The 111686-nt window shown below is 51.9% G+C and overlaps 2 protein-coding genes across 2 annotated transcripts; both read left to right on the top strand.

The window, feature by feature from the left end:
- The first annotated feature begins 13307 nt into the window (after positions 1–13307).
- DIRAS1 (DIRAS family GTPase 1) lies at positions 13308–23786 on the top strand. Its single transcript, XM_033136838.1, has 2 exons — positions 13308–13342; positions 23112–23786. The coding sequence occupies exon 2, from the start codon at positions 23123–23125 to the stop codon at positions 23717–23719; it is 597 nt and encodes a 198-aa protein (XP_032992729.1). The 5' UTR covers positions 13308–13342; positions 23112–23122; the 3' UTR covers positions 23720–23786.
- Positions 23787–38516: 14730 nt separating this feature from the next.
- Positions 38517–108793, top strand: GNG7 (G protein subunit gamma 7). The gene is made up of 5 exons (XM_033136647.1): positions 38517–38792; positions 57133–57201; positions 86785–86812; positions 106822–106937; positions 107937–108793. The coding sequence occupies exons 4-5, from the start codon at positions 106857–106859 to the stop codon at positions 108060–108062; spliced, it is 207 nt and encodes a 68-aa protein (XP_032992538.1). The 5' UTR covers positions 38517–38792; positions 57133–57201; positions 86785–86812; positions 106822–106856; the 3' UTR covers positions 108063–108793.
- The last annotated feature ends 2893 nt before the right edge of the window (positions 108794–111686 follow it).

Here is a 111686-nt window from a genome sequence, read left to right as displayed (position 1 = left end):
CACAGAGTCCTGAGCCCCCCAGAGCTGGTGGCCTCAGACAAAGACTCTGCCAGCTCAGACAGGGAGACTGGCGGGTGATAAAGCAGCGCAATCCCAAATCTGTCCAACCTCAGGATCTCCCCCAAACTGGACACTCACACACAGAGGGAGAATTCCTGTAGGCCATGGCAAATTTCCTTCCCTGACCCCCAAGTCTCGCCGGATGCTGCATACAGGACCCAGGTGGGCACAGCGGGCTGAGATCAATGCCACTCTGCCCACCCACCCAGGCCAGATGGCCACAGTCAGATCACAAACGAGGGGGTCTTAGTCCAAGCCAACCTGGCATTCAGCAGCCGCAGCCAAGGGGGAGATGGTGGGGTGCTTTGAGTTAGGGGGGTTGGGGCGGGGAAGCTGAGCCCCCAATTCCCAGAGGCCTGAGTTCAATTCCTGGTCCCCCAAACGGTGGCAAGCCACTCAGCCACCAGGATTGCAAAGGACCACCGCCCTCCCTGCGCCCACAACTAGGCAGATTGACTCTGACTAAAATCTTACTGAGAACACAGAGTGAAAATGGCTGCCACTTTTTGAGGAGAAGGAGTCCCATGTCAGAGTGACTCAACAGTTAGCAGTTAGGCCGGCATAACTTTAGTAGGCCCGAATGGCGGTGCAGTCCCAGCCCTTCCCAGCCTGCTCTGCTGCTTCTGCTCATGACATCTTTGGCCCAACATGGGGCTCGAAGGACGGCCCTGAGATTAAGAGTCTCGTGCTCTACCCAAGGAGCTACACGGATGGATCTCAACAACAAACACCTATTTTTTTAAAAAAAATTTTTACAATTTACAATGGTGTAAAAGGTATCGGAAATGAAATGATTGTTGCCTTTTCTTTGTTTATGGGTGCTTTATTAAGACTTTGGATTACACATATTTACTTCAATCTGTTCATTTGTGCATCTGACTAGTGTTGTGTGGAGGGAAATGCAACCAGTGGGCTGGAAAATGCCCCCCTCCTGCCCCCTTGGGTTTCCAGTGTGGCCTTCACAGATATTGGCACAACTTGGGGGGGTGTGCTTTGGCTGCTGAGCTGCGCCCCCCATTGTGAGGGCTGAGGGGGTGATGGTGATGCCTCCCTCCCCAGCTGCTGCCATTGTCTGTGGGTTGACTGTGATGCCACAAAAACATTTGGCAGCTGAGCAGTATAAATGTGGGCCAAGGGGCAAGCCTGGGCAGTTGCCCTCCCCAGAGAGACATGGGCAGCTCGGTGGCACTCAGCCCTGGCGGCCTCCTGCCCTGTGGTGGCAAGCTGGCAAGCGGAAGGAGGCAATTGCCCGGTGCTGGGATGCTGTGGAGCAAGGAGAAGGAGGCAAGTACAAAGTTTGCTTGCTGGTGGGATCGCTTCTGGGAAGCGGCTGATATTCAGCTCTGAAGCTAGTTGATGTCTGGCAATGGGGCTGGCGAGGCTGCAGCTGGTGGGGTTGTCCGAAGAGTCTGCATTCAGGCTAGTGGATACGCGGGTCGAGATGGATGGAAACTGGTTTGGAAGCCTTGTTTGTTAACAGGCAGCCAAAGAGAGGAGGAGCCTGGGGGGATGCTGTCGGATGGTGGCCATTCCACCCACTCACCTGTTGGCCTTTGCTTTACAGGGATGTCTGGATCCGGTGAGGTTTCCCCTGAATCCAGCCTTCAAAGTCATGAAGAGAACCGCAGGACGTCCCTATTTCCATCGGAGAATTGAACGCGAAATACTGGCAGCCAGCAATGGACAAGGCTGTGGCCCGACCTGAGAGAAGGAGCCTTGAAGGGAGACTGCAGGCGGACATCTGCTGCATTGCAAGTGATGGGGCAGTGGGGAGAGAGAAGAAGAAAAAGAGGGAGGAAACATTAGGCCACATTAGGCGCACCGTCCATTGGAAGTACTATGAAGACGCTTTAAACAGGAATGGCTTCCCCTCAGGGTTTCTGGGAACTGTAGGTTGTTCAGGGGACTGAGACTTGTTACGAGGGTTAGGGCTAGGCTAGGGCTAGCGTTAGTGGTAGGGGGTAGGGATGGGGTAGTGGGTAGTGGCTAGGAGTAGGGGTAGGGGTACAGGTAGGGGTAGGGTTCCCTTCTTGCCAGGGAACTCTGGGAACTGTAGTTTAGGTTTAGGGTTAGGGTTAGGGTTCCCTTCTTGCCAGGGAACTCTGGGAACTGTAGTTTAGGTTAAGGGTTAAGCGTTAGTGTTAGGATTAGAGTTAGGGTACCCTTCTTGCCAGGGAACTCTGGGAATTGTAGTTTTGGTTAAGGGTTAAGGGTTAGTGTTAGGATTAGAGTTAGGGTTCCCTTCTTGCCAGGGAACTCTGGGAACTGTAGTTTAGGTTAAGGGTTAAGCGTTAGTGTTAGGATTAGAGTTAGGGTTCCCTTCTTGCCAGGGAACTCTGGGAACTGTAGTTTAAGTTAAGGGTTAGTGTTAGGATTAGAGTTAAGGTTCCCTTCTTGCCAGGGAACTCTGGGAATTGTAGTTTGGGTTAAGGGTTAAGGGTTAGTGTTAGGATTAGAGTTAGGGTTCCCTTCTTGCCAGGGAACTCTGGGAATTGCAGTTCTGGTTAAGGGGGTAGGAGTAGAGGTAGGGGTAGGGTTCCCTTCTTGCCAGGGAACTCTGGGAATTGTAGTTCTGGGAGGGGAACAAGGGGGTCTCCTAACAGCTCTCAGCACCCTTTTCAAACTATAGCTCTCAGTTTCTTTGGGGTTAGAAGTCATGAATGTTTAAAGCAGCTTCATAGGGGTTTAAACGGTGTGGATGTGGCCCCCCAGCCTCCCTCACCCCACTGCCCCTTATTATTCAGGAATAGAAATGATTTTCCCATTCAAATCTCTCGGGAACATGAAGAAGAAGGACTTTGTATCTCATGCCATTTTGCGTTTTTTCTAACGCTTGATTGTTGAGATCATACGACCATTTCAGTTGAAAATTTATTTAATAAAGATTATTTTTTATGAAAACCTTTGTTTGTTTTTTTATAAAGAATTTATTGGTATTTTTGTTACAAACAAACAAACCAAAGCATACATACTGCAAAAAAACAAAAAACAAACATATTACAAAAACAAATACAAAAAACAAACAAAAGAAACAAATACATACCTATAAACCCACCTATAACAGGAACACAGGAACACACCATTCTATTAATTGGAATCATATTTCTAATCTTTCTTAGGGGACTTCCCCCGTTCTCTCCTTCTGCGTTCAGTTCCAATTTACTTTAGTGACTTTGTAACTAATTTAACAAATCATGCACCATTGTTCTTAATCTTCAAATAAACATCTAATATCCCTTAACTTATTAATATCAGATAAAACACCATATTTCAAGTCTTAACTTCTTATATCCTTTTTCATCTTAACTTAGTAAAACTATTGCTCTTAGTACTTCTAATTCATACCTTAACAAATAATATAATCCAAGCCTTATCATCAAGAAAAAAGAAAAAACAAAACCTAAGAGATTTCACCCTTCTCCAAGTCGCCTATTTCCCTCTGACGTCGGGTGCCATGGTTAGCCTTCTTAATAAACTCATAAATCCTCTTACCCCACCCCCCTCCTCACCATCTTCCTTCCGCCCATCTCAATCTCCCACCAGTCTTCCCCCCAGCGTTTTCCCAGTCCAAAATTTCCTTTCCCGATGTCCCATTGACCTTGTTCCAGAATGTCACTTTCCCCTTGATATTCAGATACCAAAACCTTGCAATCAAATATCTTTGCTGGGCTCTTCCACGCAGCATATACAATGTCACCAAATGCCTCAAGTCCATTCTTCAACTCAAATTTCAAATCCCAGAGCTGATAGTCCTGCATTTCCGGGCTCTCACCCCAGAAAGCCGTTACACAAACATTGTCACCAGTCTCAGACCTCTCACATTCATGAGACTTCTCTTCTTTTAAAGCTTGTATTTTCTCTTCTTCAAATGGATGCTCTGGAAAATAATCCTCTCTGATTGCAAATGGATCTTTAAAATCCCTTATTGTTGCTTTCAATTCCTCAGCAAAGTTTCTAAAGGCGCTTTGAATTCCAGAAAAGGTTCCAATGACATTCTGCTGCAAGAGTTCTAATCGCTGTAAAATTCTTTCCTCCCCTGTTGCCATTGCTGGGTTAGGGCAGACCGTGGGAACCAAATATAACTTAACAGGGGTGAACAGGAAATAACAAAGTTTCAGTACTTTTCCATCTTCAGTGCTCACATTTCAGCCGCCATTTTTCCCCTTCCTCAGAGGGTAGACTTTCTTACACTTTAATCCTTTGTCAATAGGAAGAAATAACTCAGATTTCTCAGTTTCGCCCCAAAAGCGATTTCTCAAGTAGTCAGAATCAGAATCAACACAAAACTTCAAAGCAGTCCAAAATAGCAACAGCCAAATCCGGTGTCACTTTGATCTTAGCGCAAAGAAGAGAGACGGACTTCCTCTTTTTACATCTCTCTCCGTAAGCCAATGCCAGCAGTTTCAACCAGATTAAATCCAAATTAAGCGGTTACTTACAGATTTCTTCTTTTTCAGCCTAATTGAAGAAGCACGGAGCGCTCAAAGCTGGCGGCGGCTGCCGCTTGGTTTCCCAGTTGGGGACGACTTCCTCAGCCCTACGCGGAGCCAGTTCACTCGAGCCCCCCTTTTACAAGGGAAGCTCGAGAACTGGACGGCGCAAATGGGCCAGCTGGAAGCCCCTGGCCACGGGACACTCTTCCCATGGTTTTCGGAGCCCGCTGTGCGGTTGCGGAGCTCCTAACCCCCGGGAAACCGGAGCTGTCTCGAAGCCGAGTCAACTCCCAGCCACCAGCAATGGCGCTCGCGCCGGAAGTCCGCTCGCGCCGGAAATCTTTTTATGAAAACCTTTGAACGTGTTTGAAATGTGTTTGAGTGTGCCGAGAATGATTTCACTTGAAAGCAATGCCCTTAGATCGCAGAATCATGGAATTGCAGAGTTAGAAGGGACCACGAGGGTCTTTGAGTCCAACCCCCCGCAGGAATCTTTTGCCCAACATGGGGCTCGAAGGACGGCCCTGAGATTAAGAGTCTCGTGCTCTACCCAAGGAGCTACACGGATGGATCTCAACAACAAACACCAATTTTTAATTTTTTTTTTTTTTTTACGATTTACAGTGGTGTAAAATAAAGGGTGTAGGAAATGAAATGATTGTTGCCTTTTCTTTCTTTACGGATGCTTTATTAAGACTGGATTAAACACATTTACTTCAATCCACAGAGTCACCCTGCGAGGTTGGCTAGGCTGAGAGGCAGTGATTGGGTGAGGGAGGCCAGGGCCACAGCCAAACCATTTATTTAAAGCGCCATTAAGCCACTTTAAACTCTCATGGTTTCCCCCCACAAAGAATATGGGAACTATAGTGTGGCTTATTGGGTTTGGTGCTTTTGTAACTGGATTTGTAATGTCTATTAGTCAAATACAATAAATGATTGATTGACTGACTGACTGACAGATTGATGAAAAGGCGTATTTTTCCCTGAGATGCTAACTTTCCCTCTGCATGTCATTCCTTGAGAAATTTCCTGTGCAAAGATAAGGCCTGCTTTCATTCCTCTGTTCATTTGTGCATCTGACTAGTGTTGTGTGGAGGGAAATGCAACCAGTGGGCTGAAAAATGCCCCCCTTCTGTCCCCTTGGGTTTCCAGTGTGGCCTTCACAGATATTGGCACCACTTTGGGGGGGGTGTGTGCTTCGGCTGCTGAGCTGTGCCCCCCATTGTGAGGGCTGAGGGGGTGATGGTGATGCCTCCCCAGCTGCTGCCATTGTCTGTGGGTTGACTGTGATGCCACAAAAACATTTGGCAGCTGAGCAGTATAAATGACGCAGTGATTGGCCCAAGGTCTCCCCATGATGGAATCTGAACCCAGGTCTGCCAAGTCCAACACAGGAACCCTTGCCCCACCTTGACTAGCGATTCATACGTTTTGCTAGTAATCAGAACTCCAACCATTTCCCGAAAAGCAAAGAACAGCAGCCCTAATGCACAGGAATATGTTTTCTAGTGCTGTCAGATCAATGGTCCATGGAACCCACTTTTGTCTTCACTGACTGGCAGCAGCAAGCCAGGACTTCGGACCGAGGGTCTCCGCCAGATGCCGGGAACAGAGGCCAAGCAGAGAATACTGAGAAGCAAAGAAACTAGTAAGCCTGATCTTTAATAAACTGCTGCAACAGCGTCCCCCATTCCCCTCATGCAGAGTAGGAGGCACCCAGAACAATGGTATGTAAAGCTCTTATATAGACTTTTGAAATTGCCTCCCCTGTAGCTCAAGACCCGCCCCCCCCCCGAAAAAAACTATCAAACAAAAGAGGTGTTCCCCAGCAGAAATACATTGCCCGGGGCGGTCTACAGCAGAACACCTGTCTGTCAGGATACCTGATAATGGTCACTGATTGCTTTACTTGGGCAGCCTGGCTATTCATAGAATCCTAGAGTTGGAAGAGACCCCAAGGGCCATCCAGTCCAACCCCCTGCCAAGCAGGAAACACCATCAAAGCATTCTTGACAGATGGCTTAAAGACCTCCAAAGAAGGAGACTCCACCACACTCCTTGGCAGCAAATTCCACTGCCTAATGTTCTTCCTAATGTTTAGGTGGAATCTTCTTTCTTGTAGTTTGAATCCATTGCTCCGTGTCCGCTTCTCTGGAGCAGCAGAAAACAACATTTCTCCCTACTCAATATGACATCCTTTTATATATTTGAACATGGCTATCATATCACCCCTTAACCTTCTCTTCTCCAGGCTAAACATACCCAGCTCCCTAAGCCGTTCCTCATAAGGCATCGTTTCCCGGCCTTTGACCATTTTGGTTGCCCTCGTCTGGACATGTTCCAGCTTGTCAGTATCCTTCTTGAACTGTGGTGCCCAGAACTGGACACAGTATTCCAGGTGAGGTCTGACCAGAGCGGAATATAGTGGTACTATTACTTCCCATGATCTAGATGCTATACTCCTATTGATGCAGCCCAGAATTGCATTGGCTTTTTTAGCTGCTGCATCACACTGTTGACTCATGTCAAGTTTATGGTCTACCAAGACTCCTAGATCCTTTTCACATGTACTGCTCTCAAGCCAGGTGTCACCCATCCTGTATTTGTGCCTTTCATTTTTTTTGCCCAAGTGTAGTACTTTACATTTCTCCTTGTTAAAATTCATCTTCTTTGCTTTGGCCCAGTTCTCTAATCTGTTAAGGTCATTTTGAAGTGTGATCCTGTCCTCTGGGGTATTAGCCACCCCTCCCAATTTGGTGTCATCTGCAAACTTGATCAGGATGCCCTCAAGCCCATCATCCAAGTCATTGATAAAGATGTTGAATAAGACTGGGCCCAAGACAGAACCCCGTGGCACCCCACTAGTCACTTCTCTCCAGGATGAAGAGGAGCCATTGATGAGCACCCTTTGGGTTCGGTCAGTCAGCCAGTTACAAATCCACTGAATGGTAGCATTGTCTAGCCCGCATTTTACCAGCTTCTTTACAAGAATATCATGGGGCACCTTGTCAAAGGCCTTGCTGAAATCAAGATAGGCTATATCCACAGCATTCCCTTCATCTACCAGGCTTGTAATTCTGTCAAAAAACGTGATCAGGTTAGTCTGACATGACTTATTTTTCAGAAACCCATGCTGACTTTCAGTTATCACCGCGTTCCTTTCTAGGCGCTCACAGACCGTTTGCTTAATGATCTGGTCTAGAATCTTTCCTGGTATTGATGTCAGGCTGACTGGGCGGTAATTGTTTGGGTCTTCTCTTTCCCCCTTTTTGAAAAATAGGGAGAACATTTGCCCTCCTCCAGTCTGCTGGCACTTCGCCTGTTCTCCAGGAATTCTCAAAGATTACTGCCAGTGGTTCTGAAATCACCTTTTGAGATGCTGAATACTTAGTTCCTGAATCCAGGTCACAGGCTCACCCTATTTATAAATAAATACCCTCTAAAGACAGGAGTTGTGAGCAAAGGAACAGTGGGGAGAATATTTGAGGTCATTGGGAGAGTCAAAATGGCTTCAGGATTGCTGTCCTGTACGATTTCAGACACGTGGTTTATATACTTATGTAAGTGTTTGACTTGGAAAATTATGAACATATGATTTATATATATGAGACAAAATTCCTATATGAATTCATGAAGCCTGTTCATGAAATAGTCATCATAATAACTACTGGTAGTTATTATTGATACATTAGTTTTATGAACTTGCTTATTTATTTAGTAAAATTTATACACTGCTTGATAGTTAAAAACAAACAAACCTCAAAGCAATTTACAAAATAATAACACCATAAAACCAAGAAAAATACGCAACCTCGCTTTAAAAGAAACAAAAGTTTGTTTCAAGTACTAAAACAGATTCAAATTACCCCCACTTTCCAAGCATCTGAACAGGCTGGACTAAATGGGAAGATGCCTGCCTGCTATCAAGAGGCAGGGAGTTCCAAAGTCTAGGCGCTGCCATACTAACTGATTGAGTTATTACAAATGCATCTGGTGCACACATGGGGCCAAGCCTGCATTGAGCTGCATTGAGCTGAATTGAACCTGGCGTCTTTGGGCTGATGCGGGGGGGGGGGGTCTCTGCTGCCTGTCCGCTTCATTGCCACCGACGGCGAGAAGGCAGAGCGCTCCCAGCGCATCGTCTCCATCTGCAACTCCTTCGGAGGCGGCATCTTCCTGGGCACCAGCTTCAATGCCCTGCTGCCGGCTGTGCGAGAGAAGGTGGGGCGCAAATCGTGGGGGCAGGGCTATGCCATGTGGAGAGGACCTTGAGGGCCACGTTGAGCCTCCCGGGGCCTGAGGATTCCCCATCCCGGATCTGTTTGGCCGTGGAATGGAGCCCCCCTATTCAGAGGCACTCTACCTTTGAATAAATAACTTTATTCAATCTGGGCTTCCCTCCCTGTCCGTTTGTGGAGGGCAGAATCAACACAACCCAGCAGCCACTGCTGCGAACGTGTGTGTAAGGGGGGGTTCCCAAGGGCCGCCTCCCCTTCTACGCAGCCTTCTGGGGCCATGAGACTCTTAATCTCAGGGTTGTGGGTTCAAGTCCCATGTTGGGCAAAAGATCTTTGCCTTGCAGGGGGTTGGACTGGATGACCCTCAGGGGTGCCTTCCAACTCTACAATTCTATGCTGCCGTCATGGCCACCCTCGTCTTCTTCAAGTGGTGACGCCGTGGCCTCCAGGCAGGGAAGCTCTTCCCCACCGCTGAGCCGCATGCACCAAGCCACGCCAAAGGGTTCGGGGGGCCGCGCACAGATTCCCTGGCATGACATGGCACTGGCTCCGTGGCCTCGAGGCCCGGTGGGGAAACGGGACGCTTCCCACTGCCCCCTTAGACACACGCACTCCGGACCATGCCAGAGGGACCAAGGTGGGACATGGCACTGCCCTGCTCAGATTCCCTCTCTCTCAAGGAGACCCGAGTCCCTGAGGCAGCTTGGCACTCATGCTTTCCTCCTCCCAAGATCCTGGGCAACCCTCTCCTGCAAGGCATGAACCAGTCAGGAGCACGGTGGCAAGGGCCACGGAAGGTGGCAGAGCCACAACGGGACCTGGGCCTGATCAGTTCCAGCTCCTTTTTCTGCCCGCCTGGCAAAGCTCTTGTGGCAGCCGGCTAATCTGTGGCGGGCACAGAAAGGGCGTCTTTCCCCTGTGGCTCCCCCCCCCCTTTCCTGGAGGTGAGGATTGTGGCAGCAAGAGGGAGACAGAGCTGCGCAGAGTTTCCCTCCAGGCCTGTGCAGTTTCTCCACAGATTTTGCTCTTGTGGATGTGTTATAAAAATTAGGTTCAACCCCAGAAGGGAGTCCACGAACCCGGGGGAGAGCCTTAGTAGGGCTCCCCTCCTCTCAGGAGCACTTATGAATAAATAGAGACGATACAAAATCTCCCAAAGCAAGGCGATAGCCCTTTATTTGTTACTGCTGCAGCAGGGTGTTTTGCAAGCAAAAGACCACGAACAAAGGCGCGCAAGCTCCTATATAGACTTTTGAAATTGCCCCCCTCCAGCTCAAGACCACCCCTCCATACATCAGAATTACATCAAAAATTGGGAGGGTCTGGTAGCAGTGATCTGAGCATCTGGGACCCTGCCCCCATGTCTCCTCTTTTGTTGTTGTTCAGTCATTCAGTCATGTCCGACTCTTCGTGACCCCATGGACCAGAGCACGCCAGGCACGCCTATCCTTCACTGCCTCCCTCAGTTTGGCCAAACTCATGTTAGTAGCTTCGAGAACACTGTCCAACCATCTCATCCTCTGTCGTCCCCTTCTCCTTGTGCCCTCCATCTTTCCCAACATCAGGGTCTTTTCCAGGGAGTCTTCTCTTCTCATGAGGTCGCCAAAGTACTGGAGCCTCAACTTCAGGATCTGTCCTTCTAGTGAGCACTCAGGGCCGATTTCCTTGAGAATGGATAAGTTTGATTTCTTGCAGTCCATGGGACTCTCAAGAGTCTCCTCCAGCACCAGAATTCAAAAGCATCAATTCTTCGGCGATCAGCCTTCTTGATGGTCCAGCTCTCACTTCCATACATCACTACTGGGAAAACCATAGCTTTAACTATACGGACCTTTGTCGGCAAGGTGATGTCTTTGCTTTTTAAGATGCTGTCTAGGTTTGTCATTGCTTTTCTCCCAAGAAGCAGGCGTCTTTTAATTTCGTGACTGCTGTCACCATCTGCAGTGATTATGGAACCCAAGAAAGTGAAATCTCTCACTGCCTCCATTTCTTCCCCTTCTATTTGCCAGGAGGTGATGGGACCAGTGGCCATGATCTTAGTTTTTTTGATGTTGAGCTTCAGACCATATTTTGCGCTTTCTTCTTTCACCCTCATTAAAAGGTTCTTCAATTCCTCCTCACTTTCTGCCATCAAGGTAGTATCATCAGCATATCTGAGGTTGTTGATATTTTTTCCGGCAATCTTAATTCCAGTTTGGGATTCATCCAGCCCAGCCTTTCGCATGATGAATTGTGCATGAAGACCCTTCATGGATCACTGCCTTGTCGTGGCGAAGGGGCTTGAATTACTCAGGGAAGCTATGGACAGGTCAAGATGGACAGGTCATAGTGGAGAGTTTGGACCAAAGGTGATCCACCTGGAGGAGGAACTGGCAACCCACTGCAGTATCCCTGCCAAGAAAACTCAATGGACAAAGACAACAGGCATGTCTCCTCTTGCCCTCCACCAAAAACCCATCAAGTGAAACAAAAGATATTTACATTTCCCTATATCCCAGCCAAGTTAATCACACCCCTTTGTCTGACACTTAGGTATCAGGATGCCAGAGATTATCACTCAGGCAGAGGGCTGCTGAGTAGCTGGAGGGACAACCCCCCCTTTGTTCCTGAGACAAAGAAATACTTGGTCAGTTGGGAGTCAAAATGGAGTGAGGCCGGTCTTCCTGTGATGTTTTTCAGACATGTGGCCTTATTTGTTTTGGTACATTAATAACAATTATTATATATAAATAAAATACCTTAAAATTCTTACAACAGATGCGAAATCCTGCTGGGTCGTTTGTTGGGTTTCTTAGGGGCTGCAGAGAGGAGATCCCCTTGTGGGCTTTTGCCAGCGGTTGGCCGGTGGTCTGGCCCAACCAAAGCTCACCAGCTGCCAGGAAGCCAAAATGCACAGTCTCTCTCTCTGCAAATGCTCGCTTTCCCCTCTCTCCAAAAGACTCGTTTTTTCCTTCTCTTTTGCTGTGAGCAGATTTGCCAGGGAGCCCAAATCCACAGTCTGTCTCTGTCTCTCCATTGATGCCCACCTTGCCAAAGCCGACCCCCTGGTCCCCAACCCCACTTGCAGTCTCCTTCTGCTTTCTCCTTCTGGCTGCTTCTCCTCTCCCTCTTTGCGCCTGAGTGTGCAGGTGAGCCAGACACCAGACGACACCTGAGCCTCTCCTTCCAGTCGAGGGGACCTGCTGCTTCCTGGGCGCCATGCCCTTTTCCTAATCCCTCCAGCAGCCGGGGATTTGCAGCATGGACGGAAATCTCCTCCTGGCCCCCAAATTCTCTGCCTCCTTGAAGGGAAAGGGGTTGTGATGCAGGGCTGTACCCCAAAAAGGTGGAAAGCTGGTCTGCTGGGACCCACATGTATCCTAAACCCTTGTGGGGTGCAAGGAGGAAAGTTGCCATTGCTGTTCCTTTAATTTTTTGGTTCATCTGGGATCTGAAGCCAGAGAGAGAGAGAGAGAGAGAGGAAGCCTCTTGGCTGTGAAGTCGAGAGGCTTGAATGGGACCCCTGGAGCACAAAAGAGGGGGTGCCACTCAGGCTCTTTCCTGCGCCACTTTTAGGGCGGAAGTACATGAAGGAGGAAAGGGGGGCTCCCACCAAGGACACTTTCTCTGAAGTAAACCTTCATCCTGATAACCTTTTTGGTGGAGCTGCAAACAACAACCCTGCGAGGCTGTGGGAAGCAGGGGCACCCAGAGATTGCAGGGCCCCCCCCCTCTGCCTCCATCTCCAGCAGACGGCACAGTCAGGGACAATGGAGGCAGCACAGGCCAACATCTGGAAGGTTGCAGATGTTCCTTGCACGTACACAAGTCTGGCTCTGCCCACTCCCCGCTTGGCTTCCAGAGCTGTTGACACCCAACACAGGAGTCACGCAGGGGGCTTTGATCAGACCAGTGGGCCGCCTTGTCCTCTGCCTCTTGGGGGTAGGGGCTCCCTGTTGCTCCCCACAGCCGGCTGCTATATTAATAACGAACCCAGATATTAATTAATTGGCTGCATGAGTCACCCTGCCGCCAGTCACTCTGAGAGGAATTCTGCAAAGAGGTACAGTGTATCCCCAGAGTCTGGCCTCTGCCTCTCCAGTTTGGGAAGGCAGTGCAGCCTAACGGTTACTGCAAGGGGGAAGGAGAGTAGGGCAGAAGGCCTGGCTTTGTACGTCACAATTGCATCTTTTACGCCCAGAAATCGGGGTTTGGTTGATTTGAGAGTCTGGCAGAAGCACCATAGAATCTCAGAATTGTAATCTGAAAGGGACCCCCAGGGTCATCTAGTCCAACTTTTATTCAAGTTGGCACGCTTGTCCTACCTCGCAGGGCCGTCGTTGCAGCGATGCCCCTTCGGAGTCCGATGCGGCGAGAGGGAAACGCAATTAGCTAATGAGCTAACTAGTCATGAAGATGGAAGAGATGGAAGCCCCGAGGGGGGGGTAGGGGGGCCCTTCGAGGGGCGGGACCTGAGGCTAGGCCCCTCCCCTCCTCCCCCATATCGGCGACGTTCACACGTGACGCGCCTCCTCCTCCTCCTCTTCCTCCTCCTCCGCGGCGCCTCCGGATGGCTGCTGGGCGGCCGCGCTGCTGCTGCTCCGGTCCAGGCTGAGCCCCCCCAGGCAGGTAAGAGGCGGGATGCAAACCGGGGGGCTGGGCTGGGTACTGAGGGGATGGCTTTATTTGGGGGGAGGTCGGGGGTTCCTCTGGGGTCCCCCTTTCCGCAGCCGCCTGCCCATCTGCATGCAAGCGACCCCCTCCCCGGGGATGCGTAAAAATATTCTCCCCTGCGCGCCCCGGATGCATTTTGGGAGGGGGGGTTGCGAGGGATGACGCGAGTGATGCAGGCAAGCCAGCGGGGGTGGGGGGCGCCGTAGGAGGAAAAGGGTGGGGAGGGGGCTCGGGCACCTGCATTGTCCCCCCATTGAATGTCCTCATTCGGGGGACTCTTGGGTGGGGGGGAGCAGAAGCAGCCGCAACGTCTGCAATTTGGGGGCAGCAGGAAAGGGTCCCCTCCCCCCGCACACTGCAGAAAGGGAGGGGGACCCCCAAACACAACACACCGCACCCCATAGCCCAGCTGCCTGCCACTGAGGAGGGACAGCCAGCTGCTCCCAGGGTGGGGGGCAAAGGTGGCGGAAGCAGCAGCAGCTCCCTCTCCCCTCTTCCCCCATGAGATGCCCCTGCTCATGGAGGTTCTCTTTGGAGAGACCCTGGCTGGATCTGGCTCAACAGCTCTCCCCCTCCCCCCCCCCACTGAATCGCCCTGGACCTGGAGGCTGCCGGCCAGTGTTGGTTGTGTGGCTTTTCCCCTTGGGGTGCCTCCATCTTTCGAGGGGGCAAGAGAAGGACAAGGGGTGACCCTTGGAGGTACAAACACCAGCACCCGCCGGGGCGAGGAGAGGGGCTACCTGAGGCCACAAAGGCAGCTGCTGCCTTATTGCCAAGTGTCTGCCTGGGTTACTAGTCCCAGCACGGACTGGCAGCAGCGACTGTGTGGGATTTCTGGCAGAGAGGTGCCGCTGAGGAACCTCTTCCTAAAGCTCAGGAAAGATGCTGGTCCTCATGGTTTGGGAAGGAAACCAAGCCCAGCCCCTGCTCTGACTGGCTCAGGGTCACCTGACAGACACATCGGAGCCCCCCACCTGCAGGAAGGTAGGGGGGCAGCAGGCCTCTTCCCCCTCCCACATGCTCCCAGCAACTGGGGCTTGGAGGCAGACGGCTTCTGGGCTTGGAGGCTCCACAGACAGCTTTCCTCTCCTCCATGAACTTGGCTGATTCTGTTCAAAGAAGGGCACCCTGGCCTGGGCCAGCCTCCTCTTCACCACAGGCCCCATCCCTAGAGATTCCTGCCCCCCTTGGCCCTCTCCCTCCCACACCCTCCAATGCCAGTTTGTGACTGACAGCCCTTGATAGCTCTTCTCTCTCCCCCGCCCCCCGCATTACTTTTCCTGACCCCCTTTCACAGCTGCTCAAGCTGGTGGCTGTCATGAAATCTTCTGGCGGTGAGTTCCACAGCCCGTGAGAAGAAGTCCTTGCAATGCAGGGGGTTGAACTAGATGGCTCCTGGGAGTCCCTCCCATCTCTACAATAGGAGAAAAACCTATTTCTCTATCCGCTTCCCCCACCCACAATTTCACAGCCCTCTTGCCCTATCCTCTGTCCCAGAAGCATTTTCCTTGCAGGGAACTATCTGTGGTGCCAGATTCTTTACAGGGTCCTTTGGGGAGAGTTTCCCAGCACCCATCCAGATCCTTTGGCCCTCATTTTTCTGCTGCAAAATGCCACGTTTGCACCCACATTTAACTTTAACCTGACGCCCTCCAGAGGTTTTACCTGCCAGTCCCAGCAGTCAGAGGAGAAGAAGAAGAAGATGGTGATACAGACACTCTGCTTGAGCTCAGAGGCACTGTTTTTCTCCCAAACAACAATCCCGAGCCAGAAGGAGCAGGGAGCAATTCAGGTGGACTGAATGTTATGTCAACAGGCCCCCCCTTGGGGGGTGGGAGAGCGTTAATGAGCACCTGAAGACCCCCTTTCCCCTTCCAGGAGGCCGATCTCTTGGCTGGCCTCCCTCTCTCGCAGCTCTGGGGTTTCTGAGAGCGCAAAAGCTCTCCCTCGCCTGAGAGCCGAGAGCGAAACTCCTGCTCCGTAATTAATTGCTGTTGAACGGGCTCCAAGATCTGGCCCAAAACATTGCAGTGCCTCTGCTTGCGTTGCAGTGCAATCTGCTGCTGCTGGGGTGCCCTGCAAATATCAGCACCCCTTTTGTGCAGCGGGGAAGTGCATGCCAAGAGTGGCTGGGTTAGCCAGCCAAATGGATGAGATATTATTGTTGTTGTTGTTGTTGTTCTTCTTCTTATTATTATATCTTGCTGGACCCCTCAAGAGTTAGTGAGGAGAGGCGGAAAGGCTTGCAGAACTAATGCCAGGACCTTCATTCCAGCTCACTCCTGGAGGGCACAGTTGGTGCCGGAGCCCCTCAGAGGACCTGTAGACCAGCCCCCCCTCGGATCCTGACTCTGCACAGCTTTTGGGGATGGGCCACAGTGCATTGGTGGAGGAGCACCTGCTCTGAATGCAGAAGGCCCCCAGGTTCACTCCCCCGTGGCATCTCTTAAGTATAAGATGCCTAAGCCTGAAACCCTGGAGAGAACCGCTGCTGCCAGCCAGCGCGGGTAGTGCTGAGCCAGACACCACTCAGCCTGCCCTGGTCGCTGCCTACATCCCTTATGCAGGACGAAGAGGACTAGAATATTGCTGATTTTTACAGGAAGGTCCTCTTCTTAGTTGCAGAGCAGCTGCGCTGCAGGCAGAAAGTCCCTGCACCCTCTGAGAGGCTGTCAGCCTGAAACTCTGCAACAGATTTCTTTGGAAGGTGGCAGACTCTCATTCATCCACCGGTCAGGTACAGTGCGATCTCTGCATTGCAAGAGGTTGGGCTGGATGACCCCTGGTGGTCCCTTCTACCTCTGCAATTCTGATTTTCAAAGCTGTTGCCACCCAGCCAAAATTCCTGGGCCGTATTCCAGGGAGATAGGGAAGGGGTTCAGCCCAAGACCCCTGACTCCCCCTCTTCCCAAATTCAATCCGGCTGCCTTGCTGGTCTGTGGCGATATCACTGCAGGGAAGTCACTGGACTCCCACATTCATGCACTGAGAGTGCCCACCCAGTGGACGAGGCGCGTGGCACCCCTCTGCCAGCCCATCTCTCAAGAGCACCCACCTCTCAGGTCTGTTGTGCATTTGAGTCCCCCGCAAGGACACATAAAAGGAAGTCCTTCCTGACACAGAAGAGAGTTAATCTGTGGAACTCCCTCCCACAGGGGGCAGGGGTGGCCACCAGCCTAGACAGCTTTGAAAGAGGACTGGGCAAATTCATGGTGGAAGATAAGGCTGCTGTGTTGATGGTGCTGGTGGTGGCTTTTTCCAGCTGGAACTCTCAGGTGGGCGCCATTGTCATGCTCAGGCATTCATGGAGATTTCCAGCACCTCCTTTCCTAGAAAAATAGCACAGATTATTATTCTTTGTTAAGTTTGTATGCCACGCTTCATCTGAAGATCACAGAATACATAATAAAACAAAACCGAACCAATAATCCCCTCTCCCACACGCATTTAAAAAGGCATTGGATGTCAATCAGCCGAAGGCCTGGAATAAGAGGAATGTTTTTGTCTGGTGCCTAAAGATCTATAATGAAGATGCCAATTGAGCCTCCCTGGGGAGAGCGTCCCACAAACGGGGAGCCACTTTAGAAAAGGCCCTGTTCTCTGGACCTCTTTTGGAGGAGGCTCGTGGAAGAATTGCCTCAGAGGAAGATCTTAGGGTCCCAGTAGGTTGATATGGAGAGAGGCAGCCATAGAATCTTAGAATTGTAGAGTTGGAAGGGACCCCAAGGGTCATCTGGTCTAACCCCCTGCAATGCAGGAATCTGAGCTAAAGCACCCTTGAGGTATTGCGATCCTGAGCAGCCATTTAAGGCTTTATAGGTCAAAACTAGCACTTTGAATCAGGCCCGGAAACTCATTGGCAGCCAGTGCAGTTGGACCAGGATCGGTGTAATAGCCTCAAACCGTCTTGCCGCTGAATTCTGCACCAGCTGAAGTTTCTGAACCGTCTTCAGAGGAAGCCCTACGTATAACGCACTGCAGTAGTCTAACCTTGAGGTTGCCAGAGCATAGACGGCAGTGGTTAGGCTACGCCTGTTCAGATAGGGCTGAAGCAGATGGAAGGCACTCTGGGCCACTGAGGCCACCCGAGCCCTGAGCGACAGCAAAGGATCCAGGAGGACTGCCAAGCTACGAACCTGCTCCTTCAGAGGAAGCGTAACCCCACCCAGAGCAGGCAATCTCCTGCCCATCTGGTCTAGGGAACCCCCCACTAACAGCGCCTCCGTCTTATCTGGATTGAGCTTCTGTTTCTTGGCTCTGATCCAGTCTCTGACTGAGGCAAGACACTGGTCCAGCACTTCCACTGCCTCACCTGCAGATGTAAAGGAGAAGTAGAGCTGAGTGTCCCAGCGGTTTCCTGTAGATGTTAAACAATGTGGGGGGTAGGATTGAAGGTTCCATGGGTCTGAAAAGCATTTCCCAAGTAACACCCTCGGGAACAACCATCCGAGTAGGACTGGAGCCACCGCAGAGTGCGACCCACCCCAGATTCAGACAGCAATCCTAGAAGGAGACCTTGATTGATGCAATCGAAAGCCGCTGAGAGGTTGAGGAGAATTAAGAGGGACACATTTCCCCTGTCTGTCTCCTGACAAATGTCATCATGCAGGGTGACGCTGTGGTCTAAACCACAGAGACTAGGGCTTGCCGATCGGAAGGTCGGGTGTTCAAATACCCGCAATGACGGGGTGAGCTCCAGTTGCTCGGTCCCAGCTCCTGCCCACCTAGCAGTTTGAAAGCACATCAAAGTGCAAGTAGATTAATAGGTACTGCTCTGGCGGGAAGGTAAACGGCGTTTCCGTGCGCTGCTCTGGTTCGCCAGAAGCGGCTTAGTCATGCTGGCCACATGACCCGGAAGCTGTACGCCGGCTCCCTTGGCCAAAAAAGTGAGATGAGCGCCACAACCCCAGAGTCATTTGTAACTGGACTTAACTGTCAGGGGTCCTTTACCTTTACCTTTAGGGTGACCAAAGCAGTTTCTGTGCCAAAACTGGGCCTAAGCCCCGATGGAAATGGATCCAGAAAATCAGTTCCCTCCAAGAGTGCATGGATCTGGTCTGTGATCACCTGCTCTAGAACCTTGCCCAAGAAAGGGTAGTTAGTTAGGTTTTCCGAATCCAGGGAAGGTTTCTTAAGAAGTGGTTTTACCACGGCCTCCTTCAAGCAGGCAGGGACCACCCCCTCTCCTAAAGAGGCATGGATCACCTCCCTGGCCCAGCCAGCTGTTCCCTCCCTGCTGGTTTTTATCAGCCAAGAGGGGCAAGGGTCTAGAGCACAAGCGGTCGCTCCGACTGATCCAGGCACCTTGTCCACCTCCTCAGGCCTTACGAACTGAAACTCATCCAACACAACAGGGCTAGACTGACCCCCCCCCCCCCCGAGATTCATCAGCTATAACAGCAGTCAAGGTCTTGGTGGAGGCAAGCAATTTTATCCTCAAAATGCTTTGCAAACAAGTCACAGTGAGCTGCCCTTGGTTCTGTCACCTGCTTTGGGCCAGCCTGTAAAAGGCCCCGTACAACCCGGAAAAGCTCTGCCGGACGACATGATGAGGATGCCATGGAGGCAGCAAAGTTGGCCTTCTTTGTTGCCTTCACTGCTACGAGGTAGGCTCAGTAATGAGCCCTTACCCGTGTTTGGTTGTATTCATTCGGATCTTTCCTCCACTTACGTCCAAGCCATCTCCCAGCTTGTTTCCTCACCCTAAGCTCTGGAGTATACCAGGGGACCAATCGGGCTCTACAAAGTAGGAGAGGGTGCTCAGGGGCGATCGTGTCAATAGCCTGAGCCATTCAGGGGTTCCAGAGGTTGGCCAGGGCTTCGGCAGGAGCACCAGTCGTATCAGCCGGAAATGCCCCTAGAGCTGTTTGGAATCCTACTGGATCCATCAGCCTCCAAGGGCGGACCTTCCTAATAGGTCCCCCACCTCTGTGGAGGGGGAAAGGTGCTGACAGCCTAAATCTCAGCAGGAAAGCCATCTGCAAGTATCTTAAGAGCTGTCCCATGGAAGAGGGAGCAAGCTTGTTTTCCCCTGCTCTGGAGGGTAGGACTCGAACCCATAGCTTCACATTACAGGAAGGGAGATTCCGACTCAACATCAGGAAGAACTTTCTAACAAGAAGAGCTTTTCTACCATGGAAAGGAGGGGGTGGACTCTCCTTACCTGGAGGTTTTTAAGCAGAGGTTCGGTGACCATCTGTCCTGGAGGCTTTAGCTGAGATTCCTGCATTGCAGGGGGCTGGACTGGATGACCCTCGGGGTACCTTCCACCTCTATGGTTTATGATTCTATGATTCCACAAAGTGATCTGGCCATGACAAGGTACTGGCGTCAACACCCCCCATTTCCAGATCACCCTGTCTAGTCAAGAGAGCAAGGGACAGCGTGTGGCCTGACCCACACATGTTGCCATAGCCCCATGGCAGCCACAGAGTCCAGAGCCCCCCAGAGCTGGTGGCCTCAGAGAAAGACTCTGCCAGCTCAGACAGGGAGACTGGCGGGTGATAAAGCAGCACAATCCCAAATCTGTCCAACCTCAGGATCACCCACTCTAGATCTCCCCCAAACTGGACACTCACACAGAGAATTCCTGCAGGCCATGGCAAATTTCCCTCCCTGACCCCCAAGTCTCGCCGGATGCTGCACACAGGACCCAGGTGGGCACAGTGGGATGAGATCAATGCCACTCTGCCCACCCACCCAGGCCAGATGGCCACAGTCAGATCACAAACAAGGGGGTCTTAGTCCAAGCCAACCTGGCATTCAGCAGCTGCAGCCAAGGGGGGGGATGGTGGGGTGCTTTGAGTTGGGGGGTTGGGGTGGGGTAGCTGAGCCCCCAATTCCCAGAGGCCTGAGTTCAATTCCTGGTCCCCCTAACAGCGGCAAGCCACTCAGCCACCAGGATTGCAAAGGACCACCGCCCTCCCTGCGTCCAGCTCCACTCAATTGCTCTTGCTGGTGTGTCCAGGGTGCCATATGGCCGCCCGGCAGCTCCGTCCAGAAATAGCATGGTATGCTGATCCTATTATGGGATGTCCACCTGGGGCGGCCAAGCCGCGTCTGTGCTCGGCCTCCGCCAAGGCTGGATCCTGCAACCAAGGACATCTGGCATCCGGTGTCCAAGGGCTCAACTGAGCATGGGGAGAGGAAGCAGCCCAGATTTTGAGAGCGGGAGAGGACAGCTTGCCTTTGACACAGGCAGGCTATTGGTCCAGGAAGCCCACACAGGCCGGCAGCAGCTCTTTCAGACTCAAGGAGACGCCCCCCACCTGGAGACACCACCTGGGAACTGTTTTGGAGGAGAAGCACTCACACCAGGAATCGAACCCAAGCCTCTGTTTGAAGCACAAGTGGAGAAAAAGGAGAGAGTGTGGCCTAGTGGGAAGGGTAAGGCAAGAATGACGTTGTGGGTCATCCAGTCCAAGGCAGGAATATGCAGCTGCCCCATATGGGGATCAAACCCACAACCGTGGCATTATCAGCACCATGCTGTAATCAACTGAACTATCCAGGCTGGTGGAGGGCACCGGTTAGCCTAGGCAGGTTTTGCACCTGTGCCCCTACAATAGCCCAGGGGCATGTGCAAGTGTGGGAGACAGACAGGAGTGCTGGTCGGGAGCTGCTTGTGCCAGGTTTTCATAGAATCGTATCGTTTGAAGGGACCCCCAGGGCCATCTAGTTCAACCCCCTGCAGTGCAGTAATCATTTGCCCAACATGGGACTTGAACCCACAACTCTGTGATGAAGAGTCTCGTGCTCTATGGACTGAGCTATCCATTGCGAACCTCCCAGAGATCATAATAATGGTCATGACAACAACAACAACAACAACAACAACAACAACAACAACAACAACAACAACATTAAACCTGCCAGTGCCTGGGCAGGGAGATGGGTTTGCAGTGGAATTCCAGGCTTCTGGCATTTGACTCCCTTTGCAAAAAGGCCTATCCTTCCCAAAGAGTCTCTGCTGACTGCTTTTTTACAATCCCACTGAACCTCCCACGTTTGAGAATCCATTTCCCCTTCTTTCCTCCACCATCCACCCGTTTCCTTGACAGGAACTAGAGAGGACAAGGTTTTTGGTGACTGCTATGCTTTGCCCTGTGCCGTTGGAGGCAGGATATGGCTCCCGTACCTGGATCCTGCTTTCGGGTTTCCCATGCTGGGCACCTGGTCAGCTGCTATGAGAAAAGGGGGTTGGTCCCCTTTGGCCTGGTCCGGGTGCCAGACCCTCCCTTGCAGAGACGTGCTGTGGCAGCAGAGCCTCCATGCCCAGCGGCAATCTATCCTCAAAAGCCGGTTGCTGGCAGCTGCAAGTGGGGAGAGAAGTACTGCCGCCCTCAAGTCCCAGTTGCTTCTTACAGAGCCCCCAGCTCCAGAGGCAGCCTGTCTCAACTTCGAGGCTCGGGGGGGGGGCATTTGGCTGCTGTGAGGCTACCCAAGCCTCTTTAGCCCAACCCAGCTGACATCCTCATACCAAGGCTGGGACCTGTGGCATTCTACAGTTGCATATTCCTGCATCCCAGGGGGTTGGGCTAGATGACCCGCAGGCTCCCTTCCAACTCTATGATTCAGGAAGAGGCTTTTACTGACACTCCCTGCCTCCTCCTGTGGCGGTGAGTTCCCCTGGCCACTGTGTCTCCCAGGGTCGGGGGGGGGGACACCCACCCACCCATCAGGGCTTCTTGTGCCCCAATAGATGCCTCCAGAGGTCAGGAGGCACCTCTCTCTATCTCTTCCCCCCCCGCCAATTCTGCACTGCGGGTTTTCTCCCTGTTGCCAAGACGGCTCCTGCTTTGTGCCGGAATGATGAACCACCCTCTGCTCTTCCCCACCATCTCCTCCATTGCCAACCCCAGAGAACGGCCCGGTTGGGGGGGGGGTGAACAATGAATGGGGCGAACAATGAATGGGAAATACAGCCTCCTGCCTTTTCCTCTTCCCCACTTCAAGAGGAGCAGCTGCCAGGGAGGCGAGTCCCCCCCCTCTTTTTGCAAACGCCTCCCAGAGATTAGTCAGTGGGGCTTTTGTGGGGAGGTTGGGTTTTTTCTGGCAGACAAGTTGCCGGCTCTTTCTCTTTCTCTCTCCCCCCACCCCACCCTGGTGCCAGCAGGAGAGGTCTGCTCTGAGGGGCTGTAGTTGGCCAGATGGAGGGGGGGGGCTGCCGCAGGGCAGGACCCGTCCTGGCCAAACCCCTGCCTCCCTGCAGCTGCCAGTGAGAAATTGCAGTATTCTGTTAGGGGGACTTGCTTACCCCAAAATGCACTTATTAGGGGATTACACACTTGAAATGCAGAACTGTGGTGCACTGGATTTCTTTTGGGGGGGGCTGTGAATTTGCCCAATGAATTTGGAAGAGGAGGGGGGGCTCTTTCACTCTGACCTGCCTTGAATCTTTGCTGGGGTTGGGGGGTGGAGCATATCCTCAGCCTTATTTATTCCATTATTTTATTTATTGCAATTTATATCTCCACTAAAGGGTGGTTTGCATTGTCCTTCCCCCTCCTTGTTTTAAGCGGTATTCCTGCATCGCAAGGGGTTGGACTGGAAGACCCTCTACGATTGCAACTAATTTTGGCTGCTTTTCCAAGCCTGGCAGGTGCCTGCACCCCTTGCCCCTTGCCCCCCCGCCTTGCTAACCCCCCTGCTCTGACCGCTATGCCCTGCTGCCTCTGCTCCTTGAAGCTGACCTTGCCTGCCCTCCTCCTCTCTCCCGGCACAGGTGCTGCCAAGATGCCCGAGCAGAGTAACGACTACCGGGTGGTGGTGTTTGGCGCGGGGGGCGTGGGCAAGAGCTCTCTGGTGCTGCGCTTCGTGAAGGGCACCTTCCGCGACACGTACATCCCCACCATTGAGGACACGTACCGGCAGGTGATCAGCTGCGACAAGAGCGTGTGCACCCTGCAGATCACCGACACGACGGGCAGCCACCAGTTCCCGGCCATGCAGCGCCTCTCCATCTCCAAGGGCCACGCCTTCGTGCTGGTCTTCTCCATCACCTCGCGCCAGTCGCTGGAGGAGCTGCGCCCCATCTACCAGCAGATCGTGCACATCAAAGGCAGCGTGGAGAGCATCCCCATCATGCTGGTGGGCAACAAGTGCGACGAGACGCAGCGCGAGGTGCCCACGCAGGAGGGAGAGGCCACGGCCAAGGAGTGGAAGTGCGCCTTCATGGAGACCTCGGCCAAGATGAACTACAACGTCAAGGAGCTCTTCCAGGAGCTGCTCAACCTGGAGAAGAAGCGCAACATGAGCCTCAACATCGACGGCAAGCGCTCCTCCAAGCAGAAGAGGACAGACAAAATCAAGGGCAAGTGCAGCCTGATGTGAGGAGGCCACGCCCACCCACAAAGCCACACCCCACCCACCCCACCGCTTGGCTCCGCCTTCCCTGCTCCTCCTCCTCCCAGCGGCGCTATGGGAACTGCACCACTCTTCATAGCGCTATGGGGACTGTGCTACATCCCGGCAGCGCCATGTGAGCTGCGCTGCATCCTAGAGGTGCTGTGGGTGCTGTACAGCCTCTTGACAGCACAGTCTACTATGCCTGAGCTGTGCTGTGGGTGCTGCACTGCATCTCTGCAGGGCTATGGGAGGGGCTGTACGACATCTCGGCAACAATATGGAAATGCTGCCTCCTTCCCCCAGCGCTATGGGCGCTGTAGGGCCTCTCAGCAGCGCAGTGGGAACCATCCTACATCTTAGCATCCCTGCATCTCAGCAGGGCTTTGGGAGCTGGACGACATCCCGGCAACGCTGTGGGCACAGGGCTGCCTCTCGACAGCACCATGGGAACTGCGCTACGTCCTGTCAGCACTATGGGTGCCGCACTGCCTCTCGACAAAGCCCTGGGAACCGCAGGACACCTTAGCAGCTACGGCAGCTGCCCCTCCGACTCACTGGCTCCTCACAGGTGGGAGACGAGACTTGAACCGCTTCCCTGCCCCACCTCCCACTTGTTCCCCTTGAACACAAGGACTTTTCGGGGTGGGGGTCCCTCTGTGCTTGGCGCTGCCACTCAGGAGGACTTCTCCAACCAAGGTGGGGCTGCTGCAGCAAACTGGGGGGCCAGCAGGACCAAGGAGGTTGCCCCCAGACTCACCCATTATTTTTTTCTTTTAGAAGAAGAGTTTGGATTTGATATCCCGCTTTATCACTACCCAAAGAAGACTCAAAGCGGCTAACATTTTCCTTTCCCTTCCTCCCCCACAACAAACACTGTGTGAGGTGAGTGGGGCTGAGAGACTTCAGAGAAGTGTGACTAGCCCAAGGTCACCCAGCAGCTGCATGTGGAGGAGCAGAGACGCAAACCCGGTTCACCAGATTACGAGTCTGCCGCTCTTAACCACTACACCACACTGGCTCCCTAGACTCACTCATTTTGAGGCCCGAATCTCCTTGCTGGACTCTGGAGGGGGGCAAAGAAAAGAGGATCTTCTGTGACCTCCCCATCCTGCATTTATTGCCCCCCTCCCGCTCACCCTACAGACTTTGGCCTGCAAAGATTTTGGGGGGAGCCAGGGGGCTGCCACCCCACTGGGTTTCCCTGCCCTACAGCACCCGCTTCGAAGGAAACCCCTGGGTGGAGACGACTGCTGCTCAAGGGAGCTCCTCGCAGGGTCTCCTTTGTGGGGCTTGTGGGGACACAGGGGGAGCATTGAGGGGAAGGGGCATATCCTGGCCTCTCCTGCAGCCCAGAGGCCTGGCCAACAGGCACCCAGCGAGGCCACAGAGGTTTCCGGGTGGCACCCAGAGCAGCCTTGCCTTCCCCAACGAAGCACCCTTCTCAACATGCCAAACACTGAACGTGGCAAACGTCCCCGTGAACTTTTGAACGTGTCATTTATTTTTTATTTTCAGGGTGGGCCGGGTGGGGGGTGGGCTTGATTTTTTTAAAGCTGCATAAAACCATAAGGCACAACAGAACATTTCTGCCAGTGAGGGGTGAGGTGAGTACGGAGGGGAGTGAGGAAGGGAGAGGGGGTTGGTGTTGGGTTTGGGTTTGAGAAGGGGCAATGGAGGCACCAGCCCAGCCTTAGCTGGACTCCCCAAACCTGGTTCTTGCCAGGCGCTTCCTTCCCCATTCATTTTCTTGCACCTTTTCTCTCTCTCCAAGGAGCTTGCAGGGGGTTGGGCTAGATGAGCCCTGGGGGTCCCTTCCGACTTGGCAATTTTGCGATTCCAATACCCACAGTGACCCTGCATGGTGGGCTAGGCTAAGGGGCAGCGAGTGTCCCCCCAAGATCACCCAGCAAGCTTCCTGGCCGAGTGGAAGGGTTCTATTTTATTTATTTTTGTTTATTCAGTTTGTAGACTGCCCTTTATCAAAAGATCCCGGGGCATTGTCCAACATTAAACGCACATTGCAGGGCACCAATAATAAAAATGTAATAATTTAGTTATAAAATAATCAGGCAATAACAGCCCCCTTCCCCAAGCTTTAAAAGGCCATAGATTATTTAATTTAAACCCTGGTCTCTCCCAGGTGGTGCTCTAACCATTGCACCATCACTGCCTCTCAGTGTTTGTGTTTTTTTACTTCAGCTCCTGTCAGTAAGGCTGTGTCTCCCCCAGGAGGAGGCACTTTGGGAGAAGTCTGAGCTGCTGCTGGGTTATTATTGGATTATTATTATTATTATTATTATTATTAATATCCCACCTCCATCTCACCCACCCCAAATTGGCGGCTGATGCCAGTTAAAACAGTACAGATAAAATCCAGAAACACACGAAATATAACTGGTAAGGAGTAATTGAAGCTTTGATGGAATTAGAGCAAAAGGGGGGGAAAATACAAGCAGTAAAAACTGCACTGGCCCATTTAAAATCTCTTTCCTTCACAAGTACCCCCAGGGCCTCTAGGAACAAGGATGTCCACAGCCGTGAAGGACAGCAAGGAGGGAGCTAGGCTGGTTTCCCTAGGCAGGGAGTTCCAAAGTTGCCTGCAGGGCTGGATTGAGGGTAGTGCGACTCAACAGGGCCCTGCAATGTTGGCAAGCAAGGAGAGGCGGGAAGGAGCCAAATGCTGGTGTCATGCAGGGCGCTGCTGAACATTTAAAAGCCCCCCCCCCCAATCCACTGCTGTTGCTTAGAAGGAGCCACCACCAAGAAAGCCCAACACAGCAAAACATTTTAAACTTCTGTCAGTAAGGTCTGTTTGACACAGGAACGGTCTCCCTCTGGAGGTGGTGGACTCTCCTTCCTGGGAGGTTTTTAAGCAGAGGTTGGATGGCCATCTGTCCTGGATGCTTTCGCTCAGATTCCTGCATTGCAGGGGGTTGGGTTAGATGTCCCTCGGGGTCCCTTCCAGCTACAATTATATGACTCTATGAACCTTCCTATACAGGGCTGCCTTCAGAGTCAGGTGGCCGTTGATTTCCTTGACACCTGATGCAACAAGGGCTCACCTGCTCTCTCTAACCAGCAATCTGGCTGCTTAATAATAATTCATTTATTTTATTTATTAGATTAATCCCAAAGATCTCTGGGCAGTTCATGAGATGGAATTGGGGGCAAATTCCCTCCTGCCCAAAGAAGCTGCCTTACGTAGCTACAGACAGGCTTTGCGTTTTACAGCATTGAGAATTCCTCCGATGGCACGGTGCCAGCCTTTTTTCTAGAGAGCAGGAAATATCGGGAGAGGTCATTGAAAAACGACTCTTGCGAGACTTTGGAAACGGTTCCCAGGAAATGTATGGCAGTGTTTTGGTCCCAGAGGCAGTGGCGTGCTGTGGGGGGGCGAGGGGGCCATGGCCCCAGGCACAGATTTCAGAGGGGGCGCAACTTGGGGGCCCCTACATCAGGCTCCCTTGCTGAGGCTGCGTGGCTGCCACCCTCCAGACAGCCGGAGCAGGACCTCCCTCCTGGCGGGTTTCCTTGGGCAAGGGGTGCAGCCCACAGTGGAGCAGAGCTGCTCGCTTGCCTGGGACCTGCCAGTGCCCCCCATGCGCTGCGCTTGGCCCCTTGGCCTGCCCTCTTCCGCCTTCTCCCGGGCTCTGCTGGGATGCCACCCAGCCGCTGCTCCCGCTGCGCTGCGAGGGCCAATGCACCCACTGCCAGGCGACCTCCGTGAGGAGCACAGCAAGCCAAGTCCACCTGTTGCCTCTTCACGCCATCCTTGCCATGCCCTGAGCGCTGGCAACACATGCTGTGCCGTAAAAGCGACACCTGACTAAGAGAAGCCTGCGAGCGAGATACTGAAGACGTCTTCAGGAGGTGTCTGGACAGGAATCGGCCCTCAGCAACGTCATGTAGCTAAAATGTGCCCGGGGAGGTTTCGTTCCCGAGCCCTTTTCAAAGGCAGCCCCACGTGGAATGGGTTGCGGTAGTCCAGATGGGGTGCAAGGGAGGCGTGGCAGTCCCCTCAAAAACCCTCCCCGGTGCAGACCCTTAGGTGAGCCACCCTCACCAAAATCTTTTTTATATATAAGTTTTTTACTGGTTTTACATAAGGATTGTACACAACAAACATAACCATTCCAAAAATAAAAAGAGGTTCTTTCGAACCTTCAGACCTCCTTCCCTCCCTCCATGGGTTCCATTTCTAAATTTTATTCCTGTATCTTTTACTGTAATCTATTATACAGTCATACATCATGCTGCATACGCTCCGTGTTGCGTACATTCGGGATACGCACTCCCGCCCCCCGGAAGTATTTTCCGGAGCGCACGTGACTGCAGAACACTTCTGTGCATTCTCGCGACTTCCGGATTTTCAGTTTTTTTTTTACGTGCGTTCAAGTTACGCATGCCCGCGTTACGCATGGCGACCCAGAATGGATCACATGCGTAACCCAGGGTTCCACTGTATAATCATGGTATCCAAAGTTCATGTTACTCTACAAGTTCCAGTTACAGGTAGGTAGCCGTGTTGGTCTGCCGTAGTCAAAACAAAATAAAAAATAAAAAATTCCTTCCAGTAGCACCTTAGAGACCAACTAAGTTTGTCATTGGTATGAGCTTCCATGTGCATGCACACTTCTTCAGATACACTAAAACAGAAGTCGCCAGACCCTTATATATAGTGAGGGAGTGAGGAGGGGTATTACTCAGAAGGGTGGTGGGAATGGGTGATTGGCTGATAGGTGTGGAAAACCTGTTGGCGACTGTTAACAACAACTGCAATTGGTCTTACAGGAAAAAGCAAGGGGTGAGATGGCTAAAGATAGCTTTGTCATGTATAATGAGATAAGAATTCAGTGTCTTTGTTCAGACCAGGTCTCTCCATGGTTTTAAGTTTGGTAATTAGTTGCAATTCAGCGACTTCTCTTTCCAGTCTATTTCTGAAATTCCTTTGCAGTAAGACAGCTACTTTGAGATCTTGTATAGAATGTCCTGGGAGACTGAAGTGTTCTCCTGCTGGTTTCTCTGTCTTGTGATGGTTTACAAGCGATAGTTTACAAGCTGTAAGGAACACCATTTCAATTATTGATTGAACTTCTTCATCTTTAGTGAGCCTTTCTAAAAGTAATTTATTCATTTTTTAAAGTAATTTCACATTATTTTCCAACAGATCTTTTTCAAACCTCGACATCTCTGTACCAAAACTTTTTTTTAATCCAGTTTGAAGACATCATTTAATTGATGGTACTGTAACAGATCTGTTAGTAGCTCTCTAATGTCTTCAAACTTTTTTCCATTTTAATTGATCTTCCACTTCTGCTAACAGCTCTTTTTAGATTGCCCAGTCACCTCTCATGTTTTCACAGATATTGCTTCTAACAGGGAGAGCCACCATGGTGTCTTCCGGTATAATAGATTTTTATACTTCTCCCATACCTCATAAATTGATTTTCTTATCAGGTGGTTCAGGAATCGCTTCTGTCCTTTCGTTGTTTTCATACATTCGCTATGCCTGCCCCCCATACCTGTTATCATGACCTTCTACTGGGGTGCCCTGGAGGGGGAGAGGAGGACAAGCTCAGAGAATGGAGCTGCCTAGGGACGGTACCCCTTCGGCCAAGAGCATCTCTCCCGCCCCTTTTCAGCGGCCCTTCAGTCCCTTTTTTTGAAAGTGCATTTTGAAATATACACATTCCTAGATCTACAACTATATAAATAATTGCAGTAAGAAATGTGTGTTTTTAAAAGGGGTTTTTTGTTGTTGTTGGGGTGTCCAGGGGGATCTATAAATTATTTTTCTGTTTTGTTTTAATTATTTACTTGTTTCTGTATTTTGTTCTGTGAGCACCCTTGAGATCTTATGATAAAGGCAGTATAGAAATCTAAATAATAATAATAATAATAATAGGTCTAAGATATCTGTATTTTTAAACAATATTCTCACCAAAATCTTAGTCCTGTGAATTTTAATTGATTGTAAAATTGTAGAGTTGACGGGGACCCCGAGGGTCATCTAGTCCAAGGCAGGAATCTCTCGCCCAACATGGGGCTCAAACCCATGACCCTGAGATTGAGAGTCTCCTGCTCTTATCCACTGAGCTTACTAACTTCTCTCTCTCTCTGTCTCTCTCTCTCTCTCTCTCTTTCTCTCTCTCACACACACCCAGCAGAGGAAACTTCTGAATCCCAGTTGCTGGAAACCGCAGGGGGGAGAGCTGCTCCTGTGCTCAGGTCCTGTTTGCAGGTTTCCCCAAAGTGACCATTGTGACCACAGGAGAATACCAGGTTGACCTGGCCTGATCCCGCAGGGCTTATGCTCTCCCAATGCCACGAATGTCAGTTCTCATTCTTTTAAACAACCACCACCAAGTCTCTAGTCCTTATTGGTTTTGGAAATGTAAAGGGAGGATTATGCACAAGGAGAAGCTGCGCAGTCTGTCAGCTCCTGCTTGGGGGGCATCTGCTTGGCCCCTGTGAGGACATGGGCCCCCTTTGGCCTGATCCAGCAGCCAGGCTCTTCTGCTGTCCTCATGGAACCTTCCTGTCCAGAGGCAGTCTATCTGGACCCCCTGGTTCAGAGGAGCATTTGGCCAATATGAGACGAGGAAACTGGGCTAGTCAGACCTCCTCTTCCAGTGCTCTTATGTTCTCCCCCCCCCCAATGGCCCTGGGGCGAAGCCTGCAGTCTTTACTGGCTTTTCTGGGGTGTGCCTGGGGGAAAAACTGGTGTTTCTGCATTTGTCAAGGGTCCCTGTAGCCAGGCAGCTCCTTCTCTCCTCACTGGCAGAAACAAAAGCAGTGGAGCGACTTTCTCTGCTGTGTTGGCACAATTTATATCGGTTATTTGAAAAGCACCAGGGGTCCGACTCCGCAGCACAATTCCGTGATCCTGGCGCCCTGTCCCTGCACTGTATGTGTGCCTGTTTGCCCATGTGCCGCTGCCAGCCATAGACCTGCACAAGGCCACCTTCAGAGGCTCCTTTGGGCAGCAGCGGAGCGCTCAGGACCAGCACAAGCCTGGGGGTCAGGGCAGCTGCTCCGCTTTCTCCCTGGTTGTGGGTCGCTCTGATCCGTCATCAAGGGGGTGAATTTTAATTTGAGTTGGATGTGTTCGTTGCTTGGAAGCAAGTTGCTGCTCCTCTGGCTCCCTTTGGTCTCCCCACCCCGTGTGTGTGTGTGTGTGAATCTGCCCCATCTTCTTTGCTGGCCCAGGAATTGCACAATTTGCTCTCTTGTCTGCTGGGCCCAGGACAGCGAAGGGGGCCTCTTCTCCTGCCCCCACTGCCTCCTCTCCATCTTTGCCGGCTGGGATGTCTTGTCTTGGATCATGAATGGTGCTTTAAGGCAGTCCTTTGCATTGTAAATAAATTTAAAAAACAATCCCTCTCACCCCAAGTTCCCTCTTGACGATGGCAGCATGACAACATCAGCTACTGTGCATAACTGGCTTTTTCCAGAGAAAAAAGATAGCAAAAAGGGAAAATAAAAGACGACCATATTATAATAATGTAATCCAACAAAACCGATGGTACAATATGTAGCTTTTATCCTAGAAATAGTCTTCCTTGAATGAACGAATAAAAATGGATTTATTGTATCCCGTTCCTTCCCCGCTCCCCTCGCCTGGTGTTGTTCTTTGGTCAAGTCGGGACCCTGCCGGGAGGTGAGGCAATCCGATCCTATCCAGGGGTGACCGGGGGGGGGGGGGGCAAACTTGCCTGCCCTCCACCCAGCAGCAGCTCCCATTGCCACCATCCCTGGCCATACTGGGAGCAATGGGCTTTGGATCATCAGAGAAGGAAATGGAAGCAAAACTGCCAGGGTTATTAGTGCCCTTATACAAATCTATGGGGCAACTGCATTTGCAGTCCTGTGCAGGATATGTGTAACTCGCAACTTAGGCTAATTTAAGGTTTTCACACTCGGAGAACTAAAGAATAAATGAGTAGTGTTAGAAAAGTTGTGTGCTACCCCACACTCTGCAAGATCCCAGGGGGTTCCAGGTGCTCACCCAGGGTCTGTGGTCCTTTGGAGAATTGAGACACGCCAGAGACGGTTGCAGCTTTAAGAAATATGGTTTATTTCCCTATTTACACCTTCTGTCTGCATGGAGAGAGTCTGGGTCTTACAGCATGGTCATTTCAAGAGGGGCTGCCCAGTCTTTCTTCCTCCTCCTTCCCAGAACACCTTGCCAAAAACCTCTCTTACCCTGGCAAACCCCCAGTCTCTGTTCACACCTCAGGGCAAGGGGGGAGGGCAGTTTTCTGGACTTGCCAATGGCCTTTCAGGTTACCAGATTTTTTTTCAATGAGTCCGGGGGACACTTTTCAACTTCAATGGATTTTGTATGGGGACTGATTTGTAATTGCGGGGACTGTCCCCAGGAAATGTCTGGTAACCTTACTTTAATTGTCCTCTGTTGTTTCTTAATGGCCCCAACTTGGCCACCTCCATTTGCAGAGGCTGCCCAGAAATTCCCCAGCAGCTTCTCTTCTCCCTTCATCCCCTAAGTAATCAAAATCCTTGCATTTGTTAATTTCTAGGGTTGAGGGTCATGCCGCCCCTTAAGGCCAGGAAAAGGCCACCCTGGAGGGCATGGGGGTGGGGGTCATCTGTGGGGGCAGAACTGGGCACCTCCCCCTCCCTTCTCACTGCAGCAGCCTGGAGTGATGCTTGGTGTGGGGCAATGTGGGGGCCTAAACGGGTGGGTTGATCTGCCTGCTTGGACTATCAGACACAGAAGATGAAGGGGGAGGGAATAAAGTTGGCAGAACAAGGCGGTTGGGGGCAATGGAAGACCTACACAATGAGAAGTTTTTAATGTTTGACATTTCATTATGATGTTTGTGTGCTGGAAGCCACCCAGAAACTCAGCCCGATGGGTTGTTGTTAGCCCTGAAGCTTGAACAGTCATGGGGGCCCCTTTGCAACCAGCAGGGAGGTCCTCCTCTTCAACGGGGCTGTCCTACAACAGATCACTCTGCCCTGGCAACCTCTGTGTGGCGGACTCTCGTACTTTGGGGTTGTTGAAATACATACAAGAAAAAATTAATGCATTTGAGTTGGGCAACTTAGTTGGCGACTACGAGAACCCAGATTTTTAAGCAATGCGGACTGAAGTTGCTTCTGGGGCCCTGAAACATTACTGTCATTTGTTTCATGGGAGATCTGCCCCGGTGGGGGGTGACACCAGCGATGCATCCGTCTCTTTTTCCCAAAGGGGGATTCAGTGCTCCTTGCCTGAGCCACGGGCACTGTGCTGCGAGCCATGGCCATGCCGATGACTTCCAGATAGAGAGGGAGGGAGCATCTCCTGCACCAAACAGGCTTCCTCGCTCGGGGTGGGTGCGTGTGCAGATGTCTGCTGCATCATCTGTGTGTGCTGCGTAGCTAAGCTTTGTCTCCATGCACTGCTCTTTAAAAGCAGAAGTGCCATGCCTCTCCCTTCCCTTGACTGCTGTGCTGGAGGGTCCTGCGTTTGCACAAAGGTGCATCTGCACATGAAGGTCACCAGAAGAACCTGGCTGCTGGGTCAGGCCCCAAGGGGTCCAGCATCCTTTCCTTACAGGGGCCAGCCAGACCCCCGTTATGGGCATAGCTGTGAACTTTTCCCTTTTCTTGCGAGGAATCCTATTCGGAATAAGGGAATTTATGGTTATGGGACACCTGCCAGCCTTGCTCCCCGGGTGTGTGTCGCTTCTGTGCTGCATCTGTGTGTGGATCTCACAGTGCCTCTGCCCATATATATATATCCCCCTTGCCCCCCTCACAATCAGAAATGGCAAGTCCCCCTTAGGCCCTGCATGGCAAATCCGGAAATGCGTCCTTCACAGGGTTGCCGTGGAAACCATTGGCTCTCTGCTGGCGTTTGGGAGAAGAGATGGAGAAGGGGAGGGGAGAGCTGCAGACCCCTTGGAGAAGGGGGGCACCTCCACGTCTCCCCCTGAGCCCCCTTTCTCCGATGGAAATAGGGACGTCCTTTTCTCCACCAGGAAGCTTCTCCCGCATTTGAGCTCACTGCACGCAGAGATGCCATATGCGCTTCAACCTCAGTCACCTTGAGCCAAGGGCAACCTCTCTGCTGAACTAACCTCACAGGGTTGTCGTAAAGGAAAAAGGTGTGAGGGAGGGAATCGTGTGCAACATCTACAAATAAATGGAATGAAATAAGATTTCAGCTGTAAGCAGCCTTGAGTCCCTGTGTGTGTGGGGGGGGGGGGTGAAGGCAGGAAACAACAACAACAACACTGGAAACAGAATGATCATACCAGAGAGTACATGCTATTGCTATTGAACTCAGTGGGACTTAGTTCCAAGTAAAAATGCTTTGGGTTGCAGTGCAAAGCTGCACAATCTTTATACCCAATTACTTGGTTGTAAGCTCCATTGACTACAGTGGGACTTACTTCTGAGTAGGCAGAGTGACGCCCCATTTCCAATACAGGTAAAGGAATAAACCCTCCCCATGCTTCCTAAGAAATGGCTGGCTGCAGAATGACTTGCAATGAAAGACTTTAAGGTCGATGGGTGACCTTTTCCTTCAAAATTATGGGAAACTTCACCGTTTCCTTCATTTGGTGCAGGAATTTTATTTTCAGTATAAACAGGACTCCGTTTTAGCTCCTGCACACACCACTTTTAATTATTCTCCGAAATGGGGAGGGAAAAAGGAAAGCGGGACATTCCGGGATCAAATCAGGAACCGGGACGTCTTCTGTCATTCTGCGACTGTCCCTGGAAAAACAGGACCCTTGGAGGGTCTGACAGGCGTTTGCTTTCTCCTCCTGCCATGGGAGGGAGGCTTTGAGTTCACACCGGCCTCTTCTTCAGGAAAGGTCTGTGTTAGCTTTGTTTCTAATGTGTCACGAGATTATAAACTATGTCTCATGCAAGAAAAGATCTTATTTTGAGTTTATTGGACTCCATCACGATGGCATAAACATCCGTTGATGACAACCTGCTGTTGGAGATGCAAAAAGGAAAATGTTTCCTTTAAACTTATGTTTTTTACGTGTCCACTATTGGTGAATTTGTGGGTTTGTGTATGTGGGGAAATTAGGATGTATAAATGCTCTTGTGGGGAAAGAGCTAAAAATTTCAGAAGATATCCTTCATATATTGGGCTTGACAGATGGTCAGCAGAATGGATTCTCTGGGCCCACACATCTGCAAAAAGATTGGTATTTATACTGTACATTGGAAGGGCAAAAAAATGTCCCCCTTCGATTGATGGATAGAGGACATGACAATTCTTGCAACTCATGAACAAAGATTACACACAATCAAATTTAATGATATTTGGAATGTATTTGTCAGAACCACATGGCTAATCAAGTATTTGAGGGAAACAATGAGTTTATTCATCTACATAGATACTATATAGTTATATTTTATGGTTCTTTTGCTATTTAAAATGCTTATTTTTTTATGTATTCTCTTCCTTTTTCTCCCCTTTCTTATTAATTCTAATTTACTGTAATAATCTCAATAAATTTATAAGCAAATATTTTAAAAAGGAGAGGCCAGTGTTGACTTGGAAGCTTGCAAGGTTGCTGCACCCGCAAGGTCTGGGATGGCACCCATTTCGTGCCCTGTTTTGGGTGACACAGGCTCCCTATCGATGGGTGCCTCTCCACCGATGCACCAGCTGCCCTTGGCCACCAGGGGGTGCCCCGCACCCAAAAGCAAAACTGGCTTTGCTCCTTTGCCTGGAAGAAATGGGAGTTGGGGGCTGAGGGTGCCTTGCCCAGTGGGTGCTCTGGGGTGGGGGGCTTAACGGACCAGGGGCTCCCCCCCATCAGCACCTGGATCAGGCCCATGTGGGCAGGCCTAGTCTGGCCTCCTGCTTCCGACAGTGGGCAGCCCATCACTACCCAAGGGCAGCCTCTGTGGCAGCTGCTCTCTCTCTCCACCTAGCCTTCCTCGCAGGGCTGTCTGTCCCTGTTTAGGCCTCATCTCTTTGGCACAAGCTGCCTCAGCCCATAATTAAGAGATAAATGTTGCTTTTTCTCCAAGAGGAAGCAAATGGAAATGGGTGTTCCCTCGCTGAGCTGAGTGTACACTTTCATAGAACTGTAGAGTTGGAAGGGACCCCCAGCGGTCATCCAGACCCACCCCCAGCAATGCAGGAATCTCAGCCAAAGCATCCCTGGCAAATGGCCACCCAAGCTATGCTTAAAAACCTCCCAGGAACTAACTTGCTCCAGCCACAGTCCGGCCTTGTTTCCACTTTAAAATGGTTCTGATAATGGATCATTCAATTTCTCCTGATGCATTCTCTCCCTGCAAAGCATGTTTCTGCCTTAATATCTCAGTGCAATTCCCTTTGACAGGAACACTTGTGCCCACAGCCCTGCAAAGGGAGCCTGTCTTCCATTTCCCTTCCTTTTCCCATGGACAAATCAATTATCCCTAAAGCCTTTTGCATTCAGCTGCAGGAATTTTGTTCTGCACCATTTCCTTTTATTCTCCCCCCCCCCCCATGCACATGGGCACAAAAGTGTCTCCCCACAGCAAAATGTTGCAGTATGTTCCTGGCATGGACGTGTTTCCGCAGCAGGGGGCTGAGGGGGCTGGGGAAATTATAGTTTTCGTGGTCCAGGGTACCAGGCCACTCGCAGGTAAGACAGGAAAAGCAAAGACGAGATGGCAGTTCCCCACCTCTTGTGGGAGTCTTTCTCCATGTGCAAAACATGTTCATTTAAATTTTCTTTTTGGACATCTAAAAGTGCAGCCAGTCAAGGGGCAAATCTGGGAGTGGGCATTGAGCTGAATCTTTGATTTGAGCTGGGAAGAAGTCCAGCTTAAGCAAACTCAGTTATAGGTAGGTAGCCACAGGGGTGTAGCAAGGTAAATTGGTACCCGGGGGCAAAAAAATTTTTTTTCACACCCCCCCCCCCAGGCATGGGAAGGTCAGGTGGTACCCAGTGCGGAAAATTTCTTGTCAACCCCCCCATTGATTCCCCCCCCCCCCGCAAAAATGGTTTTACATTATTTCATATTTTCTTACAAAGGAATAATAACGGGTAATAATAATAAAAACTTTTATTTATATCCCGCCCTCCCCGGCCGAAGTCGGGCTCAGGGTGGCTAACATCAGATACATAACACTGGTATAAAATCAAACAATAATTAAATTACCTCCTAAAAACCATCTCAAAATCAAATTAAAGTCTAATTAGATGGCTTTCCACAGGGTTAGGGTTGGGAACAGTAAGTGTTCTCTGAACTGAAATTTCAGCCTTCATGACATAGGAAAACAGTCAAGCGAACAGCTATTTTGGTGGAGGAGGGTCAAGATATGAACCAATATGCATGAAATTTCATATATAGCTATATAATCCCTAGTATAGTAAGATAAGACCTTCGGAGCAGGCATTTACAAAAAAATAAAACTGTTCCTTGATAATTTGTCACTCCCTCCATTATGGAACCTGGGGCGACCCGCCCCCCTGGCCCCCCCTTGCTACGCCCCTGCACCTGTTGGTCTGCCAGTCAAAACAAAATAAAAAAAATTCCTTCCGGTAGCACCTTAGAGACCAACTAAGTTTGCTCTTGATATTAAGCAAACTTATTTATTGCAATAAGTTTATTGTCCAATTTATTGCCATCTAATATCTTGTTGGTGGATTGGAGATTGAGAGATGTCTCCAGGGCTGCAGGCTTTGAGGGATCCACAAAATGGCCGCAAACGGCTCTGTCCTCCCTTCCTCTTTTCCCTTGAAGTTTAAGGGCGTTTTTTTTAATCTGGAAGTTTTTAATGTTTGGCGTTTTATTTCATTTTTATATGTGCTAGAAGCCACCCAGAGTGTTCTGAATCTCATTTTAAAGAACCACCTTGCATTTGGCAAGACAGATGGGAAATGTACAAACAATAAAATTATTATTATTATTATTATTATTATTATTATTATTCGTTTGTGGAAGGGCTTTTCTTAAAAAAATGAAGACAACTTTTTATGCATTAAATTTATGCACCACTGAAGCTGATCGTCTGCTTTGTTTGCCTAATGAATCTCAGGAGGTTTTTCTTCCTCTCTTTGGGTTCAACATATTGGTTGCCACCCAAATACTGGAATTTATATATATTTTGGGCCTCAGCTTCCTTCTCCGTCTGTGTTTCAAGGGTTGCCTTCCGGTTTTTGCTTCTCTGGGGATTATTGGGTTGTTTTCGTTATTTCTAGAATGTATTTTTCGTTTTTCCTATCATGATTTCATTGCAAACCGCCTGTGCAGATTTAATAAATAAAATAAAAATAAATAACATTATTTGGTGGTTTTTTGGGTCAGTTGTCATTCTTCAAATGCCAAGGCCAAATTGGGAGAAAGGTGGGAGGCAAATGCCGTAATGATTTTATGATTATTTGTTTAAGTTTAATCATCATAATAGGTATTATTTTCACGTCTTTGAGGTACTGATGCTTTTAAAAAACAATAGTTAAATAGTACTATTAATATTTTTTTAAGGCTAAAACTGGAAACTGTGAATACATAAATAGACATGGGTAATAGACATTGATCCTAGTTACTGTATATATATATATTTATGGGTCTTCTCTCTTTTCGTCGTCCTTTCACCTCGCCCATCCCCTCTTCTTTCCCGCCTTTTTCTCTCATGAATAATGCAAAGGGACATGCGCAGTCTGGACCACCTCCGCAATCTGCATACGAGTCGAGGCTCCGCTCGCTCCCCGCGCGCCGACGCCCGTTCTCGCGGGCTCTGATTGGCCGCTTCCGTGCTCTCTCTCTCTCTCTCCCCCCGCCCGCGCCCGCGGGGACAACCTAACGGCGCAGCTGAGCGCTTGTCCCGCCTCCGCGCTGAGGGACGCGCTGCGCGTATTGGCCGAGTGGCGCCGTCGGTCATCGCCCCTCTGACGGAGGACGGGAGAGGACGGTGGGGGGGCTGCCCTGCCCGGTTTCGGGACTTGGCAGCAGGTTGGGTTGCGCGGCAGGGCGAGGGAGGAGGAGGCGGCTTCGGCAGCAGCGAGGGAAGCGGCGAGGCGGAGGCGGCCGAGGAGGAAGAGAGAAGGAAGGCAGAGAAAAAGACAAGCAGGATAAGAGGGTAAGAGGCGCCCGGCTCACGCCGCCACCGCCCTCGGGGTGACGCGGAGGGGGAGGTCACGTGGGCACCTGTGAGGGGCGGGGCCGAATAAGGAAACGCCCCTTGCGGTGGGGCGTCGCCAGGGCTTCAAGGGCGGGGCTTATGTGGCCCCGCCCTGTGAGGCGAGGGGGCGGGGCTGGAAAGGGGCGGGGCCACCGAGGAGGGCGTTCAGGGAAGAAGGGGAGGAGACAATGGAAGGTGGGAGGGGCTTGCACGGTAATTGAGGGGGAGGAGCTGGTAAGGGGAGGGGACAGTAGGAAGTGGGAGGGGCCTTGAGAGGAGGGAGGCCTTTCCAAGGGAGGGGCAGATCAAAGGGGTCCTCAAAGCAGGAGGGGCCTGCATGTTGCATTGAAGGGGAGGGGCCTATCAAATGAAGGAGGGGTTTCTGTACAGTTCAGTGGGCGGGGCTTGCATGTTGATTGAGGGGCTTCTGTGCTGATCCCAAAAGGGGGGGGGGCTTGCATGTGGTGTCAGCAGCAGCCTCCTCCGCGTTGCAGGCACAGCATGACCTTCTGGAACTCCCTGCCACAAGACGTGAGGTGGACTGCTTTTTTGGGGGGAGGGGCAGGTTTCACTGGCGGGGTGGGGATCTGTAGCTGGAGCTCCGCCTGCCTGGCCACTGAGGTGAAGAACAGGGCCTTGACCAGTGGGGTGTTGTTGGGCTTTCCGTTGGGGTATCTGGCTTCTCAACTTCAGGTGAGAAGTGACCCAGTGGGGCCCTTCTGATCTTAGGGGCAGCACCAGCTGCATGGGGAAGAGTACCTTGCCATTTAGAGAGCAGAGTGGAAGCACCTTGCAGGGAGGGCGGGGGACTGTTGGGGCTTGGAACACGTAAGTAGTCATTGCAGACGGCGCTTGAGAAGGGCAAGTGGTTCCTGTGCATGCACACAGCAGCGCCCTGATGGGTGAGGGTCACTGAGGAATTCCGGCAGAGAGGGAAAGGCCAGCTTCTGGACTCCACAGCAGCCTGTCTCCACTTTGGGTCCCCAGGCGTTGTTGGACTCCTACTCCTATCATCTCTAGCTAGTGGGAGTTGTAGTCCAACAACACCCGTCTAGCTCAGTTGCTTAGAGTGTGGTGCCGATAATGCCAAGGTTGCAGGTTCGACCCCTGTATGGGATAGCTATGCATTGCAGGGAGTGGGACTAGATGACTCTCAGGGCTTCTTCCAACTCTACAATTCCATGATTCTGTTATTGTGTCTCATTTATTCATATACCACTTTTTGGCCCCAATAATTCTGGCAGTGTTAGAAACTCACATATACAGTCAAACCTCGGTTCTCGAACGGCTCCGTTTTCGAATGTTTCGGCTCCTGAACGCTGAAAACCCAGAAGTAAATGCCCCAGTTTCCAAACGCTTTTCGGAACCCGAACATCTGAGGCGGCTTCTGCTTGAGTACAAGAAGCAATGCTTCGGTAACGTTTCAGAAGGCAAATGGTCTTCTAGAATGGATTACATTTGACAACCGAGGTTTGACTGTATAAGCTAATTGCCAAATGGCACCTTAAACCTAGGTTACCATCACCATAACAGAATGTCTAGGCTCCTTTTATTTTTACATGAATTTTGTTGTTGTTATTCATTTCATTTCTATACCACTTTATATTTTAAAGAAAAAAACCTCAAAAGTGGTTTACAACACATTAGAACAGGGGTCCCCAAACTAAGGCCTGGGGGCCGGATGTGGCCCAGTCGCCTTCTACATGCGGCCCGCAGATGGTCCGGGAATCAGCATGTTTTTACATGTGTAGAATGTGTCCTTTTATTTAAAATGCATCTCTGGGTTATTTGTGGGGCGTAGGAATTCTTTCATATTTTTTTTCAAATATTTTCAAAATATAGTCCAGCCCCCCACAAGGTTTGAGGGACAGTGGACCGGCCCCCTGCTGAAAAAGGTTGCTGACCCCTGCATTAGAACATCAAATAAAACAATCCAGAATCCAACAAAGCTTCAAGGGAAATATTCCAGATCCTTCTCTAAGTACCATTTTCCTTTTCCCACTTCTATTTTACCTACCTAATTAATAGAGCTGCTCCATAGCAGAAGTACTCTAGGAAGGCAGTGTGGTGTAGCAGTTAGAGTGTCAGCTAGGACCTGGGAGATCAGGGTTCAAATTCACACTCCGTCCTGAATCTCACTGGGGGACCATGGACTCCTTGGAGAAAAAGGTGGGATATAAAGGCAGTGAACAAGCTCTTCTGCTGACATCCTTAAGAAAGCTGGACGGACCAGTCAGATGGAGATGTCAGTTGCCATTCTGGCATCCAGAGATTTCTGCGTGGTCGCAATTGAACCCGTGCTAGTAGCAAAACGTGCCTGGCACCTGGGAGATTTCTGGCACTGAATCATGGGTTCATTGGACTTACCAGACCTGTGTGTACACTGGAGTGTTTAGTTGGGGATACATCCCAGGTGGAGAAAGGCTGTTTAGCAGAGCGGGGCTGCTGTTAACACACGTTGCAGCATTAGAAACTGAGATATGAAAGCTAGGAGCTAAAGGGCACCTTAAATCTCAGTTATAGGTGCAACAACGGAATTTCTAGGCACGCTTTTTTTAATAACAAGAATACAAAGCTGAAGATCAATAAACTGCAGCTAAAATATTATGTTCATTTTTCACATGGTCTAGTCCAGGGGTCCCCAAACTAAGGCCCGGGGGCCGGATGCGGCCCAGTCGCCTTCTAAATGCGGACGGTCCGGGAATCAGCGTGTTTTTACATGAGTAGAATGTGTCCTTTTATTTAAAATGCACCTCTGGGTTATTTGTGGGGCCTGCCTGGTGTTTTTACATGAGTAGAATGTGTGCTTTTATTTAAAATGACTCTCTGGGTTATTTGTGGGGCATAGGAATTCGTTCATTATTTTTTTCAAATAAGGTCTGAGGGACGGTGGACCGGCCCACATCTGAAAAAGGTTGTTGACCCCTGCATTTGTGGGTGCAACGCCCCACACAAGGTCTGAGGGACAGTGGACAGGCCCATGGCTGAAAAAGTTTGCTGACCCCTGGTCTAGTCCAGTGTTTTTCAACCACTGTTCCGCGGCACACTAGTGTGCCGCGAGATGTTGCCTGGTGTGCCGTGGGAAAAATTGAAAAATTACTTTATATATAGTCAATATAGGCACAGAGTTAATTTTTTTAACATTTTCTAATGGTGGTGTGCCTTGTGATTTTTTTCATGAAACAAGTGTGCCTTTGCCCAAAAAAGGTTGAAAAACACTGGTCTAGTCCTTCCCCTGCCCACCCTCCTAATATTCTTAAGAGGGACTCTCCTCCAGTCTTCAGAGAGAAGCTGGAAGGGGGAAGGCAGAAAAAGATCCTCATTTCCTTCCACTTTGCAGTTTTAATCTGAAATCTTAGGCGCAATACTGTGCCCAGAGCCCAGAAACTGCTTGCACTAATGAAATTCCCTGTTGCAAAATGCGCCTAGAACAATGGGAGTTTCCAACACTGGTTATTGCTCTTCCAGAAATGAGCCCCTTGCAATGAAACACAGGAAGGTCTTGGGGACTGGTGCCCTCTAATTAATGCAGGGGGGAAACACTCCCCACGAACTCAGTATTTGGACAAACAACAACTCATTGCCACTGGGTGCAGTCTGCTCGTGACTTGGCTTGCTTGCAAGGGATGGAGCCAGAGGGGTTGTGTGGGGCTTGGAGAGGGAGGGGGGCTGGAGCTGTTGTTCCTGAGCTGAGGGGCTGATGCTGGTGTCTGTTCTCCTCTTCCTGGATGGGCGCCATGAGGATGGGAAATGGGTGCTGGAGTCCCACAGGGAGGCAAGGTCGGTTTGGCTATTCCCAGCCCTGAAAGCTGCTGCAAAAAGCTGCATTTTACCTGCATGGCAAAAGTTTTATTCTGGTTAAATTTCTGCAAAGCAGCAAGGAGCGTGCCTTGCCGTGTGCCAAGTGCTTTCAGAATGTTTTGATCTGTTTCAGGACATCATTGCTGCTTTTCCAAGTTGTTGATCTGTCTGCCGCCCTGGGGAGGAAGGGCAGGATATAAATTCAGTAAGCAAAAATAAATAGACTTGCAGGTGTTTGGCTTGTCTAATGCAGAGGGAAACTGTAAATTCTATGCTCACTGCATCCACTGGTTTATTTTGTGTCAAATCTCCGTAGAAGATTTATACTTTCCTTTTCCCTCTTGGTCACTTGGAGCATTTTGCAGTGCATGATGATACTTTAAAAATTGATAACTTTATATTCTTCTCACCTCCCTGTTTCCGTGGCTGTACTGTTGGTGCAATTTAATTTTAAGGGGCAGCCTAGGCACGCTTCATCTGCTACATATGGCGTAATTGGCATATGTCTTGTATGTGCATGTGGATGTCGTGGCTCAGGCAACGGTGTGATATCTGGCCTTTAGAATATTTGGGTTTATTCTTTTTGCTGAGGATGGAGAATTCGTAGGGAGTTTGAAGCAGAGGGAGACTCAGCAGCACAGAAAGAAAGTTATACTCTGTCAGAGGTGAGAAACATGAAAATTGGAGGCCAGTTGAAACTTAGGTCTGAATGGGGTGTAGTGTATAGGATGGAGAGCAGAGCCTAGCCCAGTTGTGTGGGCAACACTTGCTCTTTAAGAAAAAAAACCCACCTATTTACATTAGTGGAAGGCATTATTTGCATCAGATGGTTTTTGGAGAAAGAGATCTGTTATCTTGTTCAGGATTTCATCCAGTATCTGCGTGGTTTGTGCGCTCACAGTTGTGTCAACAGAGATTGGGCCTCATGGCAGGCAACAAGATCTCGATGAGGAGATGCGTGCGTGCGATAAAGGAGTTTGTGTTTTGCCACAGCTTCAGTCACCAGCAGCATCTCACAGCAGGGCTGCGGGGGGGTGGGGAGGCTCCTTGCCCAAAGAGCAGCGACCGTAGGGCACTGATGGAGCCATGGGGTTGAAAGCAGCCGAATGCAGCCTTCCCTGGCCTGGTGCTGTCTGGATATTGTTGCCGCAAACAGTCCCCCAGGTTTGGGAAAGAGCTCTGCACACTTGCAGTCTCGCACCGCCCAACTCCGGGGTCAGCAAACTTATTCAGCAGGGGGCCGGTCCACTGTCCCTCAGACCTTGTGGGGGGCCGGACTATATTTTTGGGAAAAAATATGAATGAATTCCTATGCCCCACAAATAGCCCAGAGATGCATTTTAAATAAAAGGACACATTCTTCTTCTTGTTGTTGTTCAGTCGTTCAGTCGTGTCCGACTCTTTGTGACCCCATGGACCAGAGCACGCCAGGCACGCCTATCCTTCACTGCCTCTCGCAGTTTGGCCAAACTCATGTTAGTAGCTTCGAGAACACTGTCCAAACATCTCATCTACTCATGTAAAAACACACTGATTCCTGGACCGTCCGCGGGCCGCATTTAGAAGGCGATTGGGCTGCATCCGGCCCCCGGGCCTTAGTTTGGGGACCCCTGTCCCAACTTGTTATAAATCTGCACCCCTTTGCCTCTCGTTCTCTTTCTGGGTGACTCTGAAAAGCACCACCAGAGTGGATTTCTATCTGATTACAGATAAATTACTTTTATACTATTTTTCTCCTGCTTTTCAGGTTCCCAGGTTGGTGAAATGCCACCCTGCCCGCCTGGGGCTGCATCACTTCAGTGATTTCCAAGTGTTACTCGTTTCTTAGAAGAAAGTTGCCCTAAATTTAGCGCTTCGCTTTTGTAACATCCGCTGTTTGTCCTTTGAGGAGGTGTTGAGCACTTCTGCTCCAAAACGTTTTTCTGAAATACTGCCTCTGTGGTGTAACAAGAGGAAGGGAAGGTGTCCTTAAAGTCAGCTTTAAGGAAGTGGGGTTTGTTTTGAAACCAGGAGATGCAAGAAATGACACCCCCTTTGGCACATGGTAGGATTTCTCTTTCTGAAAAGTTAAATGGTCCAAATAGACTTGCTAGTTAAGGGGGCTGCTGGAAGTCAGTTGCCTGGGCCTTGTGCAGATTTGCAGAGTTTGTCTTGGGGTTAAAAGTAATTGACAACTGAGGTGGTTGCTGGGAGGGCAGGAGCTTCCAGGTGAGAAAGAACCGGCTAGAGGCCAGCCTTTAAATTTGCCCTTGTGCAGAAGGACAACAAAGAGTTGGCACATGTCTGTACCAAGCGCCACATCTTTCCTGCGTTTTCATGACATCCCTGGGAAGTCATTCAGGGAGTGATGTGGGGTTGTTTGGGCGAGGTTCCCAGTGAATGCCACCCCCGAAGGCAGCTTCCACCATTGGCATTGAGGGAGAGAAGTTAGGTGGGAGGGGGCCAAATGACTCACTTGGAGGCCAGTGCACAGCTTGGGGGGGTCCTCCTGGATCCATTGCTGTCGCTTGAGGTGGCCCGGAGTGCCTAAAACCTTCAGCTTCAGCTGGTGGCCCAGCTACACCCCTATCTGGACTGGGATAGTCTACTGTTGTCTATCCCCTGGCAACCTCAAGGTTCGATTATTGCAATATGTTATACGTAGGGCTACCTCAAGACGGTTTGGAGACTTCAGCCATTGCAGAATTCAGCAACCAGGTTGCTCACCGGGACAAGACTGAGCATGTTGTTGTTGTTGTTCAGTCGTGTCCGACTCTTCGTGACCCCATGGACTAGAGCACGCCAGGCACGCCTATCCTTCACTGCCTCTCGCAGTTTGGCCAAACTCATGTTAGTAGGTTCGAGAACACTGTCCAAGGCACTGGATCACTGCCTTGTCGTGGCGAAGGGGCTTGAATTACTCAGGGAAGCTATGGACAGGTCAAGATGGACAGGTCATAGTGGAGAGTTTGGACCAAACGTGATCCACCTGGAGGAGGAACTGGCAAGCCACTCCAGTATCCCTGCCAAGAAAACTCCATGGACAAAGACTGAGCATACAGTATTACAACGACCCTGGCCCAACTGCACTGGCTGCCGATTAGTTCCTGGGCCCAATTCAAAGTGCTGTTTTTGACCTCTGAAGCCTTAGAAGGCTCAGGACGGCAAGACCTCAAGGACCGTCTCTCCCTGTATAAACCGACCCAGACACTGAGATCATCTTCCGAGGCCCTTCTTTATGTGCCTCCTCCATGAGAGGTCCAGAGGGTGGCACATGAGAACGGGGCCTTTGTTTGTGGAACTCTCTTCCCCAAGGAGGCTCTCCTGGTGCCTTTATTACATATCCTTTCTCTTCTCCCAAGCCTTTGGCTCATGGGTCTGTTTTTGGCCTTTTAGTATAGATAATTTAGTATAGATAATAGTAGCGGGGTATAGATAATTTGTTGTTGTTGTTGTCTGCATCCTGCATTAATGCTCCTCTCTTGCCTTGTTTTCATTATCAATGGAGCAGCTTAAAACCATGACTTCACCCTTCAGATATGTTCTTGGAAGTGCTGGAAAAAAGAAGTCCTCTCTCCTGCAGGGTTCAGTCGCTTTGACTTGGGGAACTCAAGGGTGGAGAAAGGGTCCTTGGAGGTGGGGCCCAGCTGATGGGCATCAAACAGCCCCTGGGATGGTCTTCTGGGCACAATTTCCACAAGAAACTTCTCCTCGGCTGCCGTGAATTATTTTTCTACCTAGTTCTGGGCGAGAAAAACTGTCAGGAAGTTGGAGTTGTCTTTCTTTCTAATTTATTGCCTTCTTGTGAAAAACTTCCTGGCTTTCTCTGCTGGAAATGAAGGTGGCAAACTGCAGGGGCCATTGGTGTGCAAGTCAGAAAATGGAGCCTTCCTTCCCTGTTCAGTCTGGGTTTCTTGTCAGCATTGGGAACACAGACATATACGGTAAGCCAGTTGCCAACCTTAAACCTAGATTAGGGTTGCCACCACGGAATCAGTGTTAGACATTAGCCAGGCCTGTTTTGCAACTGGTGTGTCCAATTGCAACCTTGTGGAGATACCTGAGGGCCAGGTTGGCGACAGGGCAAAGCAAAACAACACTTGGAGAAGCATCCAGAATATTTCCCTTGAAGCTTGAGTTTGTTTCATTCTGGATTGTTTCATTTGATGTTCTAGTGTGTTGCAAACCACTTTGAGATTTGTCCTTCGAAATACAGAGCGGTATAGAAATGAAATGAATCGTCCTCATCATCTTCAAAGTGTAAAAAATGGTGCCTAGACATTCCATCGTGGCAACTGTAACTTAGGTTTAACGAGATATAGATTTTATATATGAGTTTCTAACACCAAACAGAATGTCTAGGTGCCATTTCTTTTTCAGTGAATTTTATTATTATGAGGTTGTTTATTTCATAAAATTTACAGAATCATAAAATCGTAGAGTTGGAAGGGATCCCAAGGGTCATCTAGTCCAACCCCCTGCAATGCAGGAATCTCAACTGAAGCATCCATGACAGATGACCATCTATATACTGCTTGATTATGTTTATGGGAGGGGTTTTTATGGGGGCGGGGGCGGGAATGCTGGTAATCTTGGTTCTCCCCAATTTTTTCCTACACACAAAAAATTTCAGCTCAGGCTCCCAGTTTAGGGTTATCTCCCATTTATGTAACCGATGATGAGGAATGGTTTGGAATTGGAGCAGCCAAAACATTTCCTCCTTCCTTGTCCTCTGCGACTTCTTTCTTCCTCCCTCCTGAAGCAAAATTGTCCTTAAAACTGACGCTTAATGACGGTGGAAATAAATTCTTTGTTGTTACCCAGCTTGCTCTGGTCTTCCTGAGGGCAGCAGAGAGAGAAAGGGGTGGGGATGGGGATGGGGGAGTCCCAATCTCCTCCCTGCCTCATTATGGGGGGAACAAAGGCCCGTTTCAGCTCTGCTCAGCATCTGATGTCCATTTCAGGAGGCTGGTGGAGCCTTGGAGGCATTCTGTCCATTACAGAGGCTTAGCTCTTTCCCTTTCAATGGGATTTTCTTCATGGGGGGGGGGCTCATTCCCTTGCATCTTCTGCTAAGACTTCTCCTGCATTTAAAACTAAACTTCACAGAAGTTCGCCAGGAAGCTCCTCCACATCTGTTTAATGATGCTTCTTTCCATGGTCCCTCCTGCCTTTTATTTTATTTTATACAGCTGGTCTCAGGGCGCTTTGCATCATAAAACCACAATATAAAAACACAAAATGCATAATAAAAATAAAACAACAACCCAATAATCCCCTGCCTCCCCCAGCACATTTTAAAAGAGCATTGGGTGTCAATCAGCCAAAGGCCTGGTTAAAAAGGAACCTTTTTGCCTGGCGCCTAAAGGTGTATAATGAAGGCACCAGGCAAACCTCCCTGGGGAGAGCATCCGACAGACAAGATGCCACTGCAGAAAAGGCCCCGTTCTCATTTTGTCACCCTTGAGATATTGGGGTCTTGAGCCATTGAAGGCTTTATAGGTCAACACCAGCACATTGAATTGGGCCTGGAAACTAATTGGCAGCCAGGGCAGTCAGGCCAGTATCAGTGCAAAATGCTCAAACTCTCTTGCCCTGAATTCTGCACTAGTAGAAGTTTCTGAGCTGTCTCCAGAGGCAGCCCCACTTGCAGTAATCCAACCCCCTCTGCCCTACTACCATGCAAGAGTTTTCCTGCTCCCTGGAGGAATCCCCTCTCTCAAAACATGGCAGGCTGCTTCCAAAACCTCCCTTCATGAAATGTGGGGAGACTCTTGTTCAGTGGGTTGTGTTCAGCCTTAGAAACTCAGAGATGTAAGCTGGGTGCCAAAAGGTTCCTTAACCAGGGTTACAGTCGCCAAAATGGAATGCCCAGCTGCCATTTTTGGGCCAGACGGCTGAAAGTCTATGCTGCTTTTGATTTTACTTCTTGATTTTTGTGTTTTGTGTTGTTTCCCCCATAGTTTTGTTTGTTTGGTGAGCTGCCCCAAGAACTTCATTACAGGGCAGTATGGAAACCCTGCGAATAAAATAGTGACTAAATGCTAGGTCTCTTTCATGCCATGTGTGATATTCCGTCCCCTGAAGGTCACAGAGTTAAATGAAATCACTGGACCATCTTGATTGATTGACACTGTGGCAGGAGCATGTTTAATAAGAGATCATATTAAATCAGATATTTAGCCTGTGAGTATAGCAGGAGTGATTTTTGATGTTAATGAAACTATGGTGTTTGGAAGTAGTTTTCCTCTGTTTTGCCCATTGCGTGGAGAATTCTTTGAGGACTTATTTCAGCCACTCCTTCTGCAACCTGGTGCCCCCACCTGCTCCTCAAATAGCGACCTGGATCCTCGCATGTGGTTGTGGCGGTGCAGAAACCTGGCCCCCTCTGCCTCAAAGCCGTTGTGAGTTGTGTACACTTCAACAGGTTCCTGTTGCATTCTCTCTCCCGCCCACAAACCCTTTGCAAGTTCAGATTGAGCAGGAGCTGTTTCTGAAGGTGGCCGCAGTGGCTCTGCTGTTCCAGAATTCTTGAGCAGGTGAACTTGGAGTCCCGCCAGGCTCACCTGTTGTGCAAGCTGGCCTGGAGGAGTCCTTATAGGGCAGGCAGAGGCTTGCCTGGGCGATGCACGTGCCAGAGGTTGTGTCTCTTTGCACCTGTAGGCTCCCTTCCAAATCCAGGTAAGACATTTGCACCTGGAGGCAGAAACAGCAGGTTGGAGGGAGCAGTGCTTCTGGGTACCAAGTTTCTGCAGACCAGCGGGGACCGGGGGTAGACAGCTCTCATGCTCGAATCCTGCTTGTGTGCTTTACATTGAGGCAGAGCTAGAAATTCCCCATATGTGTTTTGCACCTGGTGTGTGTCCAGTTGCGACCCTGTGAAGATTTCTGGGTGCCACGTTGGCGACTGGCATCTCCCTCTGGCTTTCTTAAGCAGATGAGCAGAAGAGCTTGTACATTGCATTTACTGTACATCACAAGGGGTGCATGGTTCACCCCCCATTGTTTTCTTTAAAATATAAAGCAGTACAGAAAAAGCAACAACAATATAATACCCCATTGGGAAAAGGTGCCTAGACATTCCATTGTGGCAACTGTAACTTAGGTTTAAGGTGCCATTTGGCAATTAGCTGATATATCTGATTTTCTAACCCTGGGGGACAAAGAGAGGGTTTCTCCACGGATCTGCCCTCAGGATCCCAGGTCTGGTGTATCAGCAAATGAATGCAAGCCCAGCCTTCTGTTTTGATGGATCCAGAGGGTGCCTCTCTTCCTGGAGGGGCACCAGGCATGCTTTCTCAAGGAGATGCATTTGTGCAGGGGTAGGCAACCTAAGGCCCGGGGGCCGGATGTGGCCCAGTTGCCTTCTCAATCTGTCCCACGGACAGTCCAGGAATCAGTGTGTTTTTACATGAGTAGAATGTGTGCTTTTATTTAAAATGCATTTCTGTGTTATTTGTGGGGCATAGGAATTTGTTCATTCCCCCCCCCCCACAAATATAGTCCGGCCCCCCACATGGTCTGAGGGACGGTGGACTGGCCCACGTCTGAAAAAGGTTGCTGACCCGTGCATTTGTGGGTGCAACGCTGTTCCTCCCTCCCATGCCACAATATTCACATGTGCACCCCCCCCCCCTCTGCCCCGGTTTCCTGCAGAAGGGTCTTCCAGACTCTCCAAGTGGTCAGGCTCCTGGGCCCACCTGCGATCTTGCTTACATGTCGCCCACCCTTGGCAACAGTGTGGGCATCTGCAGAATGAAGCTCACTCCCCACCCCAGGGCCCAGCTCTTCCTCCTGTTTGGTCCCATTTGGAGACCCTGCTCATGGGGACGTTTCTTACTCCAGGGCCTTGCTCCCTAGGGAAGGTTCCCAACTGGGTTGGGCAGGAGGGTGGATGTTGTTGTTCAGTCGTTCAGTCATGTCCGACTCTTCGTGACCCCATGGACCAGAGCATGCCAGGCACCCCTATCCTCCACTGCCTCCCGCAGTTTGGCCAAACTCATGCTAGTCGCTTCGAGAACACTGTCCAACCATCTCATCCTCTGTCGTCCCCTGTCGTCCAAAAATGATGAGTCCAAAAATGAAGGCCTTCTCTTCTCTTCCTGCTCCTCTAGGGATGACCAATCTGCTTCTGTTCAGCTCGGTTTGTTGAGCTGCTGTTGGTTGTTTATGAGGAAAAGCTCCTGGAAGGAGGACGGGTAGCTGGTGATCTGCGACTTTTGCTCTCACTGCCGGACTTGGTGGTGGTTCCCACCACCCTGCAAAATTAGATTTGCAGAGATCCCCCACTAATCCTTTTTCTGAATATTAGCTTCCTCGGTCCATAATCTGGCCTTGCTGGTTTTATCTTATTAACGGGTGTGCGAACATCTGTCAGTGTGGCTTCTCCCTCCTCCTCTTCGGGAAGCTTAATCCGGTTTTACTAGCTTGTTTATCCTCGCAGGAGGGCCCAGATAGCCTTGAAAAAGCCTGCCTGCCAGATATCTATTTATCTATATCTATCTATCTATCTATCTATCTATTTATCTATCTTTATTTATTTAATACTGTTTGCATACAATATACCAGTAGATCTCAGAGCGATTTTAATACAGTGGTACCTCAGTTTAAGAACAGTCCTGTTCCTGAACGATTCGGTTTACGAACTCCGCAAAACTGGAAATACTGTCCCGGTTTGCAAACTGTACCTCGGTCTACAAACGGAAACCAAACGGTGGAAGGGCACCGGCAGTGGGAGGCCTCATTAGGGAAAGCGTGCCTCGGTTTAAGAACGGACTTCCGGAACGGATTACAGTAAGTTCATAAACCGAGGTACCACTGTATAAGAAACACAAAATACATAATAAAAATAAGAACAAAGGCAACCCAATAATGCCCCCTTCCTTAACACATTTAAAAGGACATCATTGTTTTCCCCTGGTGCCCAAAGGTGTATAATGAAGGCACCAGCTGAATCTTCCTGGGGTGAGTTTTTCACAAACAGGGAGCCACTGATGAGCCTACGGTCATCCAGTTCAATCTCCTGCAATGCAGGAATCTCAACTAAAGCTTTCATTCCGTCCACCCTGAAGCAGACTCACAGTTCTGCAGGCCCCGTTGCATTGGCTGTGAGGGTTCCCTGCACCTAGAAAGGCAGCAGGCCAGGGAGGAGGAGCAGGAGGAGGGCCCTGCCTAGCCTTCTCCCTGGCAGGCTGGTTTTTTCTGTGTGGGGAATTTATCTTTCTAGCTTCCTCTATGTCAGAATGAGCTTTTACCCTGCAGGCATTTCTTTCCTAAGTGGGATCATGTGGTATGATGACCCCTGTTGGGGTGTTCCTCTTTTCCTACCATCGCAAGATGAGCGCATTCAGCCAAATAATGCTGTTCTTCTGGCTTGCTCTTAAGCTCTTGTACGTTTTACAATCATGATTTATTTCATAAGATTTATACGCTGCTTGATTGTAAAATAAACAACAATCTCAAAGCGGCTTATGAAAGGACCAACTGAGAAATACAAGTCACCTTGAGAACTTTTCTGCAGTAAGCTATGAATAAATGTAACAATAGATAAATCATTTTGAAAGCAAACCCTGGATTTCGCCACTAGCGGTGCAGAATTTTGGGACCCACCTTATTTCTGTTGATGAGAGGTTGTTTTAAACTGTTTTTAATGTTGTGTTTTGATTCTTGAAGGGCAGGTAATAAATAATGATAATCATCATCATAATAAACTGCAGTCTGAAATTATATTGCTGAGATATCCTTCTTAATGGTGCTGCAAATAAAAAAAAGCTGCTAGCACATTTGCAAAGCTAAGCAGGGTCTGGTATAGTTTCAGATTGGATGGGGGGGCTTAAGTTGAGATTCCTGCCTTGCAGGGGGTGGACGAGATGACCCTTGGGGGTCCCTTCCAACTCTACAGTTCTACAATCCACACTGAGAACTAGGCCCTTGTTGCGTGGGGACGGAGGGGGGTTGAGATGCTGGTTGGCCACAGGCGGAGAAATGAGCAGAAGTGGTCCAGGGTGACCCTGGTTGGGTCCTGGGCAGGATAGGATTGACTGGGGTGGCATGGGCAGACTCTTCCTGTTCGCCTGTGGGTCCCTGAAGCACTGAGCCACCCTCTCCCTGTCATTCTTCTCAGTCCTTAGCTCCTTCTGATCTCCCTTGCAGGGAAAGTCTCCCCCTCCCACCCTGCTGTCCTTGGAGTGGAGGAGAGCCCTAGCAGGAAAGGCAGCAAACATCCTGTCTTCTCTGTAGCTGCGGCAGCCATTGCTCTTCCTGATCACGTTTCTCTTCTCCCCCCCCTCTCTCTCATTGTCTCTCTCCCCACCCCTCCCCTGTAGCCCTGGGGTCCGTCCTTCCTTCCTTCCTTCCTTCCTTCCTTCCTTCCTTCATCTCGCAGCATCTGTGTATATGCCCCCCCCCCCAGCAGTTGCCATGAAGACGGGGCTGGCAGCAGAGCCATAAATAAAAGTCCTGTTGAACTGCATCCATCGGAGGCTCTGTGCCAAGCGCAGGATTTTTTTCAGGGGGTGGGGCTCCTCCTCATCCTGCTGGCAAAGCTCCCCGAGATTACTGAGCTGGGCTGAGCTTCCAGGACTGGGCAGGCTCCCTCCCTCCCAGAGCTTAGAATCCTAGAATCCCAGCACTGCTGAGTTGGAAGGGACCTTGAGGGTCATCTAGTCCAAGCCGCAGGCACCCTCCTTGGGGAGACCTCAGTGGGTCCCATGCCTTGGAAGTGCCAGTGGGGGGGAGTGGTGTGGTCCTGCTGTGTGTAAAGCAAGGGGGCCGGAAGGACGGCAGCTGCCCCCCCCCCCCGCATCAGGCGACTAGGCTGGCCAAGCCTTTGGACCGTGGGAAGCTGCATCCCAACTTGCCAAAGCGAAATACAAATAAATGAAATGTTACACGGATTCTCTTACAGCTCAGTACTCAAAGGGCTGTTTTATGGATGGGCTGCTTGCTGGGGTGGGTGGGTGTCATTGCTTAGACTCAGACCTGCAGTGTGTTGGGGGGCCTGGCTGTTCCCAATGATTGATTTATTTGTTTACATCAGTGTTAGAAACTCAGGTATATACATTAATTGCCAAATGGCACCTTAAACCTTGGTTGCGGTCACCACAACAGAATGTCCAGGTGCCTTTTTATGGTGGGAATATCATCATCATCATCATCATTCATTTAATTTCTATTCTGCTTTATATTTTAAAGACACAATCTGAAAGTGATTTACAACACATGAAAGCATCAAATAAAACACTCCAGAATAAAACAAATCCAAGCTTCCGGGAAAGTATTTCAGATCCTTGTCTAAGTGACATTTTACATTCCCCATATTTACTTACCTACTTAATTTATAGAGCTGCCCCATAGCAGAAGGACTCTTGGAAGGCAGTGTGGTGTAGTAGTTAGAGCAGGGTTCAGCAAGGTTTATCTTGCCTGGGCCGGATCGGTCCCATGGAGATCCTTCTGTGGGCTGGATCGTGCATGTGCTCGGTTTCCGGTGCCATGGAAGTGAGTCGCTGCGCTGTGCTGCACCGGTTTAGCGCAGCACGCGAGCAGGTGGCTTGGTTCAAACGACCTCTGTGGGTCGCTTCCGGCCCATGGGCCTTAGGTTGCTGACCCCTGGGTTAGAGAGTTGGATGAGGACCTGGGAGATGAAGGTTCGAATCCCCACTCCATCATGAAGCTCACTGGGTGACCTTGCAGTCATTCACAACCTCTTTGCCTCTTTCACAGGGTCGTTGTAGGGATTAACAGAGGAGGGGGTGAACTATGGACTCCTTGGGATAGAAATGAGCTCTTCTGCTGAACTGTTTAAGAAAGCCAGAGGGACCAGCCAGCCAGAGACATCAGTCGCCAACCTGGTGCCCCGAGATCTTCCCATGGCCCCAGTTGGACCTACGCCGGTCACGAAACGCACCTGGCATGTTTCGAACACTGCTCCCAAGCCCCCTGAGCCAAAACCTCCCTCTTCATTTCAATTCTATATGCACATGTGCCATTTCAGTGTGATTTAGCTCTTGTGTGGTTTCGCTTATATGGCTTGAGAAAGTAATCTGATGTCAGGGAAGGAGTCTTCAGCTTGAGAATGGTCGCTGTTAAAGTGTGTGTTGGGTTGGGGGGGGGAAGCATGATGGAACAGGATCCTGCCCTGCCTTGGGCACTCTCCGCTCAGGGCTCCTTTCTTCCTCCCTGCAAAGGAGCCTTTGTTGCAGCCTGGCCGGGGTGGGGGGGTGGGGGGGCGTGGGCTTGCATCACTGGTGCTTGCATCAGGGCCGCGGAGTGCCAGCCGCCAGCCTGCCTTCTCTGTGTGTGTCTCTTGGGGAGGGCTGCAGCAAGAGAGACGTCTGGCGGGGGCACTCAGCAACTGCGCCCTCTCTCTTCTCTTGGCACATATGCTGGATTGCAATGAGACCTCTCAGCAAAACCTGCATTTACCGCCAAAGACAATGTTGAACGTAGCATTCATGAATCCTCGTTGTGTGTTGTGGAAACCTGGCTACTCTTTCCATGTTATCTCTGTCCTGATAAGGAAAGCCACCTTGCCTTTGTCTGAATGCCACTCCCTGCTAACAACTGGCGGATGAATGAACTTGGATCGAATTGTCAGATTGCAGGGGCAGTGCAAAAGAACATAGATTATCAAATGGTGGAGCTGGAAGGGACCCTGAGGACCATCCAGTCCAACTCCCTGCAATGCAGGAATATGCACCTGTCCCTTACAGGGATTGAACCTGCAACCCTGGCGTTACCAGCCCCACACTCTCACCTGTGGAGCTCTCTGCATTTTCTGGAATTTTCCCCTGTAGCATTGCCAGAGTTTCACCAGCATGTGCGCCCTGTGTTGGTTCAGCTTGATCAGATGGGAGGTGCAAGTCGTCGCTCAGCAACTGCACTCTGCGAGAAGAGCAGGATCAGAACTCAGGCAGTGCTCTGTCTCTCCCTCTGCATGGTAGACAGCCCCTCACCCTTCAGCTGCCTCTGCTGCTGCCTCCTCTTCCTCCACCTGCTCTCATGTATCTCTGCTGAAGCTGGCTTGGCTGTGATAGAATTATAGACTTGTAGAGCTGGAAGGGAAGGGACGTGGGTGGCACTGTGGGTTAAACCACAGAGCCTAGGGCTTGCTGATCAGAAGGTTGGCAGTTTGAATCCCCGCAATGACGGGGTGAGCTCCCGTTGCTCGGTCCCAGCTCCTGCCAACTTAGCAGTTCAAAAGCACGTCAAAGTGCAAGTAGATAAATAGGTACCGCTCCGGCGGGAAGGTAAACGGCGTTTCCATGTACTGCTCTGTTTCACCAGAAGCAGCTTAGTCCTGCTGGCCACGTGACCCGGAAGCTGTACGCCGGCTCCCTCGGCCAGTAAAGCGAGATGAGCGCCGCAACCCCAGAGTTGTTCGTAACTGGACCTAATGGTCAGGGGTCCCTTTACCTTTACCTAGAGCTGGAAGGAACCCCAAGGGACACCTGGCCCAACCTCCTACAATGCAGGAATCTCAGCTAAAGCATCCATGACAGTTAGCCATCTGCTTAAAAAGGATAGAGAGTCTGCCAGAGATCTGGAAAGGGCTCCAACACAGGGGCAGAACAGCTGCTTGGTGTGCAGAATGCCCCGGGTACAATGCTGGGGAGACCCCCCCCCCTCCATCTGCATTCCAAGCAGGTGCCCTACCGTGTTGTTTTAGAACTGGCTGCCATCCTGCTTCCCCCCCCCTGGCAATTGGTTGCTTGGCTTTATGATGTTATTAATTGTTGCAATGGCTTTATTGATTTGCTTTTATGTAAGCTGCTCTGGGAGAGGCTTTGTTGGCTGAAGAGCAGGATAAAAATATCTCCAGCAAACAAAGGAGTGGAGCCAATGGTGGCTGGTAGTCTTTCCGCCCCCAGCTTTCCCCAAACTGGTGCCCTCCAGAGGTTTTGGAGCAGAGCTGCTGTTGCCCTGTAGGCAGCACCTGGAGGGTGGTTGCTGAGGCAGTGGATGTGCCTGTCCTCTGAAATTGATCTCCCTCCCCTCCCTCTCTGGAGACTGTGCTTGAGGTCAGTGCTGGCAGAGGCTGTTATGAACATCAGAGGAGCCGAGCTGCTGGATCAAGCCAGCACCCCTCTTTGGGGAAACTCCTGCACACGAGAGCCCTCTCCCCTCCTGCGGTTCTGCCTCTGACCATAGAGGGAGAGCAGAGCCAGCCTGGCTAGGAGTCATGGGTAGCCATTTCCTCCTCCATGAATTGGTCCCGTCCTCTTTTGAAGCCACCCAGGTTGGTGGCTGTTGCTGCTTCCTGCGGGAGTGAGTTCCACAGTGTAAATCTGCACCGCATGAAGAAGGCCCTTCCTTTTACCTGCCCCAAATCTCCCACTGCCCACGAGTTCCAGTCTTCTTTCTCCATGCTAGGCATAATTTTGTAGACTTCTCTCAGGTACCAGCAGCTCCCAATTTACGCAGGGGCTGCATTCCAAGGTATCGCACATATCACTGCCTGTGTTGTGCAGTAGTGTTGGCTCCTGTTATCTTATCGTGCTCTTTGCTGTTTCTGTTTCAGGAAGCCAGGCCTCAGCCTCATCTAAGGGAGCAAGATCCCTGGGATTCCATTTTGCTGTCTGCTTAACAGGTAAGTCCTGGCGAGGCCACGATGAGCAGCTGTGCTGTAGCTTGGGCTCCACCACCGGAAAGGGCGTTTCTCTTGCCCCTGCTGCCTGCATTTCCGCCGCCTGCAAAGGGACCATGAGGAGAACCTCGGAAAGCAGGTCCAGCTCCCCAAAAGGTGGCAACACGAGAACAGGCCTTTTCGGTGGTGGCTCCCTCATTGTGGGATGCTCTTCCCAGAGAGGCTTGCCTTTGGCTGTTAAATCTTCTGTGACCTGTCAAAGCTGTTACAGTACTATGATTATTTTATTATCATGCTGTTTATTACTCTGCTTTTTATTACTTTTGTATTACTGTGCTCCATAAAATGGGTTTTTAATGTTGGGATCTTCTGGCAAAGGTATAGAAATCAAATAAATGAATTAAATAGAAGTGAGTTGGCCTTTGCACAATAAATCCTCAACTTAAGTGAGTTGGCCCTTGCCCAATAAATCCTCGCTCCGCAGCAGTAATGAAAGGCTTTTTGCAGCTAACAACCTGATGGGGGAAACGCCGAGCCAGCAAATCAGGATGGCTGCTCAGCAAACAAGTTGTCTGAGATGTCAATTGCACATGAATATAACAGCAAAAAATAAAGACGGAAGCAGCCACCTGAAGAGCAACACACCACAACAAAAAGAAGATTCTGCAAAAAACACAGATTGGATTTTCTTTTTTCTTTTTCTTTTTTAAAAAAAAGGATATAAAGGCTACTCCGCATTTACATGGGAGTTATGTTCCGAGGCACCGAGTGTTTAAGTGAAATTGTGTATATTACAAACGCCACTGGAAAATCCTGCAAACACCCTCTAAATCTTTGGGAACCCTTGAAAATACCTTTAAAAACTAGCAGCACTCATCAAATCCACTACAATCACTCCCTCCAAGCCTCCTTGCTCTCCACAGGCCTCAAAATTCAGAGCACTGTTTTGCCATTTTTGTGCTCTTTTGAGGGCGGTGTTTGCTCCTTTTTGTGTCACTTCCCGGTTCGTGGCGATGTGCCCACCCCCCAAGCACACATAAATGGGGAGCTGCTGCCTGTACTACAGTGCTAAACAAAAAGAGTCTAAAGGAAGCATTTTAATTTAAGGAAGACCTTGCATGATATCAACTTTGGGATTTGAGAGTGCCTCTGCATTTGTTGCTCCATCAAGGAGTAGAGAGTCCCAAATCTTGCCAAAAGTGATTACAGCGGTACCTCGGGTTACAGACACTTCAGGTTACAGACTCCGCTAACCCAGAAACAACGCTTCAGGTTAAGAACTTTGCTTCAGGATAAGAACAGAAATCGTGCTCTGGCGGCGCAGCGGCAGCGGGAGGCTCCATTAGCGAAAGTGGTGCTTCAGGTGAAGAACAGTTTCAGGTTAAGAACGGACCTCCGGAACGAATCAAGTTACTAACCCGAGGTGCCACTGTATTAAGTCGGGAGGAGGGAGGCAGAGAGGGGGAGAGGGTCACCAAAGCCACTTTTTATTGACCAAATGTCTGCAGTTAGTTTCTGATTTGCCTTCTTTTTTTCTGATAGGGGAGTGGGGGGGGGGAAGCAAAAAAGGCACCTTGAGCTTGGGAATAAAAGGCAGCACTTTTAAGTGCTTTTCTTTTAGTGAGTGAGTCCCGCCTTCAAGAGAGCTTTCCTAGGAAGCCTTATGGGCCCAGGAACAGGGCAGCCCCACGGCTGTTGCACTCCTTTATTTTGCACCGGCACGGAGGGGAATCACTTAGTGGAGTTTTTGTCCTGGGTGGAACCCTTTCTTGGTCTTCCAGTTCTAGGTAGGGGATAGAGCAAGCCCTTGTCATTGGGAGAATGGTATACAGAGCCTGCCATTGTCTCCTCCAGTGGTGTAGTGGTCGGGGTGTGTGTGGGTGTGTGGTCCATACAGAACCATAGAGTTTGAATGGACCACATGCAGTGGTGTCCCTGTCTCCAGCACCCCCACCAGCAGAGTAGGAGGAGCTTCTTATTCCTCTTACAAACCCCTTTGTTAAAAACAACAACAACCAGAAAACACCTCAGTGACATAAATAAAGCTAAGCATTCAGGAACACTGAAAACAAAAGGCACTCCAATCTCCAGCATGTGGGAGATTGTGGGCTCCAGCGGAGCCCCCCAGGCTATCCTTCCCCGAGTCCCTTTTGACCTGTAAAGATGGCAGCTTGTATCCTAGCTATGTTTCATGCTGAGTAAACCCATTGAAATAAAATTACCCAAGATAGTCTCGCCTGTTGATTTCCATGGGTCCGATCCAGCAGAACATCTTCCTGCATATTCTGCACCCCTCCAGACCTGGGAGCCTGTGCCGGAAGCTGCCCTGTGCCCTTGACCCACCTAGTTGAAGCTTGCTACACTGACTGGTGGCAGTGGCTCGCTCTCCAAGGTGGCAGGCCAGTGGGACGTTATCTGGCAGTGTCACGGGGGGGTTGGACCAGGCACCTTCTCCCCCCCCCCCAGCAGGTGGTCCACTGGTGGTCCACTTTGGCTGGTACCAGGAAGTTGCCCCATAAAGGGGAGCAATGGAGCATACCTTGATGAGCGCGGCTCCTTTCTCGAGAGGAGATCCCGGCTTCTCCCAAACTCCGGGGCTGGGGATGTGCCTGAGCTGATCCTGAGGATGCCTCTGAGCTTGTCCTGGGTGCATCTGAGCGTAAGATGGGGCTGGTGCCTGCTGGCTCAGGGGTAGGCTATTTTAAAGGGAGACCTAATTAGTAATTGGGTCTCGGTTGGCCACTACCAAAGTGCCCTAGTTGTGGTTCACGCCCAGGCGGCAGCAGCAGCAGCAGCAGCAGCAGCAGCAGCAGCAGCAGCAGCGGAGAGTGCCCACAAGGGGGCAGCAGACGCCCGCGCGGTGCATGAAGGAAGATGCTCCTGATGAGAAGAGCTTCCCCTGCCTCAGTTTCGGGGGACTTTCTCTCTCCCTGTCTCCGCAAACAAGAGCACTGGGCAAGCCTGCAGCCACCAGCAGGCACATGGCAGCCCTGAGGGTTTTATTGCAATATTTCACAAAGGTGAGGCTAAAGCATTCGATTGGATCCAAGGTTTGTTTGTTGGTGTTCTCAAACCCCAGTGCAATGCTAGCTTTACTGGGTGGCCTCTCGCCCTCTCATTCTCTCCCCGAAGTTGGGATGAAAAGGAATCTTAGAATGGAAGCGAGTTCGGAGGGACCCCCAAGGGACATCCAGTCCAACCTCCTCCAAGGCAGGAATCTCAGCTAAAGCATCCCTGACAGATGGCCGTCCAACCTCTGCCTATGCACCATGGCGTCTCTTCTCTTAGCGGTCATTCCTCCTCTGGTCACTGCTGTGGATGCACGACCCGACTGTCTGTCTCCAGGCACTGCGGTCGCCTGCTAAGGATTCCCACATGGCAGGGTTGGCGTTGCCAGCCTTCAGGCCACACTGGCAGGCACCTTTGTTCTGCCAACGGGCCTGGAGCCAGCTGCCTGCCAGCTCCCTGCAGAGCATGTGCTTGGTGAATCTGCCACCTTCCATTCTGTGGACAAGACCAAGCCAGCTGGACGTTGTTGCTGGGGGCTCTGCCTGCCGTGGGATGGCCACAATCCTGACGCAGCGCATGTGGAAGGTGCTACATATATAATATTATGTACATGATATAAAGTAGGATGCATTTGCCTTGGAAGACCACACTCTGTGTTTGGGAATTGTTTTTAAGATTTTCAGTAAAGGGGGGTGGGGAGAAAATAGGACCATGACCCTCATGGATCTCTGGGGAACAGACTGGTGTAAATAGAAGCACCTGAAGCTGCAGTATCCCAAGCCAGACTATTAGTCTGCCTGGCTGAGCATTGGCTGTCCAGGGTTTCAGGCAGGGGGTGTCTTCTCTCCCAGCCCTACCAGAAGATTATTTAATCCTCATTGTTATTTCTCATATTTCTATACCACCCTTCAGGCGACAGTCATAGAATCCTAGAGTTGGAAGGGACCCCCGAGGGTCATCCAGTCCAACCCCCTGCAATGCAGGAACCTTTTGCCCCATGTGGGGCTTGAACCCACGACCCTGAGATTAAGAATCCCATGCTCTACTGACTCAGCTATACGTTTTTAGTACAAAAAACCCAAAAGTACATAGTGTAGTAACAAACTGAAATAATCCCCCCAGCCCAGTTTAAAAGGCCATAAATTGTTTAATTAGCCAAAGGCCTTCAGGGGTTGAACCTGGGACCTTTGGCCTGCAGGGTGGGATATGATGGAGCCCAAATCTGTTATGTGCTATGCACTGTCCAGATTGACCTGGGGGGGGGCTGTGCAGCCCCCCCCCATTTTCCTCTGCAAGGGCTTTGTGAGATCTTCCACAGCACTTTGTACAGAGGGACGTGGGGCCAAATATTTGCCTGGCAACCTGCCCTACCACTAAAAAAAAATCCACCCACCCACTCTTCGCTCCTCCCACCCACCTCTTTGCAACAGGGAGCAGGTGCTGGCCTGCTGCTCTCGTTCATCTTCATCCCTCTAATTAGGGTGAGCGCTCGCTAATGGAATCTCATTGCCCACTGGGTTTTTTTTGGGTAGAAATTGTTCTCTCTGTCATTGCAGAGAGATGATGATGGCAGAGGGCTAAAAATAGGCCTGCAGGTCACACTCTGCCACCATGAATCTCTGGGGAGGAAATGGCTGCCGGGACACCAGGGCTCTCTCTGGGACTTAGGCTGCCTCTGTCCCTGGAGGGAGGGCTGTGAGTGGGGGCCCATTGCCGTTTCAGAGACATCTTTCCCCGATTGTGCATCCCAGCAAAGGGGAGCAAGGGACTCTGAATCTCGGGACTGTGGGTTTGAGCCCAACGTTTGGCGAATGATTCCTGTCCAGCTCTACCATTCTATGATTCTAAGCTGGAAAGTGGGCAGAGGAGATTTGCTGAGATGGTGGAGGGTCTGGAAACTAAGCCTTATGAGGAACGGTTGCGGGAGCTGGGGGTGTTTTGCCTGGAAAAAAAGGAGTCTGAGAGGAGATATGATGGTCACCTTCAAATATCTGAAGGGCTGTCACATGTAGAGTTGGAAGGGGCCCCGAGGATCATCCAGCCCAACCCCCTGCAGTGAGCTATCCCAGGTCCTTGAGGTGTGCTGGGCGAGTGAGGTGGCCTCTGCAGCTGGGGTGCCCACAGTGGGTTGGTGTAGGGGGGCAGTGCCAACCTATCCCTCTTCCTTCCAGCAGTGACACTCCTCCTGTTACATCAAAGTGAGGTCACTCTCTACGTCCCTCTCCCGGCTGAGCCCATGACCTTGTAGCCCAGAAGTCAGGCCGCTGGTGAGCCACCCTGATACGCACTCCCTGGTGCACTGCCGCCTTGCGTAATGCACAGTGTTTCCCTTGCGAATCCCATCAGGTGCTGCTACCTGTCCCTGCCTGACTCAGCTAATGAGGCCTCTGGCAATTAGCCTTCACGGGAACAGTATGCAACGATGTGCCGGGCGCGTTCCTGCGGGATGAGCCTGCCGTGTGCATGAGCGTCAGTCACATCAGCCCAGCTCCTGTGGGCGCATCCATTGCTCTGGGATGCTGAGGGAGGGCGGGGGGCACAGGTGCGTTGCATAACATATCCATCGGTTGCCTTTGGGGGGAACCTGACTCTCACCAGCAAGGGGGTTGACACTCGGGAGACTCACGCCAGCAGCACCAAGAAGATGCTGCCCCCGTGGGAGCTAGCTGGGCCCTTTCTCAGGAAGCTCCAAGACCAAGCCATTTACTGTCGGAGGTGCATGCCGAGGTGTGTGTTTGGGTGTGGGGTGGTTTGCACCTTCCTTCTCCAGACTATGATTACATTTGTACACTGCCCTTAGGGGCAGATGGGGCTTTTCCACCTGGGAAGGAAGGAAAACTCTGACTCTGAACCTTGTGGCTATATTAATTTATGAGAAAGGCTTTGGGGAGTAAACCCAGAGGAAGATTCTATACCTGCTGCCTTGTGGTACATTTTTGGGAGAAGAAAGGCTCAGGAGTAAATCCTACACAGATCTGGAGCGGAGCCCCTAAGCAACTCCTGCAGCCAAGCTGGTGCCAAACGTCTTGCTCTGCTTTCCTTTGGACCCCCACCAGCCAGGTTGAGAGGGGGCTCTCGTCCTCTGGGCAGCACAGGACCCACAGACACACGGACAAACTTGCGCCCCAGAGAGGTAACTTGGGTGCTGCTCACGCAGCAGGTTGGCTTCACTCCTGGAGGCACACTCCGTTGTCTCTCAAGACAGACAGATGCCAACAATACAATATACAGTCGTACCTTGGAAGTTGTTCGACTTCCAAAACAATCGGAAACCAAAACACAGGAAGCTCCTGCAGCCAATCGGAAGCTGCAGAAGCCCTGCCGGACGTTCGGCTCCCAAAAATAGTTCACAAACTGGAACAATCACTTTTGGGAACCAAAACGTTCGAGAACTAAGCTGTTCTCGGTATACTGTCCTTCCTCCAAAAACCCCAGGGCAGTTCGTGAAAGAGAAATGCAAGGGAAGAATACAAAAAAAAAAAAAAAAACACAGAATAAAACAGCAACAGAAGCAAACCAATTTTCCCCCTCCCACAAACCCATTTTAAAAGCTGCACACCTGGCCCGGTTATGCAGAATTTGGCTGTTTATCGAGTGGGGCAGGAGAGGCCCCAAACAAGTGCAGCTCCTCCAGCTCAGTGTCAGGATACAGGTGAGCCTGTGTGGAAATGGGCCTTTCCCTAGCAGAAACGCCACTGCAGCAGGCCATGGGACGGTAGAGGGAGCCAAGCCTTGCCAGGAACGAGTCCCAGGGGGAACGTTGCCTCAAGCGAGTTGTGTGACCAAGTTTGAGCCTGAAATACCCATCTGCATGTGCAGGGGTTTTATGTTTTCTAAGAAGTGTGCAATCTCCCTCCCCCCCTCTGTGTGTGTGTGCTTCCCAAGAAAAAGGGACTTCTCTCCGTATCATCTGAGCTTGCTCTGGAAAGCAGAAGTGACTGCCATGCAATTGACACAAAGGGCCCGGGTCTTGTGAAATGGGAGCTCCCGCAGAATTACACCCATGACTCGGCCGTGGCTGGCGAGGAAGGGCACAGCTGAGATAACTCAGTCGGTAGAGCGTGGGGCTCTCAGGCTTGTGGGTTCGAGCCCCATGTTGGGCAAAAGGTTCCTGCATTGCAGGAGGTTGGACTAGATGACTCGGGGGGGGGTCCCTTCCTTCCAGCTGTATGATCCTGTGATTCTATCCCTTAGATGTGGCGCAACTGGAGGGACTGAGAAGAGCTGTCAGGAGAGGGGGAGCTGTGGGGCAAGCCTGGCGGGTAGAGCTTCTCCTGGGCGTGCAAAAAGCAAAATGCAAGAACCGAGGAGTAGCTGCAGCTGGGGAGGAACCTCTGGCTTGGAGCTGTACTCCAGGGCCTCCTGGTGTTGCCTGCAAGGTGCTGGCAGGGGCTGCTGTTGGTAGTGCAGCTTTTGACACCCCTGAATTAACTCAGAAAGCCACCGGGTGCCTTCAGGGGGGAAGCCAAAGGGCTGCACCTCACTGGGTGTCAGATTGCACTGAAAGGATCTGAGCTGGGCTGGGAGAGAGCCAGAAGGGCCTCAGCTGAGGCCATGCACTTGCTTTTGCCCCCCCCCATGGGCGGGGCAGGGGTAGCGGGGGAAGTGGCGCAGCACCTGCTCTGCCTGCAGAAGGCAGGGTTTGGGAGTCAGTGTAGGCACCACTGAGCTAGTTGAGCCTAAAGCTCTGGCTGTGTATGGTAATACTGGGTTGGGTTTTTTGGGGGGATGCAGGCGGGGGGAGAGGAGGGGCAGAGAGAGCTGGCTTGAATCCCAGCTCCACTGTGTTCTTGCAATGGACCTGCACAGGACACCTCGGCCTTGCCCCCACCCCACAAGAGACTAACCAGTGGGGTGACTAGAAAGCGAAGTGGCAGAGGGCTTCCTGGAAGGGAGGAAGTGGCTCTTTGGAAGAAGAGGAAGCACGCCAAAGAGCTTTCTACTTGCCTGCGTCTGCTCATTATCCGGCAGCCCTGCTTCTGGGGTGGGGGGCAAGATTTGGCTGTGATCCAGGGACTGGCAGTGATGCAGCCTTGCCTCTCCTCTCCTCTCCTCTCCCCCACTGCACCCCAGAGTCCATTTGGGGCTCTCCTTCAGACGCTTTCTGCTGTGGGTGCTGCTGGATTGAGGGGGCAGCTTCACGGGGAAGCACATTTGGATGTTGCACGTTCTGGGGGGGGGGTGCGAGGGGGGCCTGAGAGAGTGGAGGGCAGTCCCCTGGATCCTGCTCTGCTGATTTTCTTGCTTCCTTGCCTGCAAATACGGCAATGGTTGGATGCCTCTGGTTATGCTGCTTGCTTCGAGGGCTGCAGACAACACGGTCAAATTGCAGGATGTATACAAATAACACAAACCGTGAGAGTATTCAATCATACACACACACACACACACACACACACACACACACATATACAACCGGAGGGGATATAATCCATAACACATACAAATGTCTCAAAAGAGGCAATTAAGATTCCAAAAGTGCAATGTTCAATGTGCAAAAAGTTCAATGTGATAAGGTGCTCAAGTCTCTTAGGCGTCCACATCTGTTTTCCGACGGGCGGCTAGCTTGCATTGTCCCCGTTTCACTGTTATGCTCACTGTGTACACTGCAATTATTATTATTGTTTAAGAAGAAGTCCGTCCCTTGAAGAAACGATAACAGTGAAACGGGGATAATGCAAGCTAGCCGCCCGTCGGAAAACAGACGCGGACGCCTAAGAGACTTGAGCACCTTATCACATTGAACTTTTTGCACATTGAACATTGCACTTTTGGAATCTTAATTGCCTCTTTTGAGACATTTGTATGTGTTACGGATTATATCCCCTCCGGTTGTGTGTGTGTGTGTGTATGATTGAATACTCTCACGGTTTGTGTTATTTGTATACATCCTGCTTCTAGGGCCGGGCAATACATCAAAAACAGTTTGAAGTCCATCTCGTGATATTGGTTTCATAGTGGTTGACCAGGCAGTATATTGCGAATCATGATATATGGGGGGGGGGGCTATACAAAAATCTCAATGCAGGAGAAACCGGTGAAGCCAGCTGGTGCTTCTCTGTAGCCCCATCCTTATTTCAGACATCATGATCCATCAGTATATTGTGATGTTTAGCTGGTGATATATCACAATGTTGAAAACCAGATATTGCTCAGCCCTCCTTGCTGCTTTGAACAACCAAAGCAACTCCAACTTGTGTGGCCTTGCAGCTTGTGTGCCTTATATGCTCTCAGAGTGTGTCTCTCTCCTCCTGCCATTCATGATTTCCAGGGTGCTTTGCAATCTGGGCACGTGTGCCAACACAGCCCGGGCTCTCCCTCCCCTTTGATGCCAGGTAAGCCTCCCGCTGCTGGTCTCCCGCTTCCTCTTGCCAGCTGCAGCTTGTGCCAGGCGCCTGGGAGACAGAGCACCCCAGAGCTGGTTCAGAGGCAGTGCCTGTGCCAGGCCAAGCCTGCCAGTGCGCAGCTGCCGTGCATCTTCCCTGGCTGACTCAGAGGCAGCATCTCTCTTCCGTCACGACCCTGACGGACAGATTGCCAGCCCTGTGATTAGTGCCATCATCAGCTCCACCACCAGTCCTTATGTAACAAGGCCAGGGAGGCTGACTCCTCTGTGGCCTGCAGTTTGATGGCGATGATCATTATGTAACTGCAGGATCTGCCTTGGCTCTTGACTTTCCTTGTCTAAAAATCAGCCAGGCCAAGGTGTGGGGTCTTCCCAGACTGGCCCATGGACCACCTGGGCTCATCCAGCCTCGTTCAGGCAGTTTGTGGTGCATCTCTCCTTAGTCTTGGTTCAAATGTGTGCCCTTAGAAAGCAGAACTGTAGGGCAGAGTCGTAGTTGGAGACCTGGGTTCAATTCCCCACTCAGCCATGGGGCTCACTGGGCAACCTTGGAGCCAGTTTCTCACTCTTGGCCTAACCCTGCCTTGCAGGGTTGTTGAAGCCTCAATTACACTGGGCTGGGTCGTTTCTTTGCTGTTCTTTTGCAAACAGTAGAAAGAGCTCGCCAAACAACAGACTGCATTTCTAGGGGCTTTGGGAATCCAGAGGGCTTGAGTTGGTGGGGGCTGATCTGTTTGCCTTCACCATCAAGGCAGTGGTAGGGGAGGTGGAGGAGGAGGTGAGCAGAGCTGATTTTCGGGGGCAGAGAAATGGCCAGCAGCACTAGCAGAAGAGTTGCCGGGGAACGTCAGAAGACCTGGCCCACAGGGGGTCAGGCCCACAGGGGGGCCCGCCCCGCCCAGCCTCTTCTTCTCACCGTGGCCAAACACCCCAAAGGAGCTCTGGTTCCAGATAGACTATTGCTGGGCCTGGAGGTTCCATACAGATGCAAGAAGAGCCTGGCTGCTGGACGAGGCTGGGATGGGGCCAACCAGGTGCTCATTAGGGGAAGCCCGCAAGCAGGATCCAAGCACAAGAGCAGTTTTCCTCTCCTGCGGTGGCCAGCAACTGGGACCCCTCTCTGCCTCTGGCTGTGGAGGCAGGGCAGAGCTACCCTGGCTTGGAGCCATTGATAGCCCTCTCCACCTCCTCCGTGGGTTTGCCCAGCCCTCTTTCAAAGCAATCCAAGTGGGTGGCCATCCTGTAAAACAGGGCAAGGGGTGGACAGCCCCGTGGATGGGCATTTCGGAGCCTCTGTCTCAGGAGGAGGCGAGCTTCACTCCCATGTTAAGGGGGGACTTGGGAGCAGCAGTGGGGCCTGCGTTGCTTTAAACCAGAGGAGCCACCGAATGTTTCTTTGCTCCGACTCCAAAATGACCTGGACACTTTTGGGATTTCCTTGGAGCCGATGTGCTCAGGCTTCCTCCCAGGTGGTTTGCAGTGGCAGGTGTTGGCCACAAGGTGGCGGTGGTGGCCTTTGCCTCCCATCCACTGGTGGCAAATTTTCCATCCTGTTATTTCTGGCTGGCAGATTCCACGCTCAGGCGGCCTCATCACCGCAGTCTAGACTGCCTGGCAGAGTTAATTCCTCCATGCTTAGGTAAGCGGGACGTAGACACCTGCCAGGCAGAGTCTCCACTGTGGATACCTTTAAAAAACACAAAAACCCTCCCCCAAAAGAAGGGATTTGCCGACATATCAGACATCTTAGCCAGTGTTAGAAACTCAGATATATGAGCTAATTGCTAAATGGCACCTTAAACCAGGGGTAGGCAACCTAAGGCCCGTGGCCCAGATGCCGCCCAATCGCCTTCTCAATCTGGCCCGCAGACGGTTTGGGAATCAGTATGTTTTTACAAGAGTAGAATGTCCTTTTATTTAAAATGCATCTCTGGGTTATTTGTGGGACATAGGAATTCGTTCACTTCCCCCCCAAAAAATATAGTTTGGCCCACCACATGGTCTGAGGGACGGTGGACTGGCCCACGGCTGAAAAAGGTTGCTGACTCCTGCCTTAAACCGAGGTTGCAGTCACCACAACGGAAGGTCTAGGGCAGTGTTTTTCAACCTTTTTTGGGCAAAGGCACACTTGTTTCATGAAAAAAATCACAAGGCACACCACCATTAGAAAATGTTTAAAAAATTAACTCTGTGCCTATATTGACTATATATAAAGTAATTCTCTTGAATTTTTAAATTTTTCCCACGGCACACCAGGCAACATCTCGTGGCACACTAGTGTGCCGCGGAACAGTGGTTGAAAAACACTGGTCTAGGGGGATTTTTTTTGGCAGTGAGGATTATTATTGGTAGTAGTAGTAGTAGTAATTTCATTTCTATACTGCTTTATATTTTCAAGAAAACAGCCTCAAAGCGGTTTGCAACACATTAAGACATAAAATAAAACAATCCAGAATAAAACAAATTCAAGCTTCAAGGAAAATATTTCAGATCCTTCTCTCAGGGACATTTTGCTTTCCCCCTATTTATTTACCAGCTTAATTTATAGAGCTTCCCCATAGCAGAACTGCTCTAGGAATGCAGTGTGGTGTAATGGTGAGAATGTTGAATGAGGACCTGGGACATCAGGGTTTGAATCACCCCTCCATCATGAAGCTCAGTGGGTGACCTTGGAGTCAGTCGCAGCCTCTTCACCTATCTAACAGGGTCGCTGTAGGGATTAACTGAGGAAGGACGTGAACCATGGACTCCCTGGAGAAAAAAAGGGATATAAATGCAGTCAGTGAGCTCTTCTGTTGACCTGCTTAAGAAAGCTGGAGGGGCCAGCCAGAGGGAGATGTCAGTCGCCAACCTGGCGCCCATATGGTCACAACTGGACCTGCACCAGTCACAAAATGCACCTGGTTCCTGGGGGATTTCTAGCACTGAGCTTAGCTATGTGTATGTTGCATGGTGCAATGGGGTCATTGAGTGCTCTTGCCAGCCTGGGTTGTAGCCCTGCACATGGGATGCAATTTAGCTGACCACTTCCATACTCTGGGAAGGGCAGGGAGAAGCGGGGGGCTGCATTCCACCAGCGGGCTCATGTGGAAAAACTGTTGGGATGTTTTCCAGGACAGATTGGCTCCTGATAATGAAAATGGGCTTGGGATGCTCGGTTTATGCCAAACTTTGGCAGGGTGGGGTGTTGTGCCCCAGCTTGTCACGTGGAGCCCATTCTGAAGCTCTCACACACCTACTTAATGCACCAGCAAGAGAGCGGCTGAAGCACTCAGATTGGATTCCCCCAGACCCTCTTTGCTTGCCCACCTTTCCTGTCTGGGGAGGAGGGTGTGCTCCACCATGACTGGAGGTAGCCACAGGCGGGTGATGCTCAGCAGACGCACCTTCCTCACAGGTGCTCCCTCTGCTGCAGCAGCCGGAGGGGGGGACACAGGTGCCAAGAGAGGCTCCCTGCCCTTTCTGCACCCTCCCTTCCTCTTCTAGCTGTGCCAGCCTCAGCCACTGCTTTCCCCCCCTTCTCTTCCTTCTCCTTGGCCAGGTGCAATTTCCAATTCCTGCCAGCATCTCCCAGCTGGGGAACTTCCTGTCAACAATCTTTGCAGCTGCTCATTAGGCCTGTGGCTCCCTCAGGAATGGGGAGCAGCCTAGTGCCCTGGCAGGATGCAGAGTGCATGGGCAAGATGGGCACCCTGGTAGGGTTTTGCAAAAAAAAACTGGCGGGGTATAGCTCTGAGGAGGTGGCGCAGCAGCCAGCCTCTGTGGATCGCTTCTTTGGAGGAGGTAAAAGCCCTATCTCCTTCCTTCCTTCCTTCCTTCCGACATGGGCATTGCCACACAAGCAGAGGAGTTCCTCGCTTCTCCCCTTGGGAGACTTGCCTGTTGACCCCTGATGAGATCAGTGGAGCCTTTTTAGCAGGGCTTGGACCACTCTTTGTTGCATATCCTTCAAGGCGGATATGGGCTTTTCTTTTTCACAATGCCCATCTTCCTCTTCGCCTTCATCTGGGCAGTGCATAGTTGAACTCTGGAACTCCCTGCCGTAAGAGGCAGTTGATGGCCACCAACCTGGATGCCTTTAAAAGAGGATTAGACAAATTCATGGAGGAGGAAAGGGCTATCGATGGCTCCTAGCCACAAGGGCAACGCTCTTCCTTCCATGGTGAGAGTCAGCAATTCTTCCGAATCCCAGTTGCTGGAAACCCCAGGAGGGGAGAGTTGCTCTTGGGCTCAAATCCTGCTTAGGGGTTTCCCAAAAGAGGCATCTGGTTGGCTGCTGTGAGAACAGGATGCTGGACCAGGTGGGCCACTGGCCTGATCCAGAATCCTCTCCCACTTCTTCTGCGCAATATCCTACCCAAAAGAGAATTAAGGAGACGGGGATTGAAAAGCAGCAGCTCTGCTCACTACTTGGCGGGTGTTGCCCTTCCCTGACTTTGGCCCTGCCTTGTTTCACGGCACTTTGTTGTTTTCGCCCTTGGCCTGTGTAAAGAGTGCCTCTGAGCATGTTGTTTGCCAGGCCGGCCTTTGATATCTGGGAGGACGAGCCCCAAAGAGGACCACAATCCTGACAGCACCACAGCAGCTGGGGGGATTGTGGTCCTGAGCCGTGCAAGGCATTATAAGTCAGCCCAAGCGCTTTGAATGGGGCCTGGAAACTTATTGGCAGCCAGGATAGATGGCAAGGTTGCCTCCCTGCTAGTGGTTGAGGTGACCCTGACCCCAAACCCCCTCTGTCCCCCCCATGGCTCCCAGCAACTGCAAGGGTCTAAGGAGCCCCCTCGCTTTGCCCCCCCCTCTGGACGGAGGTGCCCTCCTCTTCCAGGAGAGGCATTGTTCTAGCATGGGCCTGATCCCCCTTTGCAGGGGGCGGCGGCGGGTGGCACCTCCTGTGTGCCCTGCAGGGCCAAGGCGAGGGGGTGAGTGGCAGTAGTGGGGGCTCCTCCTCCTCCTCCTCCTCCGCTTTCCCTTTGCAGAAAGAAGTGGAGCAGGTTGTTTTACTGTGCATCCCAAAAAAACAAAAAGTGGCGAGGAGCAGCTGCAGCTCTTTTGCAGCCATGCCAGGATTGGCCTTTGCCAGCAGGGGAAGAAAGAAGAGCCCTAACTTGCAGAGCAGGGGCAGGGTTCGCCCACCCCCACCCCTTTTGCAAAGTGTCATTGACAATCCGTTGGTCTGGCCTTGCAACTGCATGGATGGCGGGGCCTTGAGAGGACGTGCTTCCGGTTCCTGTTTGACCCAAGGAGGCTGCAGGCACCAATTCCCCAGGCGCTGCTTGGATGTCTTTCTCCCATTCCCCTGGGGGAGAGGTTTTCCAGGGGGAGATTCCCTGCAAGCTTTCCTCTTGCCCCTGCCCTGGAAAAAGGCGGCGTTCTTCTCCACCCTCGCTGGTGAGGGGGATCTATTCCTGCTTCCAAAAACTGCATTCTGTGTGTGCGCTTTCTTTAAAAATACCTTCCAGAAATGGTTTGAAAATCCCCATCTGCTCCCCTCTTCCGTCTGATGCACGCAGGCCCCCCCCCCTCACTGCCAGCGCCAATGATGCCTCATCATCCCTCTTTGCTAATAAGGGAGTCGCACCACCATCCCCTTCTTCCCTAAGCCGGTTGCCATGGCTCCTTTTTTGGGTGTGGGTTTGACTTGGAAGCCCAAAATACCATCTGATTCAGAGCCTGTGGTTGGAGCGTTGGGAGTTCTGCTCTTTGCACAAAGTGTTGTTTCATTCTCTTCAGCCAGGAAGAGGGTGGTGCTGGTGGAAGACCCCCCCCCCCTTTGCTCTGCGTGCCTCGATTCTTTGCCTCATTGTGGAGGCCTTGGTACCTTTTTGGAATCGTCTCTGTGGTGTTTTCTGAACTTGCCTCCTTCCTTGTGCATGGAGCAGTCCCTTCCCAGCGGCCGCTCCTGCTTTGCCAGTTCTGATCTAGAGGAACCCTTTGGCCTGTTCTTCCAGGGCAGGAACAGTCAGCTGGGGACAAGGGTGGGGTGGGGGGAGCCCCCAAAGCCGCTCCCCCCCCCACCTTCCAGAAGTGGCTTCCTGGCTGTTCCTTGCTGACCCCCCCCCCCCCTTTCTCTGTGCCAGCCTTGCTGTAGCTTCCCTGAGGTCGGTAAGTTCAGAAGGAGCAGCTTCCTGCTCCGGAGCTATTACAGGACATCCCGTTCCCTTGAAGGCTTCCCCAGCTGCCACCTTTGAGCCTCTGCTGCCCACCCTCCCACAATCCTGCAGCCAGCAAGCTGGAAGGAAGCATTTCTTAGAAAACCTCAAGCATCCAGCCAGGCCTGCAGCAGCGCAGAGGCAAGGCTGAGGCTCCCTCTGCAAAAGTGGAGCTGCACAAGAATCATAGAATGGTAGAGTTAGAAGCGACCCCAAGGGCCATCTAGCCCAACCTCCTGCAAGGCAGGAATCTTTTGCCCAACATGAGGCTCAAACCCACAACCTCGAGATTAAAATTTCCGTGCCCTACCGACTGAGCTATCTTGACCAAATAGTCAACGGAGTATGATTGCAAATTGGTGCCTTTGCTCTTTCGTAGAATCAAAGAATTGTCGAGTTGGAAGGGACCCAGAGGACCATCCAGTCCAACCCCCTGCAATGCAGGACTATGTAGTTTTCCTGCATGGGGCTCGAACCTGCAACCTTGGCATTATCGGCTCCACGCTCTAACCAACCAAGCCACCTTCAGGCCATTTGTCGGCTGCATTTGTGAAGTGCTTCCCACGAGGCCTCCCAAAGCTGTTTGCAATATCATAAAAATGCGTAAAAGCAGTTCAGAACACTTGCACGTATAACATAAGCTCGAACCTGCAATGCCTGGGGTTTTCAAGTTCAGAGCATAGGCTAGTAAGAGGAAACACAATAGAAGACTTTCAAGCTACGCACAGCATGAGGAAAGCAGGTGGAGAAAAGCACCCCCTCCCAATAACGCTAGGAGAAAAGCACCCCCTCCCAATAGGCACGCAATGGAGCTGAATGCTGGGAGAATCAGGACAGAGTGCCCTTGTTCATGCAGCGCAGAGTGAAAAACTGTGGAACTCCTGGCCACAGGAGGCAGTGATGGCCGCCACCTGGGTTCATGGGGGGCAGGGCTATTGATGGCTCCTAGCCAGGATGGCTGCATTCTGCTTCCACAGTCGGAGGCAGACATGCTTCCGAATGCCAGTCGCTGGAAACCACAGGAGAGAGTTGCCCTTGTGCTCAGATTCTGCTTGCTGGTTTCTCATCATGGGGATCTGGTTGGCCGCTGTGAGGACAGGATGCTGGCCTGGATGCCACCCCCCCACCCCCAGCCCCACCCAGCAGCCAGGCTCTTCTTGCATCCATGTGTAGCAGGGCCAGTCTTTTGGATCCCTAGGTCCTTAGGGCTCACCCACACTTCTGTTTGTCTCATGAGGTTTGTCCCCCCTGGGGAAACCTGCCGTTTACCGCTGAGGAGGTCTCACAGGGGCACTTGCAGCCACACTTAAGGCCCAATCCTGACATCGTGCGGGACAGGGATGGACGGGGGTTCTCCTTGTTTCCAGTCTGGAGCATCTCTCCATGACCCAGAGCAGTGCAGGGTGCTGCCTCACCGGGCTGAGCAAGCAGACTGATGCCTGAAGGAGCTGGGGATGTTTAGCCCAGTGAGGAGATACAAAAGCCATCTTCAAATATCTCTAGGGCTGTCCCATGGAAGAGGGAGCAAGCTTGTTTTCTCCTGCTCTGGAGGGTAGGACTTGAACCCATGGCTTCATGTCCCAAGAAAGGAGATTCCGACTCACCACCAGAAAGAACTTTCCTCCAGAGGTGGAAGACTCTCCTTCCTTGGAGGCTTTTAAGCAGAGGTTGGGTGGCCATCTCTCAGTGCATTGCAGGGGGTTGGAGTAGATGACTCTTGGGGTTCCTTCCTACTCTACAATTCTAGGGTTCTGTGGTTTTGTGTGGCCTGGGACAGAAGCAGCCTGTGTGCGTCAGGCGCCTCTGCAGAGCCTGGCTTCTTTCCTGCCTTGTGTGCAAAGGCGCTGGGAGGCCTCTTTATTGCCACGCTTGGAGCTACACGTCTTTCGAGGAGGAGGGAAAGCCCCTTGTGGCAAAGGAGCTCTTCTCAGAAACATCCGGAGGGCCCCTGGTTGGGGAAGGCTGCTCTCCTCCTCCTCCTCCTCAGGACAAGCCTGCCAGTCTCCAGCAGGCCTTGGTTGATCTCTGCCGGTGTTGGCGCTCACGCTGCCACCTCTGTCCCCCCCCCTCTCGTGAGGCAGCTTATCTCATTTTTTCCAGGCCAAGCAAACCGCACACATGCCGTGTGTCTGTACGGTCCGTGCTGAGCACACCCCGTAACGTCTGCTTGCCAGGGGGAGTCTGGCTCAGCTGCCTGTGTGAGTGAGAGAGAGAGAGAGAGGCGAGAGAGAGACCTCCTATTCCTGGCTCCTGGGAGAAGCTGTTTGATCTCCACCTCTCCCCGCCTTGCTGGTGCCTTTCCTCCCTTTCGCCGCCATCCAGCAAGCCAAGTGGAGTCGACTGGGGAGAGCAGCCTGTGAGAAAGGCAAGCTCCTCTGTGAGCCACAGTGCTCCTTCCACCCCCCTGACTGGCAGCTGTGCATCCTCAGGGACTCTGGAGGGAGGCCAGGTGGGCAGGGTATAAATAATAAAATGTTTATGATCATGATCATTACTACTTGGAGGCACCAGGAATCAAACCTGCTGCCTATGGATAGCTGCTTCCCGTCAGTGCAGAAGCAATATACAGTTACAACCGAACTTATGCAACTCCCATTGCAAATTGGGTTTGTTATCAACATTTACAGGCTTACAGAGTTGTATTTTCAGCTGAATTTGGGGAAACCACTAGAGGCATCCATTGCGTTCAGCTATTTCAACTGCTTTTGTTTGATTTGCTCATTGCAACAAGCCACTGAAAGTCTGTATGTAAATGTTGATAATAAACCCGATTTGCAATGGGGATTGAATAATTTTGATTGTAACTGTAGAGCTAGTCTGGTCAGTGGTCTCTCTGAGCCTTGAGCTTCGATGCAGAGCACCTGTGTGTGCACGGGGTCCCCAGGTGGGGCCTGGAGGGACTCTCCGGAGAGCTCCTGATAGCATCCTTCTCAATGGCACAAGGGAGAGGGCAAAGCTTTGCTGCCGCTCCCTCCCCTTCGGTTGACATTTTCCAGGCGCTTTGTTGGCAGAGCTGATTAAGGGCTTGATAAGAGGAAGGGACATTTGCTTCTCCCCAGCTGCCTCTGCTGTTCTGCAGACTTGGCCCTATCAGCTGCCATCTGTGACCCACGAGGTCCCTGACTCATGTGCACTTTGAGAGAAGGTGACAAGTGCCTTTCTGAGCAGGGGACTCTCCCTCCCAGCCCTTCACATCAGCATCTGGGAGAGAAGGGGGAAACTGCACAGCACTTACTCAGCATGCAGAAGATGGCAAGGTTGGGAGAGACCCCCCAGGCTGCAAGATATTTTGCAAGGCCCCCTTTTCCTGGCTGACTCTCAGGAGGCAAATAAACTTTTTTTTTTGCAATTTTCAAAGGAACGCTGGGTGCATGGAGGATGGGCTGGAAAGGTTCTGATGGCGCCTGCCTCTTTCCAGGATGGAACAGCCTTTTACGAGGCAGCTGCAATCCTCCGCTCTTGGCACTGGGCATGGCCTGGCAAAGTCCCTGAGAAGATAGACCTGCCTGCCCAGGAATGCTGTCTCTGCCTGTGCAACATGCCTCTTCGCCTGTGGCTGGTGCTGGCACCTCTCTCTGCTTTTTCCTTCAATGGCTCTTTTGCCAGTTTGCTTCTCACCGCCTCCATTCTGCACTGCTCTCCCCTCCGAAGGAGCAAAATTAATATTATTTCGGCGATGACGCTGCCTGAGGTGCTGGCCTCAGCACCAGGCTGATGCCTGAGGCTGTGCTTGGCAGACGCCTCTGTTTGCAGGCCCAGTGCCAGCTTCTCCTACTCTCTCCTGGGTCCTCCTCTGCTCTGCTGCATGTTGCAGGATGCACCCTGCCTTGTCAGCACCACGAGGCTGCTCTCCTTGCTTGTCATTTGGCCTGGGCAGGATCAAAAGGAGCGTCCAGAGTTACGTTTCTTCCCGTTTGCCTGGAAATTCTGATTCAGTAGCTATCAGCTGTTGGACACGGCAGAAGGCTGCATGCACCATGTCTCTGGTTCCAGACCTTCTTGCTCAGTTTTGTCTGCACTGACTGGCAGCCAGGGCTCTCTCCCTTTCAGATCCCCGACAGCTGCAATCCTTCGCGGGAATGGCCGTCACAATATCTATATTTTATTGAAAATGTTCAGTGGAGAAACGTGAACGAGGTGGAAAACCCCCCAGAAAAAATGCTAGAAACTGCAGTACAATACATGGGTATAGACAGAAGTAGTGCAATTATTCTGACGTGTATAAACTTATTAGCAAGTCTTTGTGCTTTTTATAAATGCTTTCCAAATATAATTGTATTTATCCATACACAATCTGTGCCTAAAAGCAAGACATTCGTATGTTGCACATCTCTGGTGTCAGACCTTCTTTCTCAGGTATAGGTAGGTAGCCGTGTTGGTCTGCCATAGTCAAAACAAAGTAAAAAATAAAAAATTCCTTCCAGTAGCACCTTAGAGACCAACTAAGTTTGTTCTTGGTATGAACTTTTGTGTGCATGCACACTTCTTCAGATACACTGAAACAGAATTCACCAGACCCTTATATATAGTGAGAGGGTGGGGAGGGGTAAAAACCTCCAGTGAAGGAGATACATGACCTTTTGCAGGTGAGCGGGAGGGACATTGAGAGGGTGTCTCTGTGTGTCTTCCCTGTTGGGTTGGCAGGAGCCACCCTCCTCCCTGAGAGTATCTTGCCAGCCAGGCAAAGGCCAGCATGTCCCTAAGCAGCTGGCCAGGTGACTAGGGACTTTGTGCTCAAGCCCTCTTCCACTTGCTGCCTGCTTGGGCGGCAGGGAGTCTCCCTCTGGCCAGATCCTTCCTTTGCAATCTCCCTGCATGGGCTTACTTTGCCATGCGCAGAGACGGGGTGTGGGTGTGGGGTGGAGCCGTGCCTGCCATGTGCCACCCATATATGTTTGCATCCGCTTGGTCTCTTGAGTGACTCAGCCTCTCCTCTGCTCTCCTGGCTAGTTGTGAAAAGCGTCAGAAGGGATTCCTTTTTGGGTTGGGGTCTGTTCCTTGCTCTCCCGCTTTGCCAAACCAGGAGGCACTGGAGACTCCTCTTTCCTCCTCCACAAGTAAGATTTTTTATTGAGATTTTCCCATGAGACAATAACATTGCAGCTACAAAAGATGCAAAACAAAAGAAACAGAAGAGGGAAAGAACAAGGAGCAATTAATGCGAAGAGAGAAAAAAGAGAGAGAACAGCAAAACGTTAGTAAGAATTACAGAAGACAAACTTCCAATTTTCCATCTGCCAGTTACATAAAATAAAAGAATGTGATTAATTAAAAACTTCAGTCAATGTGGAAATTTATCTAATCTGCTTTCTGTTAAACAATCTTTCCTCCAAGTTCCTTATTCATTTCTTTTTCATTGGATGTTTTTAAGCAGAGGTTGGCTGGCCACCTGCCATGGATGCTTCAGTTGAGGTTCCTGCATTGCAGGGGGTTAGACTGGATGACCCCTGGTGGTCCCTCCCAACTCTATGATTCTGGTATATCTGCCTTGAGCTGGTAGGGAAAATCAAGGCATGGCACAGGATACATTTCATGCTGCTCAGTCAGGTTTTACTATTTCTGCAGCAGCTAAAGAATTTGGCTGCCAGGGATTCTTTAGTTGTGCTTCCTGCACTGCAGGGGTTGGGCTAGATGACCCTTGGGTGTCCCTGCCAGCTCTGCGGTTTCGTGGAAGCCTTTGGGCAGGGCACTTTGGAAAGGCAGAGGTGGCTGTTGCGAAACTTTCCCTGGCACTGGCTTCCGCATTCCTCCTCCTTTTTCCTCCACATTGTTTTGCTTGGTGCAATATTTGAAAAAGAAAGAAAAATGTTTTTGTTTTTTAAGAAATGCATTCCCCTTGTCTGAGGGCTGGGAGCTGATGGCCTGGGTTGTTTGGAGGCGTGAGGGGGATTTCTGTCAAAGGCAAGGATTGCTCATCATCCTGCAGGGAGATTTTGGCTCCCCAGGACAGAGAAGTACCGGCTTGGCTCTTTACTCTAGGAAAAAAACCCTGCATGTTCAGAATGGAGGGCTGCATTCTTTTCCAGTTGCTCCGGAATGGAGTTTCTCTTTTGGTCACAGTTAGTTGTCATTCTGGCAGTGCAGCTGAAACTTTTGTGCACTTTCCTGTAAAGGCGAGTTTCACTTTTCCTGAACAGGGAAGGCGTCTCCCTCACTCCCTTCCCCTCTCTCTCTCTCTCTCTCTCTCTCTCTCTCTCTCTCTCTCTCATTCCTGGCATACCAGTGAGGGTCATCCAGTCCAACCCCCTGCAATGCAGGAATCTCAGCTAAAGCCTCCAGGACAGATCCAACTTCTGCTTAAAAACCTCCAAGGATTGGAAGGAGAGGCCACAATCTCCCAAAAGAGAGAGACCTTTTTGTGTGTCTTTGTCCCACTGCTGTTTTGGACTGCCGGGGGGAGGGGGCAGTCCCTGCCTTTCAACGCGACCTACCTCGCAGGGCTGTTGTGATGATTAAATCAGGATGGGGAGAGCCACGCGCTCCACCTCAAGCCCCTTGGAGGGAAAAGGAGGGACAGAAATGCCATTATTTCCTTTGAATATGGCGATGGGGCCTGCCTTTCTCCCAGCAGAGAAGATAATAGAATTGTAGAGTTGGAAGGGACCCCAAGGGTCATCCAGTCCAACCCCCTGCAATGCAGGAATCTCAGCTAAAGCATCCAAGACCGATGAACATCCAACTTCCGCTTAAAAACATCCAAGGAAGGAGAGCCCTCAACCTCCTAAGGGTGGGGGGGGGGCGAACAAGAAGGCCTCCAACTGATTGACACAAGCTTACTCCAAAGTTAATTGGCTGCATCTGCAGAAAATTGCCTATGAGGAGCAAAGTGCAGCCCTGTGCTTCCTTCCATCCTTTTGGAGGTGCCCTGGTGTGTCATCTAAATCATTGCACCCTTTTCCATCCAGCCATCCAGTAGCCTCTGGTCACCTCAAGGCCCCCGAAAGGTTGGTGGGGAGGAGCTGGCCTGGAGCAGCCAGGTGGGCCACTGGACCTGGCCTGGGCTAAGGAAACAGAGGCAACCGCCAGGGCCAGCCGCAGATCCAGTGGCTGCCTGTCCTGGAGGATTGTGAGTTGCTAAGGTCAGTCAGGAGGAGCCCCAGAGCCCTTAAGGAGAGCCACAATGGCCAACCAGAAGAAGACGCCAAGCAGGACTTGAGTGCGAAAGCAGCAGCAGCAGCAGCAGCAGCTCCTCTCCCCCCTTGCAGTTCTCAGCAGCTGGTCTCATTCGAAGGCCTCTGACTCACACACAGCAGCCACCAGGGCTGGCTCCTTTGGCCTGGCGCTTGTGGGCTTCTCTGGCCCTCTGCAGGGTCTGGGGGCTGCTGGGGACCCTCCACCCCAGGACAAAGGAAGGGGCTGCTCCGCTTGCAGTGTGGATGGAAGAAGCGGCAGGGCCCTGGTGGAATGTGTGAGAGGCGCCGAGTGTGTGCGAGAGAGGGAGGGCGAGAGTGAACGCGTCTTGTGTGACTCACGCCTGTCCTTTTCCACGCTGGTGATAGGGTGACGCTGTCGCTGTGGGGGGAGCATTGCCAAGCTGTGTTTGCAGCGTGGGCACCCCAGGGCTCCCCAGCTTAGCGGGTGCAGGTGGGTGACGTGGTTTTCTCTCCTGCGTCGTCACACGGCCACCATTGCCTCCCCCCCCCCGCCTTCTTGAATGTTCTCGTACAAAGCTGCAAAAAGGGCAGAAATGCTCTTGGGGAGCTGTGCCCTGTGCAAATCCCTCTTTCTTTCGCTTTCTTTGTGGGGGGGAGAGATGGGGGGGGAGAGAAAGAAAGGGGCTATTGTCTCCAGTGATTTCTGTGTCTTCCTTTGCTATGGGACTTTGAGACTTGTGGGGCAGGGAGCAAGAGCCCCCAGGACCCTGCAGGGTGTCTCTGCCCAGAAGAGCAACTGCCCCATTCCTTCTCTCACCGCTGATCACTCAAGGCAACTCCTGCAGCCAGGCGGGTGCCAAACGTCTTGCAAGGCTGAGAGGGGGGTCTTGTTGTCTGGGCAGCCCAGGACCCCCAGTAACACGGCCCAGGCTGGTGCCCCCAAGGAGGTGCTGCTCATACAGCGGTTTGGCTTCACCCCTGGAGGCACGCTCCTTTGTCTCTTGAGACAGGTGGATGCCAACCACCTCACTAAGCCCTGTCATGGATCATGGAAACATAGCCAGGTCAACGTGTCCCTCTAGCTCAGCATTGCCTACTCTGGTCTCAGGCAGGGAGTCTCTCCCAGTCCTGCAGGAAACCAGCAAAATGGACACGAGCCTGAGAGCCATTCTCAGAACTGTGGAAGCAGCGCCCATCCTGGCTCGGAGCCACTGATAGATAGCCTTTTCCTCCATAAATTTGACTAATCCTCTTTTAAAGCCATCCCGCTTGGTGGCCATCGCTGCCTCCTGTGGCAGGGAGTTCCACAGTTTAACTGTGCTGCGGAAAGAAGTTTATCTGCCCTGAATCTTCTGGTGTTCAGGGTGTCACCAAGTTGCAGCATTACAAGAAAAGGAGGAAAACCTCTCTCTCTGCTTCCTCCACTCCATGTATGATCTTACAATCTTCTGTCACGTTGCTGCGTCTGACCAGACACCTTGAGAAAAGCAGGGTGCTGGATTCGATGGAGCTCCCTTTGGCCTGATCCTGTGGCAGAGTTCCCCATGCCTCACCGTGTTCTGCTTTGGAGGTGCTCTGCCTCTGATGTGCAAGTGGGGCGGGTGCTGCTGCCGCCCTCATGCCCCTTTTGCTGGCTTCCCCTGGGTTGGGCGTCTGGCTGGACACCACGGTGGGAGACCCAGGAGGCTGGGCTCGATGGAGCCCCTTTGGGCAGTGCTCAGCATAGGGCCTGCTGTTGTGCCTCCTGCAGGATGCCCCTTTGCAGACCTTGAGCCGCCCACTGCCAGCTGCTGGGAGGAATCTGCTCTTTGCTGCTGCTTCTCCTCTGATAGCAGAAAGCGGAGGTTGCCCTCGGATATTGTGGCTGGAGACAGACAGCACCTTCCTCTCCCGTCTCCTTGGCTGGCTCTCGGTGCTTTTCTCCCCTCCACTCTTGCTACTCCTCTCTGTCTGTTCAGCACATGCTGCACCAAGGCTGTAATTACGTTTCCAGAGCTCGTGAGAAAATGCTGGACTGTCTATATATCTCCTCTCTTTTCTGCTTGCTTTCTCTCTTCTTCTTAATCAGCAAGTATCAGTGATACAGATCTCAACAGCTTTAAAAAAAAGGAGGGTGTCATTGGATTAGCAATTGCATGGCACCAGCAGTGGTGTTGGTGTTTTTAATCCTCGCTTCTCTACGTTTTGACTTGCTCTCTTGGCTGCAGAAGATAGGGCTTCATTTGCAGGCAGCCAGTGATCCTGCATAAGTAGGTATATTTGGTTGAAAGGGGGTGGCAAGGTGGAAGGGGGCACAGGGCACGGAATTCAGCTTGCAAGAAATGAGAGGATGGTGTGGGGGTGTTTTTAAGCAAGGCGCTGGCCCAAGAGACTGCAGAGGTGATGGGCAGCCCCAAACAAAAAATTTTTGGGGGGCGGGGGGGGGCTCAGCTTAGCTCTGCCTGGCCCCAGATCTCTTGGTCAGCTGCATGCAGGAAGTCTCAGGAGGCCTCTGGTGTCTCCAAGCAGGACTGGGAAGAGAATCTGGTGCAGACAGCACCAAGCTAGACAGACCTGTTGTCCAACTTGCTATAAGGCTGTGCTTCTTGCAGTATTTAAATCAGCCTTTCTCCCCAGAAACATGACTAGAATCTTGTTTTATGAGCTGCAGGTCGGTGGTGCAGCACTTGCTCAGCATGCCAGTTCAATCCTCAGCACCTCCAGGTAAGGCTGGCAGAGGCTGCCATACTCTGAAACCCCAGAGAGCCATTGCTGGATGGACTCCAGTGGTCTTACTTGGTTTAAGGCAGCGTCCTGCATCCATCCCGGCAGGAGCAACGTAGATTTGCACCATACCTGCAGGCGATGGAGAATCCAGCGGTTCTGCCCAGCGTCTGGGGTTTACCTTGGTGCAGCAACACTCAGGCCACTCCACTGCTTAGAGGAAGGCTATTATTATTACTGTGTGTTTATTCAATTTAAATACCACCCTTCATTTGAAGATCTCATGTCTCACAAGATACAAACACAGGATAAAAGCACAAAATAAATAGTTAAAAGCCAAAACTAAACAATACCCCCTCCCTGCCCCCCAAAAACATGTAGAAGGCCGTAGAATATTAATCAGCCAAAGGTCTGGGAGAAGAGGAATGGTTTTTTTTCCTGGCACCTAATATATATATAATGAAGGTGCCGGGCAAACCTCTCTGGGGAGAGCATTCCACAAGTGGGGAGCCACTGCAGAAAAGGCCTGTTCTTGTTTTGCCTCCTCACATGGAGGCGGCACATGAAGAAGGTCCTCAGAAGACGATCTCAGGGTCTGAGTTGGTTCATATGGGGAGAGGCAGCCCTTGAGGTATTGCAGCCCTGAGCCGTTTAGGTCAAAAGAAGCACGTTGAATTAGAAAACTAATTGGTAGCCAGTGCAGTCAGATTAGAGCAAAATGCTCAAGCTTTCTTGCCCCGGTGAGAAGCCTGTCTGCTGAATTCTGCAGCAGCTGAAGTTTCCGATCCGTCTTTAGAGGCAGCCCCGTGTATAAGGCGTTTCAGTAATTTGCGTTGCATATTGTTTTTCGTATATAGTTGACAAGTACGTTCAACCCAAAAGCAAGCTTTGGAAAGGATGTGAGATGTGTTTCCTTGGACGTTCTCCCCATCCACCAACAACTATTGAGCGGGGGGGATTCTAATGCTCTGCTTGCGATGAGCCTGGGCTGCCCACCGTTGGAGGCAGGATCCTTGGCTCGGTGGGCCTGCTTGGGGTCTGGCCCTCTCATTCCCATCTCGCAAGCATGCAGTGGAGAGAAAGTGGGCTGAAGCACATTTTGCAGGCAGAGCAAGCAAGGAGGAAGAGCATTGCTTCATTTTTGTTCCTGAATCTGTCTTGAATGATCCTTTTGGGGAAGGGCAAGGAGCTGGCCCAACCCCTTTGCTCACCTTCTTGTTCTTGGCAGGAGGGGTGGGGGATTCATTACGAGCGAGGTTCAAGGTTCGTGCTGCAGAATCTATTTTCCCATCAGGCAGGCGGTGATAATACAGCATCCCTCCTCTCTCTGTGTGTGGAATAGTTTGGGGCGTTTGGGCAGTAAAATTCCATACGTTGCCCAGCCTGATTCCCCCCCCTCCTCCCAGGTCTGCTCTGTTCCAGCTTATCGGAAAACACCAGGAGGGGATTCTGGTACTGCTGCGCTCCCTCCTCCCTTGACACGCCTGGGGCAACCAAATAGGCAGCCGGGAGGGCTGGACCCCTGTCCTTTGGGCTCTCAAAGGCCTTTGCTCCGTGCCAGGTGGGTCGGGGGCCACCATTTTCCAGGGCTGCCTGTTGCCCCCTACCCCAGACACTCCTGTGTGTTTTTCCAATATTCACATGCCTTTGCAATCTCTGTATCCTGCCCTGCCCTGTAGCTTTGTGAGGAACAAAAATGATTTGACGCAGGCATGTGGAACGCTGCAGTATCCCCTGAGGGGTTTTCAGTCTGGCTCCTGAAAGGGCACCACAGCAGCCAAAACAGCCCCAGGCTCTACCCAGAGCCCTGAGCCATCCTGCAACTGGGTTCCTGGGTGTCTCGTGGCAGCAACCCCAAAGCCGGAGTGGCCAATCAGAGCAGAGGAGGCGGCGGCTGTGGCCCAAGGCTAGGGGAAGCCGTAGCCTGGCTTGGCATCAGGTCGCTCCAGGTGAGCCCATGCCAGACCTGAGCTTGTCCTCTCCAACTTTCACAGCCACAGGGCCTAGGGTTGCATTTGCACTCAGCAATCAACCAGCGGCTCAGTTCCTGGTTGTTGCGCTGCCTGTCTCAGCCTTGCCTGCAGCTCACGTGCTCTCTAAAGTGCCAGGATTGGGTGCCTGCTTTCCCACCTGTGCACAGCAGACGGAGCATCTGACTCCATTTGGGGTGGGTAGGATGGGCAGGCCCATTTTGTGGCCCGCCTCTTTTCCTTCTTAGAAAACATGGCAGCCCATGGCACTTCCTCAAGATGGCAAATGGGCCCATTGCCCCCATCCAAAGAAGGCGTGGGACGACGACCCCTCAGCTGGAGCTTCTAGATTCCCATGAAGGAGACGTGTTCTGGTGGGCATCTCTGGTAGTGAGAGTCTTGGCTCCCTGTCACAGCCAAATCCCAGACTGTGGTCCGTCTCTCCCTAACAAGCCACATGTGCTGACCACCTTAAGCCGTGGCTTATTGCTGGAAAGCTGGGCTATCGCTCCCAGCTCCGTCTAGCTCTTTTTCCGAGGCACCGGGGCAGCTGTGCAGGGGCTTTGTTCGCGTTCCTGCTTTGGGCTTCACCCTGCTTGCTCGCAGAGGGGAGGAAGGCGCTGCCACTGTCTGCCCGCCCTCCCTCCTTGCCTTGCAAAGGGGAAAGAGAGTGACTTCCCTGCAAGGCAGGCCAGGCACACTTCTGAACTCCACCCCCTGCGTGTGACGCATCCCTTTTGTTGTGAAGCAGTTTGCATCTCTGGAGTAATGTCCCTCCTGTGACGCTTGGCAAAGGAATTTCAGGCATGAGGGGAATGTCTGCTCTGTGGGGCCAGAAGATGTTTTTTTTTGGGGGGGGGGAGCCCAAAGCACAAATCTCAGCTGCTGCCCTTACTGCCATTGCCTCACAGCTTCCTTCACAGCATGTGTGGGTTTTTCCCTCTTGCCTCTCAGGAGCTGCTCCTGAGTAAAAACTCAGACCACGTGGGGCAGAGGGAGAGAGAGAGAGAGAGAGACTGAGCAATCTGCAGATATCTAGGGCCCAGGGCCTGTGATCTCTTCCTGAGCCTCTCTTCTCTCTCTGCCTTGTAGGGGCCCAGGGACATGAAATGCGAGGGAAGCAGGACACACACACGGATGCTTCCATGCTGCTCTACCTCACAGGCATGCTGAAAAGATAGCAAGAGGCTGTTCTGTGGAGAGTCTCATGCTCCAGGGAGCCCTGCGTGGACAGCATTGCCAAGCAGTCACCTGACTTCGCACTCAGTTGCTCTGAAACAGCTACCCCTCTCCCCACTCTTGGCTCTGCAAAATTTGTGCTTTGCAGCGGCTCTGAAGAAGTCACCTGATGCCTCTGAGTGGTGTTGGTCAAGCAGCCAAGGCCAGGCTGAGCTTAATGGACCCAATTATAGAAGTCTGTCTATCTATCTATGAGATGTATGAGGTGTTAGGAGAGGGTAGTACCTCTGGTGGGGGCCATGTCCTCTTTCTGGGATGGTTTGTCCACCTTGGGTACCTCCCCAACCCCCCCCTGCAATCTGCTCTCACCTGCGGCTCCTAGAAGCTGTCAGCAGGTGACAGTGGCCACAATCACAGGAAACAGCTTTGATTGGCCAGCTGAACCAGGTGAGGGGAGTCAAGGGGTCTCAGACTCTTGATGAGTTAGGGGCTTCTCCTGCATGTGAAGACAGGCTCCTGAGGACAAGAGGGGGTCCAATGGTCAAGGAGGTGGTTTCTGCCCATGTGGCTTCACCCCTGGAGGTGCACTCCATTGTTCTCGAGACAGACATATGCCAAAAACACATACACAAAGACCAGCACATACATGCACTCTGGTATGCGTATATAAATGACAGCCACCCATGCCAGAGCATTGAAAACATGTGACATATTAGCATGTGCCACCCACCATCCCAGGGGAGGGAATCCTCTGGTTTGGGGCCTGCTACCAAAAAGGCCCTGCTGCCCCGCACCCTGCCCTCCAAGTGGAGCTGGAGATCACGTCTCCTTCCCCAAATATGCCAGTGTTTAGAGGGAGAGGCTAGGGCCTGGGAGACTGGGTTCAACTCCCTTGAGCACAGGCACTGCCTCTCTCAGCCTAACCTACCTCACAGGGTTGTTGTGAGGCTCAATTGATCATACAAACTCACCCCCCAGTGTGTATAAAAGATTTTGGGACCCCCCTCCCCTGCTGGCATTTGGCAACCTCCTGTCTCTCCCCCCTCAAGCTCTGTGTGAGATTGATAGTTTTCCCCATTCAGGAAAGAAAAGAAAAAATGTAACCTTTCCTCTCTCTTTTTGTGTCTCCCTCTCAGGTGTGTTCCAAGGACGTTGGAAGAAAAGGTATGTGCGCAGGTGGCTGTGGAGCGGCTTCTGTAATGGGGTTTGGATTGGGATCTTATTCCTGGGCTGCTTTCTCTCTGGTGTGTTGGAGGTGGCGGTGGTGACATGACCTTTTTCTCTTGCCTGTGCCTAATGGACTGATCTCTGGCCGTGAAGGGGGTCCAGGGAAAGGGGTCTGGGGTCTGACTCAGGAGAGGGGGACAGCGATTTGTGGAGACCTGTAGCAGCCAGGAGGCAAGAGTCAGAGGCAAGGGAAGCTTCAGAGCTGGAGGAAGAGGAGCAGGAGGCAGACCAGGGAAGGGAAGGGAAGGGACACCCTCTCCTGCACCACTTGTCTCCCAGAACCAGGACAGGACTGACAAGGGAGGAACAGAGGTCGTTTCCATGCGGGCGCAGTCTCCAACTGTGTGTGCGCAGCCCCTCAGGGAGAGAGACACAAACTGGTGGAGGGAGAATGATCCCTGTTGCTGCAAGTGCTCCATAGAGTGCAGACCGGGGAATAGCTGCCTAGTCGCCAGATCGGGTGGCGTAGGTATCCGGAGCTGGAGAAGTGACTGCAAGTGTTTCAGGTGACAATAAATATTTAATTCTCCGCCATGTGCATTCCTTTGACTGAGCAGTGCCTAGAAGCCATGCCCGGGGAGCCCCAAAACGCTCCCTTCTCTTTGCAAGCACTCTGCACGTGCACAGGTACTGCAATGTCCTGCATCCCTGAGCCAATTTATTGTGGCAGCGGGAGAAACATGGGTGGGAAGTGAGGCTGCTGCTCTCTGCGGTGGCACCTTGGGGTCTCTCCTCTCTCACTTAGCATCTCTGTGGTGAAAATAAGTTGTTGGCATCCGCCTGTCTCGAGAGACAATGGAGGAGTTCCTAAGGGGGTTGAGGTCAAGCCCTTGAACAGTTGCAGTGCCTGCTGTGGTTGCAGAGACTGATGCAGGAGAGACATGTTTTGTTGCACCCGGGACAGAGGAAGGCGTCCGGTTTTGCTGCTGCAGATGCATCGTGGCATTTTTTTCTCTGCGTTCCTCCCAGTGGCCATTCCTCCTCTGGTCACCTGACTGCCTGTCTCCAGGATTCCCACATGCGGGATCGATGTTGCCAGCCTCCATACCACGTTGGCAGACATCTTTGTGAGGCTCTTTGGGGCTGGGAAGAACTTCTGGCCACAGGCTCAGGGCAACTTTCCAGGCTGTGTTTGAAGATGGGCACTGGGACTGGGTGGTGTCTGGCTTTCAATGTTGTGCTCTATCCTCAGATAAACATTGCAGTATACCAGGGGTCAGCAAACTCTTTCAGCAGGGGGCCGGGTCCACTGTCCCTCAGACCTTGTGGGGGGATGGACTATATTTTTTGGGGGGGGTGAACGAATTCCTATGCTCCACAAATAACGCAGAGATGCATTTTAAATAAAAGGACACATTCTACTCATGTAAAAACACACTGATTCCCGGACCGTCCGCAGGCCAGATTGAGAAGGCGATTGGGCTGCATCCGGCCCACGGGTCTTAGTTTGCCTACCCATGCAATATACTGACCTATCACAGTGTCTGAAATAAGAATGGAGCTAGGTAGAGGTGAACAGGGCAGTGTCCCGGCAGCTGCTACTACTTTAGGGGTCTGAAACAGACTTTTTCTTTTCTTTTTTTTACTTTACAATGGTCATTTTATAGTATAGAGCAACAGGGGTGGCCAAATCCACAAGAGAAGTGATAACCAGCTTCACAGTTTTCCCTACATCACAGTTTTTTACACACCACACGTAATGCAATTTGCGATGTATGGCCACATCAATCAGCCTGGAAAGCTCAGTTGTTTTGAGCTGATAACACCAAGGTTGCAGGTTCGATCCCCAACTGGGCCAGCTGTGTATTCCTGCATGCAGGGGATTGGACTAGATGATCCTTGGAGTCCCTCCTAACTGCAATTCTATGATTCAATGCGTATTATGAAACCGTTACCACCATGTGGACTTCAAACCAGTTTGTCTCAGGAGGAGGACCAGGGGCATTTGGGAGTCCCTGGCTCGCCTTCCCTCTCTGGCCTCACCCCTCCTGGCAGAAGGCTTCCCTTCTTCAGCTTCCTGCTCCTGCCTGGGGGCGGCTGCAGAGATGCTTCTCTCCCTGCTCTTTTTCAGGGGTGAGCTCAGCTCCTGAGTCTCTGCCAGGCCAGCGTGACTGGAGGGTGGGTGACAAAGGAAGCCTCCCCCCTCCATCCGCCCCCCTTCCTGGCAGGCTCTGTGTCCCCCGCCATCCCCCCATGCCTCACATGACGCCTCAGTCACTGGCCTTTACCAAAAAGCCCCGTGGCACGATTGGCTCAAGGCTCACAGGAGAATAAAGCGCCCCCTCCCTCCTTCCCTCATCTCTCTCATCTCTTTGCAGAATAAATGCTTGGGCAGGGTGGGAATGTCATTGCAGGCCCCTTGGGGTGCTGCTTCCTTCCTCCAGATTGCAACACCCGTCTCGTGGGCTCCTGTGTCTATTTTGAGCCAGTCGTGGGTGCTGCACTTCATTCCCCAAACAAGAGCTTCTCACATCGTAGAGCGGTGGGAGAGCAGTCACAAGACCTCCCTGCACACGCTGGCAGCCTTTGTCCGGGGTGCCCGGTCATCGAGAGGGTGCTGTCATGTTGCTGGCCTCATGTGACATGGGTGACTCTCCAGGGAAAGGTCAGGGAAACCCAGAGGCCTGCGGGGCTTGCCATCGTTCTTTGAGCATGGGCTGGGAGCCGGCAAAAGCCAAAGGCAGCTGAATGTTGTGAGATTCAGGACAAGCAAAAGAAAGGTCTTCTCCGTGTAATAATAAAGGGAATAAAATTATTATGTATTTGCCACCTACCTGACTGGATTGCTCCAGACACTCTGGGCGGCTTCCAGTGAAATATGAAAACAATAAAACATCAAAAACTTCCTTGTGCTCTGCTCTGCTTCCATGGTCTGAGGTAGCAGTGCTTCTGAATCCTGGTTGCTGGAAACCGCAGGAGGGGTGAATTGCACTTGCGCTTGGATCCTGCTTGTGGGCTTCCTGCACAAGAGATACCTGGTTACTCACTGTGAGAAGTGGAGGCTGGTCTGGATGGGCCCCCCTTTTGTCGTGATCCAGCAGGCTTTTCACAGAATTATTGGAAAGGACCCTGCAACACAGGAGTATTTTGCACAGCATGGGGCTCGAACCCACAACCCTGAGTTCAAGAGCCGCCTCCTCTAATGACTGAGCTTTCCCAGGAATGTTCAGGGTTAGAGATCCACTTCTCTGGTGGGGTTAGAAATCCCAGGCCCTGAACCCTGCTGGGCGCAGACAGAGGGAGACGTTGGGCTCTTGCCTGGAATATCCAGCCTCAAGAGTGTGATGGTTTCTCGGTGCGCTCAGGCAGGAAATGTGGCCAATACAAAGGCGATTCTTTAAGTTCCTTTCCACGTGGCAGAGGGTGATGCAAGGGACCCACTTCCCATGTGCCAACCCCACATGGCTCGCACTTGGCACCCTCCTTGCAGAATCCCACCTGCAGCCGCCAGAAGCAGAGCTTCCTTCCCCGTTTTTTGGAGGTTGGACCCAGAGACCCCTTTCCTGCGGTTTCCTCCAAGGGCTGAACTGTGCTGACTCACTTGCAGCCTCCGCTGCTGCTCTCACAGAGTCTACCTGACCTTCCAGCGAGAATGAATCCCTCTGAGTCAGTGGCCTCGACAAACCTGGCATATGTATTTAAACCTATTCCACGGCTGGGTCGGAAAGCGAGTCAGAGCAGCCTGTCTCATAAGGACGGGGAAAGAGCCCATCTGCTGGGTCAGACCAAGGCTGGCCCATCTAGCCCGGCTGCCAGATGTCTCTGCAGGTTCCATAAGCACAGAAAAATAACCTGCCTTGCTGCTCTGACGGGCATCTTTTGGGTTGGGCACCAGACGGGACTCCTTGTTCTCTCCCTGTCGCTTTGCATGCCAGGCGGGGGCAAAGGCAAGGTAGCAGCTCTCCCTGCTTCTTCCTGACAGGCACGTTCCTCCTTTGCGGAAGAGCCTCCCCCTGGCTCGGAAGGCAGGGTGGGGCAGGAGCCGAGCACTTACTGGAAAGCGGCTCTCCTTGGCCTCTTCCTGGGAACTCCTGCTTACTGGGGGAGAGTTCACAGCTGCCGGCTGCGATAAGTTGAGCTGCGGTGGCAGCTGAGCGCTTTCTGTAGAATTTGAATTTGCCCCAAATATGAGAGAGAAGCGCAGACTGGAGCAGTGCAGACTCCTCTGTGCGCTGAGCAATTTCTGCACAAACTTCCCAATGCTGGTGGAGCGGGAGAGCAGAGGAGCTGGTTTGCACAGAAATTTCACTTTTCTCTTTCTTTTGCTTTTTGTCACTTGTTTTATAAATGAAATTCTTCTTTTAAAAAAAGTAAACAAACACACACAGGATAAGCTTTTTGCTGCCCATTTTCTTCCCCCAAGCCATTCCCCAGTTGCCACGGTGGTGCGTTCAGCTCACTTTCAAGGGATGCAAAACCACAATTATGGAGGCAGTGGATTTAAAAATAAATAAATTTGAAAATGCACCTCTGCCAACTGTGGGAAAGGGAACAGCCCTTTAGAGTCCTCCCGGTTTGCCAGTTGCCTAAAATAGAGCCTCTTTGGCCTCCTGCTCTGCTCCCCCCAAGCTTCTTTTAGCATTGGTACCATTCCCTTTCCACACTCCTCCTCCTCCTCTTCTTTCTTCTTCAGCAGCAATGGCTCAGAGCATTTCTCCACCAGCAAAACATCTGGTCTCCTGCCAAGCTTTCATGGGTGGCACAGAGGGTTGGCAGCTTTTGAGGGGCTGCAGCAGCTGTGGGAGGGTGGCCCCTAACAGAGAGAGGCACACAGGCAACCTCTAGGGGGCAGGATCCGTAAAATGCCGAGGCACCTGAGAGGCAGGCTGGCAGGTTTCCTGCTCACAAAGGAGCTTTTGCAGGCAGTACCCCTCACCCTGGGAAATGTTGTGCCATGTGGCGCAGGATGGACCACTGTCCATACGGAACAATTGCTGCTTTCCTGAGAACAAATTCTGGAGGAGTCCATCATTCCTGTTTCTTGGTTTTTCGACAGCATCTTCCTGGCCAACACATATTTTAAATTGGCCAGGTTATTGGGGCAGAAACCAGAGTTAATTATTCTCTGGTTATCTCCTGCTTGGACTACTGCAATGTGCGCTCTGTGGGGCCATCTTTGAAGGTGACTTGGAAACTGCAACTAATCCAGAATGCGGCTGCCAGACTGGAGACTGGGAGCAGCCAACAGAACCACATAACACCGGCCCTGAAAGATCCAGTATGACTCTGAGCACAATTCAAAGTGTTGGTGTGGGACCTATATAGCCCTAAACAGCCTCAGCCCTGTAGACCTGAAAGAGCATCTCCACCCCCATTGTCCAGCCCAGGCACTGAGGTCCAGCTCTGAGGGTCTTCTGGGGGTTCCCTCACTGTGATTAAGTGAAGCTACAGGGAGCTATGCAGGGGGCCTTCTCAGTTGTGGCACCACCCTGTAGAACACCCTCCTGTCAGAGGGTGATTGGAGATAAAGAACTATCTGACTTTTGGATGCACATTTCGCATAGTTCCCTTTCTGCTTTCCCATTGCCCCCTAAAGGGAAGTTGGAGAGACAGCTGCCAATTCTCTGCAAGGGACAGTCCCAGCCCCAAAAGGGGGGCAGCCTGAACACCCAACTCCTTGCACTTCTTTAGCTGGGTCTGGAGAACCACAAAAACCTGCCACAAGTCTAAGGGCAGGGGGGGGCTTTCCTGAGAATCTTGTTTCCACCGACTTGGTTCCACGTTCACCTTTTCTGAAATGGAGCGTGCCAGGCCCGTGCTTAGGTGGCCAGCGTGAGAGGGACGGGTGGCTCAGCACTTAGGTTTCCACAACAGTCACTGAGCAGAAACTCAGTACACCATGTTAAAATATATATTTAGCAGCAAAGCTGTGCTTCTTGCAGGTTCTTAAGAGAATCTCTGCCAGACCATCTGTGCTCATTGCAGTGTTCAAATAGAAATCGGGGCTGTGAACGAAACTTTGTTAAGTTAATCCTGTTAGGCTGGGTGGTTTTCCAGGGAGCAGATCCCACTGAATTGGAAGTTGCTTGCACTTGAATCAGGAGAGTGTGCAGAAAGTCCCAGGCACTGACGTCCCCTGCATCTCCAACTGGAGCTGGTAAGGATTCCTGCCTGCCCCCCTGGGGTGCTGCCCCTGCCGGTCAGTGTGGTCAGTACTGAGCTAATTGGACCAATGGTCGGAGGCCTCTTCTTTTTCCTGTTCAGCTGCCTGGGTAAGATCTTTAAGCACCATCACAGCAGCTCCCTCTCATTTCAAGGATTTCCACGCCCCTTCCCGAATGGCAACCCCCTCTTTCAAGGCAGCTGAACAATCATTATAGAAACAAGGCACTAATAAAATGAGCGGAATGAAAACAGTTTCTGAGCAGCCATCAAAACGCAGCTCTGGAAGCAGCTGAAGACAGTCATGATTCCAAATTAAGCCACACACACAGATTTTTATATATTCTCATCCTTAGTCATGGTGCGTAACTGAATCATAATGTTTTATGCTGTGAGATCAGTGAAAATTTGTTCCATGGCAGGAGGCTCAGATTTGGGGGGGGGGCCTTGAAATGCATTTGGAACAGCCAGCACATGTGTGCTGCCTTTCCATGGAGCAGTGAGTGGGGAGATGGGCCTCCATTTTTGAGAGGGGCCAGGGTTGGTTCTCCCCTCCGGAGCAGGAGAAAACAAGCTATCTCCATCTTGCATGGGGCAGCTCTTCCAGTAATCCTGTCTCTGACATCACCTGTCCCAGGAGGCCAGTTTGAAACCTGCCTGGGGGCAAAGGAGCCAACTCCCCCCCCAAATACAGTATTTGAGGGTGCCCCCCCCCCCGTTGATGGGGATTTCCATTCAAATGGAGTGCTCATGTGGCATCTTGTGGTTGATTATGCAGAACGGGGCTTACCTCCCCCCCCAATATTTTATTCAGGTTGGCAGCCCTAGCTGGCAGGGAAGGGTGGTCAGCCGGGGCAGGGGGGCGCTCAGCTCTTTTCTTTCTCTCCACCTCTCCATTCCCCCCCCCCATCCCCACCCCCCTGCGCTACCTTTCCCCTTTGTTTGGGGTGATGATGTCACCTTGAGCTTTCGCTGCTTCCTGCCATTGTGCTGAGTTGGGGGGGCAACCCCCCTCTGCAGACACAGGAGCCTCTGTTTTGCTGGGGAGGGAGAGACACTCACGCATTACATCATGGCCAGCGGTTCCTCTTTGAGGGGTGGGGGGTGGGCCCTGCTTTTCCCCACAGGGAGCCAAGGCAGCTCCTCAGCAAGAGCGGCTGCCAGAACACAGGTCACCGCCTCACCCTACATTGTGCCTGTTTCCTGCCAGGGCGTCTCTGCCCCAGCTCAACCTGGAAATGCCATGGGGTCGTGTGCATGCAGAGCAGGTGCCCTGCCCCACTGAGCTTAGGAAGAGACCAGGTTGCTCGGGAGGTGCCTGCAGTCCTGGAGAGCTGCTGCTGCTGCCAGCCCATGCATCAGGCAACGCTAAGGGCAGGTGGGGTGGGCGGCATGTGGTGGGGCTTCGCTACTGTGTGAATTGGGAGGGGAGGGGATGCATGCAGAAGGCCCCAGGCCCCATCTCCAGGGCAGACACCCTCTCCCCTGCCCCTAGGATGAGCCACAGTTCCAGCTGGCCATGGGGCCCCTGTTCTCTGCACAGTGTCTCTTCCACATTTAAATCTCTGGTGGCCCCACCCAGCCCCACACAAGGGGCAGGAGCCAGTTCTGCTCTCCTCTCCTCTGACTTTCCTTCTGTCCCTTCTCCCGAAACACCCCAGGAAGGAGCCAGCGAGGCCCCGGCTCTTTTCCTGTGGCCCTTTCAGAAGGTGACCTCATGCTTTGCAGGAACACTAAAAGGCTGTTTTGTGTGTGCTGCTGTAATTGGGGGAAGGACGGAGGGCTAGCTCTCCCCCAGCTTGTCTGGGGAGAACAAAGACGGCTCCATTTGTGCTTCCACACTTCCTGCAGCCAGAGTCCTCCTAGGCGCTGAATGAACAATTTGGTTCTTTTCTCTGCAGAGCTGCATTTTAAATTAGGTGGGGAAGCACTCGCCCAATGTGTCTGGTGCAAAACAATGGGGGTAAATGCGAGACCCTCCTGGGGGTGGGAGCAGCAGTAAAGGTCCTAGATCTGCCCCCCATTGCCCCCAGCAGGCAGGGATAGCAGCCAACTTAGAATTGTAGAGTTGGAAGGGACCCCCAAGGGCCATCTAGTCCAACCCGCTGCAATGCAGGAATACTCAAGCATAGAATCAGGACCTGGCAAAGCTTTTTTTTTTTTTTTTATAAGATTTTATTATTTTCCAATAAGACAAAGAGAAAACAAAATACAACATCAACACAAAACATAATGAACAATAAACATAATCAACATAAAAACAATAACAACAATAAAAACATGAGAAAAAACATATACAAACCTTATCCACTATCTATCTTTATACATTTCTTGTTTCTAACTTCTCTGTTTGGGGACTTCCCCCGTTCCCTCCCCTGTCTTCGAAAAACAAATACCGTATATACCCGAGTTTAAGCCGACCCGAATATAAACCGAGGCACCTAATTTTCCTACAAAAACCTGGGAAAGCTTATTGACTCGAGTATAAGCCGGTTCACCTTTGCCGCTGTGGAGGAGGAGGAGGAACGAGCAGCCCGAAAGCAGCCCCTTCCTCCTTTGCCAAGTTTGCATTTATGCGAGCAGTTCAGGAATGGAACAAGCTGCCTGGGGAGAGTAAAGAACCGTCGTTCTTGTACGCTTCTTAAGGAATGGTTGACTGGGGAGAGTGGGTGGCTTCTTTCTCGCTGCCCCCACCGCCCGCCTCACTCAAGTATAAGCCGAGGGCAGCTTTTTCAGCACAAAAAATGTGCTGAAAAACTAGGCTTATACTCAAGTATATATGGTACTTCTTCAAGGTAGCTTTATATATTGTTCAATTAACATTTGCCCAAATTTTAATATACTTAGCTTTTACTTAGTCAAATATCTTTATAACTATGTAGCTTATCTTGGCAACCTATCTTAACATATTTTGACACATACATCTTTCGCATAACAAAGATTCCTCTTACCATTTATATCTAACACATATCTACCAAAGCCGATGTTCTGACTAAATCTGCTCAAATATTCAGTTTAACTGATTTAACTAAATAGTCTTTAAATTTTTCCCACTCCTGTGACACCTTCCCCTCCCTCTGGTCCCGGACTCCGGCGGTCAGTTCTGCGAGTTCCATGTATTCCATCATCTTCATCTGCCATTCCTCCACCGTTGGTATCTCTTCACCTTTCCATGTTCTTGCCAATAGAATTCTAGCTGCTGTTGTGGCATACATAAAAAACACTCTATCCTGACTGGGTATCTCTTCATTGGTTATGCTCAGAAGAAATGCCTCTGGTTTCTTACAAAAGGTAACTTTCATTACCTTCTTGAGCTCATTATAAATCTTATCCCATTATAAATCTTAGGACCTGGCAAAGCTAAGGCTGCATCAGTGGCTACTGAATACCAGTGGTCCAATTCTACGATTCCATGATTCTATGATTGATTCTATGACTAACTCATGGAGATGAAAGAAAATAAAAAATAAAAAATTCCTTCCAGTAGCACCTTAGAGACCAACTAAGTTTGTTCTTGGTATGAGCTTTCGTGTGCATGCACACTTCTTCAGATACACTGAAACAGAATTCACCAGACCCTTATACCGTATATACTCGAGTATAAGTCGACCCAAATATAAGCCGAGGCACCTAATTTCCCTACAAAAATGTGGGAAAGCTTATTGACTCAAGTATAAGCCGGTTCACCTTTGCCACTGTGGTAGAGGAGGAACGAGCAGCCCAAAGCAGCCCTTTGGGCTGCTCCTTCCTCTTCCTCCTTTGCTGCTGTGGAGCTCACCCCGTCGCAGGGTTTCGAACCGCCATTCTTCTGATCAGCAAGCCCTAGGGCTCTGTGGTTTAACCCACAGTGCAATGTTCCCTTGTGTTATACAGAGAAGGCTGGGATCCTGTCCTGTTTAAGCAGGAGCCAGGGAAAGTGAGCACCTGTGGTGTTTTAATACATCCTTAACTGATAGGCTTTCTGCCTTCTGGGGTCTAAAGTTTGCATTTATGTGAGCAGTTCAGGAATGGAACAAGCTGCCTGGGGAGAGTAAATAACCACCGTTCTTGTACACTTCTTAAGGCGGGGGTCTGCAACCCGCGGCTCCGGAGCCGCATGCGGCTCTTTTGCACCTTTGCTGCGGCTCTGGGCAGGGCCGGTGCGTTTAGCGCCAAATTGTAGGGGGCGCTGCGCCGCGCTGCTGGCCCGCCTGCACCCACCCACTTCTCTACCTTGCCGGCGGCTGTGCTGCTCATGAATGCCTCGTTTCATGCCAGCGCAGGCGCAGCAGCAGACCGCAGCAGCTTCCCTCCTTGCCGCCTGTCACGGCGCTTGTGTTTGGCTGCTGCTGGTGGAGCTGCTGGCTGCTGCGATTCGACGAGGTGCGACAACTCGACGAGGTAAGGAGGCAGCTGCGGGCTGGGCCAGGGGCAGCGGGCGGCGGGAAGCCCTCTTTTAAAAAAGTGGAAGGGCCCGGCTCCAGGACACGTGGCAGTCTGGGAAGGAAAAAGAAGCCCGGCTGTTCAGCTAAGGGCGGCCCAACGGGATGAGATGGGCGCGGGAAAAAGCTCAGGGGACGACCGGTCCCGGGCTCTGTTTCGGGGGCGCGCAGGAGACTTTCCTTAAGCAGCATGGCGAAAGGGGCCCGAGCATGGGCGTACCGACGGGGGGGGCAGGAGGGGGCAGCGCCCCCCTAGAAGCCCCCTGCCCCCCTTAGAAGCGGGAGTCCCATGGACTGAAAGAAGGGTTTTATCCATTCTGAAGGAATGTTTTCCCGCGCCTGCAGGGGGGACGTGATCAGCCCCCTGCTTCAGCCCCTCTCAGCTGCCTTGCCCAGCCCCTCTGCTGGCCAATAGTGATTGGGGCAGTGTGCATGCTGTGTTCTTTTGCATAAGTTTGCTAGACTTTTAGGGTTGCATTTGTGCTGTTTATGGGGCGGAAGTATTCTGGGGGGTTGGATTTCCCCTTCTAGATTTGCCCCTGCAGCGTCAGGCGTTCGGACGGTTTCTTTAATACAGTACTTGTTGTTTGGCTGGGGGGGGGGGAGCATTTCGTGATATTTTGCCATTTTGCCTTCATTACCTGCTCTTCATTACCTGTCTAAATTGTGCTATGAGCTTCTGGGTGTTTATATTTTTGTGGGCCGCAATGGTTTTGCGGCTCCCAGTTTTTTTTTCTCTTCGGAAATGGGTCCAAGTGGCTCTTTTTGTCTTAAAGGTTGCAGACCCCTGTCTTAAGGAATGGTTGACTTGAGTATAAGCCGAGGGCAGCTTTTAAAGCACAAAAAGTGTGCTGAAAAACTAGGCTTATACTCAAGTATATACGGTATATAGTGAGGGAGTGGGGGGGGTATTACTCGAGAAGGGGTGGTGGGAATGGGAGATTGGCTGATAGGTGTGGAAAACCTGTTGGCAACTGTTAACAACTGCAATTGGTCTTACAGGAAAAAGCAAGGGGTGAGATGGCTAAAAAATAGCTTTGTCATGTATAATGAGACAAGAATCCAATGTCTTTGTTCAGACCAGGTCTCTCCATGGTTTTAAGTTTGGTAATGAGTTGCAATTCAGCAGCTTCTCTTTCCAGTCTATTTCTGAAATTCCTTTGCATTAAGACAGCTACTTTGAGATCTTGTATAGAATGTCCTGGGAGACTGAAGTGTTCTCCTACTGGTTTCTCTGTCTTGTGATTCCTGATGTCAGATTTATGTCCGTTTATCCTTTGGCGTAGGGTTTTGACTGTTTGTCCAATATAGAGAGCTGAAGGGCACTGTTGGCATTTGATGGCATACGCAATGTTAGAAGATGAGCAATTAAATAGTCCTGAGATGGTATGTTTGATGTTGTTGGGGCCAGTAATGGTGTTGTCCGGGTTTATGTGCAGCAAAGTTGACTATGGGCACATCTGTGGCTACAGGCCGCATTAGCTCTGCTCTGCTTGCATGGTGGGAGACAATAAGGCAATTCCTTTCCCCCTCCTTGCGATTTTTGGTAGTGCACAAGACTCTTAATCTCAGGGTCATGGGCAAAATATTCCTGTATTGCAGGGGGTTGGACTAGATGACCTGCAAGGTCCCTTCCAACTCTGTGATATTCTATGAAGTCCCTGCTTCAGCAGCTAAGGTGAGTCCTCCAGATCTCACCCTTGTGGTTGGAGATGGGAGCAGGATCACACCCTCCCTCCAGCCCCTTGGAACCAGGGAAGGGGGCAGAGAGAAGAGGCAGCTCCCAACATCTGCAGAAGCTGCCAAACTCTGAAAATATTTGTGCTGTGTGCATTTTTTTAAACCCAGCGTTTATGGGTCATAAAGTACCCCTGTCTCCAGGCTCGGCTGCCCATTTACCTAGGAAAGGGAGCTGGGGAAGGAGGCACAGGGCTTCAGAAATCAACTTCCGCCACTGCTTCCACATGCAAAGTCTCTCACCTGGAGAGAGGGGGAAAGCAGCGAGGGTAGATTTGCACCCTGGGAGGGTGCTGTCAATGAAGTCATGGCAATGCTGAGCATTCTCTCACTTGCACCCCCCAGTTAAGGGCCTTGTGGGCGGCCTGGTGGGGCAGCCTGGGGGATTTCCCCAGCTTGGCCTGGGGCGCTGACTCACCCGGATGGGTGCCAACTAAGTCTGGCTTTCTGACAGCAAAGCATGTGGGAATACACCTCTCTCTCCAGGTGAGTGTTCTTGATGGCTGTGAGTCATAATGGCTTCTATCAAAGGCACCCTCCTGAGTGCTGCTACCGGTAGAAGCCATTATCTCTGCAGGGGACAAAGACAGAGAAAAGCAGGCAGGGACTCAAATCTCCTCCTGTGCCAGAAACAGGGAACCAGGAGGGGGAAAGTGCAGGATTCTCATGCCCCTCCAACCAGCGTGCAAGCTTGCTGCTTGCCACAATCCAGATCTCTGGCCCAGGCTGGGGGGGAGGCCAAGAAGGCAGCTCTCTGTCCCCCCCCCCAAAAAAGGTTTTTTAGGGAACTGCTAAGTCTTTTCTCCCTCTAGACTTGCAGCATCTTGGGCAGAGAGGGGGACATTCCCGGTGCATTTAAAAGGGTCCCCTGTGTTCAGCATCAACCCCCCCCCCCGGGCTGGGAATGCCCTGTGAACCTGAGACCCTGCAGAGCCATTCAGTCAGTGCCAGCAGTACTGAGCTGCAACGGCCTGACTCTGCAAACAGATGAATATCACCCTGGATAGCTCAGTTAGTTAAAATGGTGCTGATAGGTCCAAGGTTGCAGATTCAATCCTCGTAAGAGACTACTGCATATTCCTGCCTTGCAGGGGCTTGGGCTAGATAAACCTCAGGGGTCACCCAAGGCTTCAATTCTGTGATCTCCCCTCCACAGTTGAATCCTCACTGCTGGAAACCACAAGGAGCGAAGAGTTGCTCTTGTGCTCAGATCCTAGAATCATCAAGTCGGAAGGGACCCCAAGTGTCATCCAGTCCAACCCTCTGTGATCCAGGAATATGCAACTATCCTGTATGGGAACTGAGCCTGCAACCTTGGCATTGTCGGCACCACACTCTCACGAATGGAGCTGCCCTGCCCAGGGTCCTGTCCTCACAGTGGCCGTACGCAGTTAGCACTAGCGAGCCCAGATAGACTGCCTCTGGGCCTGGAGGTTCCCTAAAGGCACAAGAAGACCCAAAGGGGGTCCGTCTAGCGCAGACCCCAGCTCTCACAATGGCCAGCCACAGAAACTGCCACACCCATAGGATCAGGGCCCCATTGGGAGGTGGTCAGGCCTCCCCATGCATGGAGAAGCCATTTTGCACAAGCAGCCATCTGAGGTCACAACTTGCTGCACTCTGAACTTTATTGGAAAATGACACGGTGTTTAAAAACAGGGTCTTTGCTTCATAAATAGTCCATTCATAAATGGGGATATTGTGCCAGAGGTGGAGAGACAGCCCCCACCATAAAAGGGGTCTCCTCTCCCTTGGACAAGGCGGGTGGAGGGTGCCGTGTTGGACAGCCATGTGCCTTCATCCTGCCCTCCCTGCGGAATCTGGGCCCTCAGGCCTCCTTGGGGTTCCGGCTGGCTGGATTCTCCCCCTCCCTCCCCTTGCCCTCCCCCTTCCTCCCCCCTTTGGCTCTGGGGGGCTTGGACCCCTGGTCAACCTTGGCTTTCTCCCCTTTTGCCTCTTTGGTTTTCTTGGCCACTGCAGGTGCCTTGGCCTCTGCCTGGGGGGCCCCTCGTCCTCGGCCCCCCGTCTTGCTTTCCTTAGACACAGCTTCCTGTGGGGCACTGGGTGTGTTTGCCTTGGAAGAGCTCTGTTTCTTGAGGACTTGGGCTGCTTTCTCCCCCCCAGGAGACTTCTTCACCTTGGGCTTTGCTGGAGGTTTGCCTGGATGCTGCGAGGCAGGAGAGAGAGGAGAAGGGGCTCAATTCACAGAATGGTAGAGTTGGAGGAGACCCTGAGGGCCATCTAGCCCAACCAGTTTGAAGCCATGCTGGACCCTGCTTAGCTCTGCAAACGTGCCAGCAGTCTTATTGCTGCACACAAGTCACCACAGTGGCCCTTGAGACTCTGAATCTCAGGGCAAAAGATTCCTGCATTGCAGGGGGGTGGACTGGATGACCCTGGGGGTCCCCTTCCAACTCTACACTATGGAGAAGCAATGGATGAGTTCCCCACTTCCTCGGGTGCAAACTAAACTGAGATCCCAATGCAAAACATTTGTTCCTTCAGGCCAGGGATGGGGTACACTCTCAAGGGCCAGATGCGGCCCTCCATAGCTTACTGCCTGGCCCTCAAAAGGCTCTGCCAGTGCTTTTCCCTGTGGACAATTGCCTCTCATTTCGAGGAGGGTGAGTGTGCGTCACCTGCTAACCAAAGGCAGCACTGACATTTGCCACTCCCCTCGCTTCCACCCCTGGCCCCTGAAAGGATGTGCAGGTGGGCATGCGGCCCTCAGGACGGAAAAGCCTTCTGATTGAAAGGGGACAAGGACTGTGCAGGAGGGGAGGTGGCTCCATGGCAGCACATCTGGACTGCCCTGAGGCCGGTTTTGGGTGCTGCTCTTTGGAAGAAATTCAGAGGAGGGCAAAGAAAAACAATCAGAGATAAGGGGAGGGGTGGAGGCAGATAATTAACACCTCAGCAGGCTTTGAGGCCCAGCTGTCAGAGAACCAGAGCAGGGAGGGTTCCCCAGAGGTCATCCAGCCCAGCCCCCTACAATGCCAAGACTCTCGGATAAAGCATCCCTGACGGATGGCCGCCCGAGCTCTGCTTAGAAACCTCCAAGGAAGGAGAGTCCCCCGTCTTCTCAGGGACCCCATTCCAGACTGAAAGGGCTTCCTCATTCTCAGCTGGATTAGTGACCCCCACTGCGGCCCCTTCTGCCCCACTGCCTGTTTGGCTGGCGGCAAGAAGAGGCCAGAGCTCAGCACTCTGGGGTGGCAGCCCCCAGCAAAGAAGACAACAACAACACAGTAATAATAATGACACCCAGGACTTACCTTGCTAGCTTTCGCCTTGGTACTTTTGCTGGGAGCCGCCTCCTCCTTCTCCCCTTCTGCGGTTGCTGGAGAGGGAGCAAAAACACCCCAGAGGTCAAAGCTGAGCAGGGGGAGCCCAGGGTGGGGCCCCAGCCTCTTAGGCAAGGGGTCTGTGGGCCAGAGCGGAAAGGCTGGCCGAGCCAAGGAGAGAGAGAGATGGCCACCCAGAAGGAGAGCCAGGCTTTGCCCTTGTTCGCCTCCCTTGCTCCTCCCAGAAACAGGTCTGCTGCTTTTGGACTCTCCTCAGGGCAGGGGACCCACCTGCTGACCCAGCTCAGGCGCCCTGAAGCAGGATTGCAACCCACCAGCCAGGCGCTGCTTTCAGAGAAGACCTGGAAAAAGAGCCCTGCAGCTGCAAGATCAGGCCCAAAGTCCAGTCCAGCCTCCTGTCCTCACAGCAGCCAAATGCCCCTCAGGACCTAGGAATGCAGATAGACTGCCTGGACCTGGAGGCTCCACGAGGGCCTCTGAAGAAGCTGGCTGCTGGATCAGACCTGCCCCCCCATCCTCACACAATCTAGTGTTGCAGAGGTGGACTCCCTCCACTGTACAAAAGCAGTGCAGGATTTCTTGTTCCAGAAAGGAAGTGAAAACAACACATTTTTCAGCATAGGATCATAAAGAGAGCCCATCTAGTACAACCTCCTGTTCTCACAGGGCCAACATGTGCCCATTATGGGTTAGTATCCGAGTGCAAGAGCCCTGCCACTTGTTTGCCATTCAGGGGTAGACTGCCCCTGGCCCTGGAGGTTCTGCTATCCCAACAAGCAGGACCCCGAGCACAACGACTCCCCACCGATGAATCCCAGCCACTGCCCTTATTCTCCTGCCTCCGTCCATGGAGGCCACACACACACCCCGCAACCACAGAGCCAGAGGTGGTTGTGGCCCTTCCTCCTTACCTCCCTGCCTCGGTTTCTCCACGGGAACCTTTGCCTTGGGATTCTTGGCCGCTTTCTTCAGTTTGGGCGCTGTTTTTCCATCCGAATCGGAATCCTTTTCCTGCCTCTTCTTTCCCTTGGCTTCCTCTGTGCCCAGCTGGAGGTGTTGGGACACAAGAAAGGACATTTAAGAGCAGGGAGAGAAAAGGCTCCCTCTCCCCAGTAGTTCTGGGGGTGTGTGTGTCTTTCTGAGCTCTCAGGGCGGATTCCACGGAGATGTTTGGCTCTAAATCAGTGTTTTCCAAACCAGGGTCTCCTGCTGTTGTTGGACTACAACTCCCATCATCCCTAGCTAGCAGGAGCCTGTCTGCACATGCAAGGGAAGCCCCAAACTCACAGAGGGTCAGAGATCCCTCAGCTCCCATCAGCTGGTTCAGCTGGCCAGTCGAAGCCGTCCTGGGATTGTGGCCACTGTTGCCTGCTGGCAGCTTCTAAAAGGTGGGAGCTGAGTGCAAGGGGGGGGGGCTCAGAAGTAGCAGGACGTGTCCCCCACCAGATACCACCCCTCCGCTAAACCCCTCTCCCCAGCCCCTTCCCCTCACCTTGAATCTCCCTGTGGCACCCAGCGCGGAAGAGTTTTGTGGCCGGATGAGGCAGCCCTTTTCCAGGCCTTTGGCCAGGGCCATCTTCAGGGCGTACTTCAGGCGGATGGGGTCCACCCCGGGGTACCTGCCCAGGATGTAGCGCTTTATGGCCACGACAGAGACCCCCTTGCGCTCATTCAGGGTCTTCACCGCCTCCATCACCATGGCCAGGGTGGGCGGGTGCTGCGTCTTGGGGCGGTTTAGGGGGGCCAGGGGGCTGGCCAGCGAGGCAGAGGACTTCGCTGCAGAGGCAAGAGGAGGAGCACATTCGCCAGGCACCGTGCAACCGCGTCACCCACCCCGTGGGCAAGCATTTCCCCTCAGAGCCAAGTTTGCGGTGCCCCCACCTGGAACGCTGCAGACTCGGCAGAGAGGGGCACCTGCCGCCAGCCATTGCCCCCCCCCCCCCGCGGCTGTTGCTGTGTCCTGTGCATCCATCAAGGAGTGCATCTGTCTCTATATGGAGCCAAGGGTGGGGGGGCTTGGGCCCTCCACCACAGCTAAGCGCTGCCTGCTTGGAAGGGGTCCCACTTCCACCTCCCCCAAAGTCAAGGCCATTCCCCCCCCACGTACAAAGGGGCTTTGCCCCCACATGGAAAGCGCCTGGGGCTTTGGACTACCCAGAGTAGACACACGTTGGCCACCACCCCTGAGCTCCTCTGGCTAGTGGGGGCCACTTTGGGCACCCTCCTCCCGCAGTGCTGCCACATTGTCCAGCCCCCACAAAATCCCTGTAGCTCAGCCCCAGAGTCAGTGGAGCCCCCACCCCTGCAAGGCAAGACCTTCACCCGCAGCATGGGCAGGGTCTTGGGCTCAGGTGGAGACACTGCCTGCAAAGATTACTCGCAAGTAAGCCCCCTGTAGGCCTCCCCTCTGTTTTAAGAATTATTATTATTACTAAAATAGAACAGGGGGGGCAATTGGGGGTCATATTTTTTGGATAACACCTCCAATGAATCCTGGGAGGGCATGGGGCTGAGGACCCCCTGCTTGTTTTCTGGTTACCTTAAGGGATCATCCTCTCCTACACCCACCAAGTGCTCCCAGGCCAAGGGACCGTTTCCCTCTTCCCAAAAGAGAAGCCTCCAGGTTTCCCTAGAGAAAGCTCCAAAACCAGCACTCCCCGTCTGAACTGGAGGAACTCATTGTCTCTCTTGGGACACCTACCTGCTGACACCGCCTCCATCGCAAGCAGCTGCCCAACTCTTCCACCCCTTCCCACCTGAAAGAGGTTCCTGCAGCTAAGCAAGCCCCTTTTATGCAGGAAGGAGCCTGGGGCAGGTGAGTCACACCTGGGCTGCAGGTGGACTCCTCCCTTGCAAGCCCCTGTGGCCCCGATCCTCACCCCACTTACACCATGGAGCCCGGGAGGGAGGCTCTGCTGCAGGGTATTGAACAGGACGGGGGTGTCTTCTGTTTTGGGGGAGAAGCCAGAAGTTTTTCCTGCCCTTTTTCACCTAGTCTCTGTGCAGCCCTTTGAGGCACCGTCCAATTGTCCTGGAACCTGTCTGCATTTTGTCCTGGAGGTTTCGGCTTCTGGTTGGTAGCCCAGGGGGGAAACTATCTATCTATCTATCATCATCATCATTATTAAAAATTTGCATACAGGTCTCAGGGCTGTTACAAGATAAAATCATGTTATAAAAAAACAAAATACATAACATGAAAACAAAAACAACCCAATTCCCCCCCCCAACACATTTTAAAACTTAATTAAATGTCAATCAGCCAAAGGCCTGGTTAAAGAAACTAGACTTTATTTCACCTGGGTCAAACACCCACTTTGGCACATTTGCGTACATGCACACAGCCTGGGCACCTCAATGGTGCCCCCCTGGAGGTGAAACCCCCGGCTCGCCCCCTGGCCCACCCCTAGCTGAGGCACTGGGTAGCCAATTTCTCCCATAGAGCTTGTACCCTGCTGAAATCCCCCCCTTGGTGCAGAAGGCTGTTCAAGGTGCAGGAACCTGGAAACAGAAAGGAGAGCGCAATCTGAATCCTAGCAGAGGTTGGGGTGTCGCAGGTCTGGGGCAGAATTCTTGCATCCCAAAGAGAAGACTGTCCTGGAAAAAAAAAGAAGCATTGCTTTCTGTACAGCTTGACTCTGTGCAAGCTTCTCAAACACGGCTCTCTCCTGGGACACGGCAGAGCCACCCTTTCCCTTGATTTATTCCTGCTGTGAGTCTGGGTTCCCATGGACTGCTCCTTAGCTCTGTCTCTACTTCATCAGGGAGGGGCGGGGTTGGCAATAATGTTACCGTAAAAAGGGGGAAAGGGAGGAGGCGTCCCTCCAATTGATTGATTGATTGATTGATTGATTGATTGATTGATTGATTGAGTTCACTTACATGCTGGGTAGCTCAGTCTGGAGAGCAGGAGACCCTTAAGCTCAGGGTTGTGGGTTCAAGCCCCACATTGGGCGAAAAGATTCCTGCGTTGCAGAGGGTTGGGTTAGATGAACCCTGGGGTCCCTTCCAACCCTACAATTCTATGCCATTTTCCCACAATGAGCTGTGCTCAAAACAGCTTACAGCAAACATCCAAAACACAGAAACACAGAGCATGAGAAGTACAAATATACAAAATGCAGAGCATGTCAGAAGATTAAGAAATGACAAACATAGCATAGCATTCTCCTTTGAAGCAAATTGTGCCTTCTAGATTTATTTCAGATTGATAGCCTATATATAAATATTTATGTTTAAAGATACATTAGCAGAAGACGCCTGAGCTGCTGTTGCTTACCTGGGCGCCCTTCGCACTGAGAGGCAGGAGCAGGAAGGGAATGGGTTACTCTAAAGAAAGAAGGAAGCCCCACATGCTCTTTCTCTCCTTTCCCCCTCGCAGCATTCCAGAGGCTGACGTAGAGCCCATGGCAGACCATGTCGACCACTAACAACATCGCCCAGGCACGGAAGTTGGTGGAGCAGCTGCGGATTGAGGCCGGGATCGAGAGGATAAAGGTGCGCCAGGAAAGAGGAGGGTCACCCCCCCATACACAAGCACACCCCACAGGGTCCTGAAAAGCTCTCCCGGGGGCAGGGGGCGTCCTGGGCTGTCCAGACTACCTACCAACCCACCCCACTCTTAATGCAAGAGCAAAGAGCCCCCACCCCCCGCAGCTTCTCTGGCCAATCACTCTGGCAATGGGGGGCTGAGTGTATCTGCCCACCACTCTTGTCTAGGGTCTCGGAGAGCCTCTTTTGGGGTCTGGCTCCCAGAAGAGACCTTGGGACAGAACTAAAACTGTGGCTCCCCAGCCCCATTGCTGCACCTTCCAAGGTCTCCCTTGCCGTGCTCCGAAGGAAGACGAGGGGGACAGAAGAGAGGGGGTTGGGGGGCATGGAGGGACCCCTGCTAAGCATGGAGCTGAAACGCAGCTCCCATCTTGTCCTTCAGCGTTTCCAGCCTTGTCTCGTGGTTCTCCTGAGATTAGTCCAGACACGGTTCCTGCCTTAAATAAATGGGGGGCATGGGCATAGCCAGGATTTATATTCTGGGGGCACAAGATGCACCCCCTGTCCCCATCCTATGCTCCATCTAGCAGATTCTGAACAAAATGTCTCAACAACAGTTGTTTCAAATTACTTCCTTTTAACCACAAGTGCTCAAGAAAAACGTGTCAAAATATTTCCACAATTTCTACTTTTAGTTACCAGTATTTTTATATATGTGCTTGACTGGGTGGGCACCTGCCCCCCCCAAGCTATGCCCATGATGGTGAGGGGCTTCATATTTCGGGAATCTGAAGCAGCCTTCCCCCCGCCCCATCGCCAACCCCTTTCCTACTAGCCAGGGGGGCTCTGCCTCCAAAGTCAGAGGCGGCAGGCAGGGTGTCTCTCTTATGCCAGAGAGGGCTTCCCCTGGCACACCTGCACAGGCTGAGAGGGGGACCTGATCCTGCCGCTGCTCTCCTTCCACTCTTGCGTGACGTTTTCTCTCTCTCCTTCTTCCCCACTCAGGTCTCCAAAGCCTCCTCGGAGCTCATGAATTACTGTGAGCAGCAGGCCAGGAACGACCCTCTGCTGGTGGGCGTCCCAGCCTCCGAGAACCCCTTCAAGGATAAGAAGCCCTGCACCATCCTATAGCCTGCACCCCGCCTGGATCTCTCTCTTGGCGGCATTGGACACCCGAGGCCTACCAGTGGCAGAGAGGGGCTCCTCCACCCCGAGGCTCCGTCAGGGTGCAGACTACACCAAGCCCAGGTCCAATTCTGACCCCCGGGGGGATCCCAATCCCGGGAACAAGGTTGGCCAGGTTGAGGAGCACAGGGGGTGCTTAGGGGCGGGGGAGGCGGGCATGCCCTTTTGGAAACCGCCCTGATGTCCGTCCGGTGGGCCGGGGTCGGCCTGGACACCAAGCAGCCCGTTCCCCACTTTGGCCCTTGGCAGGTGAGACCAGAGGTGTGGCTCTGTGGGAGGTGGGCTCTCTGCACGTGCGTCTGCGCACTGTGCCCCTTTGCAGATGACCCACCCAGGAGTCCTGGGTTCAAAAGCCTCTCATGAGCAGTGGAGAGAAGGCAGGAACCATGACCTGGCCCCTCCCATTCCCCCAAGGTGGCTCCTGCCTTGGAAGTGCCACGGACCCCCTGCAGAATCCCTGACAGGGCTGGGGGGGCCAGGGGGTGCCTTCCTGTCCCCACGGAGAAGTGTCCCCCGTTTGCAGCAGCACCCTTCCTTGGGGAGCAGACCCCCTCTTGTGCACCCCTCCTAACCTGAGCCGCTCGCCCGCATGAGTCCCCCATAAACAACTCCCTCCTTCCTGAGAGAGCGAAAGGCTCCTTCCTTGATGTGGGAGGAGCAGAATGTGGGCATCTTCCTGCCCCCCCCCCACCTTGCAAGGGAGAAAGGAGGTTCTTTCCTTGGGGGAAGAGCGGAGGGGACTCTGAACGACAGCCCTGCAGGGGTGCTGCGTGGGGTCGGAAGAACCCGAATGTGGCCTGTCTCATGGGGATGGGGGGCAGGCCATGGGACCCCACAGCCCAGGCAACTGTTCCTGAAGGACAGGAAGGGGGGAGAGACAGAGATTGGAAAGGCCCCGTCTCAAAGCCATGGGCTTGGCCCCTTTTGCCCCCTTGCTCTGCACTGGCATCCAGACCACAGAGGCATCCCTACAGCAGTGTCACGCCAAAGTAGGAGGGGGGGGGTTCCATCCAAGCCACCAGGTTTGCTCTCAGATGCCCCCAAGGGAAGGAGGCCTCATTTGGCAGTCGGTCCCTGCTGTTCTTTTGGAGGAGTGGGGTTGACACGTCCACCCATGTCCATGTGTCCTGCTGCAGAGAGTCTCCCGCGGAAGGAGGTTTCGCAGAAAGGGACACCCCCCTAAAGCCCCCCCCCCCCGTGGCGTCTGCATCCTCCACCTTGTGGGCCAGATTGGGGGGGGGATCCAAAGGGGCACCTCTGCTGCTCTGTCCCATTCCTTCCTTCCCTTCCTCGCCAGGGGAGTGACCTTGCTGGGACTCAACCAGCCCCCCCCCCCCGATTTTTTCAACCTTCCCTGGGCATTTCTTCTTCCTCCTGCTGGGCTGCTGACCCCTGAGAGTTGAACCCAGCCATTTCCCCTTTGCTTTCTACCCCAGCGCTCTCAAGCCCGGACCCTCTCTCGACCGTTTGCGGTGGGGGGGGGCTGTCCCCAGAGCAAGACATAGGTGCATGCACACCACAAAAGCAGCAAATGTGGCCCCTTTCTGTTGTCCTTTGGGCCTGGGGGAGTATTGTTCTTTTCTCTGGCTCCACCCTCATGTGGCCTTCCTGCTGGTGGGGTCCCGCAGGCCTCCCCCCCAAAAAAAATCACCTTCTCTCTGCCGCCTCTCTCTGCCCACCCCACAGCCAACCAGCATCACAAACTTGGAGCAAGGCCTAGGGCACGGTGGGAGCTCTCCCACATATCCACATGGTTGGAGCAGGAGGGGTCCTGGGGGGCCAGACCCTGAGAGCAGTATGGGGAGTGAGTGAGGGGTGGGGGTTCACTTATAGGGTGAGGGGCAGGCTGTGCCACAGCGTTAGTGACTCAAGGCCAGGGGGGCACCCCTGCCACATCCGATGGCCCCATCCTGCCAGGGTCCCAAGGGGGAGCCCTCTGCGTTTGAGGGAAGGCAATGGGAGTCCAGAAGGACACCCCCATTTAATAGTAAAATAAATCTCCTTGTGGGTGGCTGTGACTTGTGGTTGCTTTTTCCCGGCTGCATCCCAGTGCAGACGGGCGCTGCTGCTTGTAGCTGTGTGCACCTGTTTGGCAAGGGGGGCGAGCGAGGGTGGGGGGCTTGCTCCTTCTAGGGGGGTCCACACAGTCCTAGGGGAACACCAGCCCTCCCCTCCCAGCCCTTGTCGCAAACTGGGAGGGAGCAAGAGAGGGGAGCCCCCAGGAGCCCCAGAACAAGCCATGCCAACCCTCCTCTCCCCTGAGGGCACTTTAATCCCCTTGCTTGCCACCCAGAGAGTGTCTGCTCCCTGCCCCTCTCCGCCTGCTTGCCCAGGGCCATTGCTGCACCAGAGAGGGGCTTTGGGCAGCTGGGGTGGGGGGCGAGAGAGAGACGCGCAGGGCCTCCTCCTCCTCTGAAAACGCCTCCCCACCCAGCTCTCCTGCTCCTAGCTTGCAAGCTCTTCCTTCTGCGCTGCTCCATTGGAAGGAGGAGGGGGCACAGCTGTCCTGTCCCGGCACCCCACTCCGAAGCAGGGGGACCCCCCCTAAAAACCCACGTCTCTTCTCCGGAGATCCAGGCCTTACGTCCCCCTGCCTCTCCAAAGGTGCCAATTTCCCCCCTTCTCTCTTTTTGCCAAACTGATGAAATAAGTACTTTCCAAGGTTCTCTTTTTAATTTAACCAGCTTAAAATGCATTTATTTCAGAGGCGGTTTTTCTTTTTTGCCCGCCACACAGGTGTTTTGTGCTTTTGAATTCTTTCTCCAATTCCTTGTTCTTATTTGCCAAATCCTGATATTGTTGCCAAAAGCAAATTGAGATTTGTAAAGATTGTATTTTTAGGGAAGTGAAAACCCGTGTCCGTAACGTAGGCTTGATCATCTCTCTCTCCTCCTTGGTTTCCTTTCTCTTTTTGCCAAGCCCTTCATCGTTCTTTTCTTCCCGTGTGCCATAGACCAGTTTCTTTCCTCGCACAGTGTTTAATATTTTGTGGAATTGCTGTTTAAAACAATAAGGAAATTGATCACACAACGAATTAAAAAGTCACTTTTGCTGGAGCGTCTCGCCTCTGCCTTTTTCCAACGGGGGGGGGGGGGAGGGAGGGGGTTCTATTTAGGGAATTGCACAGTTTGGGGGCCTGTCCATACCTCCACTCTCCCCATCCTCTGTGCACCCTCCAATTCCCCTGGGAAATCCGTGCTGAATCCAGAGTTGGGAGACTCCAGAAGACATCTGCTCCGCTTTAAAAAGGCTCCAGCCTGCTTTCCATTGGCTCCCTGCCGCATTTCCACACCCCCACCTTACGGGTGTTTCTGATGTGCAGCAGTATCTAGCACAGAGCGCAAAACCGGGAAGGGGGAGCGGAAACTCTGGGTGAGGACCACCCTGAACCTTGGCCACTAGGGGAACAAACTGGTTGTGCAAAATGTGGGTTTTGTGGAGAGCGTTGGGGAGGGCTTGTTTTCCAGGGAGGGGGGTCCTGCCTCTGCTTTAGGCCAACCTTCAAGGGAACCACTTGGGGTCAGAGGGGCCCCAGTTTGCAACCTGAATAAAGCACCCTCCTCCTCCTCT

The sequence above is a fragment of the Lacerta agilis genome, chromosome 18, assembly GCF_009819535.1.
Source record: "Lacerta agilis isolate rLacAgi1 chromosome 18, rLacAgi1.pri, whole genome shotgun sequence".
NCBI lineage: Eukaryota > Metazoa > Chordata > Lepidosauria > Squamata > Lacertidae > Lacerta > Lacerta agilis.
Note: the sequence above shows the minus strand (reverse complement) of the source record. Positions and strands in the feature narration are given on the sequence as shown.

What these genes read in the sequence shown, in the direction of transcription:
- DIRAS1 (XM_033136838.1), top strand. Translation starts at nt 23,123, where the DNA reads ATGCCCGAGCAGAGTAACGACTACCGGGTGGTGGTGTTTGGCGCGGGG.
- GNG7 (XM_033136647.1), top strand. Translation starts at nt 106,857, where the DNA reads ATGTCGACCACTAACAACATCGCCCAGGCACGGAAGTTGGTGGAGCAG. An exon ending in CCGGGATCGAGAGGATAAAG is followed by an intron (nt 106,938 to 107,936) that starts GTGCGCCAGGAA and finishes TTCCCCACTCAG; the next exon opens with GTCTCCAAAGCCTCCTCGGA.